This window comes from Saccostrea echinata, unplaced genomic scaffold (genome assembly GCF_033153115.1).
Source record: "Saccostrea echinata isolate AGI-Se365-2 ecotype Australia unplaced genomic scaffold, CSIRO_AGI_Sech_v1 ptg000025l, whole genome shotgun sequence".
In the NCBI taxonomy this organism is placed as follows: Eukaryota; Metazoa; Mollusca; class Bivalvia; order Ostreida; family Ostreidae; genus Saccostrea; species Saccostrea echinata.
Genome location: NW_026889774.1, coordinates 4,039,185 through 4,158,916, shown reverse-complemented (window position 1 = coordinate 4,158,916; position 119,732 = coordinate 4,039,185). Strand labels below are relative to the sequence as shown.

The following is a 119,732-nucleotide window of genomic DNA, read 5'->3' as shown; positions in this document are numbered from 1 at the left end:
CTCTATCATCATGCAGACTAAACAAAGCAGTAATACTTGAATACTATAAGTAAACTTATCTCATTCTCTTTCAAATTGTCTTCTCTCGGTTTTTAAAGAAAATTTAATGTACAAAGATAAGGTATTTTTGTCTAATTTTTGTTTATTATTTACAGGTCTATCTGATCATAAACAACTATGAAAGGACTTTTTGTATTATATGTTAATAAAATTCTTGTATATTACTCTTATTCAATTTTTGCTTTTATTTTCATTTTATTTTTACTTTCTTTTACATTATATACAGCGATTAATCATAATCATACATTGTAGATGTATAGCAAAAGGGAATGACTTTTCTCAATAGAATACGAAATAGAACCCTCCTCAGCATTAAACACTTGATCAAATGATCCAGAATTCCACAAATCTGGAAAAAAAATGCTTATTACAACTCTGCACCCTGTTTCCCCCTTAGATGCCCAGGAGCATAGAGGATTTTCAAAGAAATAATGCATTTTTACAGTATACGAGGGGTGATCAAAAAGTTCGCGAACTAATTGCTTTACTTCCATAAAAGAAATAAAATTAGGTTTCAGTATGTATTACTTTTTAAAGTAGTCCCCTCCGGTTTCAATGCACATCTGCCACCGTTCTGCCCATGCGCGAAACACGTGGTCTAGGCGGTCACGTGACATGCTCTTCAGTGTTCTGTTCACAGCAGCAAGAAGAATTTTTCGATTCTTATAATTATTACCATGCAGGTTATTTTTTATAACAAGAATAGTCCATTTGTCACAAATGACCAAATCTTGGCAATAGGATGGGTGGATAGGGATATCATTCACCAGAATGAGCATGGTGACCAGCACAACCTGTGTCCTCTGTCTTGGATGCGTCGTTTTTTTAATGTGAATCAAGTATAGGCGCGTTCTCTTTATCATATCTGAAATGTTTAAAATGTAAAGTAAATGATATTTTAGGGATTTAATAATTATTTTATTGTTATGATATTGAACTACCTTTCTGACTGTAACTTCACCCCTCGTATATTAAACACAGCTCCATCCTAACACCAGAACTTTCTGTCTTTGTGGCCACAAGTTTCACAATTTTGGAAAGAAGCACCCTTGCTGATTAGAATTATGCACTCAGTTTATCTGCTAAATACACATGAGCAGAGAAGATGTTTTTCAAAAAAAAAAAAAAAATGCATTTTCACTATATAATCAATAGAGCCCAGTCCTAATACCGGAACCCCTGACCCAGGGAAATGAAATTCTTAATTTTGGAAGAGGCACACTTCCTCATCATAACTATGCATTTTGTTTATCTTGTAAAAATACCAGGAGCAGAGAAGATTTTCAAAGATATAATGCATTTTCACTATAAAATCAATAAAGTCATCCCCCTCCGCACAACACCAATACAGCTAACTCTATAGTCACAGGTTTGGGGTAGACACACTTTCACATCATAACCATGCATTCAGATGATCTTCTTGATATGGTGGAGTAGAGAAGATTTTCAAAGAATTTCAAAGATTTAATGCATGTTTACTATGTATTCAATAGAACCACATAACTTAACACTTAGTTTGCTTGCTTTAATTCGGGAGAAGAGAAGAAGGTTTTCAAAGAAATAATGCATTTTCACTATATAATCATTAACTTCCCCCAACTCCCCACCTTGGAGCCACACATTTCACAAGTTTGGAAGAGGCACCCTTGCTCATCATAACCATGCACCTAGATTATCTGCTTAACATATCGGTGAGAAAATTTGTTTTAAAAAGAATTTATGCATTTTACTACTTCATAACTGTCCCTGCCTAAACTCCAGAATCCCTTACCATGGGACCATGAGTTTCACAATTTAGGTAGAGGACTCAAAGCTTATTACAATATTATACGAACAGTTGGACTGTTTGGTGTTCAGGAGAAAGAAGATGATTTTCAAAGATAGCACTAAATTCAATGGTTTTAGCCCCACACCTCAGAACTTAGGTGGACGGCGACCATTAAATTAACATTTTTTGTACTCCTTGACTTAATGATGTTTTATGTCAAAATTGGTTAAAATCAGTTTAGTGGTTCAATAGAAGAATATAATATTGTTCATGGAAGAATTACCAAAGTTTCAAAGAGGACATTACAGGATTTTTTTTTTTATCGTTGTACTATTTGATCATTCAGATTCCTTCATTCAGAACAACATATGGACATACAATATGCACAGATCAAGAGATTTTCAGAATTCGACTATTATGAGAGCATGGATATGCATATACCGTATATAGTTCTACGTAAATTTATAAATATTTGGAGTTGGTATTTAAATTACGCTATATTTATGGAAATATATCTTTCCTGTGCCTATACTGTGTATATTTCATTGTGTTTTCTTTCTAGGTGAATTGCACTCTTTGAAGATCAAAACAATTAAAGGCCTTTTTAAAACTAAAGAATTTTGAAGGAAGATTGTCGTATATAGCGTGTTATGTGCAAGGAATACATGTTATTATGTAAGAATCATAAATAGTTTAAATGCCTAGTCCAGCTGACGCTTTAATCGGTTGCAATTGGTCACAGGAGGACAGGCTTTAACATAGTCACGCAATTTGGAAATGATCCTTTACAATGAAAAAAAAAAACTTGTCAAAGAAATTTTATAGTTAAGTCTGCTAATTTTACCAGATACGATATCAAAGTATCATTTCATCAAAAAGGTAAATAGCTATAGTATAGATAAATGCAAAAGTATTAAATTTCAGTGGTTGGAAATAATGTGGTTTCGCTTTTAGTGCAATTTCAGTTTTTGTTTTATCTTTATAATTCATAACAACTAAATTGTTGGTTTTTAAAAAGTACAATGAACTTCAGTTTTCAAACACTAACAAATTAAGCAGTATCTTTAAGCAATGTGATATTCTAATGAAAAGTTCACATCTTATGATCTCCGAATATCCTCTCCATTTTCTTCTTTTGCAAATACATGTATTTGCTCGTTTTGTTGATTTAAAATCCAGACAAATGACGTTGAAAATTAGAAGAGAGATAACCTAGAAATAGCAAATAATTTTACAAAAACGTGATTAAAAATGTTATATTTGTATCAAATGACGCATCTTAGCCATATTTCTTTGCATTAGACAATAACACGATCAGCATGTACTGGTCATAGCTGATAAAGCAGGTAACAACATTGTCTTTATAGGGTTCATTATTTCAACTGTATTTTAGAGGAACTGGGATTTAATTCTGCAAGTGGTAGTTCAGCTACGCCTGGTATCTCGTTGATTCGTGGTACTTACCGATTCGTAATTAAATTTTATTCGATTAACAAAATTTACAGCTTATTGTTATTTAATGTGAACAGGTTATTATCTCTTTCTAGGTTGAAATCTCATCGCTAATCTTTGTCAAAATTCACCTTAAAATGTTTGAAGGTTTCACTAGTGTGGAAAATCAAGCGTCTCATTGATTCATCTTGATTCATCAAGATCTGTATGGCGCGCTATTTCGGACAAAATTGTTTCATAAGAATAAATATATTGACGAAAATCGACATATTATTTGATAGAATAATGACTTTTATAATTTTAAAATAAGTTTGTTGCATATATGCATTATAACAATCATATATTAAACAGATAACAATAATAGTAATAGTGATAGATAAAATTATACAATACTAATTAAAATATTAAATTCAATGTTTGTAAAAGAAAAATAACTAATCAGGCATAATAATAATAAAAAAATCATCATCAATGGTAACAGCATTTGATTTTCACTGGTAGTTTGGAAGTGCGGGCAACTAAATGTGCAGGAGGTTAAAAAAAACTAACATCTGTACAAAATTTAAAATGAGTCGAGTGGGTATAGAAGCCACACGTGCAATTCCCCCACTGGACACACAAAAACCGGTGAAGATTTGCTTTATCATACTGATATATTTTCCTCTAAAAAATAAAATGTTAAAATTAATTAAGATGGTAACAAAATTTTATAAAGCAATTTTTAGTAAATATAAAAGGTATATAATAAGTAATTACATGTATCTTCAATAATTTGCTTTTATCAATAAATTTATCTGCTTTTCATTTTTCAACATAATTAAAAATATATAAATTAATTATTTATTAAGTTAAAATTTAATTTATTTGTTTTTTTTTTTTTTATAAATTTATGCTGAAAAAAGAGTTGAGTAACTTTAATTCTTAGGACAATTATCTATAGTTACCTGATCCCACCTCTGATGTTTTAGATGTCCGTTTTGCTCTGCTCCTTATTTGTATTGTTCAATGGACTTTTGAGCTTGAATACTGTTCGTTATTTCCATATATTTCATTCTAGTTTTTAAAGCACTTGTTATTTGGCTGTATTACAGTAAAACTTGTTGAATCCGGATGTTGTGCATTCCGGCATGTTGTTCAGTCCGGCGTAATATTTTAGTCCCTTGAATTTTCTTTATAATTTATGTTTAATAAATGTTGTGCAGTCCGGATCTTGCCTATTCTGTAAACCGGCCGCTATTTAAAGAACTTACTGCTCATAATTAGTACAAATTATCTCCTCTAATCCGGCCACTTATTTTTACCTGTGCCCGCTGGTCATTAGAGAAGTCTCGCGTGGGGTAATTATTGCCCCGTTAATGATCTATCCTGTATCGACAGTTTAGATTTTAACAAACGTGATAAAAAAATCATAAATTGCTCAAGTAAGGCGAGGAAACTCGCAAAAGAATGAGTGATATTTATGGTTGCGTGTAGCATGTCTGTAGAAAAACTTGGAGACTTATTCATGACCTCCTTTCTACTTTCGTTTTGTGCACGACGTGCAATTCGAATTACTTCCCTTTGTGTCGCTAGTTTACAACGACCAAAGCGACAGAAGATCATTACATGTATAACATTTGAAATTAACAAATGCAGTGTCTAAATATTCAAACATATTAATTTTAAAAGAAAGAAATGAATTGGGAATCTGTCCCTAACAAAATAATATTTACAGCTACGATAAGGTTTTTGGGTGTATTTAAAACATTTAACGATTTTCAAATTTGATAAATGACCAAGAGATATTATATTTCGATACTGAATAAAAACTTAAACAGAAATGAAAATTCTGAAGAACAAACAGAGTTCAAAACAAACGGAAATAGACGATTTTTTCAAGTGAAACGTAAAAAATGACACATTTGATCAAGTATTTATTTACCACTCTTTGTTTATATCTATGTAATTTTTTAACTTGCTATAACGGTTCAATATTTTCTCCAATCCGGATGTTGCCTAATCCGGCCAAAAATTTTGGAACCACTGGTCGCCGGATTAGACAAGTTTTACTGTATAATAAACAAGAGGCCCATGAGCCACATCGCTCACCTGAGCACATTGGGTAGGAAAAAGCACAAATCAGTTTAGTATTGAGAAGTTTAGATGGGGTGGGGGTGAGGGGTGGGTTGGGGCTTGAATTTTCAACTACCTGAGGATGCTTCCATATCAATATAACAAATGGTTTTGTTGTTCTTGAGCAGCAATTTTTTTAAAAGATTTTTCCCTACATATTCCTTTGAAAAAACTTGATCACGACCCCAATTGTGGCCCCTACCTACCCCCGGGGTTCATGATTTGAACAAACTTCAATCTACACTACCTGACAATGCCTTCGTATAAATATGACTAATCATGGCTTTTCTGTTTTTCAGAAGAAGACTTTTTCCTTAATATTCTTATGTAAAACTTTGATCCCCCATTGTGCTACCTCCCTACCCTCGAGGGTCATGATTTGAACAAACTTGAATCTACACTATCTTAGAACGCTTTCTATCAATTTAACTAAACATGGCTTTGCTGTTCTTCAGTAGAAGATTTTTTCAATTTTTCCCTTTATATTTTAATGTAAAACTTTGATCCCCCATTGTGGCCCCTCCCTACCCCCAGGGTGATGATTTGAAAAAAAAAACAACATTGAATCTACCCATACTGAGAATGCTTCCATATCAATATGACCAAACATGGCTTTGCTGTTCTTGCGAAGAAGATTTTTACAGATTTTTTCTATATATTCCTATGTAAAACTTTGATCCCTTATTGTGGCCCTCCCTTCCCCCGGGGATCATGATTTGAATCTTCACAATCTATATTGGATTCCGAAACTTCATAAAAATCCTTACAAACAAGATACATAGCGGGTTCCAGTAAATGTTTTACCAAGCCTCTTTCTTTACTTTTCACTAAGATATTAACAGTAGTGAAGGAGAAACTTCAAGAGTACTGTGCAACAAGATATTTGAGAAGTGGTGTAAATCAGATGTGGATACTAAAAAATTCCAAGGAACTTTTGGAACATTTGAAATCACAAAAATTTACCAAAATCAACAGCATAAAAACTTACGACTTTTAAACTTTATATGCAACTATTTCCCACGAGAAATTAAAGTCCAGACTTTCTGACATTGTTGACAGCTGCTTTTTCAATAAAAATAGAACTCGTAAATTTACTTACCTTGTCATTGGTCATTTGTAAAATTACTTTGTTAAAAAACAATCTGATTGTACACACAAGTACTCTGAAGTTGACACTAAAAAGATGCTCGAGTTTCTGATTGACAATATCTATGTGGGTTTTGGAGACCAGGTCTTCCAACAAACTATTGGAATTCCCATGAGTATCAATTGCGTCCCGTTATTAGCAGTCCTATTTTTGTATTCATATGAAGCAGAATTTGTTCAAAATCTTTTACGTGAAAAGAAGAAAACACTTGATGTGGCCTTCAACTCGACATTTAGATATATCGACGACGTATTGTCAATTAAAAATGGTTATTTCCATTCTTATGTCGACACGATATATACCGGTGAGCTTGAGATAAAAGATACCACAGAGTCTAACACATCCGTTTCATATTTGGATATTTTATTAGAAAAAGACGTTAATGGTAATCTAACAACAAAACTTTATGACAAACGTGATGACTTTAATTTTTCAATCGTCAGCTTCCCTTACTTGTACAACAATATACCCTTATCATTGCATACGGGGTTTATATCTCTCAGTTGATTCGATACGCAAGAGCATGCTCTACGTATGAACAATTTCTAAAACGAGGTAAATTATTGACAAACAAGTTGATGAAACAAGAATATCTGCAGTCTCGTTTAAAGTCATCATTTCGTAAGTTCTATGGTCGACACAATGACCTTGTCAGCGAATACAATCTTTCATTAAGTCAAATGCTGACTGATTTTTTCATACTAATTGTTAGGCCATTATTTACACACTGATTTGTCGACGGATTTTTCCGTTATTTCCCGATCATGACAAGGAGCACACGACGGGTGTGACCATCAGCAGGAGATGCTCACTCCTCCATGGCACCTGATCCCACTTCTGATGTCTTAGAGGTCCGTGTTTGCTCTACTCCTATTTTGTAATGTTTAATGGACTTTTGAGCTCGAATACTGTTCGTTATCTCCAAATATTTCACTATGTCAAGAAGTTTTCCTTAAAGTTTCAACTTTTTGGGCCCAGTGGTTCTTGAGAAGAAGATTTTTAAAACATGCCACCAAATTTTCACTATTTCTTAATTATCTCCCCTTGAATAAGGAGGCAGCCCTTCATTTGAACAAATTTGAATCCCCTTCACGCAAGGATGCTTTCTGGCAAGTGTGGTTGAAATTGGCCCAGTGGTTCTTGAGAAGTCGAAAATATGAAAAGTTTACAGACGGACGAACAGACAGGACGGACAGCTAGACGGACAGACGGACTACAAAGAAAATGTGATCAGAAAAACCTACTTGAGCTTTCAGCTCAAGTCAGCTTAAAAAATACTGTTTTTTAACACTAGTTACTTTCCAATTTTTTTTCAATGCCTGGCTTGATATGAACAGTCAATCATGCAGACAACACATGGAAATTGGTTTAGAATCAGTTTAACTAATTTTTTTTATACATTTATAGAAAAAAATGTAAAACCAAAACCATCTTTAACCTTAAAAAAAATTTAGGTATGTTTCCTTTGCATTATTGTGCATGTCATCTTCAGTACTCTAAATACTGGACGGTGACCTATCCTGCACCTCATCAGGTGAAAATCCGTAATTTTCGAATGTCGTGTAATTAAGATTTAGGAACAGGACTTCCTTCGTAATCATTTCTAAAAAACAATTTAAAATAGGACATTAATTACAATAACTATTATCAATTCATTAATAACTAAGTGAATCTGAGTGTAAGAAGGTTCTGTCCAGAGTTATGCGAATTCAAATACTGACATGAATCTTGATAGCAGAATAATTACTGTGGAATCTTTAAGCTTTTTGGAAGCAAATCATTAGTTATGTGGAATAAAGTAACCCACGAATTCATTTTCTGCACAAAATGAAAAAATTGAAGTACATAACAACTCAACACTTTTCAACCACGAAAACAAATCACCGCGAAACATCTTCAATTTGCGAGCATTAGACCCTACGAAAATAAGTGATTTTAAAAATGAAAACACTTATATGCATGACATTTAACAACTGTATAGTTTCTTAATTTCTGACCTTGAATACTCAAGAGTACGTTATATAATCTAAGACAATGCATAATAAAAATTCAACATAATCTTGTTTGATACATGTTTTAAAAAACTTACAAGAGAGGTTGTCTTCGCTTCATGACGCAAAATATCGTAGCAATTAATGTGAAAATAGCAATGACACCACCAACGGATAACCCTATGTAAACATCCTTAGATGATTTATCCTTTACTTTATCAGCAACTTCTTTAAAAACACAAAAGAATTATGTAAAGAAAGAGGACGAATTCAATCTACAATACATGTACACATTTTTGTTTATGTCATGATTTCATGTATTTTAAGAAATGAATTTTCGAATGTTATTTATTTTACGAAGTGACTTACTTAAACAAATTATTCTTGTGTCTTGGCTCCAGTTGCCTTCAATGGTACAAAGCTATTAAGTAAGCTGTAGGATATGTTACTTTGAGAACATGTGATTTCACACGATTCATCGACTCTTCTACTACAACTGGATGACACAACAGCATTCTCAATGGATGATGGACAGAGAGTCTCTTACGAGAACAAATGTAAATGTAAATGTAATGTATCTCCTCAAGACATACCTGTAAACTTGTTGATGGTATACTAAATCAGGAATTATGTAACTCAAAAAGGAGATTACAAAAATCAAAATATTGATTCAATAAGGTTTTTGCATGCTGAACATTAAAAGGACAAACACCATTACACTTTGGAAGTAGATATAATTCAAAGCCATTTTGATAACAATTGCTCTTTCAAAGTTAGAAACTTTGAAAACTAATCACAGATAAAATCAAAATTAACTCCTTACATTAAGATTAAACGGGTAAGTTAGACTTCTAGAAAAATATCACAGTACATCCTATGCATTCACCTATCTGAACTACCAAGATACGACGTCATAATTGAATAAGACGTCAAGTCACTGCCAACTTGAGTTGTCATGACGGAAAGAGTGTCATAAACTTCACGTTTTATTTAAAATAAAAATGACCGGTCATGGTAGCAGAGTGGTAGGGCGCTCGCTTCGTGATCGGGAGGCCCGGATTTCGATTCTCATTCGCCGCGCCGCGTCAACCCTATGGCGTAAACATAGGTAGTGACTGTTCCTTCGCCAAGCGCCCGGTACTAAAAGTGAAAGTCACGGGTCTTTCGGATGAGACCTTAAAAAACCGAGGTCTCGTGACATGGTAGGCGCTGGCATGATAAAGAACCCACACTGCTCAATGGCCCTGAGTGCCGAGTATAGGTTTAAATTTGAAGCCCTTCACCGACATACGGTGACGTCTCTATATGAGTGAAAAAAATCTCGAATGGGACGTTAAACAACATACATACATACAACAAACAACATACAATCAATCAAACAAAATGTAAAGTGTAAGAACATTATTGTCAAATCTTTAATTTGAAGTCTGAAGGCGTGTAATCATTATTATAAAATTACTTTATAGAATAAAATTAAGTGTAACTAATAAGATATTGCAAAACCTTGACTTTGAAATGGTCCCATTTGCAGGAACGAGGTAAGAAATAGAATTTATACGTGTGTAAATAACAGGCTGATGCAAGTGATTAGTAAAGGAATATATTTCTAGTTTGCTGGGTATATGTATGCCATGGCCTCAACAATAGTTGGACATCTGAGATAATTTGCTTAACGGGCGAAGTCCGTTATGTATCAATTTTTCCACTGTTCCAAACTGTCGTTGATGTCCCTGGCATACCCAACAAACTAGACATTGATTCTTTATATTTACGTTTAAAAATTTGAAATAAAAAAGAAAATACAATAAAAAAATGCCGTCTAATGGATTTAAAACACACGATGGATTCCATGTCAATGTTCATACTCCACACCCACTGACGTTAGACACAAAGACAACTTTACAGATTGGCATGCATATTGGGCACTTGAGCTTTCACGTTGCGAAATTATTGAGAAATCAACACCTTGAGCTTTCAAAGAGTCACCTCAAAGAAAATAGTTTGAAATGTAAATATTAAGGATCAACTTTAATTATTTTTTGAAATTAAATTCTTAAGAGGAGAATGTTCTCTAAATGAATCCTGCTTGGGATGGAAGTTTAATACTTTGCTTTGTAATAAATTACGATGAAGAGTGGAATATACCCTCAAATGTGTGGGTAAGTAGAAATTCTCATGACATATTTCGCACACTAATAATACTACGGCTCATCCCAAGCATTTTTAGGTACGTTAGGATACAATAATCTTTTTTATTTTTGTAACAAAATATAAATTTATAAGATTGTGTTATGCACTTGCGCCGATGAAATTTATGTGCAACACTTGAAAAAATTATTATTGACAGTCACGTGCTCAAACCGGTCATGTGTTATTGCAGCTAATGTGTTGAAATGTAGTTGACAGATCCCTTTGTTCAAAGTGTCTGTATTTACGTTCATACTCTGCATATTGAAATCAAAACCGAGCTGTAAATGTAATGATGTGTTTTGAATGCAAATCGACGCTTCGGAGTTACATAGCTTAAGAAGTTAAAGGGTAGTTTGCGATAGGCAACTTCGTCAACTCAAGTTGTATATATTAAAATCAAAATATATATGAACAAGATCAGAACACCGTTTGCATACAATATAGAACTGCGAGTCATATTACTTTGAAATAACAAATACAGTGTAATACATAAATTAATAAACATGAACATAAAGAGATGGAGATGGAAATTATCACATGGAAAAGATGTGTCGGTAACAACCCTGTATTCAGATTGAAGTTGATGTTCCAAGTCTGTCAAACAGTTAAGAATGTTCACATTTAGCAGAGACGTAGAATATCTAGAGACTGTTCAAAAACATTATCAAGAAGGCTTTCTTATATATAATAATTTCAACTCATATTTTCAACACAAAAATTTTCAATTACAAAATGTGTAATAATTTAATAAAGCATTTTTTTATCTGATAATGGTCGGAATTAACAAAATGATATTAACCTCCTTGGCATGTTCTTTTATCTGATTGTAAATTAACATTATCCTGGCATCCACATGTTCTTCCTGTTGGTGTTGGAAAGCAGAATGTACTGCAGTTACCGTTCCCATTAGTACAAACTGCGCTTACTGAAAATTGAAAGACGCTTTATCACCCATCTTCGTTTGTAGTAGCTAGTTGCAGTAAAAGTTGCTTTAAAACGAAAATGTAAATTGATTTACCATCAACATATATGTCATCTATAAATATTGCTAAACTGTCAAGTCGCCCAAGCTCTGGATGCTTTGACATAAAATTAATATTTTTGACCCTGTTGATTTGTCTACCTTTGTTATTCGTCTATTTATAAATAAAGTAATGAAAAAATAAAATTAGCAAGTATAATAAAATGATAATCTTAATATTAAATTATAATCTTTATAAAGAAACAAAAAAGAACAAACAAACAGACAAACAAACAAAAAAGAGGAAATAACCTTTCTGGTCTCCAAGTAGTTCCAATAAATTGTATCGGTTTTAAACAACCAAACACGAAGAAATCTAAGAGGGACTTTTCAAGTTTCAAGCTCTAATTAAAATCCTTTTGCTAATATCTCTGATCCACCAGCAAGATGCTACTCTATGCACGACATGAGTAAGAATTTTAATTTAGTTCTCTAGTTCTGCATTGTAATTTGTTTCAGGACTTCTTTATATGACTCAGTCATTATTTTTATTTCAATTTTTATAAACACCAAAGGATTATGTTCCATATCGGTTGTTATAATTATCTCTCGTCGCCCGCGTGGCGCAGTGGTTAGAGCGTCTGTTCTAGAGTCGCGAAGTAAGGAGTTGATCCTTACGTCGCGGGTTCGAATCCCACTGTGGGGCGTGGAGACCGGTCCTTCGGATGAGACCGTATAAACCGAGGTCCCGTGTCGCAGTGGGTGCTGGCACGAAAAAGATCCCTCACTGCTCAATGGCCGTAAGTGCCGAGTATAGGACAAGATTTGCAGCTTTCCACAGGCGCTACTTTTGCGTCTCGCTAAAATTTCCACTTGTACGGGGTATTTAGAATAACGATTACAGTATATTATTTGCACGTTTGCAAATAAATGTACAGACAAATATAGCTGCAACCATAGTTAAAAGAAGGTAAAAGTGTAGTAGGCACCATTGATATCAACCTTATAAACAATTGTCATTGTTGCTCCAAAGGTGTTTCTGTTGTATGTTTTGATGTCAAATCCATTGATCATTGAACTTTTTATCCTTGAGTTATCAAGCCAGTAGATCCTTAAAATAAAAATAAAACAAAAAAATCTTCATCTTCGGATTGCATTTTATACTCCCGCTCCGGAAGAAGAATCTGCTCTTTGCAGATGCTTGAAATTTTAGCACACTCTTTGTTTTGACATGCCATAATATGGCATAATGGAATGATTCATTTTTGTACAAATCCAATGTCAACGCCCTGTTTATCCGTGCGTTTGTCTGTACCAAATTTCCGTCGCATTTTTCATAGCAACTTCTCAAGGCAGATGCTTCGAGTTTTAGCAAACTCATTGTTTATGCAACTGAACTTGTATATATTCATATGACAGCGTACATTCACAACAGAGCGGGGGTATTAATAATGAGAATTGGCTCACAGACTTCTTGTATTTGACTTCATGATCTTGATCATGAAGTTTGATTAGTTTTATAAAGTTTAATATTAGCAATAACTTTTCTAAATTCAAAAATTTTAATCTTTTTTGTATAATGGTTGAACATTACAAGACAAAGAGACAAAACAGCTACATATGTCATTAATAATTGCATCCCAACCACTGAGAGCGGGAAACCACAATTCCTTGAATTTGCTCGTCTAATCGTATCTCACAAAACACAGGAAGAAAGGATTTACAATGCTCAGTATCATTTCGACCTCAGGAAATACAAATCCATAGCATCAGTTATACATGTATATTACATATAATTATGGTATCTATACAAGTTGTAAAATCCATTTGATACAATAATTACCAATAAAATCAGTATTCATAAGTTAAATGATTAAAATTTGAGGTTTGGATTTTGTGAGAAATGTTCGAGATCAGTGTTATGAGAAGATATAATTCTTGAAGAGAAAATCATTTTTCAAGTGTTAATAATACAAATTGCACCATTCTCGGAAATTAATCTCAATCTCAGTTTTGACTTTTTTGCTATAATGTACTGGTGTCTCATAATATCGCGGTACTTATTTCTTTTGCGTAAAAAAGTTATTCCAAATTCTTACATTAACTTTTCACCCAATACTTTTCATAAACCTATCAATGGCCTAAATTTTTAGTGGCTAATTATTTTCTAATCTTTCTTCGTTTACTTTGTCGTCTATTTTTAAAACAGGAACTCTTATTTACTTCCTAAAGTGAAAAGTCTCATTGTATCGCGGTATTGAAAAACTTGAAAGCTTGGCGATGCCACAAAGTACAATTTTTATTTTTTAATGTATGATGTAATCTACATGAAAACTAAACAATAATACAAACTTAGGGCTTTCAAAATATGAACTTTATTATGAATTTTACTTCGTTATATATTCAATGGTCTAAATAAAATAAAAACGGGAATGGAAATCTGAAAAATTACGTTTTATTTGAATAAATATTTTTCCAACGGGTGTTCCATACTTTTTAGTCATCACAAAAGTCAACATTCAGATGACAGACAGATAGTTAATCAACAAAAAAGGATATGAGCTATGTATCCTAATTTTTGGGAAATACCGCGATACAATGGAACCCGCGATATAATGAGAAATAAGGATACAACACCATTAGAAATATTTTGACCGGCATATTACAAACTAATTTTAGTCTTCTGTTTCCTTTCTACCTGATTAATCTTTATTAAGATCTATCACTGTTCATTATTTTCACGTTAATCCTGATTGCATTTCAGAAATGCTTCAAATATGCAAATTATCTAACGCAGCACCGTTAAAGGCGGGACCTAAGAACTGCTTACAATAGCATTGTCCTGCCGCCTGCCTCCATGTCAATTTTCAAAAGTTAACATATTTGAATGATTTTTGCACATTCATATAGATATTTCTATGAGTTTTTATAAAACATAACTTATTTTGGAAAACAAAGAGAGGTAAATCTCTATCGTTTAGTAAAATTTGTGTTTTCACTACAGAAATAAAAGGAAAATATTTTTTCATACCAAAGATTTTGTTGTTTCACCAAAGGGGGGGGGGTATGTTTACAGATAAAAAAAAAGCCAGCAAAAATTGTCATTTTATTACCATTTTCAAATGAGATAATTGAAAAATGTACTTTATCAATTTTATATGTTGAATTTTACATTCAGTTAAACATACGAACAGATTTAATGATCATTTATCCTTTTCTATGAGTATTTGAAAATCTGGTGATTTTTCAAAGCTCGATTTTAATGGATAACATTTTCTACCCCCATATAAAAGAGATTGTAACTAAGAGCAATTAATTATTTGACACCGGGCTTAAAATTATAAATCAATTACTAATGAACTCTCCTTCGCATTCAAACAAGTTTTAATGGTCAAATTACCATTAATATCGAATTAAATGGATGTAAAATGTAGGTGGGAATCCGGAGTTAGCGTGTGTGGTTCTTTACGAAGGAAATATTCTTGACATCGCACAAAAATAAGAAAAAAATCTTCATATACCAAAAATGAAAGGATTTGCTATTTTGACTGTATAAGAGTATTAACACCAAAAATGCATTTTGGTTGTTAGGTACACTTGTAATGTACATGTATAAACTACATGCCGTGGTAAAATTAAAAGCATTTTACGTGCGGTGAGAAGCGGATCAAGTGATTTTTAACAAATGAAAAAATGTATTTTTACTATTTTATTATTAAAGAGAATATTATTTAGGGATGTTTAATAGACCATTAAAACTAATGCATATCCTTTATTCATTGTTAATCTTTCATAGAGAGTATATTGAATTTATTCTATACAGGGGATGCCATGTTTAATATTGAGATGCCTCATTCTATCGCCTTTTCACATCGGCTTGCACTAAAAGGATCTTGGCCATTTTTGTAAACGTAGATAAAGGAAATATTCCTTAATTTGAGAAGTGCTACTGCTTTGTGAAATCGAGAAAGCTAAATCGAAATGACTAAATAAGCAAAATAAAATACTGGGTAAAGGGTAACAAAATATTCGTTTTCGTAAACTTTTTGAAAAATTGAATTAAGATTCAATAACGTTTGTGATTTATGTTTCCATAAAATACTTACATTTGATAATGTAAATGGAAAATATAAATATAAAAAATCATATATTGCATGTGACTTTACCTATGGCTTGTGACATCATAATGAAGTGAACTTGGGTTATCTAGGTTTGCAGATGACACTATAATACCATGAGCACTTCCATTCCAGTTTCCTTGCAAATTTGACTTTGTCGATGTCCCTGGTATCCAGAAGAGGTAGCTTTAATATACATGAAATCTAAAATATTAGTGACGCATTTATACATCAGATTTATTCTCTAAAACTCAGGTATGTGGTAATACTTAAACAAACCCATTGTGAGCGTCGACAGTAAGAGATACTGGTTGTTCAAGTCCTGAATAAATGGTTGAAATTGTTCCAGAGTTTATTGTGAAGACCTGTATGTTAGATTGGGAAAGATCAATCCATCTTAGAAGATTCCCAATCCAGTCAAAAACCAGGTCTAGGAATAATGAAGTTTGATTTTAAAATTAAATTAACAATGCTATAGATGAGTTTTCTCGTTGGCTGATAGAGAAATCCTATTTATAGTAATAAACAAGAGGCTCAATGATCTTAAAGGCATCTGCGTATATATATAATGTACATGTAACACTACAAAGAATCCATAGAACAAAATAAGCTAATAAATGAAGCTATGTTGGCCAAAAGCAAGAGAAATAGGATGATCAGGGATCAGCAAAATAATTAAGTGCTAAGTAACAAATGTTAAAGTTGATCCATTTTCTTGATTGTAATTGCCCAATTTGTCACTATCTCCATGTGGGCTAAACAAAACAGAAGTTCTTGAGGACATTTAGTAAAACCATCTAATTCCCTTTGACAATGGCTCTCTTAATCTATGAAGAAGATTCAATGTACAATGATAAGGTATTTTTATCCCATTGTTTGTTTATCTATTATTAAAAGTCTACTTGACCATTAAAAATTATTTTAAAAAAATCTGGTATAAATATCCTTGCTTATAGCAAATTAAAAATTTCTGCTTGTCTCTTAGATGCCCCCGAGCAGAGAAGAAGACTTTCAAAGAAATAATGCATTCTCACTATAAATTCAGTATAGCCCCACCCTAACCCCTGACCAAGGGGCCAAAGAATTGGAAGAGGCACCCTTGCTTATCATAACCATTAACTTAAAAGGACTGCCATATATCCATAGGCATAAAAGAAGATTTTCAAAAAAATAATGCATTTTTACTATAGATTCAATGATTCAATGATCCCCACCCTAACACTAAACACCTGACCAAGGGGTTATGAAGTTTAAACTTTTTCAAAAGGCATCCTTCCTCATCATAACCATGCAATTAGTTTGTCTGCTAAATACAAGGGGAATCGAAGAAGATTTTCAAAGAATTAATGCAATTTCAGTATATTATCAATAGAACCCAGCACTAAAACCAGAGGCCATTGAAATTCACATTTTAGAAGAGGCACCCTTAATCATTATTACTATGCACTAGGTTTGTTTGTTTAAAAACTAGTGCCAGAGAAGAAGATTATCAAGGAAATAATGCACTTTCAAAAGAGCCCCCTCCCCCCTCTCCCCCAACCAACCCCTGACCCTGGTGCCACAAATTTCACAATTTTGGAAGATGCATTCTTGAGCATCATAACCGTGTACTTGGTTTATATTCTTAATTAAACCCAGGAGCAGAGAATAAAAAAGAATTTTCAAAGAATCAATTCATTTTCAGACTATAATTAATATAACCTCACCCTAAAAACAAAACCCATGACTCATAGGCCATGAAATTCACAATTTTGGAAGAGGAACCCTTGCTCATTATAACTTTGCACTTACAATGTAGTTTCTAGGGGCAGAAAAGGAGATTATCAAAGAAATAATGCATTTTCACCATATATTTAACCAGCCCTTCCCCTCCCCAACCCGAATCCCTGACTCTGGGGACACAAATTTCATAATTTGGAAAATGCACTCTTGATCATCACAACCATGCACTGTATCTGCTAAGTACCAAGAAGATTTTCAGAGGCTTAAACGCATTTTCACTATATAATCAATAGGGACCTGCCCTAACACAAGGAGTTCCCCTTATCCAGGGTCCATGGAAATAAGAATTTTTGAAGAGGAGGTCTTGCTCATTATAACTATTTATTTGGTTTGTTTGCTTCATACACAGGAAAAGAGAAAAAAATATTTTCAAAGAAATAATGCACTTTCACTCTATAATTAATAAAACCCACCTTCCTGCCGCAGAATCACTCACCCTGGGGCCACAAATTTCATAATTGTGGAAGAGGCACCTTTAATTTGATCATCATAAGCAAGCACCTAATTTATCTCCTTTACATACAGGGGGAGAGAAGAAGATTTTTTAAAAATAATTTATGCATTTTCAATATATGATAATTATAGCCTCACCCTAACTCTAAAATCCCTGACCCCGGGGGCCAGGAATATCATAATTTTGGTAGAGGGCTTAATGCTTATTGGTACATTCATTCCAATAGTTTGACTGCTTGATGTGCAGGAGTAAAGAAGTTTTTATTAAAGATAACACTAATTTTGATGGTTTAACCCCACCCCTAAGGCCCAGGGGATGGGGATCATAAAATTTACAACTTTTGTTCCCCTTCACTTATAAATGAGCTATGCCAAAATTGGATGAAATTGGTTCAGCGGTTCCAGAGAAGAAGCTAAAAATGCACAAATGTTAACACCTGACGCACGAAGACGAACGAAAACAGATGGTAATAGGGACCCTGAGTGACTCAGGTGACCTAATAGGCGCAACAGAATGTTTTAATGAGAAAAAGCTATAATTTTTAATGGATTTTTCCCAAAATTATATAATTGATGATTTGGACAAAGAAATGTTGCATTAGTATACTATTATAATGTAATTTGTAAAGTTATGCTTTAAAACATACCTCTAGCACTTAAGATGGATGCTAACGTTCTTGTTTGTCGAGTAACAATGCTTAACTCTTTTAATGTATTACTGTTACTGTCCACAAAGTAGATAAGATGTAAGTTCGTGTCCACAGCAAATGCCTCAATGCTTACAGAAGGAACACTTAAGTACTTGATAGTGTCTTGTTGCCCATTAACAGAATGGACGTTAAGCATGGTAAACGCAGTCGCATTGCTTACAATGAAGCCCTTTTCGTAAAACAATGAGTGCTCTGTTTTTGTTTTGTTGTTGGTTAAAAATAAATAAACAGACTATTAATTCAGCATATATATAAATAAGAAAAACTAAACTGTCAACCTCTAAAATGGATACATCATATTCTGTACAAAATTTTCATTTTCACCAATGCCTGATCTCAGTGTTTACTGTAAGTTATAGTAAATTGCCTCTAAATACAGCGATGTCTCCCCAATCTACTGAAAATTGTCATGATTTTCTGAAAATACGGTTATTCTTTATTGAAAAGGTTGTTTCCAAAGTGTTTTGATAGCTTATGTTATGAACTTAGTTTCATCTTCTTAAATTATCATTTTTTTAAAATAATATTATAAAAACTTTGACTTTGTTGCTATATGTCATACTAAAATACCATGATACTAGTACATGTGAAAATGTTCATATATATGTAAATGAAATGTCATCTCAATATGCTTTTAACAACCGGTGCGTCAATAACAAAGAACAATATTTAAAAAAGATAAATAACCAAAGATATTCAGGAAAGGCATGTATGTTTACCATGAGAATCGTTATTTTCTTTGTGTAAATATGATGTATACCAGTACATGTCATTGCATCCGATGAGAGTTTGTAGTCCTCGGCACATAAGCAGGTGGCTCCTGTAGGTGAGTTAACACACATATGCTGACAACTGTGAGTAGAACAGGAATCTGTGTAACAAAACAATAAGAAGAGGGCTTAAATAAACTATGCCTGCTAGCTACCGAACCCCTTCCACTTTTATCTGTGAATAAAATATTCTTTTAAAAAAGATATTTATCTGAAGCAACCTAAAGATATAAGAAAGTCCTAGTACAACTAGCAAATAAGAAACGCTTATCGATAACCAAAAACGTATTAAAGTTTGTTTTTATAAAATATAAAAATTGCTATAAACTTCATATTCCTCATGACAAAGATCGTTCAAAACTGATCTTGATATGCACATTTCAAGTTAAAAAATCACTGCACTATCGTAATTAAATCATTAACACACACAAAACATTGAAAGAAGGACAACTAAAGCGTCACTTTAACAAGTTAATCATTAAAAAATCAGGCACCTGCCATTGTATGTTCGACAGGCCTTTAAAAATGTGTTTTACACAAGATGTGTAAATTATTTACCGTTGTATGAATTTGAGACCTCTGCATCGTAAACGTGAACGGTAAACGGCTGGGCTTCAGTCACCTCTACATTGTAAAGTTCTGATCCCGATATTGTGTCCACCCCAAATAAGACTCTAGATCCAGCACTTACAGTATGCAACATATTCTAAAGCAAAAATGACGAAAAGTAGATCAATAAAATAAAACAAATCTACTTTATCAAAAAAAACATACTATCTTTTAAAGGGCACCTACAGTCACAAACTATTCTTTGATTAAGATACTTATTTGATAATTGAAGTACCGGTCAAAACAAACAATATCTTTGTGGGATGTGTAGTTAGCTAAAAAAAATCGAAATTGTAGGTAGATATCAGGTAGATGACCTCTTTTGAATTAAAAGTTAATGAGTTAAATACAAATTTATGACTGGAGGTGCCCTTAAATGTGATGATAAATGAGATGAAAAAAAGCATCAAAGTGTAGAGAATCTAAAAAAATATTTTGTGTGTGTGTGTGTGGTTATTTGCAGGCCCTGCAGGAAATTCGTTTCTTTACTCTCTGGTTAGAATTTTTGGTTTTATTTGACAGTTTAATCTATACATTTCTGTTATCGAAAAAAATAGTTATTCCAGCCGAGAAACCAGGCCATCCTATGCGTTCATGTGCAAAAATTTCCATGTATCATTTTTTTATTTGTTTCAGTCAGCTTATTACAGGAGTTCAATTCATACTTAATTACACAAAAATTGACTTAAAACATAAAATATCATACATCATTAAAAAACATCTTTATATAATTTAAGCAAATGGCATTTATGTGTATCAGAATACAACATTTCATTTTCTTTTTTTTCGTTAGTCTACCTTGCTAGAGTTGTAACATCCCAAATTTTGGTTAATTTAATCCTTATGATTATGACATATTACTTGTGATCAAATTATTTACCTTATATACGATCTCTTAGGAAATTAAAAAGGTTGGTGATAGAGAGTAAAAAAAAATCATAATAAGGAATATGTATCAACTTTTGAAACTAAGATTAAGGGGGAGGGGTTGTTTTAAATAACAGGATTCAGTTTTAAATTATTTTGTGATTTCAATATTTTGCATTGTTCATATATATGATTTATTAATAAATGGATTACACAAGGTTCAGGAAAAAATGGGTTTGGGTTTGTAGCTGATAATATGAAGATGAATGAAATCACCTTTTATATTAAATACCTGACTGTAGTGAAGTCCTATAACATCAACATTGTTATTGCGTCTCAGAACTAGTCTATTTGACCCATCATAGTTGCTTACTTCTAGTGTCTGCCTGCCTATATCTGCCCAGTATAGTAGATTATTGGTAGCGTCGACAGAAAGTACCAATATCCGTATCAAACTAGTGTACACTATAACAGATCTATTTTTTCCATCCATGGAGGCCTTTTGGATTCTTGATTTTGGTTCATTGTCAGAAAAGAACATCAGCCTGTTTGAGTACAACGAGAAAAATCTAGCAATGATTTTATGTTTATGTATATAACGTCTGTATGGACACTTTTATATGCACGTAAATAAACATATAATGCAGATGACATAATATAAAGACATAATAAAGCGTTGAATGATAAATAGAGGAAAAATAATTTCTGTTATTAGAATTTTTCTCACTTTAAAATAATAAAGTCACGAATGTACTCTACTGCATGATATCTATTTTCACTTAGCATAAACAAGAATTTAGTATCGGTACAGTCTTGCTGAATGAACATAATGAACAGTATTCAATCTCAAAAGTCCAATGAAACGATACAAATTTGGAGCAGAGAAAACACAGACCTCAAAAATTAGAGGTGGGATCAGGTGCCATGGAGGAGTAAACATCCCCTGCCGACCGGTCACACCCGCCGTGAGTTCCTTGTCATGATCGGGAAACAAAAACCGGAAAAATCCGTAGACAGTTCAGTGTATAAATAATTGCCTAACAATTAGTATGGAAAACGTCAGTCAGCATTTGACTCAATGATAGGTTGTATGTGCTGACAAGGTCATTGTATCGACCGAAAAACTTGCGAAAAGATGACTTCAAACGAGACTGTTGATATCCTTGTTTCGTCAACATGTTTGTCAATAGCTTGCCTTGTTTTAGAAATTGTTTATACGTGGAGCATGCTCTTGCGTATCGAATCAACTGAGAGACATAAACCCCATAAGCAGGTGATAAGAGTATATTGCTACACAATTAAGGGAAGCTGACGATTGAAAAGTTGAATTCATCACGTTTATTATAAAGCTTTTCAATACAAATTATGAGCAGAGCCAGAACGGATCTCTGAAAACAGAGGCGGGATCAGGGGCCATGGAGGAGTAAGCATGCTCTATCGACCGGTCTGATCTGGTAAACGGAAAAAATTCGTGGACATTTCAGTGTGAAAATAATGGTCTAACAATTTGTATGAAACATACCAATCAACATTCGACTTGCAAACAAGATGTCATTATTTCGAGACTTTGATAAGCTATTATAACAAAGTAAAAATTTATTTTACCCGTCCTCAGGATCAAGGGCTATTCCTTCCGGTTGCTTTAAGTCGGTGTATACAATGATTTTATATATTGTAATGTTGTCCACATACGCTGGCTTCATTGCAATCCAGTTCAGCGGCGAATCACACCAGTATAAATTGTTTGAAATATAATCAAATGCTATTTGACCCAGTGGTATAGATTTTCCTTTGAATGCAACTGAAAAGGATGCTGATGATTCGTTCTGCCAGATGGTAAAATTTTGGAATGCAAAAATGGAATCTCCAATGCTAGCAAAGACAACGTTATTTTTTGGATCTGAGGAAATGCTGGTTAAGGGTACACTGGAAGGAGTGAGAGATTTGGACACGTTGTTGTAATAGTTTGCCGGACTTCTAGGTATTTCTGTGACTGTGAATATCAAGGCAGGCTTCCACATTCCAATTATCAAACCCTTGTCACCAGAAATACCTGATATGTAATATAAGTGATAAAAGTTTGCAATGTTTTCACTCTTTAAAGAATCATTTTTTGGTAAATCGACAAGGTTAAAAAAACAAGAAATCGGACACGGATATTGACAGTCTAATTAGTCATATATATATATATATATATATATATATATATATATATATATATATATATATATATATATATATATATATATATATATATATATATATATATATATATATATCAGAGTCACAGGAGGCAATAAATGATATAACATAAATATACTGTCAATAAAATATGCACACTACACATCAATAGATAAGAAATTATGCCATTAATTCATTATTTACTCTTTCTGATTATTCTTCAATAAATATTACGTGATCTAATTTTTCTTAAAAAAAACTCAAATCGATACATTTAAAACGTCTGAATATTGGACGATATACTTCAAATTTAAAAATTGTACACATATATTTTGAGATATGATTTTGGGATTTAATTGTTTAACAGGCATATTTAGGTATTCGAATAATTGTTGAAGTAGTGTCCTGTTTGTGCTAGTAGTTTCCAGTTTTTCGTGCCTTTAATTGTCCCAGATTGTAGATAGTTCTTTTTAAATGGTTAAAATACAGGCCGTTAGAATGTCAAACCATATGATTCAGTTTGGTGCACTTAAATTATATCAACTTAAGCTCGAAGTTTTCTATCGGAAGTCATTGGTGATTGTACCAGACTTATCTAGGAATTTACCCAGTGATTCATAAAAAAGGGTAACCTCCAAAATATTTTATAAGAAAAGAATAAAAATTAATATAATTCCTAAATAAATTTAGAAATACCGATGTCAACAAATTTCCTTACTGTATATTACAGAATGTAACTGTCTCTCTTTTCGCTTGTTGTGATATGCATGGATTTCACATGACAAAAATATCACTATCGAAAGAAAAGAATATGTCAAAAATTTGATATTATATTTGTGAATGGAACGTTTCAAATTTCAACCTAGTATATAAATACCATAAAATATATCTGAAATAAATGTCAGACTAAAATTTTAATTTATTCATATATTCCAAATACTACCACTACTACTATATGTGCTACTACTACTACTAATCAATGGGCCAATTCATTTCTCGTAAAGAAAAGGAAAAAAAATATGGGGAAAAAATCAGCTTTCATGCATCAGAAAATATTTCGACTTACCGATGCAGAGGTATCCATATTCATTAATGATTGCTAGAAATTGTACTGTACGAAGAAACCACATCTTGTTCAGAAAATAAAAAATAACCCCAAAATTAAGATGTATATATATCCAATCGGAAGTATGTCAATTGGAAGCTCTGAAACAATCTGAAGGACATTTTGTTCCAGTCTACCGCTTCAAATGTAAATTAGTTATAAAGCATTGACTAGATATGAATTAAAATATCTAAGTCAGGGCAGGATTCATAGAATTACTTTGTTTTAGTTAAGAAAGATAATTTTCCCACGAAAAGAGTTTTTTTTTTTTTAATTTAAGATGAGCCTCTTATAGTCCCACTTCATTGATAAATTACAGAAGGAGCGGGGTGATGTAAACTTTCGCATTTCGTGCAAATTTCGACAAATTTTATTTCAAGGTTATTTGAAATCCTACTGTATTTTTTTTGGTTCATACAATTAAGTATACTATTGCAGGCCCGTAGCAACGGTTTCAAAAGTGTGAGGGGGGGGGGCAACTTCCAAAACTACCTAACAAGCAACGAAAAAAAGAAAAAAAAAAAGAAAAAAAAGAGAATTTGAGAGCGCTCTCCCCGTGATCGGAAAGTGGTGGTTTCAAACCCCGGCCTCGACTTACCTAAGTGGATAAAAAATAGGTAGCAACTGTGCTTTCGCAAAGCATTTTAAATTGAAAGATTCGGGTCTTTCCCGATGAATTTGAGATTTGACATCTTAAAAACATCTTAAAAACATTGGCCCCGTGTCACGTAAGGCGTTGGCACGATGAAGATCCCTTACTGCTCAATGACCCTGAGTGCCGAGTAAAGTCTCAATTTAAAACCTTTTACGGGTTATGGTACCGTCACTATATAAGTGAAAAATTCTCAAATTGGACGTAAAATAATATACGTACAATTCAATCTTGTATTTTCATATCTTTTGTTTCTGATTATATAATTGATAATATCATTTTGATTTCTTTTAGTTCTTTGGTTCGCATGCGATGAAAAGGATTTGCCTCTGTTTTCTGTAACTCCTGATCTGTTGTCATTCATGTCTGTCTAACCATCAGACGATGTCCCTCAGCGACACATACAGTTTATGGAACTTTATCTAAACACTTTACGTAAATATATTTTTAAAAAATCATTTCTGTCTCATTTCCAAAATCATATGTTGAACAGACTAAGGACGCTGTACATAACACTGGAGGTATACAACGACTATACTTAGGTGTAACTCTGTAACTATAGGCATTATAAATAGCCAGCTTTAATCAATTTAACCACGACCGGTAGCCTAGTGGTAGGGCGTTCACCTCGTGATCGAGAGGCCCGGGATCAATTCTTGTTCGGGTTACCGCGTCAAACCTAAGACATAAACATAGGTAGTGACTGTTTCTTCGCCAAGCAAAGAACCCTAACTGCTCAATGTCCCTGAGTGCCGAGTATAGGTCTGAATTTGAAGCCCTTCACTGGTATTAGGTGTTGTCCCTATATGAGTGAAAAATTCTCGAATGAGACGTACAACAACATGCAATCAATCAATTAAACCAAGAGTCCCAGAGGGACCAGAACATTTTGATCTCAACACATGGAGGTATTTTTGTATTATTTAATTCATATTATTTAATTCAGATGTGTTCAATTATGGCATCTGAAATTAGAAATGCAAAGTTCACAAATGACAATGCATTAAAAAAAGCATAACTATAAAATTTTACTGTTAAACTTTTAAATGCGAAGTACGTTATTTTCAAAATTCTATACATATATGTTAATGACATCATTTATGCATCATTGTTTCTCTTTTAGTAACAAATTATTCAAATTGAACTAATATTTAAAAAAAAAATGCTAATATTTCAAGCACAGTATAAGTACTAGTATTTCAAAAAGAAACATCTTATCCGAAAAATAAAAGTAAAAAAGGTATTGCTGTTATCTATATTATATACACTGAAACACTGTTTCATTTCTAAGATTTAAAGTCATATATGGCGTATTTTTTGTTAGGTTTAGACTAACTAAAACTAAAAAAAATCTTTCTATTTGTTTTATTACTTTATATAAAGATAGGGCTTTCCTGTAATTTACACAATTTAAATCAATCGTGTTTCATAGATATTAGAAATTTAAAACAATAACCGATTTATTTACCGACTCTGCATTTAAATATCAGACACAGTTTAAAATCAATTTAACTATAGAAACGTGGGGTTATTCAAGTTCAAAATCGGTGAAAATTTTAATTTGAACATGAATAACAAATATCATGTTCATCTACACTCAATCTCGTATTTTTATTTTTTAGCTCAGATACGCCATATATAGCTTTAATGCTAAGTTCATACATGTATCTGATTTGACGTACTCATAAACACCAATTGTCCGTAAGATTCTTTAATTTCACAAGTCCTGTTTTTCATTGTATGGAATCTCCTAGGAGATTTTTTATCAAAAAAGGAGAGAAAAGAATCTTCCACATCTGAAATACCTTACTTGATTTTTCAGAATAATATACAGTGTATAATATATTCTGATGTTTTATAAACGTATATAGGTTTAATTGTAAATCAATTTGAAAACATTAGAATTTGAAAGTATTTTGTTTTTGTGATATCATAAAAGAAATGAACGATACGTTCTCGTAAACGAATTTTATTTGAAATGTCCAAACTGCATCAGTAGTTAGGTTTTGAAAGCATTTTACAGTAAGCTATTATTTAAAATCATGATAACATCATTCGCGGTCAGCGTAGCGCAGTGGTTAGAGCGTTTGCTCTAGAGTCGTGGAGTAATTATATATAAAGAGGATTTGATCCTTATGTCGGGGGTTCGAATCCCATTGCGGAAAGCGGAGACCGGTCCTACGGATGACCCTCTCCCGGGAAGTGGTTGCTTCTCAATATGAGTATAAATTTCTCGAAGGGACAATAAACAGACAAATAAACGAACAAACATCGTTCGCTGTTATCGAAAGCTAATTTATACTATTGTGTATCTTGGTATGGTCTATACATGTACTATATTTGACTGAATACCACACCAAAAACTATTTGAAAAGTTACATTTTGAAAAAAAAAATCACATTTCTTTCTTACTGACCATCACAGTTCATGGGAAAAAAAACTGACATTAGGAATAATTATAGATTCAAGAGTGTTTTTGGAGTTTGAACTGAAGAAGTGGAATTTTGAAAAAAAAAATTACGGAAATCTTTTTTGACAACATGCATATGACCAAAAAGGAATATAGAAATAAAATTTCATTGTAAAAAAAAAAAAAAAAAAAAAAAAAAAAAAAAAAAAAAAAAAAAAAAACTATGCACAACAAGTCTACTTCTGTACGAAAGTTTTGTTGAAAAATGACAGAATCTTTAGAAAGAACAACATTTTGCAAGATTTTTTGAGAAATTTCTATTTTTAGTAAGTATACAGTACCAACCAGACCCAACCTGACACCAAAGCAGTCCCAGAAAGCAGTCCCCGGGACTGCTTTGGGACCGCTCTGTGACTGCTCTGGGACCGCTGTGGGACTGCTCTGGGACCGCTATGGGACTGCTGTGGGACTGCTCTAGAAAGCAGACCCAGCAGTCCCAGCAGTCCCTGTGACTGCTTTCTTGGACTGCTTTGTTCACTCATGCGTGAGAAAGGTTCTGAGTGACATGATAGCTCCGCCCCTTGTGTATTCTGAATTTGCAGCTCCTTGTTGTTGTTTTGTTTACTTTCTGCAGAGAGGTGTTTAAGATAAAAGCGATTATAAAAAAAACATGTATTGATTTCTTACAAAAATTAAATAAATAGAGATAATTATACATGTAATTACTAAATGTCTTCAGAGGGCTGTAAATTTACACAATTGTAGTCTAGAATTAATTTTAAGAAAATAAAAGTAGTTAAAAAGGGAAGTCAGGGGATGATTTTTATCCCTTAAATTAAACTTCAATAGAGGTGTTTGAAAAAAAAAATTTATCAAGACCTATGTAATAAATTAAAGCTGTCAAATAACATATGTACTCAAAGTTTGCATTAGTACTATTTAAAAAAACAAACAAACAAAAAACAAACTTGTCATTTCAGTAGGATACATGTATTCAGATGAACGTACTGTACTGGATTTTTTTTCTTGATTGAAAAAGCTAATACCATGCTTAAAAAAGAGCACTCCATGCTATTTTTTACCACCCTCAAATAAAACCTAATAATTTATTTAATGACATGAAATAAAATTATTCTACCATTCTTCTGTCACATAAACAATGTGAACAATTATTCCGAGATTTATTTATGAATTAGTTTTTAATTTGTAAACAAGTCAATAAAAGAGTACATTTATTTAAAAAAAATAAACATTTGAAAATATCTGGAATTGTGACTTGTTTCTTATTTCTTTTGTTTGTGTTTACCTGGCCGATTAATACAATGGGATGGTATAAAATGGTGTCAACACCTGAGGTTTCAATCGCCTTTGGGCATAATTAGCAGAAAGGCAATGCATGTTATTTGGGTATCAGTGTTACACATCACTGAACACGCTGGTCAACACTGACACTAATTTCAATCTATGTCATGCAAAAAGTCTTAGTTTCAATAATTGTGTATAAATTGATTTCGGGATTAATTAATTTTGAATATAATCTGAGAGTTCCATTTGCGTGATTTACAGATGTACACTCGAACATTTATATAATAAAACACTTAAAACTGAGAAACTAAAGATAATCAAATTGGCAAGTCATTGAAAATAATCATGACTAAAATATAATACTCGGCAATGTTTAACAAAGAATTTTTTTAAAAGCTCCAATACTTAAGAAAAATGCATTCAGAGTATAGCATGGGAATCGGCCTTGCTCTATAATTATTATTATCTATTTAAAGCTAATTCTAGTATAAAATAAACAATTCAAGTTTAATTTTCTATATAAAAAAAATAAATATGAAAACCAATATCAATCACAAAAAATGAAGAAATTGGTTTATTTTGGTTAAAAATTAATATAGCAAATAATTGTGTTTAAATATTCATCTTATTAATAAGTGTGAACGTCTTCTTCAATCAATAATTATAATTTGTTTCTATACGCGTACTGTGATTTTCTTAACAGTTCAGAAATGACTGTCGCGTAAGAATTGTAAATATTTGTTGATACTACTCAGAAAGAATTGCTCATCAATTTCAACTGCCTTTTATATAGTTACATTGTTTATTGGTAATCTCATTCTGAGTAAGCTCCGCCCATTAAATTAATTAACCCCGCCCACTGGGACTGCTGAGACTGCTTTCTGGGACTGCTGGGACTGCTTTCTGGGACCGCTGGGACTGCTGTGGGACCGCTCTGGGACTGCTGTGGGACTGCTCTGGGACCGCTGTGGGATTGCTTTAGCAGTCCCAGAAAGCAGTCCCCGGGACTGCTCTGGGACTGCTTTGTGTCAGGTTGGGTCTGGATGGTACTGTAGTAACAACGAATATCAAAATTAAAAACTGGCAAGTGTATGGCATGTCAAACGTTGCAATATTCGATCTTTTCCATTTGTATTGTATATTTTCCATTTGTATTGTAAAATTTTTAACTTGTTTTGTAAAATTTTCCATTTGTATTCTATAATTTTTCATTTGCATTGTAAAATTTTTATTTGTATTCTATATTTTTCATTTGTATTGTAAATTTTGTATTTGTATTCAATAATTCTTCATTTGTATTGTATAATTTTTTATTTGTATTGTATAATTTTCCATTTGTATTGTATAAATTTCAACTTGTATGTATAATTTTCAATTTGTATTGTATGCTTTTCCATTTATATTGTAAAATTATGCAATACAAATGGAAAATTATAGAATACAAATGGAAAATTATACAATAGAAATGCAAAATTATAGAATACAATTAAAAATTATACAATACAAATGAAATTTTTAGAATACAAATAAAAATTATACAATACAAATGAACATTTATCAATACAAATGAGAAATTGTAGAATACAAATGAGAAATTATACAATACAAATGGAAAATTATAGAATACAAATAAACATTATACAATACAAATCGAAAATTATACAATGCAAATGGAAAATTATAGAATATAAATGGAAAATTATACAATACAAATGGAAAAGATCGAATATTGCAACGTTTGACATGCCATACAAGTGGATTTAAGTTTTCGTGTGTTTTTTACCTGTCTAAATGTATACAAAGTTTTATTGAAATTGGAATAAAACTGAAGAAGTACGTTTTTAAAATTATTTACAATCAAACGGTCAGAAGGTGGAAATTATTTGTTAACCATCGCATAAGCTCATTGAATATTACATCAAAAAAGGAGCACAGAAAACAATAATAAATGAATGAATATACTTATATAGATTTAGTTCTTTTACGATTAGTATATCCAGATTGTTGGATCTGTTATTTGTATATATGTGCCTTTGGTTGTGTCTGCACAAGGACTTAAGTAATGATCATTGAAATCTTCTACAGGATTTACTGCCTTCATGTCTTCATGCTCAATCATTTCGGCTGTTGTGATGTAATCTCCAGTCATTACATTGACTATTCTCTGCTCAATACTTCAATACGTTGAAAATGAGCTTATTACTTAGGGCAATTTAGAACACATTTGCTGAACTCAAACAGCAAAAATTGAATACAGTGTAGATGCTTTGATGTGCTTTTAGTATCATTATTTTAAGTACATGTACTATTTACCTGTATAAACGGTATCAGTGTCCGGGTTCCACTGACCCGAGGAATTACAAGTGATGATAGTGTTCGCCATCAGTTTAAAACCGGCTTGCACTCAAACTGACATGTCTGACCAGGATATGGAAAACATTCCAGCAAATCCAAATTCATATGAGTCGTTCTAAAAGTTGTAAAATGTAGAAAAAACATGAAATCCTTTCATTTCTAAAGTGTATTACAAGCTAATAATGAAATAGCAAAAAATCTCTGACAGAAGATTTTTGATATACTCAATTTATCATTAATCAAATTTTACTTCCCGCGCAACTTTTATTATTTGGTTCCAAAGTCACGTTGTTTTCACAAGCGCACGTTCTTCCTCCAGGAACTGGGAAGCAGAAGGTTCTACACAGACCACTCTTTATAGAACAGTTGTTCGTGACAAAGCAAAGTAATATTTATTCCTTGTTATCTATACATATCATAGTTATGTGACAAAAGATACTAGTAAATTTTGCTCTGAAAGAAACGTATCGCCTCATGGGCTATAGTGTTATTTTAATAACATTCCAAAAAGGTTAGGTTGGATTAAATGCCATGTGGAAAAATACATGTTATATAATTAATCTTTGAATGTATCTTACTTTCTTTAGTGTTTTGTTGGGTATATGTATTTTTGAAATAAAAACCGAAATACGAAAACACCATCCTAAGTGATATTCAAGCATTAATTGCTATCAATTAATTCGTTAGTGAGCAATAATTACCATTAGTTATGTCGTCAGTATAGCTGTCCATACTGACTAGACGTCCAAGCTCTTGGTGATTCTTCATAAAGAGAACTTCCGTTCCTGAGTTTTTATCAACTTTTGTTATACGTCTAAAATTGAAGATGTATAAAAATTCGGAGAGATACAACTTTATGTGAAATAAATTACAAGTTTTTTGTAAATCAATAGACAAGACAATTATTATATTTTTTTATTCATGTAAACAAAAGATGATCTTTTATTGGTTTAATCCTGTGACATTCTGAATTTCTCTACTTCAACATGGATATTTTGTTTTCGTGGATAATATATTTCTTTCCATGCACTTTGGATAAATATCCCCTCTCGACGAAGTTGAAGGAGATATAGTTACGAGGATGTTAGTGTGTGGATGAGTAGGTGAGTGCGTGCGTAACGGAAATGATAATTTACATTGGGATCGATGTACCTTTGTAAGAGGGGATGCTCCGCTTTGCAGTTCCTTTGTTCTTCTTTTTACTCATTTTAAATGTTTACACTTGAGCAATGTACTAGTAAATGTTTTTCACACCATCACATTTAGTCCAAAATAACTGACGTTTTACAGGCTCATTTAATGATTTTGATATTTGACGAGCCAGGAAAACGTCAGTACCGGCTCCATTGCAAGTGGAAATTTGCCGCCTCCAACCGGGGGCGGCATTCTCGGTTAGATGCTCGATACATGCGAACCGAATTAAATGTCTAACTGACACCTTATCAACAATGCAATTCTTCTAGTACTTACCAATATCTCTTTTATTGTTCCTTTGTTATATAAAGTGTAGGGGTGTGTTTAAGACCCTTAGATAGTACTTTGATTTCGGAATCCGTCAGATGTATGTCGGATTGAATACTTTTGGTTCTATTTTAATTACATTCCTGGGTGCATCCCTGGAATTATTGTTGTTAAAATCATATATGGCGTATTTTTTTTTATAAGTTCAGACTAACTAAAATTAAAAGATCTTTCTATTTGTCTTATTTCTTTAAATATATTGATAGGACTTTCCTGTAAATTACACAATTGAAATCAATCACGTTTCAAAGATATTAAAATTTTTAAACAATAAACGATTTATTTACTGACTCCGCATTTATATAACAGACACAGTTTTAAGTCAATTCAACTATGGAAACATGAGGTTATTCAAGTTCAAAATCGGTGAAAATTTTAATTTGAACGTAAATAACATTTATCATGTTTATCTACACTCAATCTCGTGTTTTTATTATTTTTTTTTTTAGCTCAGATACAGTGAAAATTGTGGTACTTAGTTTTTGTATCTTTGGCCTTGGTTCATTTTGCCTTCTCTTAAAAAATAGTTGCGCACCCCTCTTTCAATATACGTAGTTCTTTCGTTCCTGTAAAAGTTTGGTGGACGCCTATTTCTAACATATCCTCGGTAATTTTCAGTTTGTCTGTTATTTTCCTGATTCCGCCTATTTATGCCTTTGTAGTACTTAAGAATCTGTTGATTTTGTGGAATAGCACTAAAAGAAGTTTTACTTCTAGATTCAGAATTCCCGTATTGATTTTTATTTTCGTTTTTTTTTTTTCGTTTTCCCGAAAATGAATTTATTCCTTTAGGAAATGGTGGTTCACGTACAGTTTCCGTAGAGAAATCCACTGTAACTGTATAATTATTTGCAGAATTGGTTGTTACGACGGACGCGTAACTTTTCCTACTAGTTTGTCTTTTATGCAATTGTTGTAGTCTTAGTTCATTTTCTTTAATAACTTCTTTACCGTAATTCATTTAATAACCAAAAAGCCAGGCTTCCGTATATTTCAATCTGTTGTATGAAGTTTGTTCCCCTTAAGGCATTCAGATCTCCACGTGTCTTGTAGTACTTCTAATATTCTGCCATATACCTTAGTTTTCAGTAAGTGATCCATTTATAGGTCGATCGACAGAACTCTTTTTGGTTGTTTTCTGCCCTCATTCTGAGTAACTGAATTTCTCCCATCACATGACTCAACTCTAACAATTCTTTGTTCAACCGGTTCTCCCCGTATTGGCTTAAGGTATGTCACTCGTCTGCCTTTTAGAAAAGTTCAGTCAGAACCTCTAACTTAAAAACTATTTGTTACAATTCAATCTCTATAACATATTTAAATTAAACAATGTAAAATGTTCAACATTCAATTAAAAAACTGCTCAAAAATTCATAAAGAAACAAAATTTATAAGGGACTATTTCTTGTGGTGGAAGGATATTTAGCAGAAATTTCTGCAAATCTACACATTTATTATATTTAATATCTTGGAACATTAGCCTCACATATTTTTACTCAGATAACATATTCCGTTATGATATGCCTGGAATATTAAATATAGTTCTCAATTTATATTTTTATAACAAAATTTACACCTTTGCTCAACAAATTTTGCCAAGAAATGAAGATATATTAAAGAAGTCAAGATAAAATTTAAACAGTTTTTTGCCAGAAAATTGCATATTTTGACCAATATTTCAAAATTTACATCACTGACCCCAACTTTTTCTTTCATTATTATAAACTACTCGATACTTTTGACCAATCAGCACTTAAGTCGTAAAAAGTTTGATACAAGAAAATATTCTATTGCCTATTTAGATTTTTAATACCCCAAATATGAGACTTTTTTAGTGCAAAAAGGTAACACAATAATTCACGCGCATTAATTTGCATGATTTGTTCAATGATAAATATTATTCAAACTATTTTATGTAAATTAAGATTATGTTTATTGCCATGGTTACATCTGATAAAATATGATAACGGTTAAAGTGATTAACCAAAGAGTTACAATTTAAGTGCAAAAAGGTCAACTTAATTGTACCGTAGCTCAGTTAGATGCACACTGACACCCCATTTTCTCTGCGATTTTGAGTCATACTATATGAGTACTTATCCAAAATATACTTCTCAAAAAATCCTTGATATAAGAAATTTCACGAGTGACATACCTTAATTCTAAATTTCCTTGGGATTACGGGATTTTCCAGACTTTCCCATTTTTCATATATTCTGCGCGGTTGGCATTACTTATTTGTTTATAGTATGTTTGTTTCCTGGAGTTGCGTTCAAGTGACCTTGGTCCTTTGTTTAATTCTCATGGCTTCCTTTTGTAAAGCGAGCTCATTAACTTTCCTTTGTATTAATTGTGTTGGAGACTGATATGAGGTCATATCAAAATTTTGTAATGACGCTGTTTTCAAATTTGTTTCCTCTTCATTCATTAAGTGGTTTAAATCCAAATTTGAAGTAAGCTGCTTATTGGTAAATTAGTAATAGGTAGTTAATTACTACAAACCTCAATTAAATCTTTCAGTAGTTGATTTGTTACATATTTTTTTCTTTAAAAATGTTCCGCTAATAACATGTATTTGTCAAGTTCTTTTTCTTTTTCCTTTTTTGTAGAATTTGTGTTTCCATCTCGATCACTGGATAGGTTTATCCAAAATTGAAATAAAGTCTCAGTAATCGGATTACAATATTAAAAAAAAAAATCCTCCGTAAAGCTTTAGCGCTTTCATTTAAAGTCTTCAGAAGCTTGACAAAAACGGTAACATAGTAACAATGATTATGACGTCAAACAAAGCGGAATGGTTAAACCTTATTTTTGTAGTGATGGAGGCATTAGAGTGTCAGCTGATGCTGGATGGCGAAGAAGGCAGAAAGTGGTAGAAAATGCAATAGTTTTTCAGGTAATGTACATGAATTACATTATAATTATTTCATATTAGAGATTATACATGTTATCTATAATGAAATAAAAATAGTTCCCATGTATCACTTTTGCCTAATGTTTGGTAGAATACACTCACAACTATAATTTAAATCACCTTGCCTCTTGAAATTAATAAATCTTTGAAAGATCATATAGTTGCTCAATTTTTTTTATATATATCACAGTGTATTGACTGTGAAAAAAAGCAAAGTATTGTAGTATGATGTACGGAGCAAGAAATGTCAATATGTTATAATGCAGAGAAAAACCATTCCTGCATTGCATGATAAAAACATATTTTTTAACATATATAAAATCTTCATTTTGTATTTTCAGGGGTACCACAGGGGATCGTCACAATTTGTTTTCTTAATTCATAACAATTAAGTCCCTGTGATTAAATTTGGATCATATTAGTAAAAATACTGTATAATAAAATTTATTTACAGAAAAAATGGGTTGGATCAGAAAAGTCGATGGAACCTGACATAATATTCAGTATGTACATGTAATGGTTATAAGCTGAAAACTGTCCATATTGTCAGATATTAGAAGTTTGAGGCGCGTTAGCGCCGAGGAGAGTCTAACATCTGACAAAATGATCAGTATGAGGCATATATAAACTTACTTAAAAAATTACAAATGTCGAACACTTCCATTTTTAACTTATACTGAACAGCCACATGTAAACAGGTATCGTTCTGCTTTGATTACTTTACCTGGCACTGTTAGTTAAGTTAGGCCAAAGAAAACTAGTTTTGGATTTTCCTCTCTACCTTTTCAATAGTAGGAATTATCGAGGCATGCTTTATATCGATAAATATGACATTAACTTTGTTTAGTCTTATTTATCCGCATTGCGACTTTTGATATATACTACACATGCGTTAAACTACGTTCTATTAAATTTTTGACAATTTAATTATTTTACAACGCAACACCAGGGATGATGGCGTATATTAAGTTTTCTACTGTGAAATCAGGATATATTCTCATATTTCCAAGTTTGTAAGAAACAGTTTCTCATTTGTGTAAAGCAACAGTATTTAAAGGATTTTACTCCAACCATTCTTTAAGCATTTTTAGGTCACCTGAGTTTACTCTTTTAAAATTGTGAACTTAATGGCCCCTGGGTCAGGGGTTCTGGTGTTAGTACGAGGCTCTAATGATTACATAGTTAAAAGAATTAATGCTTTCAAAATCTTCTCCTCTGCTCCTGGGTATTAAGCTAATAAACTTAGTGATTGTTATGATAAGGAGGAGTGCAAATGTATTAAATATTATTATAAGTAAATGTGCCTTTTCTTTGCTCCTGGGTATCTAGGAGGCAAACAGAGTACACAATTGTAATAAGTGAAGCAAATAAGAGTTACCCCTCTTTTCTAGTGTGTTTTAATCAAGAAATCCTTGTATAAAATTTGATTAACAGGCTATTTGATTGAATGAGAATACAAGAAAGAATGTTATATATATAGAAAGAAAATGAAAATGAATGTATAGTTTAAATGAGCAAAGCATGCTCAAAATCAGATTTTTTCATGGAGAGCAATATAAAAGATTGACATTGGGCAACATTGCTTTGTCTATCAGTTAATTTTGTTTTATACTTCTATGGATCCTTCACAGTGTTGTATTATACTCAGGTGACCGTTAAGGCCATTCTCTTGTGAAATTGGGAGATTATATCTGATATTTTTTTTTTTAAAAAGTTTGCAAGAGTTCCTCAACTGTGCGCAGGTTTTGAAGGATTTCACTCCAGCCACTTCTTAAGTAACGACAGACATTCACTCAAACAACGCGGGACTAGATGAGCAAACGGTCATAAATCACCGAACAAAAATACAGAATCAGTTGAAATTTTATGTTCAGAATATTTAAAGGCGGAAAAATGGATGTTCAACTATGCAAAAAGCCCAAGGTCATGTGTAAGAAAAGTCATGCATTTGATTCTTCTTTTGTGTCCCCAAGATTCTTTGAATGTTCCGTATATCTATCGTTGTGAAATGAATAGTAATGAACGGTGAGTTTAGGAAATTTATGATCGGTGTCACGGATTTTTCTACAATATTTCATGTGAGACATTCAGTTCACCCTGGATTATTCATGACAATTTCAATAGGATTTTTTGGATGAAATACTTATAATTTAGATTATAATTACGCTACTAATTTTCTATATTGCTCATATTAAATTGTTTGATTTATCAAAGCCGTACGCGTGTCACTGCTGTTTATTTATCTGTTTTCATTTGAATGATACCTGTACATGTAGCTGTCCAATAAGTCAAATCTGATTAAACTCCTACAGGTAACTTATTGGACGGAGTGCAGGATAATAAGAAATTTACTGAACCAGGTTTAACAAAAGATGACAAAAATGTTTAAAGATCAGGGATATGAAATATATCAACATCTGTGTTATGGAGTTGGTTATGGATGAAGATAGTACCACCATAGCAAGAGCGAAGAAGGTTGCGGTGAAGATATTACAAAGCATAGTGACAGAAAGCATTAAAAATAAACATTTACAAAAACATTATATGACTTGCAGAGAGTAAAGAAATATTCACAACTGAAACGTAAAACAATTGCTCATTTGAAAAACTTCAAGCGATGTTCAGGAAATTTGGTCAAACTATGCTTATTTAATTAAGACTGCTATTCCACGGTTACATTTTTGTTGTATATGATAAATTTAAGCTCTTTACGACATAACTGCAAAATGTGGATAGTCTTTGTTGTTTACTAAGTGTGTTGCGAGCGCTTGATTTTGGTGGAAAAAGACCTTTTGGCTGTCGTGTACGGCAGATGGGGCAAAAAATGAAAGCAGATTCAAACCAAAATCTGGCAAACGGAAACAATTTTTAATGAGATATAAATTAACTGCATCTAATTAAGTTTCAAATATTGGAAAACATTTATTTTTGCTGTAAATATTGGTCGTATGTATAGTAGATGATATACGACAGTTAGTGAATCAAACTATGCATTCATTTATTAACAACATGAAAATAATTTAAGACGGCCTATTAGGATTTAACTGTCAATTATGTTTTCCAGCGACACGGAGAGAAAAAATATTTGGGACTGTAAAATATGATGGATAGATAATGTCTTCAAAATAAACTAAAGGCGAGAAGTGTAGGAAACGACATGCAAAGCATAACCATGCTATCGAAGACAATCATGTTGATTTTATTAAGAAAAAAAGATTAAAATGATATTGTTGAGCTAGGTGATTTAAAAAAAAACATAATTGCTATATGAAAAAAAAAAATTGTGCTAAGTATTATTCACAAAAAATATTAGATTAAAACACAGGCACTTGGGGTATGGACCCCCCTTTTCCATTTTTTTTCTTTTTAAATCTGGGGTCGAGTCACCTTTTTCCTATTTTTGTATTCTAATATACACTGTATGTTATCAATAATGTAACTCTTTTGTCTCTATAAGCTGTTTTTAAATATATCGTTTTCGACTGATACATAAAAAGAGAGAAGGCTTGCAACTCTTTTCTCATCGTCTGCCTCACCTCGCTTAAACTTCGCCTGAATATTTATCGAAAGAATAAGAAAACATGGAATATGCATACAACAATAAATTCGTTATACATTCTTCTTTCTTTTCATATTTCCATTTAATTTTTATGTGCCCCCGATTTGTAAATATTTCGATTAAATCATCCGCATCTAGGGTAAATTTTGTTGATGTGCACCAGCTGGGACGGAAGTGCCCGGTATTTTCGGGTATCATCATTACATGTAATGTCATTCGGAACATTAAATGCGAGAAGGAATAAATCCCGAATTTTCTCTTCATATAACATGTAACGGTAAGTTCTGTGAATAACAAGATAACTTTAACTAGCAAATTTTAATGGATGAAGATTATACTTTAAATAGACGGCCTAGACCACCAAATTCCACAATATTGTTATTACAAAGCCTGGAATTTTTTTTAATGCAGAACATTTATAAAGTTAGAGTTACCGTTATTGCACTTCCGTCCCAGCTGGTGCACATCAACAAAATTTACCCTAGATGCGGATGATTTAATCGAAATATTTACAAATCGGGGGCACATAAAAATTAAATGGAAATATGAAAAGAAAGAAGAATGTATAACGAATTTATTGATGTATGCATATTCCATGTTTTCTTATTCTTTCGATAAATATTCAGGCGAAGTTTAAGCGAGGTGAGGCAGACGATGAGAAAAGAGTTGCAAGCCTTCTCTCTTTTTATGTATCAGTCGAAAACGATATATTTAAAAACAACTTATAGAGACAAAAGAGTTACATTATTGATAACATACAGTGCATATTAGAATACAAAAATAGGAAAAAGGTGACTCGACCCCAGATTTAAAAAGAAAAAAAATGGGAAAAGGGGGGGTCCATACCCCAAGTGCCTGTGGATTAAAACATATTTAAGGACATTTACCCAAGTCAGAATGTCAGTTTTTTTTAGCGCATTTGAGCATGACTCAAGTGAGCGTTCATGGTCAGAGGGTGTCTGGCGTCCGTCTGTCGTGTAATGTCTGTTGTCTGTAATTTATTTATCGACTTCTTTTCAAGAACCAGTTGGCCAGTTGCAACCAAATTCCTTCAAATGAAGGGCAACACCCTCTTTCAAAGAGAGATAATAAAGAATAAGTGAAAATTTAATGCCGCATTTTTAAAAAATCTTCTCCTCTTGAGCGACTGGACCAAAGGGGAAAAGAGGAAAATTATGTGAGAGATTTATTGCATAGTGTACATTCAAATACATTCAAACTATGACCCCCATGGCTAGGTTGGGCCACAAATGGCGATTAAAATTTTACAAACGAATATACATATAGGAAAATTTCTTTTAAAAGTCTTCTACTCACGAACAACAAAGCCACGGTTACTCAGATTTATATGGAAGCATCCTTATGTAGTTTGGATTACATTTGTACAATTCGTGACAATGGGGATAGAGTGGGTCCACAATATGGTATCAAAGTTTTACATGGAAATAATTGGGGGGGGGGTCTGCTGGAGGACAGCGTGGCCATAGTATCTCAGGTTAGCGATGGGCCTCTTGTTAAATTTTTAAACGTTTCAAACTATAAGTATCCTTCAAGTGATTCCAAATATATATATTTGCTAAGTAGAAATCAACATTTTGGTGATGGGAGCATCGAAAACTAAATTAAAATAAAGTTGTTACCGATTGCCATCATCTGTCTTCAGTGTTTGCCTTGCAAACATCCATCTGCTGTTCAAAACAGACAAAAGATCTAGACCCAACAAAATCAAGCGCTCGCAGCACACTTGTTAAACAACAAAGGCTTTCCACATTTTGCATGTACGTCATAAAGAGTCATGAATTATTATATAGAACAGGAAATATGTCTGTGGAATAACAGTCTTAATGATATAGGCTCAGTTTGACCAAATTTTCTTGAAAGAGGATTGAAATTTAACTTTATTCTGTTCTTATTTTGTTTTAATAAAAAAAATTAGAGTTTTATATTCTGCAGAAAAATAGTTTATGGTATAATCAAAACGAGAAGCATATATTTTAGTAAATGAATATTGTAAATAGTAGAAACTACGATAAAAATCAGGCCTTTGTGATAGCGAAAAACAACTTTTCCGTCTGTCGTCCCAGTTGCATCGGCAGTCCCAGTTGCCGGTAATAGGATGTGCAGAGTAACCCTGATAAAATGAGGAAATCATTGGAAGCCATTGTGCCACGTATATAATTGGACCACTCAGAGTGCAGATCTTGGTGTAAATATCGTAGGAACCCTGATACATGTACCTATTTTCCAAAAAAGTCCTGCCCTCTTGTCGATATCTGATTGGTGAGGAACTGACAAAAGATTTGAAAAACGTTATTTCAGCATACAGACAGCAAGTTCAGAAATTAATTAATTTAGGATCCACTCAGGCTTGTGAAAGTTTTAACAACTGTGTTGCGCACAAGCATCTAAATAACACCTGCGCAAAAAGTACTAAAAAGAAAGAAAAAGGAAAAGACCTCGGGAAAAGGAAAGGTATCGAAGACCTGATTAAAAGGAAAAAAGTTTCATCTGATGAAGTCATCGTCACAAGATCATGATAATTAAAAAGTGAAAGAAGGAACAACCTATGAAACATCAGTTGAAATAGAACAAGAAGAAAAAAATCAAGACATTAAATCAATTCCTCCTTCCCTGCCATTGCCTGTCAGAACATCTCTAACAGATAATGATTATACCTGGATTTTCTTTGATCCAGAAACCTCAGGGTTAGGAATATTTAAGAAATAAATAATTAACAAGGTTAAAAGGTCTTTGGGAAATGAACTTGGTTGGCCACCTGATCAATCCTGTGAAGTCCGAAGGGCTTCTCAGTTGATTTGATCACGTACCCACCAAGTTCAATTCCCAGTGAACTTTTAAATCTTTAATTCGAATAAAATGGAAACTATTTTTACAAAATAATAATGAAACAAGAGAAATAGTCTACTCTGTTTAAACTGACGAGGCAGTATTTCCTCAAGTTTTGTTCAAATTCTTTTAATCTTTGTTTTATTTTTTTTCTTTTCTCGGGAAAGGTTAATTTCGTTTAAGAATAAAAGAAAAGATTTTTAGTATTGACAGAGAGGGACTATTGATTCAGAAGTATTTTTAAGCTCAAATTTACATTTTAATTATATTAGAATGATAAAAATAAGTATAGGAAATAATATTAATTTTGAATAATATGCTAAATCAAAAGTGAATTGTCAAAAACTTTTTCTGAACATCAAAATGCGTCTTCACAAATTTTTCCAAATTATCCGACTTAAATTTTTAAATTTTTTCTAATAAGCTGTGGTAGATAAACATTAGTTTATATCTGGGATAGAGAACTTGTGAAAATGGATAAACAATACATAAAGGTCGTTTTTTGTGACAATTTTGTTTATTTAGGTTAAAATTGTTTAATATAACACGTCTGCTACGTACATTCGGACATATTTTAGACGAATTGTCAGTTGAAGTATTGGCCGTAACCGGTTCGAAATTTACACATTTTCCAGAATCAAAATAAGAAGGCTTGCGAAGGGAAGTGGGTGTAGGCGAAATTCTGTCCACTTCTCTAAAGAGAATATAGTTCGCCTAGTTCCAACATTTGAATGTTTAAATTTTTTTATCGATCAAGTTCAGAAAATCTCAGTTTATAATGATAGAAAAAAGATCGATATTGACAATAATATTATCATATTATTATGATTTCTTTATATGTGAGAAATGCGATGGTATCCTCTGCGTGAGTTTACATACCTTCGTTCGGCTTCAAATGGATTTTGAGTTAGAAAGGTAAGCGCGATTTTAATATTCTTAGGCTCTTCACACTGAAGGAAGTTCTAATGGAAATCTGTTGATTGAAAGAAATATGTATATGTTCCAATTATTTTATCTTTGTCATCGCTATCAAGTTAGAATTTCGGAAACCAATTTCAATGTGACAGAAATATGTAGGCAAAGGTATCATCTCGCCGTGTGAACCTCTGAATAAGTTCATACAGAATTGAATATATTTTCTCTTGAATAAGTTTATCTGAGGAAAGTATTTTGTAAATGTAAATATTTATTATTATTATTTTGAAACAATAACTTTACACAAATATATATTTTGCATTATAAGAAATTATGAACCAAAATATAAATTTTAATATTTCATTTTTTTTTTAAATTGTTGGTTTCATAGGTCTAACATGTGAAATCCTAGAAATCGTAGTTACCAGAAGAAAGGACACTTTTCAGAAATTCATAAAACATTTTGGCTGTATTTCAACAAAAACTACATTGGTTCACAGAATCCATTTGAAGAACAATACTTTGATGAAGAGAAGTACTACGGACAACTGCTCTTCAATGTGCATTGTTGGACTTAATTTTCTTCTTGATTTTTTCATCAAGTAATAAAAAGGTAATTTAAGGTCACAATGGACACAATTTTGATTTCCAATTGCTCGTGAAATATCTTTTATATAAGAATGTGTCTACAAATGTTGTTGGCTTTGTGGACGCATTAGATATGTTTAAAGACCTCTTAAATAAATACACTGGTATTTTTTTCGCGAGTCTAATGAAAGACTATGCATTACAATTTACTGGTTAAGCTCATTGACAAGTGCACTTGATGACTGTAAAGGATGACTGCACTTAAGGACATGCGAAAAAAAACTTTCAAAACAAGCATTTTTCTTTTCATTGCAAGAATGGTCATCATCCAATCTACAACTTTATGTAATTACGTTTAATAAAAGTGTGTATTTACGAAGTTCGAATCTGTTTTCAAAGGCAGGGGTCATCACGATTTCCTGAATCTCCGTTCGATAATGAGGACGCCCACTTTTTTTACTGACCTTATACATAGTCAGCACATGTTTGTCTATTGTTCTACGTTTAACAGTAGTTGTATATTTGCATAAATAATAATTTCTCAAAAGAAGATTAATAGACATACATGCGCTCATGGTTAAAGAGAGAAAAAAAAACCTGCTTCTTCGTACATTCGCTGTCTGTGTTGTAACCAAGGATTGTGACATGTTGAATATTATAATTCACTACGTGATTTCTTACCTCAGGTAACTTTGCAAATACTAAATTCCGTCACGTGACATATAAGGTAGCATGTTTTGTGCTAACTAGGACATTGTGTTCGAACACGTTAAGTCATATGGCATTGAAAATCTGCCTTAAATACATTGACGTGCTCAGATTGTTAATTTCGTTTTGAAACCTTTGTCAGAAGTGTATTTGTGCCATACAGAATGGAGAGAGAGATTGGAAAGAATAATCACGTTTTTTTTTCAAACATGTCATTGTTATTTATCAAGTCTAATTTTAGACCCATTCTTACAATGTTAGCTCCACCTCTCATGCATATCTAATGTTCAATCAAGGGCAGATAAGAGTAAATTCACTATATTTCGCTAACAGTAAGGACAAAAATCATCATTTTTTGTATTACATTTTAAAATGATTTTAAGATTAAAATTTGGTTCCAAATTGACAGGATTCTTTCATAAAAATACAAAAGTGAAATAAGGTTTTGATATAAAAGCAACAAAAGCAACTGAAAAAGACCCAAAAACAGGTGTTAAGTGCAGTCATCATTATATTACTCTCTTATCGAGCACAGTGTCTAATCTAAATGTTTTTCAGAATTATTCACATAGATTATGTAAAAAAAAAAAAAAAAAGAAAAAAAAAAAAAAAAAAAGAAAAGAAAGAAAAGTCTTTGCATATTTTGGTTCATGAAAAGGTTATATCTTATTTGATGGCTAATAAATTCGCTTCCTCTGGTTTGAATTTTTCACATTTGTAGCTGGCTTTTCAAAAACAACAAGAAGATGGTATAAGAAACTAATTCATTGAAAATATTAGTGTTAAAGTGTAAAAAAAAAAAATGAGTTCGGCTTTAAACTACATTTCTGCTTAGAAATGAGTTATGTCCCTTGAGAGGTTTTTTTTTTAACCATGTTTGGATATTTTTTCTTTCTTATTTACAAGTCTTCCCTATGAAATCATGCAAATTATTTGAAGTTGATAAAGCATATTTTTCAGCAAATAGACCAATAAATTTCTATATTTTGTAATTGATAAACAATTGTTATCCCACTTTATAGAAGTTTGCATTTGATATTCACAATATGTAATGAAATATACAACAATAAATGATCTCCATTTCATCAAATAATTTTCCATTAGGTTCTTGAAAGGAGATTTTTTTATGAGTTATTATCTGATATCAATATTATTTGACCAAATAAAATAAAATAAAAAAAAAATAAAATAAAAAAAAAGGCAACCAAGGCTAAATATGATTTGAATCAGTTCAAAATGTTGAAATTTAATATATAAATAATTTTAATTGCTGTAAAAATATCCGTACTTTGTCTAGAGAGGGTCCTTAATAAATCCTTTTATGCAAATTAATATAAAAATTTAGTTAAAAAAGCAATATCATTCAGTGGAGGAATACAATGATTATGTTAATAATGAGATTTATGTTGTTGTAAGTTTTTGTTGAATTGCACAGTCAGGACGAGAACTACCGGTAATGTTAACTTGAATCCAGCCTCTGCCTTGAGAAGACTTCCTGGCTTTAAGGAAGACACGTTTTAAGACTTTATGAAGGATAGCAATTTTATTAAGAAAAAACCGCAACTCAAATAAAAATCAAAATGGAAATTTAACAAAACATTCTGAAAATTAAATAAGGAATTAGTAGAAATTATGAACATTTAAACTTTTTCTTTTTTACAGAATTTTGTTTCATATTCATTTGTTCAAGCAGTATTAAATAAACAATTATTAGCATTACATTAATTATAAGATAATGAATATACATAGACATATAATTATATAATGTAACGTGCGTACCATTAAGGAAGACAAGCTGTATATAAAGTTTATCAATTTATTAAGAAAAAAACGCAACTGAATTTCTCAGGGAGCGCATGGCCGTTTTATACACCAAAACCAGTTTTCATGACAATATTACAACTTGTCAACCTCTCCGGCACTCATATGTGACAAGGCTACATTTGGACCACACTAGACCAGTATTTTTAAGTAAAATGACAAAATTCCCGACCGACATTATTAGTTATGTAGACACATAGAGGGGTAATACGGAAATATATGGGATCCTTGAAAAAATGCATATTGGGCGGGGCGTAATCCTGCCGAAGATTTTTGAATAAAGTTCATTTTCTCTGAGTTAAGTAAATCGTTCCGTAACAATGGTTTACATTGTGACGGCGTTCGATGCTTATGTGACGTAACCCTTGCGGGTTCAAATGATAACATATTGAATATGATTTGGACAGTATGGTACGTAGAGAAGATATATTGCTTTGATATGTGGTAAGTAGGTCACGTGGAGGGGCATATTAACAATATAATGTCGGTAGACAGCATAATATGGTTAATACAGTATTCTTCTTGACCAATAGAATTTCAAGATTTTTATCAAAGGCAGGATAAATCTAATTCTTTATCCTCGAGCGGCTATTTTTCCCTTATATTTTCGAATGATTGAATGTGTTTATGGTTACTGTGCTTGGTCTGTATGTCACAGTTTACAAACAAAAAGTATAAAAGTCATGTTGATCTTCTTTATAATTGAATTAATTAATCTACAACCTAACCTCGCACTTTAACCAAAAACTTATACGTGTATTACGAAATAATGACAACAAAAATTACTAATCAAGTAAAGGAATGAAAATAATACAAAAAGTCTTTATTATTTACTTAGTTTCCCCAATGTACATTGCACCTTAAGTTGTGTAACAGAAAATATAACAACAGAGAGATTCTTAGCGTTTCACCAAATAAAACTATTGTATAGGTTGTAGGTATATTTCCTTTTAAATATTGCTCATGTCTTCTATGGTACTGTAAATGCTCATGTGCGATTTTGGTTTATCCTCCAACTCATCAGTGGAAAATCCATCATTTGGAAATGTCAGGTAAGAGTTATCGCCCTCTAGGCAATCATTTCTATTTGGAAATGTCAGGTAAGAGTTATTGCCCTCTAGGCAATCATTTCTATAAAACAATTTTGTTAAAATAAATTAAAAAATTCTTAAAAATAAAAGACATACTACAATGATCAATTATGAAAAATAATAAGTATGGCAAGTTTCAAATTTTGAAATGAATCTTGAAACACAAGTAGGTTAAGGCTTCTCATAGAATATCAGAGTGCACATTGTGCCTTCACTTCTGTGAACTACCAATATATGACGTCATAATGGAAAATGTCGCTGCAAACTTGAGCTGTTTTGAATGGGAGAGTGTCATAAAATTTTCCTTTTATTTCAAACTGCATAAAAAATATAAGAACGCTATTAGAAAATTCGCGAGTCTTAATTGTATTTTTAATCATACATGTCTGAATATTTAAAATACGTCGCTTAATTACCCTTGATTGAAATTAAGCCTTTTCAAAATGCTTATGAAAAATATACTTTTGAAATGAACTCTGTTTTATACCCGTGGTTAGATGTTAAAGTTATTATGTGTGTTTAAAAATGTTTGGCGCAGGCGATAATGGGGATTAATTTTAGATATTTTGTGGAAATATGTAAGAGGGGCTTGTTCTTTCGCTGAATCGTGCTTGGGAAAATTTGTGATGGCTTTAAAACAAATTAACAAATTTAACACAGATACTATATATTATACCGTTATTGATTTGGTATGAGGGCAACATATGATTTATTGGACCTGAAGGTGAAAACGTTGCACGAGGCCGCAGGCCAAGGGCAACATTTTCACCTTTAGGTCCAACAAATCAAATGTTGCCCGAATCCCAGACTATACATGTAACTGTTCTGTTATACCCTTCACTTAAGATAGAACAAAAAATTAAAACCTTTAAACAGATTTACTCATATAATTAAACAACAAAAATGACAACAATGAAGAATGAAAAAAAATAATCATTGATTTATTATAACACAGATATTATTTATCACAAAACATTATTTTTCCCGTGACGCCATTAATAGCATGAGCAGTAACTATTGAAACTTCGGCTACATGTATTTCCGTGTCGCCGAAATTGAACGACGACTGATTACTTGTGACGTAGCAGTGACGTTGCGGTCTATCAATTCTTACGTTGGACTGACAGACTGGTCAACAATGAAAAAAACATGTACTTTGTTAAACTTTTTATTTGTAATAAATATATAGAAAGATATTTATAAGGGTACAACAAAGACATATATTTACATTAAATGTAATTTTCTTGATTAATAAAATCCATTGGAAATCTGCAACACTCAATACATTCACTGCGCGGTAGAATACACATCAGGAGCATATGCATTTTCTGTACTCTAAAATACCAAATTGTATATTGTTTTGGTTCAATTTAATTATAGTCTGTCTCATAACCGGAACGTCACCACTTTTTGCAAGATATCTCAAAATATATAAATGCCTTGGCCTTCAACCTAGGCTCGATCGGCAGATTGAGTTTTTTTTCCAAACTTTCTGCATCTATACGAACCCTTGAGGTCAACCAGTATATTGACACGGCGGCAAATTAAAAGTCTACGGGAATTTAACATTGCCAAAATGGCCGCCACTTCGGAGGGGGATCCATCATTATTCGTGATTTTCTGTACAGTGCCGTCAGTGAGGTAACGTCACACACGTTCGGGAATGCAATGTGCTTATCGATGTCAGAAAAGCTGCAACGCCCTAGACTTGCCAAGTGTATATTTTTTTTTTATAAGAAATTACGTCTTCCACAAAACTCATCATATCCAGACAGAAGGGATCAAAGATTTTTAAAAAAATAGCTAACCTATATACTGCATAAAAAAGAGGTATGGCCATGTAAGACTCAATTCGTATCCTAAGAAGTCTTGTGTAAATTTTAATCATCTTGTTTCATGTGTATAAAAACAATCGAGACAACTGCAAATTTAGCTCAAGTGAAATGACTGCTTTTATTGCCAAAATGTAGAGAACTTCTTATAAACGTAGTCATAAAATTATCAAAATTAATTTCTGCTTGAGCAGCTTTACCTTACTCCTTAGCCTTCCTTATAAATCAATCTAACTTCCTGTAGTTTGTTGTAAACAAGGCCAAACTAAGCATCGTACGTATCATTTCATGTCCGTAACTGCACAGTATATCCTGTTTTTGTTACACTTTCAACACTTTAAACACATAAATCCACAATCAATATTATATTTTGAATCTCGGTGCAAAACAACAAATGTTGTCTGCATCAAATAACGTCACAAATGGATTTTGACCTTGCCCTTCGAAAAGTTCCTGTAATATCGGCATTAGGTAAATTCAGGCCCTTGAATATATTTTAGTGTTTCCACAAATATAAAACAATGCCAAAACCAAAAAAATTATATACTCAATCCTACACACAAAAACTACATAACACTGAGGATGCTGAGGGACACTTCAGAGATAAGGACAAAAATGTAGATTGTTGACATGAAGTGTGCTAAGCTTAAAAGTTTCATTCTGATTGTTCAATGTTTAATTAAAAGACTTTAAGGGACAGGATAATTTGAAGATATTAGACATTATAATAGTCTGACTGGTTTATTATGTAAGTCTTTTGCGTTAGCCATGGATATCTGATCAGCTACTTTCCTTATAGCTAGATCAAGCTCAATATCTTGCTAAATCAAGAGAATGTGCCAATCCTGTATGTAAACGGGGCATCTATTTCCTCAAAAATGTTCTGAATTTAGATGTTTAAATTTTTGTTCAATAAAAAATATTTACAGAACTATCTTTCATAGTAGGTTTCCCGGCAGAAAATATATTATGCTATAGATACAATTACCATATTTTTAAAAGTGTTTATTACAATAGAAAAAATTAAGGTAGTCTGGTTTTCTTTCATATGGGTGTTAAGAGATCTTTGTATGAATATTGTTGCACTAAACTATGCGACCAGAAAATTGCAAATACCAGTTAATAGGGTTTTGAAAAAGAAGTACTCATATGAGAACCTTCTAGGAAACAGATTTTTCAAATTAAGTTCACATTTGAGCAGCATGGGACCTTAGAGACAAAATGAAGCTGCTGCCTGAGAAACACAACAGCAATTTGGAACACTGAATGTGCAAGACAGTAAATGGAATATTACATGTACCTCTGATGTGAATTTTTCTTTTTAAAAATGTCTGTCTTAAGAATAAATGATTCAGTTTTATCTTAAGCTTTAAACTGATAAAATTAAATAGACATGACGTGCATGTTCTTTATTTTTGCTTTTTCCTGCACTGCTTACATTTTTATTTAAACTGCAAAGTCAGGACATGTTTGCTGAAACACTCTGTATATTCATGTACATAGCTGGTTATGCTATACATAAAAAACCCCTTAGAACTCGGTCCCGTAAAATTGACAAAGTTTTGGGCTAAAGGAATATTTGAGAAGAAGAACTTGTAAAAACAAAACAAAAAAAAAAAAAAAAAAAAAAACAAAAAAAAAAAAAAACACTTTTGTCAATAAAAAGTAAAAAAAAAAAAGATGCCCAAAATATGTGTTATACATACATGTACATAATATAGAAAACTCTATATTGATTCCCAAGAGTGTTGACACTACACATAAATGTAAAAAAAAAAAATGCATTTTAGATCATGTAGATTGTAATTCACTGCCAAATGTATGAAATATTGAAAGAGAAAGTAACAGACTATCATATATTGAAAAGAAATTTTAAAAACTTACCAGCTGTTATTTATTTATGTAATCTTGGTGTTATTTTAATGCCTTTTCCCTAATTGTTTAATCAGCTGTTTATTTCATTATAACCATTAAAGTACCTTTTTACGTTTTTATACACATACTAAGGTGTACATTCTGTATATGGGGCACTGTTACATTGCCAAATATACAATATAACGCGTTTTGGCATATTCCTACCATTTGGAAACACTTCTTTCTTGCGTGTACATTAGGTAGTGAAACAACAACAGCCAAAAAAAAAAATTAAATAAAACAACTTACGTTAACAAAGAAGATGTAAAATCACATTTTTACATCACCATGACCATGTCAACATCCGTTATCTACAACGTGTACTGCATTAGATTCGAACTATTTTCTAGGCGTTTATGACAAAACTCGTTATACACCGTTAAAACATTTAAATTCAAAGAAATACTTACAATATTAATACAAACACTTTACTTCCTTTGATTTTCTCAGATTTTTCGGAATTTTACTTTGGACAGAACGATTACTCCCTTCATAAACTGGTTACCCGCCCCGTACTCTAGACGCTAATGGACGAGTTTACCATGTTAAATCCCCGTAAACTTTAAATTTGCCGCCGTTCCAATACACTGGTTGACCTCGAGAGTTCGTATCAATGCAGAAAGTTTAAGGGAAAAAAATCAATCTACCGATCGAACCTAGATTGAAGGCCAAGGTATTGATTTTCCTCAATGGCACCTGATCCCACCTCTGATGTTTTGGAGGTCCGTGTTTGCTCTGCTCGTATTTTGTATTGTTTAATGGATTTTTGAGTTTGAATACTGTTCGTTATCTCCATATATTTCATCTTGCAAAAAGTGATGACGTTCCGGTCGTGGTACGGACTTTAAAAACAACTATACCCTATTAAATTATCATAAAAATACAACAATTATACATTTAAATTTAATTTGGCATTTTCTCCCCTCGCATTATTCATTTATGTTATTTAACTTTCCACGTCACAACTGCAATATCTACTGAGCACACCTTTTCTGAAAGGCGGTAAATTCATAAAAAAGAATAACGAAATTAACAATTACGAAGAGAATGTAAATATATGCATTAAATTCTTATTTTTGGATGTCGTAGGTCCTCCAGCAGCACCTGTTCGTTTTTGGCGGCACGACCAGGTGCTGTTATAGGACCGACGGCATCCAAAAGTAAGAATTCAATGCTTAAATATATACAGATTACAATGTATATATTGACTGTACTTAAGTACATCACTTTCAAATCAAATCAAAACCGACTTCGCAATGCAATATTGTGTTTTGAACGCATTTTAAAGCTCCAGGAAGCCTTAACATAGCTGAGAAGGAATATATTCATAAAAAAGGATTACACACATAAATTACATTCAACACAACTTAATAATTGTAAAAATTTGTTTCTTTTTTTTAAAATGAATCCACGATCACATTCTTTAACGATTCTTCAACAATAATCAAAATCTAGTCTTGTTTTATTCAGAAAAAACTTACATGGGTGGTTTTCTCCGTTTGATGAAGCAAAATATGGCGGTAATAAATGTGACAATAATGATGAAGCCTCCAACTGAGGATCCAATGTAAACACCAGTTAACGCTGCTTTCTCAGCATTAGGTATATCCTCTTAAAAACAGAAAAAATGGAAATATGTTAATGAGAATTACTAATCTAAAAATGTAATATCTTAGGTCAATGAATCATGATGCTTTGTTTGTTTTGTTCTTGTTTTTTTTTTGATTAGTGAAATCCATTGCCATGCTCTTTCGTTTAATTGATAAAGAAGTATGAAATTAACTTTTGTTAAAATGTCTCTTCGCAGAAAGGTTGAAAAGGTGTAAAAACACATCTGATTTTTACGCTTCCTATATATTTGCTAAAAAATTAAAAAAAGGATTATTCTTTTTTTCATACAACCTATATTAGCTTGTTATGATTTCTTTTTTTTTTGGGGGGGGGGGTATGCAGTAATTATACAAGCGAAAAAAAGCTGTATATACTTAAAAGTTATAAAATAAAACTTTTTAAAAAAGTACAGGGGACGTTCAAAAATTACGCGGACTTGTTGCACAGAAAAACATTTGACGAGGCAGCTCTGTTAAGGCTGCTTAGAAGGAGGCGGGACCTATATTATACGGGAAATACTTACTGTGACATCACACAAAAATAGCAATTCTGATCATCACAATAACAGAAAATGAAGTAATTTGCGATTTTAAACTGCATATGAGTAATGAACTACATCAAAACTTACGACTGCATTCATTTTTATCTCTAGTTAAATCCCATACAGCAAGATATAAACAAGTCACTGAACGCTGTGCACTTGTCAACATGACATCATCAGGTAAAATGTGCAGTAAGAGGCGGATCAAGTAATTTTTTCACAGTGAAAAATGCATTTTAATATTAAAAAGAACATTATTTGCAAATGTTAGGTATACCATTAATGCAAATCTGAAACCTTTGTTTACTGCCATCATTTAAAAACTATCGAGAGAATTGAAATAATTATACCGTGTTTTTTGTACAGGGTTTGCATGTTTGAACGACGAGCTGCCTCAATAAATCGCGTTTTTGCAAGGGCATACAGTTTATAGATCTTGGCCATTTTTTTAATATGCATAACGGAAACATTCCTTAACTTGAAAAGTACTGCTGCCTTCCTGAAATCGAAAGCATAACTTAAGAAATACACATGTACATGTACAAAAAATACTTGATAAAGGTCACACATATTTCGGCTATAGAGCTAATTAACTTGAAATTAAAACTAATAAAATGCGAGTTCTATTTGAAGCAGCAGCACTTTCCGTAAACTACAAGATATGTAGAAACAATTTACTGCCTAAAATTTTAATTTGAACTATGGTATGCCCTTGCGATATTGAAATTTGTTCATGACCTACATGTACAGCACACATTACATACATTTATCACATGACTGTCAAATAACGTGACCAAACCAAATTCAATACAGAGCGGGGTATGCAATGTTATTGCAGCCCGGAGGACCGGGCTGCTCTATACATATAAGTTTAAGTGTTGGTATATGGGGATTGAGGTGGGAGAAGTTATTCAGAATTAAAGGTTTTCTAAACATTAATAAGATTGTTAATCAGAATGTTCTTTCCCTTTATAAATTACGAGATACACAATAATTTTACTTCCATAAAGTGAATCTGTAAAAATATATATGTTTTTCATATTTAATATATAAAGTTGCTTATCATTTACTATCGAAAAAACGACAGGTCCCTTTTTTAGAACATCGAATTTTACTTATCGCATAAAAACGTAAAAACGTACTTTACACAGTTCGTGTTTTATAATCTTAAAGTGAAAGACATTTTTGAAAATAGGTGATGCATGTGTCTGGTTTCAAATTATATTTTATGCAGCCAACATTTACTTGAGGAATTGATAAAGTTTAAAAGGGTATCGTTTTTGTTCGATTTTCATCCGACTATAAGTTTTCAAAATAGTCTCTACTATCGTCTCCATCATTTAGACGCATGCCTTTTTCACACATATCGAAGCGGTTTGATGATCAAGACTCATTTCCATTGTTTACTTTATTTATTTCCCGGGCGACAATTGATGGTTACATCAATGTTTTCTTGTTTCAATTAATATAAAATTCATGTGACGATCTAGTAGCTTTACAAAAATAAAATCAGTTTAAAAAGGTATGTATTTATGCACGTTCATTTTCATTGATTTCCTCGAAGTAACATTGCTGCGGACATAATCAAACAAAAAAATCACACATAATAAAAAGAATCTTTACTTACGTGGTCATCAAATTTTGATATCAAAATATTGTTAATAGAGGTGATTAATTTAGTTGATTAAAAAGGACATATCATTAAGTCACGGTGCAGTAAAATCTTCGACGTCACGGGTATTATAAAAATGTGAACTTACATAAATTTCCCTTTAGTTAGTGTTTTTATACCGTACGGTTTGGGCTACTTTATCCATTTAGCATTTGTACATCCATACGCCATTTCTGGTCCAGCTTAAAAACTATAAAACTAGTAAAATATGTTCTACTTTTTAAACCCTAAATCTGACATTATTTCTAAAATATTGTGTGGCGTCGGTTGTTCTTAATCACTTTCTTAACAGTCTAAGTCAAGTTTTCGTCAATAATCTTTTTCCGTCAACTCCCTTATTGCCTTTTTCTGAGGTCTAATCGTCGAAAACTCTCTCTGGTAAGTGTTGACAGATGTCGGGATAAATGCTGGTTTACTACTTGTTTCAACAAGCACATTCTTGTCTATAATATGATTAAAGTGAACGTCTCCGTCGAATCACAAGACATCATTTTTGCAGTTCACTATATATATATATATATATATATATATATATATATATATATATATATATATATATATATATATATATATATATATATATATATATATATATATATATAAATCACAACACCGAAATAAACTCTACCGGTTTCATTTTCAATCTTCAGGAGTTTGACAAAATATTGCTTAGTTACACATAAATACAAAATCAATATTCTTACTGTGACGTCAAAAAGCGCTAATGTGAATTTACGCATTAGTAAAGTTAATTATGACGTCATGACATAACGTAAGAAATTTAATACGGGAAATTAAATTTTCCATACAAATAATACAGATATAAATTGCGGGAAAAAAGTATATATCTGATACAAAATATAATTATGTAGCATTTAAAACAGGTTTATATCTGTTAATAAAAAGTTTTCACGTTCTTTTTCTGTGGTATCCCTTCGAAACTTGTAAAAGGGAAAAACGGTAAAGTTGGGACTTTTATTCTTTGCACAATTTCTAATATGGTCACTGACGGGGGTACATCGGTATTTTGGTTCCCTAATTTGCTGTCGGTGTACGGTCATTCTGTGTCTTAAGGTGTCTCCTGTCTGACCGATATAATTTTCACCGCAACCGGCGCAGGTAATCACATAAATAAGATTGGAACTAGTGCACGACATGTTGGTTTTAATATTAAATTTACTTCCGGTTTTGAAATGAAATGTAGATCCTTCTGTCAGGTATGGACATGTACTGCATCTGGAATTGTTGCATTTATTGATGATGGCTGGTTCATGGTTGTTACTGGAAAAAGATGCTCTGGTAAGGATGGATTTAAGAGAAGGGCTTTGTCGCTTGCTTTTGATAATCTGTGAAGTATCTAATATTTTCTTCATGTCTGGGTCATCTTCTAAGATAGGCAGGTTATTTCTTATGTTGAAAATTTCCGGATTTCTGGGATTGTGCGTTGAAACGTATGGTATAACATTATCAACGGGTTTATTTTTCACTGTAAGAAGATCCTTTCTTTCATGAGATTTGGCTTTGTTAATTCCGTTTTGAATCAGTTGTTTAGGATAATGTCTTTGAAGGAGTAGATTTTGTAATTCTGTGAGACGAGAGTCCAAGATTTCCGTATCAGAGATTATTGTACAAAGACGCCTTGCTAAATTGTATGGAATATTATTCCCGGTGTGTCTAGGGTGACATGAATCAAATATAAGATATTGCTTTGTATCTGTTATTTTGTAGAAAACGTCCGTTATTATACGATCTTCTTTTTTAATAACCATAACGTCGAGGAAGGATAACATATTTTTATCCGATTCCATGGTGAATTTCAAAGTAGGGCTCAAAATGTTGAGAATATTGAAAAATTCCATTAATTGATCTTCACCTTTGTCCCATATGATGAAACAGTCGTCTAAGTAGCGTCTCCACGATTTTTTTTATATAAGTTTCAAAGTTGTGACCGAATTTTTCTTGAACTGTAGAAAATAGTTTTTCTTCTATGATTATATATATATAATCATAAAAGAAAAAGAAAATGCACAGTTTCCAAAATTTCATTTAACACAAGCGCTTTCTGGATTTAACAATCCTTCTTCAGGTGTACATACTTTGAACTGATTTGTTTTGCTTGGTAACGTTAACTATGACGTCATGACGTCATGAGTGTCTTTGCAGGGAAGGAATAAATCCATGACGTCATAGTATAACGTAAAAGTTCGGGAAAATTGAATTGGACAATAAATCATGATTTTCTCAGTCTCAATAAACAAAGTATTTAAGAAATTAATTATACAAGAAAGACATGAACTTATCAAAAAATTAATGCTTGTTCAGTTTTGGTGAAAATAGATTTATAAAGTAGTTCTCTTTCACTATTCTCATTACGGCTGAATCGTTCCTAAGTTTATAAAATGGAAAGACACAGTAGTTTCCTTGAGAGCAAATGTCGAATTGCTCACTGCATGGCGTGTTTCTAATGCTCGGATTATTGATTTGCTGACGGTGGACGCGCATGCGGGCGGTTAATTGGGATCCGGTTTGACCGATGTATTCCTCTCCGCAGTTGTTACAAGTTATACAATAAAGAAGATTTTTTGGTTTTACACGACATGTTTTCATTTACAAAAAATGTTTTTCCACACTTGAAAATAATAGAGGATCCTGTTCGTATATAAGGGCAGGTACCACATCTGGGATCACCGCATTTTGATACTGTGTATTGTTCAGGAATGGAGTTGAATTTAGCTCTGGTTAATAATTTTTTTTAAATTGGGTGGTTGTCGTTGGCTGTGAATTAAGTCCGATTTCTGTATAAGTTGTTGCAGATCATTGTCCCGTTCGATGATTGTAAAGTTCTTTTTCGCCTCTTGGAATATATTTATATGTTTTGGATTATATGTTGTTACAAAAGGGATTAAGAATGGATCTTTGTCCTTTTTTCTGGTCGTTCTTAATATATGTTGCGGGATTTTCTTGGATTCTTCTATGGCAGAAAGGATAAGATTTTCTGGATAATGTTGTGCAAGAAGAAATGTTTTTAGTTCTGTCAACCTTCGATTTCTAGTATCTGTATCTTTTACAATCGTACAAATTCTTCTGGCTAAATTGTAAGGAATATTCCTTTTGGTGTGAGTAGGATGACACGAGGTGAGGTTTAGGTATTGGTGTGTATCCGTGGTTTTATAAAAAATATCAGTAAAGATTTGTGAGTTCAACTGTATATATATATATATATATATATATATATATATATATATATATATATATATATATATATATATATATATATATATATATATATATATATATATATATATATATATATATATATATATATATACAGTACCCGCATCGTTATTCTTTACAATTCTATCGTATCCTATCGTGCGTTTATCCTATCGTATCGTGCGTGTATCCTGTCATATCGTGCGTGTATCCCATCGTATCCTATCGTATCGTGTTTTTCGTTTATCATGATTTGCGTTTTCTATCGTGTTTTCCGTTAATCGTGTTTTGCGTTTTCGTGAAGATCGTTTATCAGGTTTTATCGTGTATCGTGTTTTGCGTTTGTCGCTTTTTATCTTTACCTTGAGAAGAAACACCCGAGATATCCCGAGTTCATTTTTCGTTTTGTTATTTTATTTACGATTCATTTAATTGTTCAACAGAGAGAGAGAGAGAGAAATTAATAACTTATCTGATTCTGTGGTAAATAATTTTTAGAAAATAAATAAATAAATAACTTAATAAATAAATAAATACATAAACAAACAATTAAAAAAAACGTAAAGTACCGGCCGTGACCAAGCAGAGAGCGTAAATCGAATGTTAAATCCTATTTAGCGCATGAAATAATCGGCCTACTAGTCATTTTTTTTTCTTTTTTTAAATTCAAATTGTCGATTTGTAAGAAATATAAAAAATAGAAATATTGTAATTTCTTTAAACAGTCAGAGTCACAAAAAAGTAGACCTTTATCAACTTTTTTGATAATTATAGAAACATAAAACAGTAGGTATGTGTGCAAAAATAAATAAATTGAAAAAATATCAGCATCTATATAAGGCCTATCTTTATTTTTTTAATCAATAATGGAATTAATCAATAACAAGGTATTCATTTTTCAGACACACTAGAAGAAGCACTTTTTATTAATATTTCAAAAGCATCGTTTGGTAACATACATATAGTTATATTTTTATGCCTCTAGTCTAAATGTATGCACAATCAATTATTTAAAGGATTGTTTCCAAATGATTCATAAAGGCAAATACAATGTAATGCATGATCTTGATAACATTTACAAATCTTGTCTGCACGTGCAAGTATGTAGTTCCTATTTATTTTTTTTCTATCTATTTGTTTCTCTGATGTGTCTGACTAAAAAATGATTTACAGTCACTTCGTACACAAACCGAGTCGTACACAAACCAACTCGTATACAAAAAGTCAACTCGTACACAAAAAAAGTCAACTCGTATACAAACCAGAAGTCAACTCGTACACAACTCATACATACATTTTCCTATGTGATTTAAGGTAATATTTGCCATAGTTTCCAAAAAATGTGAGAAGTCAACTCGTACACAAATGTGTTTTCTGTACATTTTTAACTAGTTTATGCCTCTGAATTTCCATATACCATATGCGTGATGCGATGCGCAGATTGATTTGTTGACAAGATTTTCCGGAATGTATGTCGTACATAATTTTGTTATATGAATATTGACACATGATGTCATTATATATACTCTCTATCTCTCTTTAGTACTACTTATTTACTTATTTATTATACTTTTATTTATTATATTTTTTTAATTCAATATTATGGTCATTTTGGTTCCTTCATATAACATAATTTTCCCATTGTTATTCTCTTGTGCCGTCTTGAGGCCGTTTCTCATCTTTCATTCTTTGTTGTGGTTTATTAATGAAAACAGACAAAGACATATAATTTCTTATTTATTTTTTATTTGAATAATATTTACATACCAAAACAAAAGTAAGATAAAACAAGCACAAGTAACAAGCACTATTAGACTAGTCCACTCAAGTCAATTATTGTTCATAAAACACAGTCACAATTTAAATATTTTATTTGTTAAATATGTAGTTGAAAAACTTAATTCAAATGGATTTCTAATTGTCAACAGAATTGATATACGTAGTTTTTATATTTCTAAAAAGTTTTCTGTTATGTAAGTACATGTAATGCATGTTGATGTAGAATATAATATTTTATAGCATCCTAATTTATTATGTTAAATAGATATGTAGTGTAGATAGTAAATTCGATCTAAATACATGGTAAGAATTTAATGATATACTGTACAACACATTTTTCTTGCACTTATCTAAACTTATTTAAATGAAAAAAGTTTTAAAAACTTACCGTCTTGCTGCAGGAAAGACAACTCTCTCGAACCATGGTGAAGTATAAGGAATGAAGAAACTTGGAGACGTTTTCGATACATATAGTATCTCATAATTAAAGGATACCGAATTATGAGCATCTCATAATTAGCGTTTGTCGCAGATCCAAGAAACCACCGCGCGGGTGTTGGTTTAACAATACTTCTTTGATGTCTTTGATGTTCCTATCCTATCAGGGAAGTTGAATTATTTAAATATTTATGGGAAAAAACTTAAAAAACTTAAAGAAAAGTAACACTTCGTGTTATCAAACATTATTTGTATAAAATTAAATCATAACGATTGTATATAAATGTTGTGTACGAGTTGACTTCTGGTTTTTGTGTACGAGTTGACTTTTTGTATACGAGTTGGTTTGTGTACGACTCGGTTTGTGTGCGAAGTGACTGGACACCCTAAAAAATAAATTACAATTTATAATGCATGAGCATGCTCTATTCAATTCATCTTAATTATGATAATTGTATATTATAATGTAGATGTTTTACCATTTTTACTTAATACTGCCTTTAGAAAATGGAAAAAAAAAATCAGTATACATCTTACCTATTTCGGCGTGGAAATGAACTGATATATTCTGTAACTGACAAACTGACGCGCTCCCGTACCAAAAGAACTGACACCTATAAGTACCTGCCAAATCAGTACACTGTCAGGTCAAGACCAAACCCCCTCCTCCTACATGACACCTTGGCCCGTGTGTATTCAACGTCAACATACCTGAACTGCTCTCTCACCTGGTGTCAAGTATTTACCTTGAACCCTAATGGGTATCAATATAATGCATAAACTCATTTTCTGGATAATGTTCATAATTTGTATGAACAACACTTAAAGATTTAATACACTGTACCAAGAAAATAAGAAAATGTACACTTCAGTTACTAATTAAAAACTAAATAAATGAATCAAATGAAATATGGGCGAGATTTGTCCCAACAATGCATTGATTTAATTCATTTGTATACTTTTATACTTCTTATTGGTTTACAGTCTTAAACATGATTGATCTGATCAAATTTAAAATAAAATATTTATAAAAGAATATGGTAAATAACTCTAATAGAAAAATACGAACTTTGCCTCGCATGATCTTTTTTTCGCTATAAAAGGCTCCTCGAAAGATATATGTAAAAATTATATGAAATTGCCCGGTTTTGCTTCGATACACAAGACGTGTAAATGCCTTGAATTTAATTTTATTAGTGTTTATCGCGTCGATTACATTTGATACTTGACTATATTCAAGAAGTCAATATGTATTTTCTTTCTTTCTTTCTTTCTTTTTTTTTTTGCTTTTTGAATCGGATTTTTTTTTTTATTTGAGTGATTAGTGCCCCCCCCCCCCCCCCCCCCCGACTAAGCCTTAGGTGGTATTATGACTCATAATTTACAAAGTTTTGTTTAATTTTGCCGATATTGTCATATCAAAGATAAGTTTAGTAACAATTAATACAAAGTCTAATAGAAATGATTTACAAATATTCAGTCCGAAAATCTTCTTGTTATGTTGTGGAAATTTATTGTACATTATTATTTATTTGTGTGTGAATAAGCTTAGCATACACGTAGCTATGGTGGATATAAATTCTGTTAATGTGAATATTTATAATCAGCTTTTCCGCGAAAAGAATCCTGCCTTTCCGCGATAAATTATACTGCTTTTCCGCGATTATATTTTTTTTGCTTTTCTGCGATTTATTTTAGCACTTATCCCTTCCGTTAGCCGGGTAAAAACTCTCTCCCAGCTATCAACCGGCTTCAGTCAATCTTTTTTTTTTTGGCTTTACTGAGATTGTTGTCAGTATTCCTTTTTGTTTCTATCTCGGCAATCTTTTGCATCGGTTGTAATTGTGGCTGTGCATATTTTATCTTTATCGGTAAGACACATCGCCATTATTTAAAACATTGACCTTTCTATACGTAAATACATCGTTTGTAATATATTTGTTACCACGATTTGGTTCGTTATGAAAAATTTCAATGGCATCTAAAACATCGCCGACCAGTGTAATATGTGATTCATTTAATTTTTATCACAGTGTGGTACCATCGAGTAGAACTTTATAGGGAGATACATGATAATCCGGGTAAATATCGGCAACAGTTTAATGTAAAGTACATGTACTTACCGTGACAATTTAAAAATCGTGAAAAGAAAGTATTGACAAATGGAGAAAACATACAACTTATATTAAAATTCAATCGCGGAAAAGCAGTATGGGGTAGTCGCGGAAAATTAGACAGGTTGCAAAAAAGCAGGTGGGCGAGGCCTGTGTAGAAAGAATTGTCATTTCTTTAGGGGAGGGGGGGGGTCTAAAAAGAAATGTTTTGACAAACAAACAAAAGAGGCTAAAGACATTATTGCTGATGGGCAATATTATATAAGCATTATATTTTTACTCTATACTACACATGTTGGTACACTGTAACATTTTTAGGTACACGACTGCGTTCTCCCTTCTGGGTTCTATACAGGCCTATGACATTGGAAATACCAGAAAATAAATACAAAAGAATGGAAATGCGATATTCTTTTCGGATACGAGATGATCTATTGACGTTTATTAACTTTGTTAAATTCGATTTCTTTCGGCCGTTATCCTTCTTCATATATATATATGCAATGTACATATGTATGTACTTGGAATATGTAAATGATTAATTTTCTATGTATACCGGATATATATATTTGTGACATATTATACATGTATATTTTTATAGGAGAGATTTTATAATCACAGTTCAGTGCACAGCCTGTGTCAACGCAACTAGCATACATGTATTTCAGCAAGTTACGTGGTTAAAACGTAAAAAAATAATATAAATTAAAGCAAATTCATAAAAACTTTGAGGAGACAGCGGTAATTTTAAAATGTAATAATTTTTTAAAAAATATTTTTTACCCTAAACTGACTAGTAAATTATTTTCGTAAGATTTGAATTATTAAATACCGATTATTAAAATTAATGCGATTTTGGATACATCACAGACTTCTAGAAGAAGATATTGTCATTGAATCCAAATATTTTATTTATTACAAAGAGTTCTTCCGGATATATACTCAATATTTGATAATAAATTTATAAGGTTTTATTTGTTAAAATGCTGAATATATTTATAGCGTTTCATGAATTATTGCACTTGGATGTAAAACTTCGATTGTCCACGGAATTTTTGAGCCACCATCATTAAAATCTCTGTTATTAAACGACTAAAATTCAAGTTGAATAATTATGCAAACAATCGCATAATTTCTACCAAAGAGTGCAATTTATTTAAAATAATTACAGTTTGTTTCTTGTACAAGGCATAGTTACCTCAAATATTTAATCATAATACATTTAATATATTTAAGCATTTAGATTTGCGGCTTTGTAAGTAATTAAAATCATCATACTACAGTGTATCTAAAAAGGAAACAATTCGTCTTGTCAAAATACGTTTCTCATTTTGAAACAATCCTATCAGGTTTTGCGTTTGTCCTATCGTGAAGATCGTTTATCAGGTCTATCGTGTTTTGCGTTTATCGTGTTTTGCGTTTATCGTGTTTTGCGTTTATCCTATCGTGCGTGTATCCAGTCATATCGTGCGTGTATCCTATCGTATCGTGCGTTTATCCTATCGTATCGTGCGTGTATCCTATCGTATCGTGTATCCTGTAAAGAATAACGATACGGGTAATATATATATATATATATATATATATATATATATATATATATATATATATATATATATATATATATATACAGATTGAAGCTTTCCATTTTTGATTGTTGAAGGACATAATCTTACTGAAAAAAATTTCCATTTTGATAAACAATTGTATATACATGTTTTCATTCATCTTTCATACGTTTTATTTTCAATGTGTCATAACTCTTCTCAATTTGAGTTGTATGTAATATTTGGAAGGGAAGGATTATTTCTGAAAGGGCTTATACATTCATATCTTAATATGTCTCCTACATTTGACTGACAGTTGATTACATTGTCATTTAATATTGTTTTTGTAACAGCCACAACCTGCTTAAATAACGATTTTACTTATGACATTTACTTTCACTTTGGCAAAATCTCATAATTGTGCAACGTTTTAACTATATGATACAAAGAACTTGTAACATTTGACAGCTAATACGATTGTAACAAATTGCAATCATGCAGAGTTCAGACATTGGAAAAAAAATAATTGGATTATTTTTATCGTCTATTTATAATTATCCAAAATATTATTTCAATTATTACACATTCCATTTACAAATTTATCAATATTAGCTATTGTCTCACTTAAACATAGTGTTCTTGTGTCTTGGTTCCAGGTTCCTTCACTGGTGCAAACTATGCTGTGAGAAGTGTTTCCTTCAAGGCATGTGATTTCACACGATTCATCGACTCGTCGATTGCAACTGGATGACACCACAGCATTGTCAATGTATGATGAACAGATAATCGCTAACAAGAACAAATGTAAATGAAATGTGGTTCCTAAAAACATAATTAATAAATTTACTGATGGTATATTTAACAAAAAGGTTAGAAATTATATTGAAAAAATCAGGAATATCTAGATGTTTGAAAAAGAATAAGTATTGATTCTCACATCCTTAATGGAATAACATAAATGTCATTTGAAGTCACAAATATCCGATAAATTGTAAAATAATCGATAAATTATACTTAAGTTGTTAAGATGTTAAAGATTCTGTAAAGGTTATTGACTGAATATTGGGAAATCCCTCCTTCCGTCTTTTGGGTTGATCGCAAGCTCGGTTCGCTTTACTGCGCCAAAACTCTATGCGGGTTAAATCCCGATATTTAGTCAATATCCTGTCATAATAAAACATAAATATGAATTTGTTTATTTTAATCGATAATGGTAGAAATTAACAACAAAATGATGTGAACCTCCTTCACATGTTTTTTGGTCAGATTGTAAATTAACATTATCCTGGCATCCACATGCTCTTCCGCTTGGTGTTGGAAAGCAGAACGTACTACATCCACCGTTTTTCTTCGAGCAAATAGGATTCACTAAAATTAAGAAGAGATTTTAAACTCATTTTAGTATATAATTGCTAGCTACTGTCACCATCCCATTACAAGGAATAATAAAATTGATTTACCATCTACTATGTCATCTGCAAATATTGATAAGCTGTCAAGTCTCCCAAGCTCTGGATGTTTTGACATAAAAGTAATTTTTGACCCTGTTGATTTGTCTATTTTTGTTATTCGTCTATTTGTAACAAAAATATTTAAAATGGTATTAGAAAGAACAATGAAAATGTCATTACTTATGACATGAAACATATAGAATAATATCACATGGATTCAAACAAATATCAATATGTACAATTTTTTTTGTTATTGCAAAATTTTTATCAAAATTTTTAGCATCCATTTTTTTTTAATACATATATATTTGAATAATCTTGATAAACAGAATAGAGCAATCAAACTTTTTAGTTTCTGACTGGTTGAAATAAAAACGATACATATCATAAATTAATGCATGTTATATATTTACGCCAAAAGTAATAGGCTTTAACCAAAAAAAAAAAAAAAAAAAAAATCTATGAGTTCTTTCTTCAAGTTAAAAGTTTTAGAGTGGCAATTAATTATTAAGTATGTGCAAATACTTCCTATGGTATGAAAATAGTTTGCTTACGTTTTATTTCAGTTTAATCAGAATCAAAGTTTGTCTACTAGAGCTCAGAAATAAAATGATCATCATAGTTCATCCGCCATTTTGGGACTGATGGGATATACCATTTCCGCTGTATCTCCATAATTTCTGGCATAAAACAATTTTATGTCTTTTGTTTTAGTTCTTTTTTTTTTTTGTTTTTTATTTTATTTTTTACTATTTAAAATCCTCCCGAAAAGGTTCTCTAATTATTATCCACAAGCACGAAGTTACTCCATTTAAAATTTGATTAAAAAAAATATTCCTCATTTTGCATAGAATTTAATGTTTAAGGACTATGATATATATGATTAAGTCAATATTTTAATTTTAAAATATGAGTATTTTGGTCGCTCTTCCAGAATTTTTTATTTGGAACATTAGAAAATTTATCCTTATATTTAAAATGGAAAAAAAAACTAATTAGAAAACAAACTTTTATGAATATTCATTTGATGTAAAAATTAAAAAAAAAAGATTGATTATTTATCAAAACCGCATTTTATCTTCAAAGATGATCTGCATATTTCTGCATCGGTATTTGATTATTGAATTGTCAAAAATGTATTTTAAAAAATATAGATAACTGTCTATTCCATGCAGTGTAAAACAGGTGTTGTCCAGAAATCACAATACTCATCAAAACTGCGTCATTATCGGTTGTTAGAATATGTCTATTTCCTCCATCTAAGTCTGAGTACTCTATGCGATTGTTACGCCCGTCTGTCCAGTAAAGCCTGTTAGCTATATTAAAAAAAAAAAAAAAAAAAAAAAAAAAAAAAAAAAAAAAAAAAAAATCAATCAGATGTTTGAAAATTGTCCTTTTTTTTTTACAAGTGGAATCACTTACTAGTAGGAATTTTTTCTGAACTTACTTTCAAAGTCAATTGCAAGGCCATTTGGCAACCCAATTTCATTTGTTGCTATGTAAATTTTTGAAGTTCCGTCCATATACGATCGACCTATTTGTGTTACGTTTTCATACTCTGTCCAATACATGATGCTAAACAAGGAAAAGGAATAAAGTAACGAACGTAAATGTCATTTCGTAAACAATGTATATATTCTATAAATTCAAATATGCAAAGTGGTTAATAGTTCTTAAATCGATATGTTCAAAAATTCATTTCAGAGTGTATATATATTTTTTATACTTATAAAGAAATAGTGTACATGTACCCTTTTGATGGATATAGCACAATTGCTCTTGGCCATTGTAGTTTAGAGAGTAAAGTCTTATGAAGTGAATTGAATCTTTTTACAACCCCAATATAACTTTGAATAGTGGTTGACCCCTCTGCTGTATAGTAAATGTTCCCCGTTGAATGGTCAATAGCTATATGGTCGACAAAAGCAATTCCTGTTAATATCAATAGCAAATTGTAAATTAAGGGGAAAAACCTCAATACATGTTACAATGAACTCATTTTTCATTTAAAATAAAATTATAAATATGAAGGACCTGTTGAATAAACTAAGGTTTTATTTTTTCCATGAAGCGTAGATGACATGATTGTGTTTGTAGAGGAGTCAGAAAAGTAAAGTTCCATTGTTGACTTGTCGAGCATAATAGCAGAAGGATTTTGTATAATTATTGGAAGCTTGGTCAAATTCCCTGTCTTAAGATCAATCTGCAGAATTCTTCCGTGGGAATAATCCGTCACAACAATGAAATTCGTCATATAGATATCTACCAATTTAAAAACAACTTTAATTTATTGAGCTTATTTCATTATCGCCAGTCATTACATTATTAAACAAGCTGGGGAGAATACTCGAAATCGGGTGTTATCCGTGAAATCGCATAAAGTGCCTGAAATCGGGGTATCGTTGTATCCGCGAAATCGGGTATAGGCGGTGTGATTACCTTATAAAACTTAAACAGTGGGATGGTGCATTTTTTCGAGTCAATTTTCACCTAGAGACAAATGTTATCTAAAGGTTTCACTAGCCAAGTAACGATCTTGAAGTCTTAATTAATGCGCGTATGACAACAAATACCCATGGAGCTTAGTGCATTTCAAGATCTTCACCAAAACAGGCGTTCGTTCTGCTTTACATTTTTCATAATGTTAAAAGTATTTGCAACTTCTTCAAAGTCATACCCAAATCAACAGAACTGTAAAATATCTTGTGCATAAAATCAAATTTATTACAAAGTGTATGAATTATTTTATCATAAGATGTTTCAAATCACGGCTAAAAATCCAATATAACACGTACATACGTAGGCTTTTTTTTGGGGGGGGGGGTGTCATGAATCTATTTTCATGAGTTGATTTTTTATACATATTTGCAGAAAAGCATTCATTTCATATATATATCTTGTACATGTACCAGTACATATACTTTTCAAAAAGAGAATGACAAATAAAGGTAATTTCCAGAAGTTATAAAAAGGCGACATATTCTTTCTTTTCTTATTAAAAAAAAATCCTTTAGATTCAATATGCCTCCAACGTTTCAGCAACGACAGTGATGTTCTTAGCAGCACAGCTTGTGAGATGAAATATATTGATCGTTTAATCTTGCAGAGCCTGCAATATTTTACCATTCTTCGGCGATCGACTTCAAGGGGGGGATGTGTGTGAATAACTGTAACGGTTGTTTCTGCTTACCATTACTAGAGAAAAAAATTCATTTTTCAGTTTTTCCTTGTCCGATCGGCCCATCTCGGACATGGAAAAAAAAACTTCGAATATGTTATGCATGTGTCCAAGAGACACCCCCTTTTCAAAATAATTAAAATAAATGTAAAAATGTCATTGCAGAGTTTGGAGCTAAACGTCGTTGAATGTTATATATTCATTGCATGATAAAGGGGAAGATCTGCTCACCTAATAAAAATCATATTCCCTATATTGCCCTTGTGAGTGCATAGAATTCTTCATATCTCCAATATATTCATGCAATAATTGCATATATACCGAAACAATACGATGTTAAAATAGCAACCTGTTATTTTCTACCACAAACGACAAGTACTGAAAATAGCTAAATAAAAGAAAAAACCCAGAGATTTATGAAGTTTTATTTCCATGTCAAGTGACGTACTGTCTAGAACCAAACAACGCGTTGTGTAAAACATTATATATATGTAATAAGGTATAATATAGCGATATACCATAAAATGGACTACAGTAGGAAAATCTACCATGTCTATGCAATATTATAATAAACAAAATGTGTTTGTGAAACACTGATGCCCCCGTATGGCAGCTTATGGCGATGATTAAAGTTTCTCAAATGCAAATCAAAATCCAGGCCAAAAGATAAAAAATGTTGATACCCAAAGAAAGGTCTTGTCTCGAGGAATATACCTGTGAAATTTGAAAGCCCTAGCTGCAACTGTTCAAAAGTTATGGCGAAGGTTGAAGTTTTCTAAAAGTGAGTAAAACGTCAAGGTCAAAGGGTCAAAGTGGTTGGTATCCAAAGGAAGGTGATGTCACAAGAATTACATATGTGAAGTATGAATGCCCAAGCACCAACCATTCAAAAATTATGGCCAAGTTTAAAGTTTTTCGAAAGTAGGTCAAACCCCTAGGTCAAGGTCAAAAGGTCAAAGTGGTTGGTATCCAAAGGAAGGTCTTGTCACAAGGATTACATATGTGAAGTATGAAATCCCTAGCTCCAACCATTTAAAAGTTATGGCCAAGGTTAATGTTTTTCAAACGTAGGTCAAACTTCTAGGTCAAGATCAAAGGGTCAAAGAGATTGATATCCAGAGGAAGTCCTTGTCACAAGGAATACACATTTGATGTTTGAAACCCCAAGCACCAACTGTTCAAAAGTTATGACCAAGGTTAAAGTTTTTTCAAAAGTAGGTCCAACTCCAAGGTCAAGGTCAAAAGGTCAAAGTTGTTGGTATCCAAAGGAAGGTCTTGTCACAAAAATACACATGTGAAGTTTGAAACCCCGAGCACCAACTGTTCAGAAATTATGGCCAAGGCTAAAGTCTCATAAAATTTTGCAAAAGTTGGTCAAATTCCAAGGTCAAGGACAAAAGGTCAAATATGATGGTACCCTAGGAAAGGTCTTGTCACAAGGAATGTGAAATATGAAAGTCATAGCTCCAACCAATCAAAAGTTATGGGCAAGGTTAAAGTTGACAACAGACAGACAGACAAACAGACAAACGGACAAACGACAAACAGACAGACAGGACGAAAACCATATATCCCCGGAATCTTTCGATCCGGGGGCATAATTAAAGGAATGAGAGATGTTTGCATAATATTTGGTAATTATTTTTATGAATTAAACATATAAGAAAATAATGCACGGACGACATGCGCGAAAGAATTTTTTCATCTATATTCAATATATAAGTTTACATTTTTTCTCAGAAAAGAGAAAAAACAAGATGTGTTTGTGAAACACTGATGCCCCCGTATGGCAGCTTATGGCGAAGGTTAAAGTTTCTCAAATGCAAGTCAAAATCCAGGCCAAAAGATAAAAAATGTTAAATTCGAAAGCCCTAGCTGCAACTTTTCAAAAGTTATGGCGAAGGTTAAAGTTTTTCAAAAGTAGGTAAAACGTCAAGGTCAAGGTCAAAGTTGTTGGTATGCAAAGGAAGGTCTTGTCACAAGGATTACATATATAAAGAATGAAGGCCCTAGCACCAACCATTCAAAAGTTATGGACAAGGTTAAAGTTTTTCGAAAGTAGGTCAAACCCCAAGGTTAAAGTTTTTCAAAAGTAGGTCAAGGTCAAAAGGTCAAAGTGGTTGGAATCCAAAGGAAGGTCTTGTCACAAGGATTACATATGTGAAGTATGAAAGCCCTAGCTCATAAAATTTTTGCAAAAGTGGTTCAAACTCCAAGGTCAAGGTCAAAAGGTCAAATATGATGGTACCCAAAGAAAGGTCTTGTCACAAGGAATACACATGTGAAATATGAAAGTCATAGCTCCAACCAATCAAAATTTATGGGCAAGGTTAAAGTTGACAACAGACAGACAGGCAGACAAACAGACAAAGAACAAAAAGTTAAACAGACAAACAGAAAGACAAGACAAAAACAATATAGCCACGGGATCTTTCGATCCCGGGGCATAGAAAGGAAGTGGCTCCAATCTGTATGAAATTTTAATATCCGAAGAATAATTACATTCGAGATGTTGTACGAGTTATGCCGGTGTAAAGACGAATAATGACCCCCATAGCATAATGACCGGGGGTCATTTTTCGCCATCGAATAATGACCGCCAGTCATTATTCAACGGCGAAAAATGAACCTTTTGTCCTTAGAAAAAGTGTCATTACCCTAAAAATCTGCATACCCCACGTGAAGAAAAATGACCCCTTGTGGATTAAAGCGGATTCAAGTTGAAATTTTTAGGGAGGAAAATAAAAATAAAAAAATCAAGAGACCTGTTGGCCAAAATGCTCACTTGAGCTTAATTGGGAATAAATCGATGATATGTTGATCTCCCTTCATTATACAATTATTGCTGTTTTTAAGGTCAATGCGATGATTCAGAATCTATAGGAGCTAAGGAGTTATCGAGCCCAAAGGGCGAGGAGAGCATTGTTTTTCGATGCTGGAAAACTAATGATCGTCCTGATAGAAAAAAAAACCCCAGCAGTGATTGTTTTACAATATAATTCAACGATTAAATTGATACAAACTGATTAAGCAGACATGTCAAGTTTCTTCTTTACATTTGCTCTAGTCCTAGCCAAACACAGTGAAAGAATCGGAGTTAACTTAAACATAACCGGTATTAATATTGGATCTGAAATCAGTTTTGGTGCAATGTAGATAAAATAAATGTCAGGCGTAGCATCGAAAGGGAAATAGAGCATTATAAGAGGCGAAATGACAAATTACCTTAGAAATATCTCTGATGAACCCCTCAAAAAGTTTATTGATGTAATGGGGGATTTCCTTTTACTCTACTATATCAGAAGTTGGGGGTAGGACAACCAGACTTGCAATGACCTTTTTCCAGCGAAAAAATAAATCAAATACGTTCATTTAATTAGAAGATGGGAGGACACCCCACCCCTGATTCTATGTGCCTGAATGTTATGTTTAACTTGTCCACTCAAGTTGGAGAGAATTTTAAACTATACTGTATAAGAAAGAGGGAGTGGAATTCAGATGCAGGTGAAATAACTTTTAGAATTGTTTTCAATCTAATTTTAGTTTAATGAAGGAAAAATAAATCCTTACATTCACCTGGAAGGTCTATAAAATGGTCTGTCTTTAATTATAAATTGAAAACATTAATCTACTTTAATATACACATGTATTGAAATGTTTCCATATTGATTTGACAAATATATCACTGTTTTAAAGTCTATTTAAAAAAATATCCCTCTTACATGTATGTATCCTATTCTCAGATGACCATTTTAACAGACTTGAATATACATTATACTGGGATTCTTCTTTATAACTACTATACATTTGAAAAGAAATTCCCATAGAGTAGACCACTGCTTTTAAATAAAATGGAATGCATATTATACGATTGTATATATTTCAGACATGCAGAAATTTTATGTCCTTCCTATGTTTGCAACGTCTGCTTCATATTTGGGCATTCTACATACTATAGACGATAAAGACAACTAACAACTAAATTGTCTGACAAACGGGATGACCAGCTTTTTCTAACGTCAACTTTCCTTATTTATGAAGTAATATTCCGGTATTATTTGCATATAATGTTTACGTCTACCAACTTATTCCATACCCAAGAGCACGATTAATTTTTAAATCGAGGCAGACTACTGACAGATATATGTAAGTTGATGTTACAGGGGTTTCAACTAGCTCGTTTAAAGTCCCCAGTCATTATTCTATGGTGGTCATTATTCGTCATTACACCGGCAGCCCAGGAATTCTGCCAAAACACGATTGAAACTCTATTCTGTTTGTTCATAATTATTTACAAAATAAGATATGTAAAAACTTTAATATATAAGTCATATTTGAATATTAGCTCTATATTGGGAATGTATAATTAGCACATGAAAAGACGTCCGAATTGGATTTTTTATTTATATAAACGACATGTAGTTATTTGCTTTTAGAAATTCAATTGAAAAATAATGACGCCACCGTGTCTTCTGTGCTACCCCAGGAGTTTTTGTCGTGTGATTTTAAACTTGTTAGACAACCATATAAATTGGTTTCAATAAAAATAAATCCTCAAGATACTGATGTACATGTAACACTAACTAGCGTTATGCGTCGTTGCTTAATATTTTTGCTTTTACAGAAAGTTGCACGGGATACCCGATTTCGCGGATTAAACGATACCCTGATATCGGAGACTATACGCGATTTAACGGATAATACCCGATTTCGAGTTTTCTCTCCATCCTGTTAAATATAGAAATCACCTCATTTATATGTGTTTTATAATAGCTGAATATACACTTTAAATATGGGTGTTAAATATAAGTATTAATCAATAGAAACAAAATGCTCACCATTGTCACACGTTAAATCAGGTTGAAGCTTTAAACCAAGATCACATTGACATTTTCGTCCACTTTGTAGTGGAATGCAGATATCCTCACAACCACCATTTAAGAAATGACAGGTGCCTGTCAGATGTAAAAACATGAAATAAACATCCAAATCGTGTGTTAATACATACATTTGAATTTAAATTTACAGCTTTGTATAGTTCACCTCTATTATCTTGTTGCAACGAGGAGTCAAACACAGTGACTCCTTTTATATTTGGTACTAAATTGAATGAGTCTTCTGAAGTTGATTCAGTCTTTCTCGCAAAATATATCGTATTCTCTGACGTCCAACCAAAAAAACCCTTTAATAATTATAAAATTCAATATGCTAGTATAAGATTTTTTTAAGTGGGAGTCCAATTCATATAAGAAAAGATGCAAAAATAATTACTACATTTTCAATTTATTTACAAGTATAAAAATTTCTTATATATATTAAGCTGTAGAATAAAAGAATATACATTAAAACATTGAAAATTATTATGAATAAATAGATTTCACATTAAAAATTTATCTTTTTTACATACCTGTACTAGACAGTATTATCTTAGACAGTCTTATCTTGCAGACACAGTCTGCGGCTATGAATTTTAAATATCTTATTTATACATGAATCATTACCTTTATTTTTAAAACAGTACATGTAGTATCAAATGTATTTTTGTTACATACTTAATTCACAAAGCCTGTAGATAAATTGATTTAAGAGAATTTATACGTGAATAGTTGTTCGAAACGTAAACATTTAAATGAAAAAAAGTAATTTCAAAACCCTGTCAACTACTACATAAATAATACGTGTATTAAGAATAACTCGTACAATAACAATCTTTTTTGTATTGTTTAATATCTTTCAAAGTGGTGTAGCTGGTTTGAATTAAAGTTATCTCGGTGTAATGCCTTGATGAAAAATGTGAAGATAACGAGTAGAGATCAATTGCATATTAATCCTAAGCCACTGCGATGTAAAAAATATCCAACAAACCCAAATTTTCAACGTTTTCATATATTTAAGCAAAATTGATTCACATTATTAATTCTAAATCTTACCATCTAACTATTCAAAACTACAATGTGCATCAGTAAACAGAAAATTTAATGCTATTAATTACAATACTAAACATTTTCTCAAAATCCACACAGCATGTACATGTATATTTCAAAACGAACGGAATGCATGAAAGGGTGTCTATATGTACCTTATGAAACCCCTAGAGCCCATTTCTCTTACTTTTCATGATTTAAAAAAAAAATCTATTGAATGATAACATGCATTTTGGCGACAAACATTAAAAAACCCTGGCTTTATAAGAACTCATCAGACGTAAAAAGACGTAGAAGGTACAGTTGAAATTTACCTTATAAGCAAATGCCCTTGTTGCTCCAAATGTGATTATGCTGTAAGTTTTGATGTCAGTTCCATTGACCATTGAACTTTTAATCAATGGGTTATCAAGCCAGTAGATCCTTAAAGTTTAAAACAGGGGTAAAAAAGCAAATATTCCTCATCTAATTTTTTTAAATCTAAAATAAAGGACAAAGAAACTGCTGATTTCTAAAATTGTGAGTTGATATACTGTAATCGTTCTTTTTTACGAGGGATTAATTTACGCTATATAAGCAGTCTTAAAATTCCATTGGAAAATTTTCACAGCATACTTTTATAAGATACTTGACAATCCTAGAAATCCACGAAATTTTCTACCCGCGAATTGAACATAAATGGTAATTCCGCTGAGTTATGACTCCGTGGAGAAAAGGACATTTTACAGTATTTAATGGTGGAAAATGTTCTTTGCATTTTGAGAAACAAAGATCATTCTCGGAAATAATATTATTTACAAAGTTTTTGTTAAAATAATGTCTTAGATTATTGAATTTCAGAAACAAATTGGGATGAATAGCTTACAATATGGTAGATTATCATAGCCGTGAAGTAAATTGGACTGTAAACATTTGTTTCCATTATTTTGATTTTTTATAGAAAAAGATAAAGATTTAAGATGTTATCTTATCATATTTTGAAATCACGAAACCTCCGGAGAACAGTATATAAGAATTTCTGGAGGTTCAATATTATTCAGCGTTTTGACGGTTTCATCATACTTTGAAAAGCTTGTCTAATCCGTTTAATTAAAAGAAGTAACGCTTGTTTCCCCGTGCTTTTTTCCAGTTTAAATTGATTATATCTTAAATTTGCTATTAGTAACTTTACCTATGGCTTGTAACATCATAATAAAGTGAACCTGGGTTGTCTAAGTTGGCAGATGACACTATAATACTATAAGCATTTCTATTCCATTTTCCTCTCAAAATTGATTTTGCCGATGTCCCCGATATCCAAAATAGGTAACTAAAATATATGTAAATTCTTAAACTACAAACTTAAAGATCGAGCTATTTTTTTTCAAACTTTGATAAGCATATTTTATGTATGTGATAATATACTAAGACAAACCCATTGTGAGCGTCGACAGTAAGAGATTCTGGTTGCTCAAGTCCAGAGTAAATCGTGGATATCGTCCCAGAATTTAAGGAAAAGACTTGTATGTTTGATTGGGAAACGTCTATCCATCCGAGAAGATTCGCATTCCAGTCAAAAATCAGGTCTAGAGAAAATAATTTTTTTTATCAAGTTTTAATTCGAAACACTGTTTTGGGTGAGTTTTTGGGTGTTGTAAAAGAAATTTGTTAAAAACAATCGTATATTCTTAAACCCTTTCAAAAGTCAAATAATTGATGACATGGATGAAAAAATAATGTTGCGTTAGTGAAATTTGCTCTCATAATGTAATTTTATAAATTAATGTTTTGAATATTCTTACCTCTAGCATTTAAAACAGACGCTAAAATCCTTGTTTGTTCTGTAATGATGTTGAACTCCTTTAATGTATTATTACTGCTGTCCACAAAGTAAATAATATGTAAGTTCGTGTCCACAGCAAAAGTTTCGATATTTGCGGAAGGACTTTTTAAATGCTTCATTTCGCTTTGTCGTCCGTTAACAGAGTGGACGTCTATCATGAAAAACACTGTTGCGTTGCTAAAAATGAAGCCTTTCTCGTAAAATCTTGAACGGCCTGTTTTATGTTTGTGTTTCGGTAAAAAAAATAAAGAAAAAAAATATTAGTATTAATTTAGTATAAGCAAGTTGTCAGCTTCTTAAACTGATAACGGGAACGTTTCCTTCATAAAGTTTTTATACTCATCAATGATTGGTGTCAACATTTTCTTTTGTGTCTCTGTTGTCATCGGAAGGTGTTATTATTGCAGAAAATATCTTTAGTAGACATAGGGTAAAAGATGGTTTAAATGTTAACTTTATGTGCTTTTACTTTTTTGGTTTGTTCGTTTATGAACTGAGCTTATACAACTTTAACCGTTCTAATACTTGTGCATTTGAAAGGATATTCACATTTATGAGTACAAACGATAAGGGCAAACTTACTAAATTGTAAGTCAAACGAGATGACTTCAGTTTTTCCCTCGTCAACTTCCTTTTTTTTAATGTAGTACTATTCACTTGCATTTGGTGTTTGCGTCTCCCATCCAATTCGATATTCAAGAGCACGCTCTGAGTACAATCTTTTTTTTTTTAAACCGGGGCAGGCTAATGACAGGTTCGTTTGTGTTACAGGGATTTCAACAACCTCCTTTAAAGTCAGCATTTCATAAATTCTATGGTCTTTGTAATGACGTTTTTAGCGAACATAACCTTTTTTGCTAACATGCTTCATACCAATTGTTAGGCCTTTGTTTTTATACTAAATTTGCGTGATCGGGAGCCCTTGGTCTGCTTCTTGTTCGCCTCGCTGTGTCAAACCTAAGACGTGAACATAGGAAGTGACTATTCTTTCCCCAAGCGCCCGGCACTAGAAGTCTAAGTCATTGGGTTTTTTTTCAGATGAGACCTTAAAATCAGAGGTCCCGCGTGACATGGTACATGTAGGCCTTGGCACGTTAAAGAGCCCTCAATGGCCCTACGTGTCGAGTAAAGGTCTAAATTGGAATCCCTTCATCGGCATACCGTGTTTTTTGAGATCGATCACTGTTCGTTGTCTTCACTTTTTTCATTATTGGCAAAAAGTTATTTTTAAGTTTTAACGGGCAGTGGCACGGAATATCATGAAAAACAATGGGCAATGTTAGAAAAACATAAGAAATTTAAGATCTACATGTAAAGGGACGTAGAAAACATAAGAAATTTAGGTGTAAATATACCGCCTACCTGTGCATGTCATTGCATCTGAGGATAGTTGATAACCCTCAGCACAGAGGCAGGTGGCTCCTGAAGGTGTGTTAACACACATATGTTGACAACTGTGTGTAGTACATGGATCTAAGCAGCAAAATAATTTATATATTAATCTAAATTACCTTTAGAAAAGACCTTGTACCCTTAGTAAATTTAAGGTTTTTCAATTACATACGAAGTATTCAAATATAAATGCTATATTGCATATGGATTATTATACACTTTAAATACTTAATGATAAAGACTGTTCAAAATTTATCTTCATTTGGAAATTCAGAATAAAAAGAAATCACTACATTGTCGTAATTGAATCACTTACAAACACGCAAAAAAAAAACCCAAACAAACAAACAAACAAACAAAACAAAACAAAAAAAGCAGGAATATCCAAAGCGCCTCTCTAACATGTCTTACATAGCTATTTTTCGTGACCACTTTATGTTTTTTGCACGCATGATCACCGATTTTGATAAAAACTTGTGCATTATTAAAGCTTGACACCAGAAACATAAATCAAACATATTTTGTTTATTTAATTTGTCTTGGTTGTCATAGTAACGGACACACACACCCACTCACACAAATCAAAGTAACATTTTCGGCTGCTTGGAATTTTTATTTAGCCTTTACAAAAACTTAGAAAACCAAATCGACCACCTACACAAAACATTAATATACAATTTAGCCTCTCGAGCTATAAAGAAATTCTTTGGATTATATCTCTAAATAAAGTATACATGGCTACATTTGACATACATTTCATTTCGCTATACATACATTTTATATGCTGAATAAAGTTCAATACTCCCTATTATAGGAGTGGAATACCCAAACTTAATCGACAACGGTAGAGAAACAATTATATCTTTATCAAAGATGGCATAAATAAATTCGTAAGTTTTTGTTACATTTTAGTAAACATGGAGACAAGATACGTGTCGCATTGGCTTACAGTAATACTTTCTTGGTACTATATGAATTAAGGTACATTTAAATGCAAAAGAATATCTTAATTTTCTAAAATCGTATTAATCCAATAAAATAATGTACATACTGAAGCGGATATTTGAAAAAAAATATTTCACTTGGTGAAGCGCTCACCAAAGACCTAAAGCCACGAAGAACCAAAATCGGCCCTGTTACCAGAATAGATGAAACTTTCTCAAGTGATAATCTAGGATTAGAAAGTTATAAAACAATTTAATTTTTTAATGATATCTTTTGTAGTTTTCTTTTCACAATCGTTCAAATTTGGCATTGTTTTCAAATGAAATATATGACATCATTACTTTGATGTTATATGTACTGTAACGACATGACGTTAATACTATTTAAAAGAAGGTTATATATGTAGGTTAATTAAATGAAATTCACCAAATTAGGCACTACTTAAGAATTTGAGAAAATTTAATTATAGGTTTTCCAAAAAGTTCTGAAACATGGGATAAATAGCTACAATTTGTAGCTTTTGCTTTTTTAACTTACAGCTACATGTATTTCTGGGATTTAATGAAGTGCCAAATATGTTATGTTCAACGGTTGTTCGGGAAAATTGTAAGATAAAATTGTAAGTTTTTAATGAAAAATAAAGGGCACACGTAGCTGATATTTTTAGCAAGTGTTGAGTAAAAATTTATTTAAAAAAATAATTAAATATAGTCAGGAAAAAGGATTTTGTTATGTTTAAATATCCACAAGATAGGGTTCTACGGCGCACGACCAAGAAAGGGTTTCAGGAGATCGTACACGATCAATGTTCAGTAAAAGCATTAAAAAAAAATCAGTTTCTGTTTATTTAAACAATAAAATGCTTTCTTTGGTTGTTAGTACGGGAATAAATTTTGCAGCTGTTGGAGAAAAAATGCATAACCCGCGTAATCGTTAATTCCCGTCCTAACAAAGAAAGAAAGACATTTTATCGTTTATATTTATATCTGTGCAGATATTCTTTCAAAATAGGATTTAGTAGATGAAAAAGTGTATTATTGATATGTTTCATTGATGGAACAGCCACTGCTCCAGAAACATGTAGAGGTGATATGCTTAGTGGTGTTTGCGGACTGATAAACGGCAATGTTTTCTTAAAGGTGCTTGGACAGAGATTTGAACTTAAAATTTTCTCAAATTTTCTGTATAAAATCACGACTTATATATTGCAATAGCATTTCACACGAAATTATAATTAAAAACTTATTTTATCTGGAAATTATTGGAACTACAAATTCCGGGACGCGTTTGATTAACACATCTTTGCACTTACACAAATTTTAACTTTATCCTTAATATTTAAGAAAAGAAGCGATTTTGGTATGTAATAATGAAAAATATTACATCTATAATCCAGAAAATTCAGAGTAGAAATGTTCGAAAGCAAAACCAACTCACCAGTATTGTCAGTCCGTGCTCTGTGATGTGTACAGAGTTTAACAAATTGAACACACCCGTGGAACGTAAACTGTTTTTGTAAACAGGGCACGAGCTCTGTTATTGTTAATGTTTACGATTCACCGGGTGTGTTCAATTGTGAAACTCTGCACACACCAATGAGCACGGACTTACAATACTGTGAGTGGTTTTTGCTTTCGAACATTTCTACTTTGAATTTTCTGGGTTATAGTTTTAATATTTTTCATTAATACACAACACAATTGCCACTTTCCTTCAGTATTAAGAATAAAATTAAAATATGTGAAAGCGCAAGGATGTGTCAATCCAACGCGTCCAGAAATTCGAAGTTTTAATAACTTCGAGATGAAATAAGATTTTTATTGTATTTTAGTATGAAATGCTATAGTAACATATAAGTCATGAAATTGTACAGAAAATTTAAGAAAATATTAACTTCAAATCTGTGTTCAAGCACCTTTAAGAAATAAAGAAGATAATATTCAGAATATATATATATATATATATATATATATATATATATATATATATATATATATATATATATATATATATATATATATATATATATATATATATATATATATATATATATATATATATATATTAGGGATGGCAATCGAATACAGAATTGCTAATCGGTTAACCGCAAGATGTTCCGACCGATTAACCGGTTAACCGTATCAAAATATGCATTTTCTTGATATACGCCCCCCCCCCCCCCGCCCCTAAGTATCTCTATTCATATACACAACAAGAAGACTAACAAAGTCACTAGAAGTTGAATCATTCTATTTGTCTTGATTCTTGATAAGAAAACTACATGCATATATATTTTATTTCAGTTTCAATAGACAAGAAAAAATATAAGGAAACCACGAATCATGTCTGAGAAATCAGATATATCCAGAGCAGACGTCACATAAGTTCATTCTGCATTGTCCCCATAATTAAAACTAAGTCTGAACTACATCAATGAATGTTTGTTTAGTAATTTATCCGATGGACAACTGCAAAAGACAAACATACTAACGGTGATTTAATATCATTAAAGAATAACATGACAGTCGGGGTAACGACATGGTGTTTTAACACTAATTAAGACCTCAAACACAAAATGACCAATTACCCTACAATCTCAATCCGTAGAGCCATAATTACATCCAAGTCAGCTTGGAAATGTGAGAACCTTGAATTATCAACGTTAATGCAGAGATTTCTCTTTTTCCGAAAATGAATTATAAGAAATTTGCGTTAAAATATACAAGTTATTTTTTCCGACTAACCGATTACAGATTTTCTAACCGATTGCCATAGTCTATTATGTCATTAGTTTGAGAATGTCAATGCACTTGCGTGATTTACGTAGTTTCCAAACCATTCAAAATGAAATAGTGGTAATGCAGCAGAAGGAAAATAGTTACCTTTGAAGGCCCTTCAGCGCACTGGAGAACAGAATGTAGAATTAGGAATGAAGCCTCCTCAGACTTTTAAATGATTACAAAGGCGAAAAATTATGAGAATATCATAACAATTTAGTACCCTGTTACACAACGGCATTGAAGATTTTATCGCGGACGTTTTGAGATTTTGTCTCCTGTTAAACAAAAACACACGGACAAACAAATTGACACTATCAACACAGACTGATAAGATTGCATATAAGGATCTTAATAACTAATATACTGTTCAAAAAAAGAAACGCATAATACCAATAATACCCTGAATAATATAAAATGGTTTTGTCATACAATTTTTTTCGATGGATAGGATTCATTGGAGTGAATTGCATAATACTGAAACGTATTGTTAACTTGACATGCTTTGTACAAAACTCACAGACAAAAAGACTTGATTTTGCAAAATGATAAAAGGATGACTACACTTAAGGACATGCGAAAATTGCGACAAAATAACTTTCAAAACAAGCATTTTTCTTTTAATTGCGGGAATGGTCAACATCTTATCTACAACTTTATACGAACTTACATTAAATAAAAGTATATATTTACGAAGAGCGAAGCTGTTTTCAAAGGCGGGGGTCATCACAATTTCTTGAATATCCGTGCGATAATGAGGACGCCCACTTTTTCACTGACTTTATACGTTGTCAGCGCACATTTGTGTACTGTTCTCTGTTTAACAGTAATTGTATATTTGCATTATAATGCCCTGTTCACACGGAGAGTTTAATTCGCAGTAACGTACGTTTAATTCGAATTAAACTCTCCGTGTGAACAGGGCATTAATGTTGTGACAATCATGCGCTCATGATTTAAAAGAGAAATCACTTGCGGATTCAGGAGTGTTTGAGGGGGGGGGGGGGGTACGGGACCACCCCCTCCCCCCCCCACCCCCCCATTCTATCCAAACCCATTGTTTTACACGAAGAGGTGAAATATACAGCCAGCATGAGAAATCCCTTTCCGCTTGAGCGCACATAATACACAGGTATTCAACAGTACAGAGATCATGATAGTCAGTGCAGCTAGTGATGACACAAGGTCACACACTAATAACCAAAACTGCACGTCATAGTTATTACGGTATTGTTTTGGTATTGCTAAAATATATTTTCTATTGATAATTTTCTTCTTTCCTCGATAATTGAATGTTATTACTTTATTAAACTGTACGTGAATAAACTGTGATTGTTTGATAAAATTAATTAATACATCAGGGACATATAATAGTTGTTTACGTTCTGACCTGTACAAAAAACAAAAAAAAAAAAAAGCATTGAAAGTGTTTCTTTTCTAGATGGGAGTTTCAATGCAATTTTAAGAAGCAAAGGATCTGCATTTATTTTTAAAATTACAGTTGAATGATGTTTAGTAAAGTACAAAAAACGGTTACAACTTCATATAATGAATTGTGGTAAAACTGATATGTATAAAGTAGAGGCCCTATCAAAACAAGAATTGGCCACTTTTTTATTGATTGTTTTTCTAGACTTTTTTTTTTCAAAGATTTGGCTGGTAAGAGGTTAAAAAAAAGAATTAAACAGAGCATTTATGTAAGAAATTATAATCCCCCCAAATGAATAAGCAATAATTCAAACAATTTCCCAATTATTTTATATTTATTTTCAACAAGGATTGTGCTAAAATTTCAAGCATCTACGCTGAGTAGTAGCTGAGAAATATGCGACCAAAATTTGGTACGGACAGACGCACGGATAAACAGGAAGTTGATATCGGATTTAAACAAAAATCAGTCCAACCATATGGCATGCCTTAACGAAGATTGTGCTAAAATTTCAAGCATCTGTGATGAGTAGTTGCTAAGAAAACTGCGACGAAAATTTGTATGGGACAGACACAGGGACACATAGACACACGGATACAGAGATAGACAGACACACAAGGGTAAAACAGTATACCCCCTCTCCTTCGGAGCGGGGGTATAATAAATCCCACCATTTTGCATGCCTAAACAAAGATTGTGCTAAAATATCAAGCATCTACGCTGAGTAGTTGCTGAGAAATATGCGACGGAAATTTTGTACGGACAGACGCACGGATAAACAGGAAGTTGACATTACATTCGAACAAAAATGAATCAGTCCACATGGCATGCCTAAACAAAGATTGTGATAAAATTTAAACCATCTGCGCTGAGTAGTTGCTGAGAAAACTGCGACCAAAATTTGTTATGAATGATACAGACAGACGCACGGCTTAACAGGAAGTTGACATTGGATTTTAACAAAAATGAATCCAACCATATGACATGCCTAAACAAAGATTGTGCTAAATTTTTGAGCATCTGTGATAAGTAGTTGCTGAGAAAACTGCGACGAAAATTTGTTACGGACAGACACACGGACAAACACACAGACACACAAAGAAACGCAGACAGACAGACAGACAGACACACAAGGGTAAAATAGTATACCCCCCTCTCCTTCGGAGCGGGGGTATAATAAACTGACAGATGAAGCTCTGTTGCCCAAAAGCAAGAGAAATAGGATGATAAGAATCAATGAAATAATAAGTCTAGTATTCAGTAACAACTCATACATTAAATTCTAATTTATCCCCCATTGATCACTATCACCATGCAGACTATTAACAAACTATTAGTTCCTCTGTACTACTTTTAACCCCACATTGTGACCTCTGACATTGGCCTCTCTTGGTCTTTGAAGAACATTTTATAAGTTATTTTTGTCTCATTTTTATTTATTTATTATTTACAAGTCTACCTGATCGTTAAAACGTTGAAAGTACTTTCTGTAAATTATTTGCACAATTCTCTTATTTTATTAACTTTCAAATACATTATTTAGAGTGATTAATTATCAAAAGTGTATGGCAAAGGGGAATAACTTCTCTCAGTTGAATACAAATAATAGAGCCCTGACTAAGACCAGAACACTTGACCAAGTGGTCCTGATGTTCAAAAATCTGGTAAAAATATCCTTGCTTATTAAAACTTTAATTCTGTTTGCCGTCGATATGCCAAGGAGCAGAGAAGATTTTCAAAGAAATAATGCATTTTCACTACAGATTTAACACACCGGTACCCCTACCCTAACACTAAAACCCATGTCCCAGGGTCATGAAATTCATAAATTTGGTAGAGGTACCCTCATCATCATAACTATGCACTTGTAGAAAATTTTAAGGAAGTAACACATTTTCACTTTATTAATAAATATACCCCCCCCCCCCCCCGAGACCCGAGAAACACCAAAACCTGGAGACTACAAGTTTTAAAAATTTTGTAAGAAGCACAATTGTTCATCATAACTATGCACTTTGTTAATTTGCTCAACACTAAGGAGCAGACAGGATTATTTAACAGAATTAATGCATTTTCACTTTATTATCAATGGAGTCCCACCCTAATACACCATCTGACTTAGAGGCCATGATTGATGAAGAAGCATTCTTGTTCATCATAACTACAAACTTAGTTTACTTTATAACAAGGAGCAGAGAAGAATATTTTCAAAGAATTAATGCATTTTTACTATATAATCAATAGAGCCCTGCCCTACCACCAGAACCCCTGACCCAGGGGCCATGAATTTCACAATTTTGGAAAAGGCATCATTGTTTGTCATAATATAACCATGCACTTAGTCTGTTTAAATAATACCCAGGAGAAGAGAAGAAGATTTTCAAAGAAATAATGCACTTTTACTATATGATCTATATAGTCCCGCCCTAGCACCAGAACCCTGATCGTGGGGCCATGAATTTCACAATTTAAGTAGAGGGCCCAATGCTTATTACAATCATGCCAACAGTTTGACTACTTGATGTCCAGGAGTAAAGAAGAAGATTTTTATAGATTCCATCAATTTTGGTGGTTTTAGCCCCACCCCTAGGGGCCTAGGGGGGCAGGGACCATGAAATTCACAATTTTTGTTCCCCTTTACCCAAAGATGCTATATGCCCAAATTGGTTGAAATTGGTTGAGCGAGAAGAAGTTGAAAATGTTCAAAAGTTAACGCACGACGGACGACAAAAACGGATAGCAATAGGTCACCTGAGTGACTCAGGTGACCTAAAAATGAACAAATACTAACTTATTCAATCTAAAATGCTGGAAAATGCACCATTTGGAGCCATTTTAAAGAAAATTTCTGGGGGGAGGCCCCCGAACCCCCACCTATGGGAGGGGTACACCCCCTCCCATGCCCTCCCCCTTCGGTCCTGTGGGCCTCAACCCCCTCCCCCACATGAACTTCTGGATCCGCCACTGGAAATAACTGCTTCTTCTTACATTATAACTTACAATATTATAATTCACCACGTGATTTCTTACATCAGTTGACCATCAATTATTACGGTCTAAATAACGTTGACTTGCGATGCAGAAACCGATAATGCACAATGTTAGTCAAACTGTATACGACATTTCATGTTAATTTACAATTCGGTATCAACAACACAGATTTTATTCCTTTTAAAGAATTGTTGAAGAAAAGAGAAAGTTTGATTTCTAGAAAATTTTTTATGTTGGCAGATTAAAGAAGAGTTAACACTTCTCGATCGTATCAACAGAGAGAAAATCTTCGGTAGATATGACGTTTACTAACATGACGTAGCGATGCTGCTCCAGGTCAATCGACATATGCATATGCCTATATAGTATTAGCTGTCAAATATATATGTATTTACCAGTGTATGTTTTAGAGACTTCTGCGTTGTAAACGTGAACGGTAAACGGCTGGCCTTCAGTTATAGGTACAGAGTAAACTACTGACCCCGATATCGTGTCCACACCAAATAATAATTTCTTTCCAGCACTCACAGCATGCAAAATATTCTAAATAAAAATGCTGAAAATCAGATGATATTATATTAAAAAATACAATCTTAAGAGTATACAGTACAGTGAGATAAAAAAAAACACACTCTCTTTTAAGGCAGTATGATGAATTGGATGTCAAAAAGAGCGTTCAAATACAAAAAGCGATTTAAAAAGTTTTAAATCTTTTACAGATCAAATGTTTTCTTCTGACGTTATTTGCATGTCCTACAGAATCATTTCTTTAGTCTCTGGTTTGAATTCAAATCTTTATGTATCTACGCAAATCAAACTAAATTACATAAAATTTAACTAAAAAATGAAGTAAATGACTTCGATTAAAAAACAAAAAGAAAGATTCGTCTTTAAGTAATTTTAGCATAAGATATTTTGATACATGTATGAATAAAATAAAAAAGGATAGTTTATTGGCTCATTTCGTGTACATGTAATATACCATTCGGGACTGTTCAATTTCAAAACAGCAAATGGAGTAGGTTTGGTAAATGCAAAACCCAGAAAAAAATTACCGTTAAAAAGTGTCACATTAATTGAGATTAAAGATTTTCATCTTATCTCAAATCTTTTAGGATGTAAAAATAGGTTGGTTTTTGATAGAGAGTCAAAAACGCTCATGATAAATAATATGCCCAAACAAATATTGATTAGTTCTGTGTAGTTGATTATACTATTATAATTACACCTAATGGTTATTTGATACCTGATCATAGTGTAGACCTGTAAGTTTAACGTTGTTATTGCGTCTCAGTACTCGTCTATTTGACCCATCATAGTTGCTTACTTCAAGTGTGTATCTGTAATAATCTGCCCAGTAAAGTAAATTATTGGCAGCGTCGACAGAAAGAGCTAATACCCGTATCAATCCAGTGTGCACTATAACAGATCTATTTGTTCCATCCATGAAGGCTTTTTCGATTCTTGAATTTGGGTCATTGTCAGAAAAGAACATCAGCCTATGTGAGTACATGGGAAATTCTAGCAATACATACATACATACATACATTATATATATATATATATATATATATATATATATATATATATATATATATATATATATATATATATATATATATATATATATATATATATATATATATATATATACTAAAAACCAACAACACTGTATATCCTAAGTGTCGGATCTACTAAGTATATACAAGGTCAAATTTATATAAAGCACTAAAAATGACCAACGACACGAACAATAATAATTGTCAAATTTTCGGGACGACCTGACCCTTCCTCAGGACAAAGAAAAAAGTTAAGAAGTCATAAAACCAAGGGAAATAGAGAAACAAAAAGAACTAGCACTACTACTAAGCTACCAAACACTTAATATTTACAGTTTTACTCTAACAGCCCAAAAGTGACTTGGAACCTGCACCGGGCAAATTCGGAGCCCTTGAGTCGTATATTGACGCCGTTGAGTCAGACATAGAGAAACTCCTTTCTATGCCAGACAAGGCTCCCGACAATTTGAGTAAGGAAGAGAGATCCGCCTTACAATCATTAAAGAATCGGGATGACATTGTAATAAAAAAAGCAGACAAAGGCTCTACAGTAGTAGTACTTGATAAAGAGACGTACATAGCGGAGGCCAATAGACAACTCTCAGACGAACGCTTCTATAAGAAACTTGACTCTGACCCTACTAAAGAATTCTCCACCGCCATCACCAAAACTCTTGACGAAATGTTTGAGAAAAACGAGATAGGTATCAACGTCTATGAGACACTCAATCCTATTGACTGTAGACCAAGACAACTTTATCTGCTTCCCAAGATAGACAAAGAAGGTATGCCAGGTCGCCCTATAGTTAGCACAATTGGACACCCCACGGAGAAAATTTCTAAATATATTGATTTACATCTCCGTCAACACGTAGAGAATTTGCCATCCTATCTCAAGGACACCACTGACTACATCAACAAGACGCCCTCTAATGGCCTTTCAGATCATACCCTTCTCGTGGCTATGAACGTCACATCTTTGTACACCAATATTCCGCGGGTATTGAATCCTGTAGAGAAGTCTGGGATAGTAGATCCATACAAATTCCTTCTACCGAGTCCCTTGCCGAGCTCCTTGAACATGTTCTCAAGTATAACAACTTTATGTTTAATGGAGAACATTACCTGCAGGTTAATGGCACTGCTATGGGTACGAAAATGGCACCATCTTATGCCAATATGTTCATGGGCAGACTTGAACGCAACTTGCTACTTCAAGCACCATTTAGGCCCCTTAGCTGGTTGCGTTTCATTGACGTATAGAGATGAAGTGGGTGGAATGTCGCGAGAGCCTCGAGGCATTCATTTCGTTTGCCAACACCTTTCATCAGTCTATCAAATTTACAGTAGACGTATCTAATTCGAAAAACATATTCCTAGATACTACATCTACCCTGACTGATGGTGAAATCGAATTCAGTCTCCACACGAAACCCACAGATTCCCATCTGTATCTTATGCCAACTAGTTGTCATCCCCCACACACATTTAAGGGTGTTTCTAAGGGTCTAGCCACCAGAATTCGGCACATCTGTTCATCCCCTGCCTTATATCAGGAAGAAAGCGGTCTCCTCAAGTTCCACTTATGCAAGAGAGGATACAATGCCCGCAACGTACAAACTGCTATTGATGAGATGGCGGGACATGACAGGCAAAACCTATTACGCTACAAGGAAAAAGACAATAGCGGCAGGGTCTCTCTGGTAACCACATACCATCCCGTCCTTACGAACCTCAGCGGTATCCTTCAAAAGAATCTGCCAATTCTCCACTCAAATAAACGAATGGCAGAGGTCTTTAAGGAGCCCCCATTTGCTGCAAACAGACGTCCGAGGAACCTAAAGGACATGGTAGTAAGAACCAGATTGGACAATCCATTGCCTAACGGGGGCTTTAAAACTTGCTCTGACAGAAGATGTCTTCTCTGTAAGCACAGCTCTGACACATACAGCTTTAACAGACCCTTTACAGGCCGGAGCTACAAAATACTAGGGAATTTGTCCTGTCAAACAGACAACTGCATTTATCTTATCAGTTGCCAAGTTTGCTCCAAACAGTATGTTGGTGAAACAGGAGATCTCCGCAGGATAGTCAATAATCACCGTTCTACCATTAGGACCAAAAAACTCAATGAACCCGTTGTGGAACATTTCAACCTTGAAGGTCACAAATGGGAGGACATGACAGTAGTGGTTATTGACAATAATCCTAGATGGACAGACACTCAGAGAAAAGGCGAGGAAAAGTTCTGGATGCACAGGCTGAAGTCAATCCGCCCTAATGGTATTAACAAACTAAATGACTTCACCATGATGAACGTGAACTAGAACCAATCCCGGATTGTAACAAACAAGTTCATTCTCTCTATATAGTGTAAACTTTACCGTTAATTCGCATTAGCAATTCTGGAACAACCTACCCAAATATTTACAGCCTACAGTTTTATTTATTTCTTTTATCCGATTTCCAAATTTATAATATATCCTAATTCATATTTTAAAATTGCCCTTCCATATTATCTTTCTTTCATTTCTTTTTATCATGTAGAGTTACGCTATTTTGAGAGAATAAGGCAATGTACGATTTACTGCTTGGTCATAATTAATTAGTGATGATTAATTCGTTCAATTATGTAAATCGCACTTCACCAGAGTACACCCGATAGACCAGACGCAATTCATAGCGCTCCGGATTTCTTTGTTCACAACTGTTTATAAACTTCAAATTAAACATGTAACACTGTAAATATTTAGTGTTTGGTAGTTTAGTAGTAGTGCTAGTTGTTTTTGTTTCTCTGTTTCCTTTGTTTTTATGACTTCCTAACTTTTTTCTTTGTCCTAAGGAAGGGACAGGTCGTCCCGAAAATTTGACAATTATTATTGTTCGTGTCGATGGTCATTTTTAGTGCTTAATATATATATATATATATATATATATATATATATATATATATATATATATATATATATATATATATATATATATATATATATATATATATACAGGTGACTCTCGATCTCTCGAAGTTCAAGGGACCGCAAGAAAAGTTCGAGAGATCGAGGGGTTCGAGAGATAGAAAGTGAATAAAATCCGGAATTTTCAGTTCCGATCATCATTGTTACTATTATAAATACCGGAAGTATATGTTGATAATATCATTGCACGTTTTCATGCGTATTTTACAGGTAATTCACTTGATTTCAACAACAATGATCGTATTTTGAATAAATAAAACGATCTTTTTAAGTTTCAATATTTATTTGTACTCATTTCATGATTACACCAAAACCTGAATAGCAATCGTCGGTGTGGCTACCCCCCGGGCTTGATCGGGTCCTTTACCAGATTTCTCGTATTAAATCGGTTTTTAATTCTTGAGATAGGATTTCTTGTGCAATGTTTGTCATACTGGGATTATGTACACTCTAATAAAACTTCATAATCTATGGAAAATTATTGACACGCCTCTTAAATTATTTTCTAAAAATTTTCATCTCGCTGTCAAGTCAAAATAAGTTGTGAAGCAATTCCTTTCTAATTTACCGATTATAACCAATTAATTATTAATATCAACACTCGGATGCTCACAGGTATAGTGTCATCTATGTAAGCACCCAATTAACACCTCCATGCCAACCCCAGGTGTTCACTGTTATCCAGGTAAGTCCAAGCTGCATTAATTTTACGCTTGATTGGCGTGTACACACTCGCAATCAAAACTTCGAGAGATAGAGAGTAAAAAACAATGAAATGTGTGTAACGGGACCCAGGTCTTGGTTCGAGAGATAGAGAACTTCGAGAGATCGGAAGTAAATTTGCTTAGTTATATAGAGGGAAAAAACGGGACCGGAGGTTCACTTCGAGAGATCGAGAACTTCGAGAGATCGGAGTTCGAGCCATCGAGAGTCACCTGTATATATATATATATATATATATATATATATATATATATATATATATATATATATATATATATATATATATATATATATATATATATTGGTATTACTTGTCTATTGGACAATACATCTATTTTTCATGAAGCTATAACAAGAACCTAATATGATTTGTCTTACTGAATTATTTGTATATGATTTAATGATATACCTGATATGATATACATAAGATAAGTTACTTAGCAAAGTATATAAGTTTTTAAAAATATAATAAATATTTATTTTACCCGTCCTCAGGATCAAGAGCTAATCCTTGCGGTAGCCTCAAATTTTTGTATACGACGATTTTAAAAATTGTATTGTCCATGTACGCTGGTTTCATTGCAATCCATTTCATCAGTGAATCACACCAATATAAATTATTTGAAATATAATCAAATGCTATTTGACTTGTTGATCGAGACCTTCCTTCGAATGCAAGTGAAATGTCTGATGTATTCTGCCAGATGGAAAAATTTTGGAATACATAAATGGAGTCTTCGATGCTAGCATATACAACATTTTTCTTCGGATCAGAGGAAATGCTGCTTAGCATTACTCTGGAAGGACTTAGTGGAAACGAAGCGTTGTTGTAATATTTCGCAGGACTTTTAGGTATTTCTGTTACTGTGAATACTGAAGCGGGGTTCTGCATTCCAATAATAAGACCTTTGTCACCAGGAATACCTGATATATAACATAAATTATTAATTTACGCATTATTTTCACTTTTTGAATATGTTGCTGGATTAACAACGTACGTGTAAAATTATAAAAATGGACACGGATATTGACAGTCTAAATGACAAATTAGCACCTTTGCCACAGGAAATAAATCTACTATCCTGTTATAGAGAATGTTACGTGTACATGTACCACAGTTATTACTGAGATCAAACAAATGCCTCGGACATTATTCTCCAATAAACGAATGTCTGATCAGGTAGTAGAGGACATTTTTTTTTAATGTCAAGCATATGCTGAAGGGGGCATACACATGAGGTCAATGTAAACAGATTGTCGAGACAGTTTTTTTTTTTTGGGGGGGGGGGGTAATTAATTGCACTTTATACCATAGCTCAAAACATATGTCAACATATATCATGTAATTAACAACTTACAGTGCATGTGTACCAAAAAAGGAATTGGGGTCTATGATGGGGTTTGCTTTTCCAAGATTTGGGCCTCATCCACACATAGGCACTCCCCAGCTTAATTGTTAAAAATATGTATCTACTATACTATAAACATAACAAGAGGCACATGGGCCACATCGCTCACCTGAGCACATTTGCTAGGCAAAAGTACAAATCAGTTCAGTATTGAAAAGATTACTGGGGGGGGGGGCTTGAATTTTAATCTACCTGATGATGCTTCCATGTCAATATAACAAATGGCTTTGTTGTACTTGAGAAGATTTTAAAAAAAAAATTCCAATATATTCCTTTGTAGAAATTTGATCCCCAATTGTGGCTCCTCCCTATCACAGAGGTCATCATCTGAACAAACTTGAATCTACACTACCTGAGGATGCTTCCATATCAATATGACTAAACATGATTTTCAGTTCTTGAAAAGAAGATATTTTCCTATATGTTCCCATGTAAAATTTTCGATCCCCCATTGTGGCCCGACCCTACCCCGGGGTCATCATTTTAACAAACTTGAATCTACACTACCTAAGGATGCTTCCATATCAAAATGACTAATCATGGCTTTGAAGTTCTTAAGAAGAAGATATTTTCCTATGTATTTCTATTTAAGACTTTGATCCTCAATTGTGGCCCCGCCCTACCCCAGGGGATCATGACTTGAACAAAACAGAATTCGAATCTACACTACCTGAGGATGCTTTCACATAAATATGATCAATCAGGGCTTTGCAGCAAAAGAAGATTTTTAAAATTTTTCCCTATATATTTCTATGTAAAACTTTGATCCTCCATTGTGACCCCACTCTACCCTCCGGGGATCATGATTTGAATAAATTTGAATCTATAACTACCTGAGGATGCTTCTATATTAATCTGACCAATCATGGCATTGCTGTTCTTGAGAAGGAGATTTTTAAAGATTTTTCCTATATATTTCTGCATAGAATTCTTTCCTCCATTGTGGCACTGCCTAGCCCCGGGGGCCATGATTTGAACAAAATTAAATCTACATTACCTGAGGATGCTTCCATATAAATATGACTCATTATGCCTGCTCTTCTTGAGAAGAAGATTTTTAAAGATTTTTTTCCTTTATATTTCTAAGTAAAACTTTGATTTCCCATTGTGGCCCCGCCCTACACCCGGGGTCATGATTTGAACAAACTTGAATCTACACTATCTGAGGATGCTTCCATATCTATATGACTTATCATGGCTTTGCTGTTCTTGTGAAGAAGATTTTTAAGAAGATTTTCCTATGTATTTCAATATAAAGATTTGATCCTCCATTGTGGCCCCGCCCTACCCCCTGGGGTCACGATTTGAACAAAATTGAATCTTCACTACCTGAGGATGCTTCCATATAAATATGATTCATCATTGCTTTGTTGTTAATGAGAAGAATATTTTTAAAAGTTTTTCCTATATATTTCTATATAAAAATTTGATCCCCAATGGTGACCCGGCTCGACCTCTGGGGTTCATGATTTAAACAAACTTGAATCTACACTATCGGAGGATGCTTCCCTATAAATATGACTCATCATGGCTTTTCTGTTCTTTAGAAGAAGATTTTTAAAGGTTTTTCCTATATATTTCGATCTAAAACTTTGATCCTCCATTGTGGCCCCGCCTACCCCCGGGGGTAATGATTTGAACAAACTTGAATTAACACTATCTGAGAATGCTTCCATATCAATATGACATATCATGGCTTTGTTGTTCTTGAGAAGAAGATTTTTTAAAGATTTTTCCTATATATTACTATGTAAAACGTTGATCCTCCATTGTGGCACCGCCCTACTCTCGGGGATCATGATTTGAACAAACTTGAATCTACACTATCTGAGGATGCCTCCATATAAATATGACTCATCATGGCTTTCGCAGCAACGTTAAGGCTTCCCGAAGCTATAAATGCGTTCAAAACATATCACTGAATTGCAAGGTCAATTTTTATTTTTGAGTTATGTACTTAAGTACGGCCAATTTATATAGAGAGTTCTCTAGGCTACATATAAACGTATTTGTTACGATATCACATGACCTCGTTGATCACGTGACGATCATTTCTCTACTTTTTAGAAATGTTTCAGATAAATCGCTTCGGCGCAGCTGATTAACACAATTGTTCTTAACTTTTTGTCACATAAATAAACTCGTCGCATCCTTGTGAACCCGAAATTGCTTGGGAAAAGTTATACAATTACTCTGGTACAAAATATTTTACATAAATTCAACTTACCGACAAATTTGAGGGTATTTTCCAATCAATATCGTCATATGTATTAAAACAAAGCCATCACACATTTTTCCCAAGCAAGATTCAGTTAGAGGGGAAACTCCTCTTACAGATTTCCACAGAAGATCTCAAATAAATGCTCGTTAATCACCTGCGCCAGGCTTTTTATACACATATTATAAATTCTACATCTATCCAAGGGTATAAAAAAGGTAAATGTCAAACGCATATTTTCGTAACTAGTATATTTTGAACACGCTGAATTTTAAACAAGAGTGATAAAGCAAAGTTATTTAAAATATATATGATATATAAGATTTTTAAATAGATTAAAACACGTTTATTTTACACTACCTTTCTGACACTTTATATGCAGATTGAAATAAGTTGTAAAATTTATGACACTCTCCCCATCATAACAGCTCAAGTGTGCAGTGACTTGACGTCATTTTCAATTATGACGTCATATATTTGTAGTTCAGAGAAATGAAAGCACATAGTATACTACGATATTCTCTGGGAAGCCTTAACGTACCTGCGTTGCTGTTCTTGAGAAGAAGATTTTTGAAGGTTTTTCCTACATAATTTCTTTGTAAAACTTTGATCCTCCATTGTGGCCCCGCCCTACCCCCGGGGATCATGATTTGAACAAACTTGAATCTACGATACCTGAGGATGCTTCCACATGAGTTTCATCTTTCCACGCCCCGCACACACTCTTATTTTCTCATTTTTTCTTTATTTTTTCCTACCCACTTTTTTATTTTGTGTAGTGGAAATCATAAAAACTGTCCCTTATCACCTTTGAAATAAATAATCTGTCCTTCAATGACATGAAAAATAAACATTTTGACTCGAAAAAAATGCCAGATCCAACTTTCTTTAGAATCAAATTGTCCTCCTCTAAATTATGTTATTCTGTTTTGGTGAAAAAAAAAAAAAAAAAAAAAAAAAACTTTTAATTTCCCTATGTATAGTTCCTTTTCTTCCAATACATCTCACAATATTTGTACAGAAATTACTTCTGCAAATATCCGCTTTATTTTATTATATTTATTTACTATACATTTTTACCCCCCCCGGTCAAATCCACCTCTGTATTGAAGACTTATCTGCTTAAACGTGTCCCCTCCTTTCATCCCTATAATTTTGCCAATACAAGAATATACTAATATTATGCAATAGAAAACAAACCTAAATTACGATTGTCCTCCTTCAATAATATTTTTTCTTGTCAAAGAATTGTTGTTCTGTTGGACCCCCCCCCCCCAACAAAGACACACAAACACACACTGAAACAGCTTTCTATGGGCCTGAAATGTAATATAAAATCTTGCAATGTCCTATTGATGTAAAATTATATTTATTTCACCGTTCGTTGTGAAAAAACAACGATAGCACTTTGAAGGTGAACGACGATCGAATTATCTATACCCCCACAAACTTTTCAGTTCCGACAAAGGAAACCTGGTTTGCAGAGAAATGTTAGAAAATGCGTGAATGCAACGAACGTACTGCAAGATTCAACCTAATTTGATTTTATTTCAATAAATGACAGCTTCCGATGTCTTCTAAGCCCTACTGCTTGCCAGCTGAATTTCCTCGGCAACTGGTAGCATGTCTTAGTTTCGGATTTACAGCTCTGTATATGCTAAGCATCATAGTAACACCTACATGTTGCACATCATTTTTCTCAATAAGCACTCTGCTACACTTCACAACTTTTTCATAATTATTCTATTCATTTTCCTATCTGAAATATCACGTCAAACAAAGGATACCTCACTTTTCAGAGAAAATTTACATTTAGTACGAAACTAGCCCCTGTCACCTCCGAAACACATATTAAACACTACAGGTATGGTATGTCAAAAGTTGCAATATTCGAACTTTTCCATTTGTATTGTGTACTTTCCCATTTGTATTGCATACTTTTCCATTTGTATTCTATAATTTTAATTTGTTTTCTATAATTTTCCATTTATATTGTTTTATTTTTCTATTGGTATTGTATAATTTTCCATTTGTATTCTATAATTACCCATTTGAATTGTATAATTTTCCATTTGTATTGTAATATATTCCATTTTATTATATAAATTTATATTTGATTCTATATATTTCCATTTGCAATGTATAATTCTCTAATTGCATTCAACAATTTCCATTTTTATTGTATGATTTTCCCGTTGTATTGTATAATTCTCCATTTTTATTGTATAGAGGTGTATTTTTTCTATCTGGAAAATTATACAATACAAATGGAAAATATTGAATATTGCAACGTTTGATATGCCATATACAGATGAAATGAATATGATCCTTGAATAAATTAATTATTTTGACCATACAGATGTCTTGACTTCGGTATAGTCTGGTCATGATTTTTGGAGGACAATATGACAATTAAGCTACCCCAAGAGCAGTACTCTCCGAGCCAAAAGGCGAGGGAACATTGTAGTTCGAGGGTTGCTAAATTATCAGTTGGAAATTTTTGATCTACTTTTAGTCAATGCAGCGTAGAAAAAAAAAATAAATGTTTATGTTCATGTGGAAGGTCTAGTGCAACATAACTTAGCATATGATTTTTAAAATGATGGACCACAACCAGAGAGCTAGGAATTATTAAATCATATAAATTTGAATGTAATATACTAATATATCAACATATTTATTAAGAATTATCAAAACTAGTATAATATACGTAAACCATAAATATTCTTGATTGCCTAGCTCTGATTCTGCGTCCCTGCATTTGCATTTTGTTATTCATAGCCAACAAAAATAAGCTGTATTCACAAATATTTAATATTGTGAACGGAAAATCTTGTATTGTTATATTTAAAGTTAAGCGACTGCAAAATTCTTTTTTAAGAATATTGTATATGTGCAAAATCGATAATCCAAACACATTTTTTGTCAAACTCGGATTGAATTCGGTGCCTATTGTTTTAAAATTAACAAAATCGGAAAGAGAAAAATGTTTGTGTTTAATCCCCCCTCGATTCTTGATACAACCATACACTATCCTAACAAAGTAGTGTGGATAAAATTGCCTTGTAAAGTTCTTGGAGTATTCAAGAAAATTTTGTTGTCAAGAGAAGTTGACTAGATCAACGTCAAGAATGGCTTCGGCCTATTGGTACGGTAGCTTGTACGTGATAGAAATCACAAGGAATCTGCAGGTGCTCTTAGATTGCACAATTATACAACTTTTTTCACCAAAAAATGCACACAGTGTGATTCCAGATGATAAAGTTTGAGAATTTTTTTTTGCTAATGGAATGACCTTTCTACCCAAAAAGACAACAAATCGATATGGTCTCAAAAGAGAAAGCTACATGTCTTATCAGAGATTTTTTCCATTTTGCATAAGGTTTTGGAAAAAAAATGGTCTTAACATTTGAACATAAATGTGTTGCTCCTTGAGCTGTTGAGAAGACCAAAATTTCGAAAACTGACTGAACGTAAAGCATTTAAAGCTGGAATAGAGGATGTTGGGGGGAAATATTAAGCTCTTAAAGCGCTAATTTCAAGAGCTAGTGCAAAGGGTTCAATGAAATCGGGCAAGAATTTCTTCTGTGCTGAGGGATGTTGAAGTGGAAGTGCTAGCTGATAATGACAACGATTCAGCAGTGAATTTAGGTGGACAGGGGTTCAGAGCTTTGGAACACGGTCAAATATGGAGAAACAAGTCGAGTTTGTTTTAACTATTTCCAGAAAAAATGAAACTTTTCTAGTATTACATTTTGTTTGATCATTAAATGGACTAATCAATATAATCAGCAACACTCAAAACAAAGGGACATCAAGAGAAATTCCTCTTCCTATTAACTTTGCTGTACCTTGGAAAAAAATATTACCCTGTCTCCTCCCACCACCCGTTATGAAAGACATTGTTACTGCTCGCTATGTATGTGGGAGGGAGGGAGGGAGGGGGAAGGAGTGAGTGAGGGATGGTTGAAGATTGAGTCAAATGCGAGAATGATATTGGTTAAAGCAGTCTGCGCTAAGTAAAGAAGCAGTCTGTAGTTCTTCAAGCAGTGCTCTAGTACTGTTCTTGAGTGCCCTCTTGCACCTTTAGCTGTTCTCATACAAGCATATCATATATGGACGTGTCATCGCTCATTCTTTCCAGAAATAGACACTTGTAGAATTCGAGTGGAACCTTTCGGAAGCCTGCAATTATTCCTTTTAAATTGTTTCGGCGATAAATCTGTCTTTTCCAGAGCTTCAGAAAAATAAATTTAATACAATTTACTCATTGTAGTACATATCAATGGAAGGTAGAGGAGAAGGAAAATTAACTGATCCCCCCCCCCCAAAAAAAAAAGAAAATCGTCTTTGGGTTGTGTAACAAATATACAGTGTCCACTAACGTGTATCGAAAATAATTTAGGAATTACGCTTCCCATTCTTTTTATATGCATGTAAGGCGAGCACAATGCCAGGCAGTACGTGATATAAAGATAGGCAGGTGCAGTGGTAACCTCACATTACTAAGTCCAATGAGATGGAATAGCTGTTCTTGGTTGTCTGCTGCAAACTTATGAATGGGCATTTGCAGAGATTTTTCCGAAATTCAGATTATAACTTACAGCTGTACCATCATTCAGTTGTAGAATAGTGAGATGCAGAGGAAAAAAACCCAATCTGCAGTGTATGGATATTTGCAAATGTAAAATCCTGAACAAAGCAGAATATAGAAACAATAGACAAATAAATCAGAATAAATCAGAGAAAATTCGAATTAAGTCTAGAAATGACTAAATTTTCTGAATTAAAGTAATAATATTAGCATTCTTTTATCATTTTAGAGTTGTATACTCAGTGAGATATTCACACATTCTTTCTCCTATTTGAACGACATTAAGAGAAAATTAGAAAAATTGGATGTTCGCCATTTTGAATCGCCATTTTGACCTTTTTAACGCCATTTTCATGAAGGCCAGCATATTTTTTTTCGGATTCAGCATATCGAAATATCGGCATATCGAAATAGGTTAAAAACTATGCTGGATCAAGTAATAATTATTGCCGTTAGGAGTATTTTTTTCTATAAATCGGACCAGACTACATTTAATGAAGCAGTCTGTCCATTTAGGACAATATACTTGTGTAAAGATACTTGTGTAAAGATACTATAAGCTAACTTTTATTCATGTCCGCGAGTTTTGCTACCTACTTTAACCCCAAGAGTTCTTTTAAAATGGTTAAAATTATTGAAATAAACACTGATTGATAAAATATTGATCCCAATGATTCTGTTTGATGCACTTTAATTTTACTGACTTGTGTTTTGAGGTTTTAGTGAAGGTAAAATTCTAAAATCTATTCCATGCATAAAACATTTGAAAATCAACCACATAAAAATATTCATAATATATTTTTCTTATTATCTATTTGGAATGTAAAGAAAGAAAAAAAGTTACGTATGTTCCAATAATTACAACTACTACTTCTACTAAATGTTAAAAAAAATTATGAGCTTTTCGGATATTCTTCTTATTTAAAGATATGGAAAACATTAACTCTGATAAGAAAATTTCTGTTAATATTATCATCTTACCGAGGCAAAGGTATCCATATGCATTTATGATTGCCAAAAATTTTATAAAGTGAAGAAAAAACATCTTGGTCACTAAATGAACGAAATCATAAAATTAAGACGTATATGGCCAACTGGAAGTGAAACAATGGCAGCTATGAAACAAGGAAGTTTTGTTCCAGTCTATCGCTTTGCAGCATCAAAGAATTGAATAGACATGAATAAAATATATTTTGAGACAGGATTAAAAGAATGGGTTTGTTATAATTGAATTACGAAATACCGGTAGTGTTTTCAATAGCTTGCTGGATAGCCCAATAGGGTATACAATTTGGTCTCACAAGTATTACATTAGGTTTGAATCTATACAGGTCACGAGGTTACACAGGTATGACAGTGCCTTAGCACACAGTCTAGTGAGCAGTTATGTTTGTAATTTCCTAAATTATTCTTAGGTTTTGACTGCTAATGCATAGTAAGCAAATTTGTATCCCATTTTTATGAAGTGTAGCGTAATTACAGAAGTTAAAAATCTAACAGATTAGATATTTTATGTACATTATGACCAAAGGTTATTAAATTTTAAAAACCATTACGAACAATGTATTAAATTTTAAAGAATAACATGGTTTTCATTGCAGTTAACACATAAATTGATCTATTGGTTAAATATGCGTCAGAATCGGGTGGATGGGGGCTTAGTCCCATAATTTTGCACAAAACTTGCAGCATTAATGAACAACTTAGCCCCCGCCTCCTTTTTGCATAAGGTACGTTTGGAGAGTTGGTTAGAAACTCTTTTCCAATTTAAATCTGCCAAAAGGAAAGGAATGCATGCAAATTGTGGAACAACTTTCGTAGGAATCCAATTAATTCAAGGAGTGATGGTAGTTTTTATTCAGTTTCTGGTCTTGGTGCGCCTTGTTTGGCCATGACTTTATCAAATATTTGACTCAATTGTTCATTGTCGAAAACATGACTTAGACATTTAAAAATTGGACAGCAAGTAAGCACTGATCATGATTAAACCCGCCCAAATTAGACGCCGATAAACTTCATATACTTTAAAATGTTGTTCAAATGTCGATAAAGATAATACTAGTGATATCTAACTCTTTTGATCTATATCACTTTTTTGGTTGTATTTTTCTTTTTATTTCTACATTAAATTCAAAATATTAACTGCAAAATTAATCGGTAATTTAATCACTTACGGGGATGTGACATAGGGCATATTCGGCCATTCTCATCTTCATAATGGGTTTTGTAATTATTGTTCATTTCCATATAATTAAAGGGAATTGAAAATAATATTTAAAAAAGACTTGAAACCCTTATGAGTCATGCGGAAGTTGGATATAAAATTAATACAAACAATCTGCGGAATTTCTGCTAAGTACATGAAATCTGCCATATTGGTGTGATATTTTTTTATATTCAGGAGTATAAAGTGCAGGTCTTGGTAATTTGCAATTGTTGAAAGTGGAAATAAATCAACAGGAAAGAGAGCAGACAAAATTTGTTCGTTGTCTGTTGTTGTCCTTATTGTTACTATCGTCGTCGTATTTTTTTTTTTAAATTTCATCTTTTTCTCCAGAGCCATTGGGCCAGTTTCAACCAAACTTAGTACAGAGCATCCTTGGGTAAAGGGGATTCAAGCTTGTTCAAATGAAGGGCCACACCCTCTTCAAAGAAAGATAATTAAGAAAAAAAGTAAAATTTGGGTTGGGTCAGTTAAAACTCTTCTCAAGAGCCACTGGGTCAGTGAAGATGAATCATGTAAAAGCTTCTGACAAAGTGTACATTCAAAGAAAAAGGTATGGTTTTAGCTTTATTGTGCCCTAAAAATTTAATGTTTTCAAAAAGTTTTGAAACTGGCTCAAATATTAGTTGAGTGTATCACTGTAATAAATCAGGAAAGAATATAGCATGATGGAGTACCATTCTGGATATATGACGTCATTAATTTGATGCATTTCTCTATTTTAAACAGAAAAAGCCTCAAAATGACCCATTTCAAGGGTTATCTCCCTTAAGAAAATAGTGTCCACAGCCGTTGCCCACGTTAATTTTTAGATATGTTTTGTAAAATTCTTTGAAAAATCACATATCTCAAAATCTTTGTGGGCGATGCCTGTGGACAATATTATCTGAAAGAAAATTCCATTAAAAATTGATGTCTTCTGCAACTTTTTATGTAAATACGGGAAAATGCACAAGTTTATGACGTCACAATTAGCATTTGGAAGGTCATGTGAGAAAAAAGATTTGTATGATCTTTCTGCATGGAATTTCAATAATTCAAAAAGCATGAGTTTTAATTTTTTACATCACTGTTATTTTTAAGAAAAACATAGGGCAAGATTTGTATTGAAACCGTACCTTGTTCTTTGTTCAAATCATGACCTCTGGGGGTAGAGGGTGGCCACTGTCAGCGATCAATGTTTTACATGGGTATAAGTAGAAAATATCTTTAAAATTCTTCTTCTCAAGAACAGCAAAGCCACGATCAGTCATATTTATATGAAAGCATCCTCAAATGGTGTAGATTCAAGTTTGTTCAAATCAAGACCCTTGAAATAGTGTGGGGTGATCAAGTTTTACATGGGGTTATGCATGTGAAAGAATCTGTTGACGAAGAACAATATGGGCCATAGGTACTCAGGTGAGCTCTATCGTTCATGTGTCTCTTGTAATTTAATTTTTATTGTGTGACAAACGAGATGACTTTAGCGTTTTCATCGTCAGCCTTTCTAATTTATGTAGTAATATTTTCCGCTATAACCTGCATATGGTGTCTACGTCTCCCAACATATTTGATACTCAAATGCAAGCCCTTAGTACGATCTTTTTTAAAACCAGGGCAACTACTGACAGATAAATTGATGATACAGGGATTTCCACAATCTCGTTTATAGTCAGCTTTTCGTAAATTCCATGGTCATTATAATGATCTTGTTAACAGATATTGTCACAGATAGTAGAGCGGATTTATCACTTAACTAATTAAAATACAACTCAAATGCTTTTTTCTTACAATTTACATATTTAATGAATCATGATAATATACAAATGATATTGTTGTTGTTTGTCCTAATGTCCAGTCATCTCACTAGCTGGAGGATGGACTCTAGGTTCCAAGGGTGGCCTATCTACTACAAACCAAGGGGCGGACTTTAGGCACCGGGTGGCCTCACTGTTGTACCAAAACTCTGGCGTATGGATGGAACCTGCTCCAACATATACATAAAAGTTTTACTTACAAGCTCTAGTGACTTTACACAAATACACACTACATTTATAATCGGATTTATTAATAATAATGGACACGTCTTATATAAGACTCAATTACACAGACATGAGTTGTTCAAATTATACATACAACTCGTACACAAATGCAACATTGCGAATAGCTACTTATGGACAATCTATTATGATGGAAATTGTATACCGTACTTTGAAATATTCAAATACGTATTACTACACATACAAATCAAATTAAACGAAACATGCATGCCAAAATTGATGAGAAACGCGGTAACTGTGTGTTTTAGGACAAATGAATGATATACATGTAGAAAATAACTAAAATAAAGTTATAAATATAAACCTTACCTCAAAAAAGCTGGACAATTGTTTAAAAACGGAATACCAGAGTGAGCCTTGGCGCTTACATGTAGCTTCGTACAACATTGAAATCAACTCATATATATACCTGTGAAATCTAATGCCACATCTGAGTAAGCTCGTGACCTAGATTTAAACCTAAAGGTTAAGGGGAGCTGAACAACGTACCTTATGAGAAAAGGAGGCCGGTGCTAAGTCGTTCATTAATGCTGCAGAATTATGGGACTAAGCCACCGTCCACCCGATTCTGACGCATATTTAACCAATAGATCAATTTTTGTGTTAACTGCAATGAAAACCATGTTATTCTTTAAAATTTAATACATTGTTCGTAATGGTTTTTAAAATTTAATAACCTTTGGTCGTAATGTACATAAAATATCTAATCTGTTAGATTTTTAACTTCTGTAATTACGCTACACTTCATAAAAAATGGGGTACAAATTTGCTTACTATGCATTAGCAGTCAAAACCTAAGAATAATTTAGGAAATTACAAACACAACTGCTCACTAGACTGTGTGCTAAGGCACTGTCATACCTGTGTAACCTCGTGACCTGTATAGATTCAAACCTAATGTAATACTTGATAGACCAAACTGCATACCCTACTGAGCTATCCAGCAAGGTATTAAAATCACTTCGGGTATTTCGTACATGTGATTCACTGTTTAATTTGGTGTGTTTTCCGAGGGCCGAAGTTATAATTTTAACGCAGTTGTCTGTCTGTCTACATTCAAATCATGAACTCTTGAGCCCTTTATTGGAATAAAACCAGTGTTTAGTATGTTGTTTCTCATGACCTATATTTTCTACTAAAATTCTGAAAGAATTTGAAGATTTAAGGAAAATTCATGGTCATTAGGCAAAAAAAAAAAAAAAAAAAAAAAAAAAAAAAGCAATATGAGTCTCAGTCATTACATGTACTTTTGAATTCATTTGAAACACATTCAAACCTCAGTATTGCCTTTGAAATCTACCTTTGAAAACAGTATATTCATATCTAAATGTCTATATGCTATTCCCAGTTAATAGATAACCAATTCTTTTATAACAAAAATAGCCCATTCAGAATCTTTTTCTTTATGTGTTTGCTCTGCTCCAAAATTTGTATTGTTTAATGAATTTTTGAGCTTGAATACTGTTCGTTATCTCCATACATTTCATTATAAAGGACAAATGTAACACAAATAAAGTTTATGTAATGCAGTTAATAGATAACCAATTCTTTTATAACAAAAATAGCCCATTCAGAATCTTTTTCTTTATGTGTTTGCTCTGCTCCAAAATTTGTATTGTTTAATGAATTTTTGAGCTTGAATACTGTTCGTTATCTCCATACATTTCATTATAAAGGACAAATGTAACACAAATAAAGTTTATGTAATGCATAAGTGTGTGAACAAACAAATTATTTATTTAATTTTTCTCCAGTTACACAATTAAAATACTCCATTGATATCTTTAAGATGCGGTCCACCGAAAAACCAGGCAGTATTGTATAAATAGGCTACACTTCGAAGGAGACGAATATTTGATATTTTATTGAAAACAATATTAATGTAATCCAAATGGAATAATGCAATTGAAAATTTGTTTGAAAATTGCTCATGTAGTAAAATATCGTTTTGTTTTGTTTTCTTGAATTCCCCTATAAAAACCATCGAATGTAGGTCGGAAAAAAAGGACTGCAAATTTTAATACATTTTTAAGAGGTCTATAATTCACTCAGAACTAAATGTAGAAATATTTCATCTTTCAGTTTAAAAAATAAAATCAGTGGGAAAAATATTTTCAATAGTACTTTTTTTGCAAAATAGATAGACGTTTTTATGAAATTTTGCGATACAAGAGTTATCTCCCTTGGCATCGGGAAATCTGCAGCTTAACACCTTACTATCGGAATCCTAGTGAAATATTTAGAACCGATACACAAAAGAGTTTAAGAATATTATTTAACAAATAAATTATAATTTTATTTTCAAAATGGGATTCATTTTAACCTCCAAAACGTAATATTAATTTTAATATTTGCTTTATTATTAGGTTGAATCCACGTTTCAATTAATGTATTAGTGAAGTCAAAAACCTATCTAATATTGCGTCACAATTAATAGTAACAAATATTCGGGGACGGAAATTTTGGCAAAGTTGTACAAAGAAAAGATTTTTAAAAAGTTAAGTTAAATAATTCTCTCTTTCTGACAAATTATAATTATTCTTCAGAGTCATTATCCTTAATGTTACATAATATTTTGATCCAAAATGTATTCTATTCACGTGCAGCTCCTCAAATAATTATATAGATGTTTTAAAAACAAAATTTTTTTTTCTTATCATTCATGGATGATGAATATTTTTGATTGATGCAAAAGTTTTACGAAGTCGAGATGCTCACTTCATTAAGATTTTTTTTTTTAAATCTTAAATATATTCAAATCAAATAAACAGTCCGCGGTACGATTACAAATATAAAAACTGAAATAGATAAATAAGTTATAGAAATACATAAATTTTAGTATTTATTGAGAGAAATGTTGCTAATACTATTGCTAAAGGCCTCGCTTCAAGTTGGCACTAAAACGGAAGATGGTTCGGTGAAACATTTCATTTTTTAAAATTTTCTCTTTTTAAAATTTGGCAATTGTTTTACATAGCCGCAAACTTTAAATGGATTAAAATATGCCACTATGTTGGCCAATTTCAATATATAATGCTTATCGCATTTTAATCAAACCAGTTTTAAGAAAATTATGCCGCCCAGACACCCCCCCCCCCCCGCTTTTTTTTCCTGCGATCATTTCTGGGCTGTATTATAAGGATAATATGTGGTATATGTAAGTACTTATTTTCTTGTTTATTTCATTTCAAATTAAATTTCTTAGAGCAGAAAAATATATCACTTTGTTGACAGGACGAAAAACTTAAAAAGCCGAGACTGTACACATAAAAAATATTTGCTGGAATAAAGTACGTTCATGTATAATTTGAGTAACTCTTTTTATTCCTTGGAAAATTTTAAAAATTATTTTGCTTGGAAATAAGATATTTAATTAAGCTTAAAGTCTGCATTCAAATGTTGCATGATATATGTATAAATATATTCTTTTTTTTTTAATTAAAAAATCTGTCCAAGACAGAGATGTCGAGTTATGATGGTCACCATGCTCATTCTGAGAAAAGATATCCTTATCCATCCATCCTACTGCCGAGATTTGGCCATTTTTGACAAATGGACTATTTTTGTTTTAAAAAATAACTTGCATTATAAGAAATATAAGACTCGCAAAAATCTTTTAGCTTATGTGAACAGAACGCTACGGAGCATGTCACGTGACCGCAAGGATCACATGTTTGACGCATGGACAGAATAGTGGCAGATGTGCATTAAAATCTGAGAGGACTACATTAAAAAATAATAAACACCGAAATCTAATTTTATCTCTTTTATGGAAGTTATTCAATTAGTTCGCGGACTTTTTGATAACCCCTCGTAGTAAATCAAAGTTTTCACTTTAGTAAATCAAAGTTTTCACCAAGTTTTCATAGGGATCACTATAGTTTTTCAAAGTTTCATATTTATCACTATAGTTAATCAAAGTGTCAAAGCTATCACTATAGTTAACTATAGTTTTCAAAGTGTAAAAGTTATCACTATAGTTAACTATAGTAAACTTTAGTTAACTATAGTATTTTTTTGTTTTGGATATAGCACAGTAAAGCATTTTTTCCTCTCAGAATATACATCAAACGAGTTTTGTACAGTTGTAGCAGAAATTTCTGAATAGCCCAAACAATGGCCAAACATTCTCTCTCTACAGTTGCGTACACACTTTCACTTTTCCCCACTTGCTTATGCCACTAACATTTGATCCCCTCCTTGTAATTATTTTGTTTGTGTATTATTTAACGTCCCTCTCGAGAATTTCTCACTCATATGGAGAATCCACCACTTGCCTTCGGAGAGCTGCAAATTTTTACTTATACTCGGACGGGACCTCGGTTTATACGGTGTCATCCGAAGGACCGGTCTCCACGTCCCACAGTGGGATTCGAACCCGCGAAGTAAGGATCAACTCCTTACTTCACGGCTCAAGGACGAACACTCTAACCACTACGCGACGTGGGCGACCTCCTCCTTGTAATCGAAAAGCTCCTAAACCTCCATAAGAAACATCCGTCTGAGAAAAATGCCCCAATTAGAAGAGTGAACTAGCAAAGACCTCAAAGACAAAAGTGCAATTTCATGGCATTTCCCTCACACAATGTCGGTTCGAAATTCTTTTCCAATTTAAATCTGCCAAAAGGAAAGGAATGCATGCAAAGTGTGGAACAACTTTCGTAAGAATCCAATTAATTCAAGGAGCGATGGCAGTTTTTATTTCAGTTTCTTGTCTTGGTTGTTTGACCATGACTTTATCAAATATTTGACTCAATTGTTCATTGTCGACAACATGACTTAGACAATTAAAAATTGGACAGCAAGTAAGCTCTGACCTGACTCTGTGGTTAAACCTGCCCAAATAAGACGTCGATAAACTTCATATACTTCAAAATGTTGTTCAAATGTAGATGAAGATAATACTAGCAAATTCTAACTCCTTTTGATCTATGTCACTTACTTGGTTGTATTTTTCTTTTTATTTCTACATTAAATTCAAAATATTAACTGCAAAATTAATCGGTAATTTAATCACTTACGGGGATGTGACATAGGGCATATTCGGTCATTCTCATCTTCAAAATGGGTTTTTGTAATAATTGTTCATTTCCATAGAACTACAGTGCAGGGAACTAATTTTGTTACATAAACCAGCATCAGCATAAGCATTAGTAGCATCAGGATCGAGCTAGCATCAGCATCAGCATTTAAAAAACAGCATTACCAGGATCAGCATCAGCAAGCAAAGGATAAAACCAGCATTGACCTACATAAAATCAGCATTATCCCACTAGCATCAGAAAATCAATGAGTTTTAATTCATTAAAAAATTAAAAAAGAAAGAAAGAATATTGATTAAAGTATTCACATTATTGATACATAGTGAGATATTATGATCAAATAATTGTAAAAGGCACTTTTATTGCTTTAAACGGCAATGCTGAAATTCATTATCTACTTCCGGTGGCATGATGCTACTTCTGGTAGCATTGACCTAATTATAAAACAGCATCAGGATAAGGATTACTAGCATTAAATCAGCAAGCAAAGGAAGCATTCAAATCAGCAAGCAAAGGAAGCATTCAAATCAGCATCGATGCTGTAACAAAATTAGTTTCCTGCACTGTATAGGGAATTGAAAATAATATAAAAAAGACTTGAAACCCTTATGAGCCTCGTGGAAGTTTGGTATTAATACAAACAATGTGCTGAATTTCTTCTAAATACATGGAATCTGCCATATTGCTGACTGCAGCTGATTGATATTTTTTATATTCAGGAGTATAAAGTGCAGGTCTTGGTAATTTACTATTGTTGAAAGTGGAAATAAATCAATAGGAAAAGGAGCAGAAGGTAAATAGCCCTCTCCTTAGGTGGATATTAATAAAGAGCACAGAAAGCTAGAAAGGATTTCCGAATTTCACTTTCATTACAAAGTAGTACAAACTGGGATGGGTGATATTTTCCATTTCCAGGACACTTCTCGCTCAACATCTGACGCAAAACGGGTTTTGGCAAATCACAATGAACATTCTTAAATAAGATTTTAATTTTTCAAACAAGTTGTAGATGTAAATTAGAGCAGAGCTCGTTGCACATCAACGAGTAGGTCTTCCGTTGGAGCTGCGAAAAGGGCAAAGTGACCTTGAGTCAAGGTCATGCCAAAAGGTTATTAGCGATCTTTTTTGTGGTATCTACTTGCAATGTTTAACCAGTAAAAAGACAGGTTAGAAATGTACTATTCCCCTGTCAGTGACCTTGAACTTGTCCAAATGACCTTGCGTCAAGCCATGATATGCTCTGATGCTGGTTATTATGTTCCCCAAACGAAGTTTGGGAACATATTGTTTTTACTCTGTTTCTTATTATTATTAAGGTCTTCCGTTTTCACGGAAGACCTTATAGTGATTCTACTGTTTCTTATTATTAAGGTCTTCCGTTTCAGACGGAAGACCTTATAGTGATTGTAGTGTTTATTATTATTATTATTTTTTTCCCCTTTTTCTTGCCCCCCTCGATTTCTCAGAGATGGCTGGGTGGATTTTCCTGAAATTTTCAGGGGTGATAGAGAATGAAAATACCCCTAGGCGTTTTTTTCATTTTTTCAAAATTCACTTCCTGTCGTCAGATATGTCCGATTTCCGTTGTTTTCAAAAATATTTTGTCCCAGTCATATCTCAGAAACGGTAACAGATTAAGACACCAAACTTATATGGTTAATAGATCTTGAGGAGTAGGCAAAACCATTTGGGTTAAGAGCGTCAGCCGTCACTTCCGGTCGTCACAGGAAGTGATCATAGAAATCGAAAATTTCAACTTTTCTTTTTTGTATCTTTTTTTGCATCACCTTATTGCACTTTATTTGTAGTTTCGAAATATGTTGGTCCCACCGGAAACAAAAACGTCAACTTCCGGCTATAAGCAAAAAACTGCATAATTTGAGTATTTTACTTTTCCATATTTATTTTTTATAGATAACGTATTTGAACTGATTTTTGAATATGTTATCAAGACTGCAAATGTCTAGAGTAACGTCAAATATCTTTGTAAAATTCACTTCCGGTCGCGCGTTAAAATGTCCGCAAAATGAGAACTTGTCCGAGTGAGATCTCAGAAACTGTAAGAGATTTAGACACCAAACTTATAGGAGTATTAGACCTTGAGGAGTAGACAAAACCATTTGGGTTAAGAGCGTCAGCCGTCACTTCCGGTCGTCACAGGAAGTGATCAAAGAAATCAAAAATTTAAACTTTTCTCTTTTGGAATAAGACTTGCATCATATAATTGTATCTTTTTCACAGTTATGATATGTGTTGGTATCATCCGAAACAAAAAACGACAACTTCCGGTTATAAGAGAAAATCTATATAAAGGGGTTTTTAATTTTCCCATAGATATCGCTTATAGATAGAGTTCTTTAAATTATTTTTATATATGTTATTGAAACTGCAGATGTCTAGAGTGACGTGAAAAATCTTAGGAAAATTCACTTCCGGTCACGTGTTTTCTTGTCCTCAAAATGAAAAGTTATTTCAGGAAGATCTCGGAAACGGCATGAGATTAAGACCCAAACTTATAAGAATAATAAACCTTGGTGAGTAGGCAAAACACATAGGGTTAAACGCGTAAGCCGTCACTTCCGGTCGTCACAGGAAGTGATAAAAAAATCAAAAATTTCAACATTTCTTTTTAAAATTAAAACTTGCATCACTTTAATGCTTCTCTTTCGCTGTTTTGAAATATGTTAGATTCCACCGGAAACAAAAACTTTAAACTTCCGGTTTTAAGAGATAAACTACGTTATTTCGTGGTTTAACTTTCTCATAAATATCACTTATATATAAATATTTTAAATGCTTTTTACATATGTTGTAGATATTGCAAAAGTCAAGAGAAAATTCAGAGATTTTTATTCAGTTCACTCCCGGTCGTGTGTTTTCCTTTCTGAAAATTAGAATTTGTTCTCACAATTGTTCGACAACAGTAATAGACTGAAGTCTAAAACTTTCAGGACTGATAGTCAGTCATCAGTTCATTTGCATCTTGTAAAACTTGTGTGTCGTCATTACTTCCGGTCGTGACGGGAAACCAAGCAAAAAAGAATTTTTCTTAAGTTATTTTGTTTCTACATAAGTTTTAGGCTAATACCGACGTTGGAAAAGACTTGTTGATGCAAACAGGAAGTTGTATAACGGAAGACCTGCTCATTACTAGTAATGAGTTTCTAGTTATTATTATTATTATTATTATTATTATTTTTTTGACCAAATTTTGTGCAGGCGTTTTCTCGAAAACTATTCATTGCTTCTCCGTGAAACTTTCAGGAAAAATTAGTCATTGTATGAACTTGTTTCATCACAAGAAAAATTTGAAAAATTCCATTTTGGTTCCAAGTTGCGGGCAATTTCCTGATTTTAAAATGAAATTTTGTCGCCCCTTTTTTTCAAGAATGACTTAAGATATGAACTGGAGACTTATTGGAGAGCATAGAACGTGACTTCTAAATTTGCAGAATCGCATTTTCGTTCGTCGTCGGCACTTCCGGTCGTTTACGGAAGTGATCAAAGAAATCGTAAAATTTCAACTTTCTTTTTTTAAATCAATACTTACATCACATTATTGCACCTTTTTTGTAGTTTCGAAATATGTTGGTCCCACCGGAAACAAAAACGTCAACTTCCGGTTATAAGAGAAAAACTACATAATTTGCGTATTTTTCTTTCCCATTAATATCCTTTGTAGATAAAGTATTTGAAATGAATTTTAAATATGTTATTTAGACTGCAAATATCTAGAGTAATGTCAAATATCTTTGTAAAATTCACTTCCGGTCGCGTGTTTTCCTGTCCTCAAAATGAGAAGTTATCTGAGCAAAATCTCGGAAACGGTGAGAGATTAAGACACCAAACTTATATGAGCAACAGAGCTTAAGATATAGGCAAAAACATTTGGGTTCAGAGCGTCAGCCGTCACTTCCGGTCTTCACAGGAAGTGATCAAAGAAATCGAAAATTTCAACTTTTCTTTTTTTAATTAAAAATTGCATCACTTTATTGCATCTTTTTCGCAGATTCGAAAGATGTTGGTCCCACCGGAAACAAAAACGACAACTTCCGGTTATAAGAGAAAAACTACATAATTTGAGTATTTTACTTTCCCATCAATATTTTTTTTCTAGATAAAGTATTTGAAATGAATTTTAAATATGTTATTCAGACTGCAAATGTCTAGAGTAATCTTAAATATCTTTCAAAAATTCACTTCCGCTCGCGTGTTTTCCTGTCCACAAAATGAGTTGTCTGAGCGAGATCTCAAAAACAGGTGAATGATTAAAACACCAAACTTTTATGAGTGATAGACCTTGAGGAGTAAGCGAAACCATTTGGGTTAAACGCGTCAGTCGTCACTTCCGCTTGTCACGGGAAGTGATCAAGGAAATCAAAATTTTATCTTTTCTTTTTTAAATCAAAACTTGCATAACATAATTTCATCTCTTTCGCTGATTTGAAATATGTTAGATTCCACCGGAAACAAAAACGTCAACTTCCGGTTTTATGAGATAAACTACGTTATTTTTATATTTAACTTTCTCATAAATATTGCTTATCGATAAAGTACTTGAAATGATTTGATGTACGTTGTAAATACTGCAGATATCTAGGGTAAAGTCAGAGACTTTTTTAAATTCACTTCCGGTCGCGTGTTTACCTGTCCTCAAAATTAGAATTTGTTCTCACAATATTGCTCGGCAACAGTAAACAACTGAAGTCTAAAACTTTCAGGACTGATAGTCAGTCGTCAGTTTATTTGAATCGTGAGAAAATCTTGTATCGCTGTTTCTTCCGGTCGTGACAGGAAGTGGTGCAAAAAAGTGACTGGTTAATGGTTAGCACGTTGGATTTTCACGCTGACGACCAGGGTTAATTCTCTAGAGTGTCTGAATTTCTTTTATCTCTTTTTCAGCTTGAATTTTCGTTTTTATTTTCAGAATCAGACGGAAGACCTCTCATTGCTCGCAATGAGTTTCTAGTTATTATTATTTTTCTTCCTGGGTACTTTTTTGTCCGTGAGTGATCTCCGAAACTACACATCCGATTGAGGTGAAACCTTTTTAGGGTTAATAGGAATGTTATGTAGATTTGCGGAACGAAGGTCATTTTGCGCGCACGTGCATGCACGTGCGTGCGCGTGCAATGAGTAAAATGACCAATATACTTGATATAGCCATAACTTTCATATCTTTTGATGAAATACTTTGACACTCAGAATATAAGGATATATTAATAGTGTAGACAAGATGACATGGTCAGAATGCGCATGCATGCACGTGCGCGCATGCGCATTGATTGAAATAACCAATACAATTGATATAGACTTAACTTGTACATTTTTTGATGAATTGCTTTGAAACTCAGAATATAAATACATATTAGAAGTGTAGACAAGAAGACTTGATCCACGCACACATGCATGCACGTGCGTGCGCGTGCAATGAGTAAAATGACCAATATACTTGATATAGCCATAACTTTCATATCTTTTGATGAAATGCTTTGATACTCAGGATATCATGATATATTAATAGTGTAGACAAGATGACATGTCAGAATGCACATGCATGCATGTGTGCGCGTGCGCAATGATTGAAATAACCAATACAAATGATATAGACTTAACTTGTACTTTTTTTGATGAATTTCTTTGAAACTCAGAATATAAATATATATTAGAAGTGTACACAAGATGACATGATCAGCGCACACATGCATGCACTTGCGTGCACGTGCGTGCGCATGCAATGAGTAGAATGACCAATATACTTGATATAGCCAAAACTTTCATATCTTTTGATGAAATACTTTGATACTCAGAATATAAGGATATATTAATAATGTAGACAAGATGACACGGTCATCATGGACATGCATGCACGTGCGCGCGCTTGCAATGCGTAAAATAACAGATATACTTCATATAGCCGATTTTTTTTTTTATCTTTTGATGAAATTTGAATATAAAGATGTATTAAAAGTGTAGACAAGTTGACATGGTCATTTTGTACATGCATGCCCGTGCGCGCGCGTGTAATGCGTAAAAAAAACCCTATATCTTGATTGCCTTCTTTAATGAAGCTTACAGGGAATAAGACACCAAAAGGAAGTTGGGGAGCGTTTGGGGAACATCTGTAACGGTCCCCGTTACAATTAATACTAGTGTTTGTTTGTTGTTGTTTAACGTCCCTCTCGAGAATGTTTCACTCATAAAGAGACGTGACACCACTTGCCGTCGGAGAGCTGGAAATTCAGACTTATATTCGGCACTCAGGGCCAATGAGTAGTGAGGGATCTTTTTCGTGCCAACACCTACTGTGACACGGGACCTCGGTTTAAACGGTCTCATTTGAAGGAGCGGTCTCCAGGTCCCGCAGTGGGATTCGAACCCGCGAGGATCAGCTCCTTACTCCGCGACTCTAGAACAGATGCTCTAAACACTGTCTCACGCGGGCGATAGCTGGTTATGTGCAAACCCCATCTGTGTGTTATCGACTTGACAAGTTCACACATATCCTTTCAGGCTATTCATCAGAAAAACATCTTATTCTTAAAGACTTTGAACTCGAGTCAAGGCCATTACACACTCTGCATGACATTAGCAATACCCTATTGCGTGTTTCCGACTTGCCAAGTTCACGTTTTTTTCCAGATCATACATCGAATCAAAATATCTTATTCTCTATAGTCGTAATGTATTAGGTTCAACTCACTGTTTTAAAGTTTTGGTGGCAGGGGACTAAAGACTACTGTCAATTTTCTTTAAAAAATTTAGCTGAGTGCTTGACGAAAAAAAGATGTGCAACATCTAGGTGTCACTATGATGCTTAGCATATACAAAGTTGTAAATGCGAAACCAAGACACGTGGTCAGTTGCATAGGAAATTCAGCTGGAAAGCAGTAGGGCTTAGAAGGTGTGAATCTCAGAGGGAAGGTGAATGGCCTCAGATCAACTGGTGAATTTTCATTAGGGCATGTATTCAATTTAAGAATACTGGACGTTTTATCCTCCTTGCTCGGGACTGGGGGTAGACTGTATTGGTGCGACTGAGGCCCAAATCCTGAAAAAACAAGCCAAAATTAGGGGTGTCCCTAAGTGCATTTTCGGTACATGTACACTCAGATAGGTATCTTACATGCGTTTATGTTGACATAATTTGTGATCTATTGGCAAATGAAGTGTAATAAACTAGTCCTTAGAAAACTGTCCCCATGTACGTGTGTATGTTTTTATTGACTGCATGTATAATACCTGCTCGCCATGAAAAAACTATACCCTGCCACCTTCATCGTAAATGTCTTATGTCACATTTGGATATTGAAATGTCGACGGCTTTGGGTTTCTGAACTGGCTTTAAATCTGAAAATCATATTGTAGAAAGGAGTACAAGGTTCATTACAAGATTGAATTGTCAATTGTCAAGATCTATTACCTAAACAAACGTCACGGTATCTCAGTCGCTCCGTGATCGGGAGGTCGTGAGTTCGAATCTCGGCCGCGACTGATCTAAGTCGATAAAAAATAGGTTGCAACTGTTCCTTCGCCATGCGCTCGGCACTTTCAAGTGAAAGTTGCGGATCCCTCGGATGAGACCTTAAAAACCGAGGCCCCATGTCACGGCAGGCGTTGGCACGATAAAGATCCCTCACTACTCAATGGTCCTGAGTGCCGAGTAAAGGTCAAAATTTGAAGCTCTTCGCCGGCTCTATATGAGTGAAAAATTCTCGAATGGGACGTAAAACGGAATACCAGAGCAAGCCCTGCAAGTAATACTCGATACATGTAACTATTAATGCTCGATATGTGAAATGGGTAAAAACGTCCTACTCTGGACCGCCGTGTCCAAACTTACTTGCACGAACTGGCGGGTTTTAAGGTCCAGTGAATTGAGGTTCAGTGAAGGCTATTTATAAAGCTACTAAGTTGAATAAACGAAGGGATTCCCCGTGGGATATTTACATGAAAGTTACAATGCATTAACAAAAATATGATACAATTTTAATTTGACAGATATAACCTATCAAACGGTCGTATTTTGGCTGATGTGTTTCATACCAATTGTTAGGCCTGTGCTTTTATACTAAAGTTGACTATGGAATGCTCCGTCTACCTCATCGATACACAGCGCTCACTTCGGGTGTTAACGGTCAACTGGTCTTCCTAGACAAATGATCCCACCTCTAGAATTTCCGGGTGTCAGTGTTTTATGTCCTGTTCACATATTTGTATTGTTTACAGATTTTTGGAGATCGATCATTGTTCGTTATCTTCAGCTTTTTCATTACATGTGATTGCGTTTGAAAATGATTATAGTTACCATTTAACACTATTTTGATAAGGATTTATAGTTACTTTTGGATTATGGAAATTTGTTCCTTTTTGGTATGGAGATTTGGTTGTTTGACAGATAATGGATGTGGTCACATATTTGGTCATTACTTTTTTAGTCTTCGTTTAAACAACAATTTTGGAACATTCCAGATCAGAACTTCGTGTATTTTCTGAAATAGGAAAGTTTTTTTTAATTACTTGAACAAATATATTTTACAATTTCATTTCATTTTCTTCTCAGAATATGATTGTGTTATATTTCTTTTCTTAAGAAAAATGTTTAATCAATGGATCTAAGAAATATTAAAAAAAATAATGTTTTCATATTCATAAATATTTTTTAAAAAATAAAATAAATAAAACGTATACCTTACTTATTACTTTTCTTAAGCTGTTTCATTTGTTTGTATTTTTCATTTATTACCAGCAAATATAAAGCCACACACTGCCTTATTTTTCAAACAAAACAATTTTCTTTAAAAATTACAAAAAGAAATGTTGTTGGACTTACATAAATAAGAACTTATATTGGTCACAATTTAAGGTGAAAACATAGGTCAAAAGAGATTACTTAAACATCCATTTATTACCTTTTAATATGGCATGTCTCTTTACGCCTTCAAGGTGAGCAGGTGATACTAAACTTGGTTAATTATGCGATTGTCTTGATTATTCACAAAGTGTACATATTTTTTGTTAGAAAAATCAAACAACACCTATTATGTTGAATGAACTGGGTTTGCATAATGCTACTTAATAAGTGATAATATTATACCTCATATACATAATCATTAGTGAAATAGAATATGATTGGCCGAAACAGTCACGTGACCGTCGTGTTTGCCCTGCAACAAAACTTCGTGTTTCACGATTGTGACATCACAATGCGGCTACTGAGATGATTACTACCGAGATAGATTGTTTATATCGTTGATTGATTATGTTGATTCAAACATGTAAAATATTAATATTTGGAAAAGTGTTTTCATGTGTGGGATTTTAATGTTGTGTGTAAATTACACTGACTTGTCACGAAGGAATGTTTTTATGAGCACGACTTATGGTGTAACCTACTTCTGTTTCATATTGTTCAATGTTTACTTTATTCATTGGATTTTCTGAACATTTCCTGCACTGTACTTGATTCGGTATAATAAACAATTTATTGCACGAATGTTCGGGAATGTTCGGGAGACATGAAGATTTCTTCGCCCATGAAAAATCACCCTCGGGGAATATGATTTTTCATGGGTGAAGAAATCTTCATGTCTCCCTCACTATCATGCAATAAATGTATAATGTCCCCCAATCTACTACATGAGTGTCTGAGGCGGTCCTGAGCAACGTGTGATAAATATTTTGTACTATTTCTCCTTTATTACTGTAATCAATTCATTGTGACCATTTTGGCCAGACAAGCAATAAGAGTTCGGTGCCTTGTAATCCTTATTCTTTCATCATTATCAATCCCAGACCCCTCCCTGACCAAAGTTGAAGATTGAATAATTGGATTCGAAGGTGTTATTAAACTCCTTGTAACATACCCCGTGATATAGTATAAAATACAGTGCTCTCAATTAGGCCAGGCTAGCTATAGGAAATAGGAACCTTAATACCTTATTCTAATGAAGGTCGAACTGATCCGTCCCAGATCTCTCAATAATAACGGCGATCAATATCATAAATCCAGTAAATAAATCAAATCGTGAACAGGACAAAAACATTGACCCCAAACTCCAAATGTGGGATCAGGTGCCTAGGATAAGTACACTCCCCTGTTGCCGGTCACACATGCCTATAGCCCTATGTAATGATCTGATATGGAATACTCCAAAGTCAAATTTAGTATAAAAGCAACGACCTCACATATGGTATCAACCATGTCAAACAAAACACTACCAACGCTAAGTTGTATTTACAAAGAAGGCCATAACAACCGTAGATTTTGCGGAAAAAAAGCTTACATTAAACTTTTTTAAATCCTTGTAACATCAAACTTATCTGTCACTAGCCTGCCTCTGGCTTAAAAATTGATCATTTTCAGAGCATGTTCATACGTATGGATTAAGTTGGGAGATAAAAAGCCATGTGCAGGTGAGATTGGAATATTACTGCAGGAGAACAGGAGAAGTTGATGACGGAGTGGAAGTCCTACATTTTAATAATAAATTGGCCATTATCGTCCTTAGTGAGTAAAGCATCCAGAAACGGAACAAATGTGGCTATGTAGTGTCTTTAATTTTGGGTTCACAGTGATATACTGAGTAGACATATATAAATGAAATTTACTATTGTTAATTGATAAAACGTCGTCGGTATATCTGGATGTTGAAGGCCACAGAACTGAAGAATGTGAGTTGGGACCTTTCTGGATAGACTAGGGGTCGGGGTCTTGTTTTTTTTTTTTGGGGGGGGGGGGGGGAGTCCGGTTTCTGTAGTATACAATAGTAAATAGAATGAAAAAACCGAAGATAACTGTGATCGATCAAAAAAAAAACTTTACAAAATTTCAATTCTGCGAACAGGGCAAAAACATGGACCCCCATAAATTCCAGAGGTAGGATCAGATGCCTTGTAGGTCCTGTCTCGTTGCTAGAAATTTAATGCTTAATCATTTTGAATGTTTGTTATTAATTGGGTTAATGGGGATTCAGAAGGAAGTACGCGGTTTTATCATGAATTGTTTTTTATTCTGTAGCTGACATTTGAAAAACTTGTCTATTTATGAATAAAGGTACTCCTACATTGTATGTCGAATATTATCATAGAATTGATGTATTTTCACTATACAATCAATAGAACCCTACCATAACATCAGAACCCCTGACCAAGGGGCCACGAAAATCACAATTATGGAAGAGAGACTTATAACTATGCACTTTGTTTGCTTATAACCAGGAAAAGAGATGATTTCAAAGTAATAATGGTTTTCACTTTATTATCAATAGAAGCCCCACCCCCTCTCTCTCCTGACCCTGGGCCCACAAAATTCACAATTATGGAAGAGACACCCTGGCTCATCATAACTAAGCAGATAATTTATCTGCTAAATTTATAGGGGTAGCAAAAAAGATTTTTAAAGAACTTATGCA

At 32.9% G+C, this 119,732-nt stretch overlaps 1 protein-coding gene across 1 annotated transcript; it reads right to left on the bottom strand.

Moving 5' to 3' along the window:
- Positions 1-12,641: 12,641 nt before the first annotated feature.
- On the bottom strand, positions 12,642-100,066 carry LOC133192445 (low-density lipoprotein receptor-related protein 4-like). Its single transcript, XM_061328452.1, has 9 exons — positions 99,992-100,066; positions 22,596-23,043; positions 21,283-21,535; positions 20,073-20,220; positions 19,505-19,615; positions 18,682-18,936; positions 16,079-16,229; positions 15,848-15,985; positions 12,642-12,792 (listed from the first exon to the last, which is right to left on the bottom strand). The coding sequence occupies exons 1-9, from the start codon at positions 100,053-100,055 to the stop codon at positions 12,642-12,644; spliced, it is 1,719 nt and encodes a 572-aa protein (XP_061184436.1). The 5' UTR covers positions 100,056-100,066.
- Positions 100,067-119,732: the final 19,666 nt, after the last annotated feature.

Coding starts and splice junctions, on each gene's coding strand:
- LOC133192445 (XM_061328452.1), bottom strand. CDS start 100,055: ATGTTTTTTCTTCACTTTATAAAATTTTTGGCAATCATAAATGCATAT. Junction 23,044..99,991: donor ATATGGATACCTTTGCCTCG/GTAAGATGATAA, acceptor ATTACATATCAG/GTATTTCTGGTGACAAGGGT. Junction 21,536..22,595: donor GCCCTTGATCCTGAGGACGG/GTAAAATAAATT, acceptor GTACTCAAACAG/GCTGATGTTCTTTTCTGACA.